The 137,787-nt window shown below is 34.6% G+C and overlaps 14 protein-coding genes, 1 long non-coding RNA gene and 7 pseudogenes across 17 annotated transcripts in view; 10 read left to right on the top strand and 12 right to left on the bottom strand.

Annotated features, from left to right (window-relative positions):
* Nucleotides 1-1,013: 1,013 nt before the first annotated feature.
* Nucleotides 1,014-2,633, bottom strand: LOC120156787. 2 transcript variants are annotated; one of them, XR_005519084.1, is made up of 4 exons: nt 2,472-2,633; nt 2,214-2,389; nt 1,727-1,935; nt 1,014-1,364 (listed from the first exon to the last, which is right to left on the bottom strand). It is a non-coding gene; the product is annotated as an uncharacterized LOC120156787 (long non-coding RNA). The 2 variants fall into 2 exon arrangements; XR_005519083.1 differs by lacking the exon at nt 1,014-1,364 and having other exon boundaries at nt 1,421-1,935; nt 2,472-2,625.
* Nucleotides 2,634-8,567: 5,934 nt separating this feature from the next.
* On the bottom strand, nt 8,568-9,197 carry LOC120156788 (uncharacterized protein At2g23090-like). Its single transcript, XM_039168042.1, has 3 exons — nt 9,038-9,197; nt 8,913-8,953; nt 8,568-8,791 (listed from the first exon to the last, which is right to left on the bottom strand). Exons 1-3 carry the CDS (start codon nt 9,108-9,110, stop codon nt 8,672-8,674), a joined length of 234 nt encoding a protein of 77 aa, XP_039023973.1. The 5' UTR covers nt 9,111-9,197; the 3' UTR covers nt 8,568-8,671.
* Nucleotides 9,198-10,048: 851 nt separating this feature from the next.
* Nucleotides 10,049-11,046, bottom strand: LOC120156781 (acanthoscurrin-1-like). The gene has a single exon (XM_039168037.1). It carries the CDS (start codon nt 10,805-10,807, stop codon nt 10,049-10,051), a length of 759 nt encoding a protein of 252 aa, XP_039023968.1. The 5' UTR covers nt 10,808-11,046.
* A 4,383-nt stretch (nt 11,047-15,429) lies between these two features.
* Nucleotides 15,430-18,120, top strand: LOC120156801 (annotated as a pseudogene).
* Nucleotides 18,121-18,356: 236 nt separating this feature from the next.
* On the bottom strand, nt 18,357-20,154 carry LOC120156763 (annotated as a pseudogene).
* A 1,312-nt stretch (nt 20,155-21,466) lies between these two features.
* Nucleotides 21,467-25,229, top strand: LOC120156797. Of its 2 annotated transcripts, none has more exons than XM_039168059.1 (5): nt 21,467-21,767; nt 22,078-22,192; nt 22,298-22,927; nt 23,044-23,224; nt 24,723-25,229. In XM_039168059.1, exons 1-5 carry the CDS (start codon nt 21,691-21,693, stop codon nt 24,746-24,748), a joined length of 1,029 nt encoding a protein of 342 aa, XP_039023990.1. In that variant the 5' UTR covers nt 21,467-21,690; the 3' UTR covers nt 24,749-25,229. The 2 variants fall into 2 exon arrangements, with proteins under 2 accessions (XP_039023990.1, XP_039023991.1); XM_039168060.1 differs by having other exon boundaries at nt 21,744-21,767; nt 22,078-22,188.
* A 114-nt stretch (nt 25,230-25,343) lies between these two features.
* Nucleotides 25,344-26,111, bottom strand: LOC120156798 (cytochrome b5-like). Its single transcript, XM_039168061.1, has 2 exons — nt 25,942-26,111; nt 25,344-25,843 (listed from the first exon to the last, which is right to left on the bottom strand). Exons 1-2 carry the CDS (start codon nt 26,023-26,025, stop codon nt 25,490-25,492), a joined length of 438 nt encoding a protein of 145 aa, XP_039023992.1. The 5' UTR covers nt 26,026-26,111; the 3' UTR covers nt 25,344-25,489.
* A 2,370-nt stretch (nt 26,112-28,481) lies between these two features.
* On the top strand, nt 28,482-28,878 carry LOC120156780 (snakin-1-like). Its single transcript, XM_039168036.1, has 2 exons — nt 28,482-28,580; nt 28,679-28,878. The coding sequence occupies exons 1-2, from the start codon at nt 28,505-28,507 to the stop codon at nt 28,876-28,878; spliced, it is 276 nt and encodes a 91-aa protein (XP_039023967.1). The 5' UTR covers nt 28,482-28,504.
* Nucleotides 28,879-30,640: 1,762 nt separating this feature from the next.
* Nucleotides 30,641-33,157, bottom strand: LOC120156778 (pumilio homolog 15-like). Its single transcript, XM_039168035.1, has 5 exons — nt 32,289-33,157; nt 32,041-32,203; nt 31,607-31,770; nt 31,234-31,492; nt 30,641-31,009 (listed from the first exon to the last, which is right to left on the bottom strand). Exons 1-5 carry the CDS (start codon nt 33,155-33,157, stop codon nt 30,863-30,865), a joined length of 1,602 nt encoding a protein of 533 aa, XP_039023966.1. The 3' UTR covers nt 30,641-30,862.
* A 9,991-nt stretch (nt 33,158-43,148) lies between these two features.
* LOC120156792 lies at nt 43,149-49,754 on the bottom strand (annotated as a pseudogene).
* A 3,604-nt stretch (nt 49,755-53,358) lies between these two features.
* Nucleotides 53,359-55,509, top strand: LOC120156762 (putative cyclin-A3-1). Its single transcript, XM_039168019.1, has 8 exons — nt 53,359-53,809; nt 54,038-54,270; nt 54,370-54,445; nt 54,552-54,628; nt 54,740-54,773; nt 54,867-55,016; nt 55,110-55,244; nt 55,340-55,509. Exons 1-8 carry the CDS (start codon nt 53,453-53,455, stop codon nt 55,433-55,435), a joined length of 1,158 nt encoding a protein of 385 aa, XP_039023950.1. The 5' UTR covers nt 53,359-53,452; the 3' UTR covers nt 55,436-55,509.
* A 3,649-nt stretch (nt 55,510-59,158) lies between these two features.
* Nucleotides 59,159-78,586, top strand: LOC120156777 (annotated as a pseudogene).
* On the top strand, nt 63,981-68,650 carry LOC120156804 (WPP domain-containing protein 2-like). Its single transcript, XM_039168064.1, has 2 exons — nt 63,981-64,488; nt 68,640-68,650. The coding sequence occupies exon 1, from the start codon at nt 63,988-63,990 to the stop codon at nt 64,453-64,455; it is 468 nt and encodes a 155-aa protein (XP_039023995.1). The 5' UTR covers nt 63,981-63,987; the 3' UTR covers nt 64,456-64,488; nt 68,640-68,650.
* On the top strand, nt 69,064-75,738 carry LOC120156802 (F-box protein GID2-like). Its single transcript, XM_039168063.1, has 2 exons — nt 69,064-69,070; nt 75,015-75,738. Coding segments are annotated over exons 1-2 (513 nt in total). The 5' UTR covers nt 69,064-69,068; the 3' UTR covers nt 75,526-75,738.
* A 2,242-nt stretch (nt 78,587-80,828) lies between the features above and the next one.
* Nucleotides 80,829-83,871, top strand: LOC120156776 (annotated as a pseudogene).
* Nucleotides 83,872-101,588: 17,717 nt separating this feature from the next.
* Nucleotides 101,589-104,090, top strand: LOC120156775 (putative receptor protein kinase ZmPK1). Its single transcript, XM_039168034.1, has one exon. It carries the CDS (start codon nt 101,589-101,591, stop codon nt 103,995-103,997), a length of 2,409 nt encoding a protein of 802 aa, XP_039023965.1. The 3' UTR covers nt 103,998-104,090.
* Nucleotides 104,091-105,662: 1,572 nt separating this feature from the next.
* Nucleotides 105,663-106,783, bottom strand: LOC120156758 (transcription factor MYB44-like). The gene has a single exon (XM_039168017.1). The coding sequence runs from the start codon at nt 106,671-106,673 to the stop codon at nt 105,771-105,773; it is 903 nt and encodes a 300-aa protein (XP_039023948.1). The 5' UTR covers nt 106,674-106,783; the 3' UTR covers nt 105,663-105,770.
* A 105-nt stretch (nt 106,784-106,888) lies between these two features.
* Nucleotides 106,889-114,055, bottom strand: LOC120156756 (annotated as a pseudogene).
* On the top strand, nt 110,526-111,797 carry LOC120156757 (annotated as a pseudogene).
* A 9,842-nt stretch (nt 114,056-123,897) lies between the features above and the next one.
* On the bottom strand, nt 123,898-125,512 carry LOC120156755 (cyclin-D3-1-like). The gene is made up of 4 exons (XM_039168016.1): nt 124,946-125,512; nt 124,663-124,864; nt 124,373-124,503; nt 123,898-124,257 (listed from the first exon to the last, which is right to left on the bottom strand). The coding sequence occupies exons 1-4, from the start codon at nt 125,420-125,422 to the stop codon at nt 123,979-123,981; spliced, it is 1,089 nt and encodes a 362-aa protein (XP_039023947.1). The 5' UTR covers nt 125,423-125,512; the 3' UTR covers nt 123,898-123,978.
* Nucleotides 125,513-130,058: 4,546 nt separating this feature from the next.
* LOC120156760 (protein DCL, chloroplastic-like) lies at nt 130,059-132,799 on the bottom strand. Its single transcript, XM_039168018.1, has 3 exons — nt 132,437-132,799; nt 130,922-131,036; nt 130,059-130,299 (listed from the first exon to the last, which is right to left on the bottom strand). The coding sequence occupies exons 1-3, from the start codon at nt 132,742-132,744 to the stop codon at nt 130,129-130,131; spliced, it is 594 nt and encodes a 197-aa protein (XP_039023949.1). The 5' UTR covers nt 132,745-132,799; the 3' UTR covers nt 130,059-130,128.
* A 2,295-nt stretch (nt 132,800-135,094) lies between these two features.
* Nucleotides 135,095-137,787, bottom strand: part of LOC120156774 (mannose-P-dolichol utilization defect 1 protein homolog 2-like) — a 5,975-nt gene continuing 3,282 nt past the window's right edge. Inside the window, exons 6-8 of the mRNA XM_039168033.1 lie at nt 135,746-135,806; nt 135,547-135,588; nt 135,095-135,256 (exon numbers count right to left, since the gene is read on the bottom strand). Coding sequence (XP_039023964.1) covers nt 135,153-135,256; nt 135,547-135,588; nt 135,746-135,806 — 207 coding nt within the window. The 3' untranslated portion in view covers nt 135,095-135,152. The remainder of the gene's footprint in view (nt 135,257-135,546; nt 135,589-135,745; nt 135,807-137,787) is intronic.

Genomic DNA, 137,787 nt, shown 5'->3' with positions numbered 1-137,787 from the left:
CATAATGAAAATAAGGGAAGAAAACAGATTTGCAAAGGGGTTGTAGCTCATATGATCTAGTGCTCGCTTCGCATTCGAGAGGCACGGAGTCCGATTCCTCGTCACTCCATTAAATGGCACCATTAAAGCTCAGGAGAGGGAAGAATAGTGGCGGCCCATTTTAAAACAACCCTTTACGTCACTCGGTGGATTGTGGAAGATGGTGATGAGCGTGAAAAGATATGATCTTGGTTTGATATAAATAAAACCACGAGTAATTAACTAATTACTGAGAGGTGGTATTGTAAGTTATAATTAAAAGCTCAAACTTATCATGGCGGTCGGCTGTCACCATTTGCTAACTACACTTGTACGCAGGATCATCTTTAGACAAAATATCAACCGACATATGAAGGATAAATATGCTTGAATTACTCCAAAACAATGATCTCAAAACCTAGAACCCTGATTAATATAATTTACACTGTTCCTTTCCTTATTTGAATATAAGGTTGAAGTGAAGTAAAGATTCGCCAAGATAGTAGGATCAATGGTAGTAAAGTGTGTCTTGGTCCCGAGAGATTTGACCCGTCTAGCTACTAGACTATCAAGACCAGTAAAGCTTGAACTCAAAATCTACTGAATGCCTGATTACGTAAACTAATGGTGTTATATGTGCACAGGGGTGAAAGTGGCAAGGCACACGGATAATCTTGGTCCAAGTTAAATACACCAAGGTTTTCTTTCATATCCTGATTGAGGCTCTCCTCCAGAGATAGACCGACTTCATGGGATATAGCGGACTCCGTTATGCAAACCGTAAAAAGAGACATGGCACCATCTCTTTGTCTCCTGCAATTTCTCCAGAAGCCTTCGGCATCAGGTACTGGATCTATGGGGAATAAGAAGATAAATGATAGATCAGTTCTGAATGCATTAATATACTTGGTGGGAGCAAGAAGTTCTCTCTTTCAATGAGCTATAGGTGAAAAACTTGGTTGATCAAATGCTTTCTATTGTGGCTCAGCATCTTCATAATCTTTTTTTTTTTGGATAAATCAATCAGTTTTATATCCAAAAGCAGTAAACTGCTTCAAAATATAAAAAGTTCTTACATAAAAATATCAATACTTACAACACTATACAACAGAACAGAAACATCAATGTTCAATACCCTATTGATTACAAAGAGTATTACTGACATAGTCATTTCTATTTATTTCTCTACCCTTAAGTTGAATAGCAACAGAGTCTTTAATAGCAAGGAGTAAGGCATTAACATTTCTTGAGCGTCCTTGGTAAATTCTCTTGTTTCTCTCCTCCCAAATAATGTAAGTAAAAGTAGTCCAAGCTAGCTTCATAATCTCTTGTTGCATCTTCATAATCTTAGCAAAGTCAAGATAGATGTAGTGAGGTTAATAAGCAAATAAGGCCAGGAAGATTCATCTTCAACCAAATACCAAAACCTTGATTTAGATTATCAACACATATACCGAATATTTATTACAGAGTAGGAGATAGAACACGGAGATTTAGTAGTTGACATTCACCTGGTAAGCTGCTGATATATACAAATGGTTTGATATAAAAAATAAAAAAGGAAGGGGAGCAATCCCATAAAATCAATCCCTCCCAATCCCTCTCAGTTATATTGTGGTTTGGATCCTTACGAGACATAAAACCTTTCTACCAGGGAGATACATATAAATATGTGCATAGGATGGAAAAAAGAGAAGAAAAATGAAACCCGGAATGAAAAAGCCCGTGGTCAGAAGCCGCGGCGAGGAAAAGGAGATCTCCTAGTCCATTGAAAATTAAAACCATTTTTTCAATGGTCGCTTTTTGCATCTTTTGGGGATTCTCCCATTTCAAGCTCGGTTCTTCTCAGCATCTCCCACATTACTTGCACATCCCGGTATTCACACGACCTGACATCCTTTTGCAGCTTCAACAGCCCTGTTTTTTCAACAATAACAAAAAAAAGGGCTAATTAAGTAATAAGTTAAGTAATTTTAGAGGAAGTAGGGATACTCCACCTTCAATGGTATTGGCGGCATAATTCGCTAATTTGTTCTTGAATATGGACGACAATTATAATATCACGTGGTTCACAGGCATTGACAGTTCAATTGTAGAAGAAAAAATATTCCAGGAAAAAAGGAAAGAAAATCTCTCTTGATCTCAAATAGGAATCAAAATAAACATAAGACGGTGGAGGATTGATCGAGACATACCGCTTTTACGACCCCCGAGTTGAAATTTTATTAATGAAATGAATTCTTCTACCAACTGAAAATTGAAATTCCTTCTTCTCGTCTGAGAGGAGAGTGAGGGTGGGAGAAAGACTACTTCGGGGAAATGAAAAGAAGCGAAAAAAAATAGGAAAGGAGAGGAAGTTTCAAATAATTCCCTGCAACCAAATTGACCACCAAAAAATTCAGAAAACTAATTATCAAGTAAAGATGAAAAGAAAAACGAGAAATAATTTAAACCTCTCTCATCTTCTTGTTTTCTTTTCGTTTCTTTTTCTCCCCTGGGAACTCCTCAGTTCGTATTCTGAATTTTAATGGCTTCTCTTAACTCCAAAAATCTAATCTACGCTGATGGTGTCGTCTCCGTGAGTACCACGTGTCGTTTCCTAGCGGTTTGAGAGCAACGATTGAATTCAATGCTTTTGGAGCTTTCGATTGAGATGGGTATTATGGTCTGATAATTGACGCGCTGCTGCTTTCCTTCTCCCACGTGGAGGTTTGCAACTGGCTTTTACATCGTCAAGGCACGTGAGAATATCGTTTTGTTTGTTCAAGCTTCAACCTTTCATGGTTTCAACCTTCCATGATTTGGCCGTGGCGCGTGGTTTAATTAAGTGGAGTTGGGGCCGAATAAATAGGCCCGATTCCCGTGGCCTTTGACTGCATGGTTCGAAGAGGCAGAGAAAGTACCACGTCAGCGCTTCTATGTGTTCAAATTTGAAAGGAAAAAAGAACAGTTTTGGATATTTTTCTTTCCCACGTTTAGATATTAGGAAAATTCTAGTAATTTATTATTAATTTGATTGGATAAAATATACAAATTTGTCATTAAACTATGTCAAAATTATCTTTTTGAACATTAAATTTTTTAAAGTTATATAATGAACATTAAACTTTAGATTTTGTTACAGAATATGCATAATACCATTAAGTGTTATTAGAGAGATGACATGACATGCTAAATTAATAAAAATATATCTCATTTGATCATTTAATTATAATTAAAATTTCATTTTACTCTTAATTTTAATTGAAATAATTTTTATTAAGTTCGTTAAATCAAGAATAAAATAAATATAAATAAAATAAATATTATTTTTTTAATTTCATATTATAAATTTTAAATTTATACCATAAAAAATTGATATGGAATTATAATATTATGAGTGTATGATTTTTAAATCATATTTAAATTTTTTAAACAAAGTTAAAGGCTTAAATCATATCATTAATAAAAAATAATTTTATTGTTTAATAATTGAGATTTTTCAAAAATTATAATTTTTTTTTTTAATTTTACAAATAAAACAACAATTAAATAAATAATTACTTATAAAATAATTTCCTCTTAATAAAAAATAATTTCATTGTTTGATAATTGATTTTTTTTAAAATAATTTATTTTCATATATTTTAAAAATTCTATTTTTTTTAGAAATATTGTTAAAAATGTTGAACAAATATTAAAATGAAATTTTAGTTATAACTAAATGGGCAAATGAGATATTTTTCTTTAATTTAGTATGTTACGCCACCCTTAATAGCATTTAACGAATTTACCTTTTTTTTACAAATTCTAAAGTTTAATGTATATTTTGTAACTTTTAGAAATTCAATGACAAATAAAATCAATTTTTTAAAAAATTGTGAAAAATTATGAATTTTAGCTTAATTTATATTAGCGGTGCATCCCAATGCATATGTTATTAGGGGTATATTTCAATGAATGTCACTTATTGTATATTCATCCTAGATATTAGGATTAGGGATGGGCATGGGACCTGAACCCGATGGGTTCCGACTTGACCCGACCTGATTAGGTTGGTTTTTTTTTATAAAAAAAATGGGTTTGGGTCGGGTCAGTTTTTAAAGGTGATGTTCGGGTCGGATTCGAGCTTAGGTTAAAAAATACCCGACCTGACCCAGAAAAAATATAATTTACCTTATGTATTTAGGAATAATTATAATAATACCCCTTTATATATTATTTTTTTCAATTAAATCGCTATTTTTATTGAACAAAAATAATATTTTTATTATTATTTTGGGTCGGATTGGGTTTGGATTTTATCTCAAAAAATTAGGTCGGTTCGGGTCGATTAGTGGGTATATATTTTTCGGGTCAGGTTGGGTGAAGGATGTAAAATTTTGGGGTCAGATCGGGTTGGCCGAAACCCGACCCAAACCCTACCCATGCTCGTCCCTAATTAGGATGAGTCTACAATGCATTACACACACCGATATGCACTATTAACAACATACATTAATATGCACCACTAATATTTTCATATGATAAAATTCATAAATAATTATTAAAATTTTGTTACAATAACTTTATTTTTCATTGAATTTTTAAAAGTTACAAATTATACATTAAACTTTTGATTTTGTTAAAAGAAAATGGATATTGAACATTAAATGTTGTAAGGGGTGACATAACATGCTAAATTAATAAAAAGATTATCTTCTTTGATCCATCAATTATAACTAAAATATCATTTTTATATATATTTTTAATATTTTTAACAATACTTCTAAAAAATAGAAAGTTTTTTTTTTATAAAATATATGATAACAATTTATTTTTTAATATTTTAAAAATTATTTTAAAAAATACATATAATTTATAAAAAAAATTAATTCATCAAATACATCTAAACTTAAATAAATAATTGAAATAGTTACTAACTTTTAATAACATATTAAATAATTTATATGATGTAAATTCAATAACTATAATATAGCAATAAAAATAACATTTATTTTATTTACATTTTTTGTTTTTAATTTAATGAAATTAATAAAGTTATTTGAATTAAAATTAATAGTAAAATAAATTTATAATTATAATTAAAGTGGCAAATGCGATTTTTTTTAATTAATTTAACATGTTACGTCACATTGTTAATCGAAGGAAAAATGGAGAGAGAACGAGAGAGAGAGAGAGAGGAAATGCTGCTTCGTCGGAAGTTAGAAAATCGTCCCATTAAGGTGGAGAATGGACGACTTTCATTGATAACCTTAGCCGTCGTGTGTCTAGAGGTGCACTTAGAGAATTATTCACTCACTATGGCAAGGTTACAAGAGGTTTTATCCCGGTATGTAACAGGCAACCAAGATATAGAGATTCAACCTTCGCTTTTGTGCGATCTGCTTTAGCAAGAGATTTGGAGAAAGCGATTTACATTCTGAACAACACTAAGATTGATGGAAGAATAATCACTGTTGCTAAAGCAAGATTTCCGCCTGTAATAAGAAGCAATGATAGGGGTTTCCAGCAGTCGCGGAAGAACTTTGGTGAGAATAGAAAAAATATGGATCCATTTGCTGACTAAGTGACTTCGAGGAAAGTATAAAGGATTAAAGATGATAGATCATGCAGAGAAGTTTGTTGGAAAACCAAGTATCTTCGATGTCTGGGGGAGTTGAGGGAGTTGATAAGAGTGTTGGGTCTACCTCTTCTGTTTCTACAGTAAAGTTCAATATTCCGACCAAAAGCATGGAGTGGATTGATTATGCCTTGGCTAGTATGATGAGGAAATTTTTTGAACTTGAATTTGTTCAGAAAGCTTTACAAAGTGAAGGATTCAAGGCCAAAATTGCTAAATGGGGCAATGATCCCAGTTCATGTATCATTATGTTTGACTCAGTTGAGGAGAAAGAGGAGGCGATGTGAGTAAAGAGAGAGGCACTAATATACTGGTTTGATCACATTGCACCGCTGAAAAATGAAGATTGTATTCCAGTATCCTTCTTCTCGATCATGCTCCTAGGTGTGCCATTGCATTGCTGGCATATAATTTTTTTTTCTCACGATTGGGTAATAAATGGGGATCTTTCATAGGCATGGATAGCTTTTTTTTTTGAATTAATCGATGGTATCTGATCTATTGACCAACTAATCCAGATCGAGTCAAGAGGATCTTTCAGTAGCCAAAATAATTATTAGAGCAGCAAGTCCGTTTGATATACCCAAGTCAATTACAATTCGCTCCAATGGTCGTTCCTTTGTCATCAAGGTGGTTTTGGATTTTAATCTTCGAGCGTCTAATTATGAAGTTCGAGACAACACTGAAGAAAAAGTTGGCTGATGTATGGCCGGAAGATGTAGCTTTAGAAGATGAGGATCAAAATGGTCAAAATTCTGTTTTGAATCTTTCTCCGGATTTAGAGATGCAATCGCCGGCCGGTGTTGGCCCCGGTGAATTTGAATCGTTAGGCTAATATTATAGGAGTCGAAGATGGAATTAATCATGTGGGGCATTCCTTGGTTCCAACGCAGCATGGGAATAGAATCGTGCATGGCAATAAAGATATCATTGAATGTCCAGTAGTCACTCATTATGTTGTGGGAGGGGAGATTTTACAGGTGGCTGTAAGTGATTCAGTTCAGCCTGTAAAGAGATCTACTGGATCAGCTCTTAATTTGGGCTTAGACAGTCAAGCTCACGGTTAGTTTGGAAGTTAATTTAACATGAAAACGATAACGGATAATCCAACAAGATATAATAATCGCATTACTGCAAAGCGATTGCAAACATCAAGTAAACACCTAGCATTCAACGGGATAAGGCCAAGAGACATAATTTCAAGTATGTCCATCAAAGCAATCAAAATGCAAAAAATTCAGACATTTGTTCCCAATAATTTTGAAATTCTCAAATTGGGTTAAGGGAAAAGTACCAGAAAAGGGGGTTTACCTGGGAAGTAAACCAGCACCATAAAAGATAATCGAATTGGTGATAGATTTTGTAATAACTAGATTGGATTCGAGGTTCAGTAAATACCATCCCAACAACCACACCAACGACAACGATAACGAGGTGGAAAAGAAGCGTAGATTAAAAGAAGAACCTCCATCTTTGGTTCGTTAGAGACGATTCGTTGAAGCTTTTTCCATGGAAGAGCGAATGGTTATCGGAAGAGAGTTGAAGGCCTAGCAGTGTTTGGTTAAGCTTTTGAGAGTGTTGCTGCCACTGTCCATTTCCTCAACGCGCGCTTCAACTGACGGTACAGTCTGGTCCGGTGCTGTGATCTAGCGATAAGAGGCCCATCAACCCATATTTTTAATGGGCTCTGTGTAGGGACATCTCATTTCTATGAGATAACCTTAACAATAACCTGGTGGTGAACCGAGGTAATGCAATCGTGAGCAAAGGAAAAGCTTGAAGAATGAAGATGGAGGGTCTGTCAAGATAATGGCCTCAATTCAGACATTCCAAAGCGTACTGGTGTCATAGTTGGTAAGTTTCTTTAGTTCTTTAGGGAGAAGTGATCTGGTGTTGAGTCTCCACCACCCCTCACCCTGAGCTAGCATGTGGAGCTATCATGGTGTAAGCGACCTTCTCTTAGGTTTATGAGGAACCTAAGTGTGCGGGCATTGGGACAAAGTGGATGGTACGATGTCTCTCTAGGATGATATTTAGGGACGGTTTAGGGCCTGTGGGCCTTATATCGCGCTCTTGGTTGAGGAGTGGGGTTGCCTTCGAGCATTCGCTATGCCCCGCGGGATCTCCCTTCCAAGAGTACTTATGGCTTTGGAATTATATTGTGGCGCGAGACTAATGTGAGTCTTGTTTGTTCGGACATAATATTATGGGATCGACTAATGAACTGAGAGATGATCCTTAGCCAGTGTGACTTGGCTTCTTGATGGGTTAATTCGAGGTATGAACCTATGTTGGGAAAGGCTGATTTATCTGGGAGTTTTCCCATTCAAGTGTCGCACGACATAACAACAGGGCCGAGACGTTATGTTTGTGGCACTCTGGTCCTCTACTAACGGAGTCGACATTTGAAATGCTAGGAACGGCATTGTAAAACGCATTTCCAATTTTCTATAGGAATTGTAATGCCCGACCCAATTAACGATGAGTTTTTTTAGAAGCAGCCCTTTTTAGAATTGGCTTCATTCCATCACGTCGCAAGTGGATTATAATGTTGAAGGTAATCTCATCTTCGTCCGTGGCTTAACATTCTGATATCTTTAGTTCTGGATGCTTTTGCTGGTGCCAATTAGAAACACCGCTTCGTTTAAAAGTGTACATGAAAATTCATTCATTCTTTTAAATATGAAGATTGGTTGTCTTGTAGTCTTGTTGGGATTTATATTCCTTTATGAGACAAGTGGTAATGCTACGGATAAGAAACTGTCTTGCAGTCTTGTTAGATTGAACTCTTTAGGTGCTCTGCTTGACAATGGAGACAAACTCAATTCCCAGAATCTGCCTTATATAATAGGTTGGTTGAAACTTGAAACAGATAATTTTACTTATGGTCATATATAATAGCAGGAACATTTTGAACTTTTTTTATATGATCCGATACACCTTCGGGATTTTTTTGACATACTTAAGATTTTATGATAAAAGAAAATACAAGAAATGGAAACTCAAGTCCAACCTGCAAGTTCTTTTCTTTTCCTTCATGGATAATTTCATTCATTTCTTAAGGTGAGGGAAACAAGCATAGATGTCAGATTTTGGGTGCTTTGTTTCGGCATGTTCTTTGCACTTCATCTCTGATGTGGTGCATATGAACGTCTGCATGCACACCTTGCACTGCAACCATCAATCCATATTCACAAACCTCTTTTAAACTTGGTTCTCACTTACAGGGCTTCAAGGATAAACAATTAAACATATATGTGTATATTTCTAAGTTTGAATATTTACAGTTTACCTGGATCGTCATGGCTTTCTTGTTTGAGTCCAGCTGACTGCCTAGTAGGATCGCATGAAAAGAAAAGTTATAAACTTCAAAGCTGGTGGATGAAATTTCACGGTGTGAAAGTAGAGTAAGTTTACCTCTAGCAGGTTTGTTCTTCTCCATGTTTTTCTGACGAGCCATCCTTGATTTCTGGCCATTGCCTCCTCCCATGACGGCTGCAATTCTTCTAAGATTTTTCGGCTCACCACGGAAGCGACAAAGAAGTTACAACCCAGAAAAAAAGACCAAGAAAGAAAAGATTCGCTTGCTATTAGAGTCCACAGGAAATTGAGAGTGAAAGACTTATATATAAGCCAACTGCGGTGTGTAAAGTGGGATACAGAAATAAAAAGAAGGATAATCTTATATTTTGGTGGTGATATTAAATTTGAGTGATAAATAGAATGGAAAGTGTAGTCACTGTGTTAGTCAAAAGGACACCTAGTTAATTAATGAATAGGCTCGCAAAGTCAGCAAGGTGCATGCTTCATTTAGATGGGAGCTTATGAGGGTAAAAGCCTACAGCTGGAGCTCATTCGCTATAAATGTTTAGTTGGTGGTTGCAAGGGCCCTTGGTGGAAATCGGCACACCAAGTAGTGGTGGACCCTTAAGAGTCCTAAATTTGCATTGCATTGGATTAAATTTCAAGTTGTTGGATGGGAGTTTGCAATCATTTTTCACATCAACCCATCTAGAGCTAGCAAACATGTCTGAGCCCGAAAATCTGCTCATACTGAACCCAAAAAAGTTTGGATCTGAAAAGGTTTTAAGCTAATCCCGTATCAATTCAGAAATATCAAAGGTTAAATTAGTCACAAAGTTGTTTATTTATTCTGTCAATAATGGACTGTTAATCACTTGAGTGAGATAAAAAGACTACCTATATAACAACTTTTCCAAATTTATTTATGAAATTAAAAATTTCATTGTCCCCTGACTTGTCATTTTGTAACATTTACTAGAAAACAGATAACAACCTTAAATATCATAGGATGCAGCCAACTTACACAACATTTGATGAAAATCTAAAGAAAATGGAGAATTGAGGAAACTATGAATTGGAGAATATCATCCTTATTCTCTCCCCCAACAACATTGATCATTAGTGTTATTTCCGTGGATGGTCCTTTTGAGATGTAGAAGCTGAACCATATTTGCCACCTTTTCCTGCACCTGGAGAACCATATCCCCCGTCGCCATTTCCTGACCACCCTCCTCCACCACCCCCACCTCCTACATTGCCGTAACTGTAGCCACCGCCAGTACCAAACCCTACACCTCCAACCCCACGCCCCGGGTCGTAGCTACCACCAAAGCCACCGCCACCACCAAAGCCACCACCGCCACCTCCATAACCTCCGTCGCCGCCACCACCGAAACCACCACTTCCCCCACTTCTAAAACCTCCCCCACCCCCGAAACCACCACTTCCCCCATTGCCAACTCCCCCACCACCACTTCCTCCACTGCCAACACCTCCCCCACCACCGAAACCACCACTTCCGCCACTGCCAACACCTCCCCCACCACCGAAACCACCACTTCCGCCACTGCCAACACCTCCCCCACCTCCAAAACCACCACTTCCTCCATTGCCCATACCTCCCCCTCTGCCGCCACTACCACCATCACGGCCTACACATCCCTTACTCCCTGAACCAGCACCAGGGCAGTCTCCATAACCACTATCTGCAGTTACATGATGGGCGAATACTTCACCACGCCTGTGTCCTAATCCCATACCTATCATTCTACGACTCACATCACTCGAAAACCTTGCTTTCCTCTTAGCTTCAACGACACAAGTCGAAGAAAACCACAAACACAAACAAACCACTCCCCAAAACATTGCACTACTTCTTTTCATGACTCCACAACAAATTAATCATAAAAATACAGTAAGAAAATGCTCAAAGGAAAAGTAATTAATTAAAACAGAGAGTTAATTTAGAAACCCATGCAAAATACGTATCTTAGTGAACGAGTTGGCACTGTTACGGAGGAGCATTTATATATACGTGCAAAACCTATGCACTGTGGTGGCATTGGACGTGGAGAGGTGCGATATGAACCGGAGCGTACTCGGCTTGTTCTGGTGATGAGGCCAATTTGCATGACCACAGCTCACATAAAGTGCATTTTATGCGTGTATTTGTTCTATTCCTTTGTTAAATTACCGGAGTATCAACCTCAAAAAATTAATCTAATAAGATAGAATAATAAATTCTTTAAATAAAATTTATAATTTAAATCCTAATATTATAAATAGAGTAATTAGATTACGAGGATCGTCCCACGACTAAGATACAGTATCCAATAAAAATCAATTGATGAATTAAAAAATATTATCCACAAAAAAATCAGGTTTGAAAGCAATGCAGGCCTTCAAATAAAAATGGGCTTTGAAGAATTTCATATTATGGACGGCACTGGAACGTTTTAGAGGGACAAGACTCGTAAATTATCTTATTATTCATGCGATTTTAATATAATATAATGAATTTCTTCAAAAAGACGACATGCTAGTAGATGATGAGAAAACTCATAATCTTTTATCATTGCATAAATGCGAGCTTGAGTTTTTTTTATAATCGGTGACCTGAAAACTATAATAGTAACCTCTATTTTGTTGCCTCCCTAAAGAATTAAAATTATTACTAATGGAATATAATACGTTAAAAAATCTCAAAGTATTATAGAATATATACATTTATATATATTGAATCTAATAGATTAATTATATGATTTTATATCAAATAGAATAATTAATTAAATCTTTCACGTGAATTATATGTTAATGACTCCAAAAAATATTGTCAATATAATCAATGTCAACAGAGAGATTTACCTCATTAAATTTTTTATTACAGAAACTTAAATGGATTTAAATTTTCCTTAAGAGTTTAATTGTTTTTGTTTTTACTGATTTTTTTTTACTACTAAGCCTAAATTTTATAGTTTTTTTTTTAAATATTTTCACTCATGGATTGATAATCATAACGATAGTGGTTAAAAATGTTGACGGGATCTAGAACATGTTCAATATTATCTCTGAAGAGATTTTATCTCTCGAAGATGCGTCACAGATACTAAGATTCGTGTTTATAAGAACATAATTCAAGTGGTTTCACATTTACCCATATAATATCTTTTTATGTATAAAAATATGATTCAGATTTTAATGTCCTTTATGCGTAATAATATAGTTCAAATCTCATCATTCATACTACCTGTAAAGGTGTACAAAAAATTTGATCCATCCTATATGGAAATTCGAATATTTGATTTATTTTGTGATTTTTGGATAATTCAGATCAAATATTTAAAATTATTTCGTATAATCAGATCAAATACAGATTAGATAAATTTTAATTTTGGATTATCTGCAAATCAAAAAACAAAATTTGAATTTTTAGATTTTAGATAATTTTTAGCCCAATAAATAACTTACCAACTCATTAAAGCTCAAGTCCATTAAAAATTAGGATATTTAATTATTTATTATGTGTGAGTAATTATATATTTATAGTAGATATATCGAATAAGTTACATTAAGTCACAAATATAAAATATAAAATATAAAATTATTTTTTTAATCAAATCAAATTAGGATATTTTTTTGGGTATATTTTTTCAGATCGGATCCGATATCTAAATTTGCACACCCCTACTTACATGCTCTAATACATATACGTACGTTCTTCTAGAAGACAAAATCCTAAAAATAATATGGAATATATATATAAAAAATCTGAAACAGATAGAATTCTAGTTATTTTTTATTATATTATAAACTACAATTACAAAAAAAAAATCTAAAATACAACTCGTTAACATAAGGTTAAAAGACTGTATAAATTTATTATAATCGAAAATTTTATCAAATGCAAAAAATTATAAGTTGGATAGAGTGATATTTTTGGTTAGACACGTTGCAATCAAAATATTATAAATTTATATAACCTTTTACGTTAAAATTACTTAAAATTAACCTTACGTTAGGATGTCATACCACAAAACTACCGGTCAAGTATAAGGATTGTATCTCTACATGTTTCCAAGCCTCCCCAGCCCTAATATTTGCTTGCAACTCGAGCCATATAACGATATTTGGAAGCAAACCGGAGCCTAAAAGAGTTTAGAAAATGGAAGGAACTGGTAATTGGTCCTGTTGAGAAACACAAATTATCAAATATGTTGATTGATGGAGAGCAATGGAGGTGGTCGGGGACAGGAAATATGCGGCCTTTAAAGATGAAAGAGTCCCACGAAAGCATTGATTCCATGAACAAAAAAGGCGCAAGGAACTGCATAAAGCTTGAAGATTCTGAAACCACAGCCAGCCAACCATTTTTTCAGGCGTTTTTATATCTTTTTGTATTGTCAACATGATTGAATGTGAACTGAAATTGATAAGATACCGACATGAAAATGAACCACCTGCAACGGTAAATGGTCCAATGTGCATATTGTTCCATAACACTATTGATTGAACATGATATACTGCACAAAATACCTTAGATAACCCAATGTTTTTCAGGTCCAACATTAAATGTTTTGAGTCGGCTAAGATCAGTTTAGTTGAAACCCAGCAATCAATCAATGAAGAGCCTCACATGATAAAAATTGAAACTGAGTGACGCTTTCAAGAGATGACACCTGTTGCTATCCACTTTCAAAAGGAGTAAAGTTAATAAATTAGTTCCGTCAAAGACTTATTGTTCGTTTAGACAAAAATTATTGCAGAACTAATTGCTAAACGACACTGATCCAAAGAATACATGGCTGTCATTAGAGGAGTAGGGGTCCATTTCCAGCAAATTGCCACTCAGATAAAGTGGGAGAAACAAACCTTTCGTTTCAGCTGTGATTAAACAATCCAATAATTCCACCATCTAATCAACCTTTTTTTTATTACTTTTATGCCAATTTTATTAGGCAATAAGATTTAATGACTCGATGTTCACATACTGCACAGGATTCTAAATCATCTTTTCTCAGCATGAATTAGTTGTTGTTTTTTTTTTGGATAATTTTAATTTTATTATCTAATGTGAAGAGTTATGCTACATAAAATATCCCTTCAGAAGGATAAAGAACAACTACTTACAACAGAAAGGATTGTCAACACCCCAACGATTACAAAGGTAATAATTTATACTATCTAATCTATTTATATTAATGTCTCTTAATTGAATACATACAATCTCTTGAATGGAAATCAGAATTTCTTTCTCACTCCTTTTGCTTACTCGGAACAATCTTCTATTTCTTTCTTCCCAAATGGAATAGATTAAAGCACACCAAGCAAGTTTCAAGATAGTTGTGAGGAGCGACTTATCTTTCCAAGAACTACTGGCCCATTGTAACATGCTATTCCATGGTAAAGTAGGAGTGCTTAAGCCGGAGAGATTCGAAATAGCCTTCCATAAGGAAACTGCCATTAAGCACTCACTAAACAGGTGGTCCTTAGTCTCCGTAGCTTCATTGTAGATTATACACGAACCGTCGGTAACGATTCTCATTCTCAGTAGCCTCTCCCTAGTTGGGAGTCTATCCAGAATTGCCATCCATGTAATCATGCTTTGTTTGGGGACGTGTAGATAAAACTATAACAATTTATGCCATGAGACTTTGTCTCCTTTGACCCGTAGTTCTTTCTAGAAGTTTTTTGGCTTCTTAACTCCTATAGATAATACAGGGATAATAACTGTCCTTAGTTTTAATAAGCGCCTGATACATCAGCTAGAATTAGTTGTTTTGGCCTTCGGGAAATGGCCGATCCATGAGCTTCCACTATGGCACTGGCAGCCTGATAATGATCACTTATTGGACTAAAGAAAAAGTTAAACAGCCAGTAACTTTAATCCTTGTCAGCAATTTCAACGAACGGGGAATTAGTGGATTCTCCACCATCAATTTACGTAGTACGATGAAGGTGGGATTTTGGGTGTAAAGGGAGTGCTGATCTACAAGAAAAGATAACATGTTGGAATAATCACATAAATTATCATTGTCGTTGAAGTTTTTAATTTACAATGAAATACGATGGTGGGATAACTTGTTGTAATAATCACTTAAATTGTCGTTGCAGATTCTGTTTCAACGGTTCACGTAGATGTTGAATGAGCATATTTGCCGGTAAGATTCACCATTTCAACAGCGATGATGATTGATGGCATGTAATTGTCTAATTAAAATGACTAAAATTGACAGGACCTCTGCTTACCTGTAACAAGTGTGACAGTGTGCCTAACTGTTTTTAAATTTTGGAATCTTATCTTTTACCTTGGATTTCTAAACTAAATCTGTGATAACTTCAGTCTTTTTCAAATTCCTAAATTAGAAGATTATAAACATGAGTAGCCATTAATTTGCCACTTGATTCTATACCCCCAAGTTGTTGATAATAATAGCTTGCAATAGAATTGATTAGATTTGAGGAATATAACCATTATTATTTTAATCATCAATCATTAAAAGAAAAATTTTCTACAAGGGATATTTTGTCGGGAACCGATTATGGGGTCAAACCAATCTCTCCTCATATAGTAGACCCTTGGTGACCAATGCATTCAGCAATCGAGAGAAGTGAAATTGCAAACTCCAGCTGTTCTTCCTTTCCTAGACTGAAAGCCATGAAGTCATTGAAGTTCAAACCAGTCGAGATCTTTCTGTTTCTGAGTTTGTATTATGCATGCATCGTAGCAGAAGAGAAGAAGATCCAGCAAGCCAAAAGGACTTACATAGTCCACATGGACAAGTCCAACATGCCAGAAAGTTTCATTCATCACTCCCTCTGGTATGACTCATCTTTAAAATCTGTCTCGGGCTCAGCATCCGTTCTTTACCAATATGAAAACGTAGTCCATGGCTACTCAACCATGCTAACAGCCGAGGAAGCTGAATCACTCGGTGAACAACCTGGAATTCTCTCTGTTTTACCTGATGTGATATACGAACTGCACACAACTCGAACGCCGGAGTTCCTTGGATTAGGAAAGAGCACGGCTCTCTTCCCCACCTCTGATTCGATGAGTGAGGTGATTGTTGGCATGTATGAAGCCTGCTGTCGGACCTATTGATGAATCGATGGAGTCGAAGTCCCCAAGAGATGATGATGGACACGGAACTCACACAGCAACTACAGCTGCAGGGTCAGCTGTGCCCTTCGCTAACTTGCTAGGATATGCTTCTGGGACAGCACGGGGGATGGCTTCACAAGCTCGAGTGGCCATCTATAAGGTGTGTTGGCTTGGTGGGTGTTTTGGCTCCGATATTGTAGCAGCCATGGACGCAGCTGTTGCAGATGGTGTGGATGTTTTGTCCATGTCTATTGGGGGAGGATTATCAGAGTACTATGTTGATACTGTTGCCATTGGAGCATTCTCAGCAGCCGCAAATGGAATTTTTGTATCTTGTTCAGCTGGAAACAGTGGACCCACGCCAGGCAGCTTGTCAAATGTTGCACCATGGATAGCGACTGTAGGTGCTGGAACGTTGGACCGTGATTTCCCTGCCTCTATTACTCTGGGAAACAATGAAAAATACTCTGGCGTGACACTTTATAATGGAAAGCAGTTATCTGATTCCATGGTACCACTAGTTTATGGTGGTAACGCCAGTAATTCAAGTGGTGGAAATCTTTGCATGACTGGAAGTTTGGTTCCAGAAAAAGTTTCAGGGAAAATTGTGGTGTGATCGAGGGGGTGCGGGTGCAAGGTTGCTGTGAAGGAAGCTGGTGGTGTAGGGATGATTTTGTCAAACACTGATACTTACGGAGAAGAGCTAGTTGCCGACGCACATCTTTTACCTTCCGCAGCAGTTGGGCAGAAGACTGGGGATGCAATCAAGAAATATATAGCTTCTGATCGTAATCCAACAGCCATAATCGGTCCTGGAACCACAAAGTTAGGCGTTCAACCATCTCCCGTGGTAGCAGCATTCAGTTCTAGAGGTCCAAACCCTATCACTCCGGCAATACTTAAACCAGACATTATTGCACCTGGTGTTAATATCCTTGCTGGGTGGACTGGTGCAGTTGGTCCGACAGGGTTAGACAGTGACCAAAGGCATGTAAACTTCAACATCATTTCAGGCACATCAATGTCATGTCCCCATGTTAGTGGATTAGCTGCACTTCTCAAGGCTGCTCACCCAGAATGGAGTCCAGCGGCAATTAAATCTGCCCTCATGACTACAGCTTACACAGCTTATAAAAGTGGTCAAAAGGTCGAAGATGTTGCCACCGGAAGACCAGCAGCACCATTCGATTATGGTGCTGGGCATGTGGATCCAGTTGCAGCCCTTGATCCTGGCCTTGTCTATGATTCCACTATCGATGACTATCTAGGTTTTCTTTGTGCCTTGAACTACACACCAAACCAAATTAAGAGCACTACCCACAGAGACTTCACTTGTCAGAAAAGCAAAAAGTATACGCTGGGGGATTTTAACTACCCATCCTTCTCTGTTCCTCTGGAAACCGCATTAGGCAAGGGTGCGGCCAGCGTCTCAAGCACCATCAAATATACTAGGACCCTTACTAATGTTGGTGCCCCAGCAACATATAAGGTTTCTTTGTATTCACAGACTCAAGCGGTGAAAATGTTGGTCGAGCCATCAACGCTTACTTTTGGTGCACAATACGAGAAGAAAAGCTATACCGTGACATTCACAACGAGTTCTATGCCGTCTGGTACAACCAGCTTCGCCCATCTCGAATGGTCAGATGGAAAACACAGTGTTCGCAGTCCAATAGCTTTCAGTTGGACATAATCATAACATCGACTGGGTTCATGACACAAATACTGAGAGCCTGAGACTCCCGAGTTCCCTTAAAGCACGAGGGATCTCTCTTACAGTATATGAATCCGTCTCAAGCTATATTATATTACAGCAACGTGCAAAGCAGATGCAACTTTGTTCTTCAATGCTCTCCAAGAAAATCAGGGGACAGTAAATTGGGTTTTAAAGAGAATAAAAAATGGTCGGGCCCGGCAGGGGAATAATTGCACAGAGGCCTAGCTATATAAGGAACTGGCATGTAAGTAAAACTGGATTCCTAGTTATTAGTGTTTAATAAATCTTTATACTTTGCATTAGTTACAATAGTAAAAAAAAAACTTTCAGATTGGTTATGTAGTTTGGCCAACGATGGAATATTAACCTACTTATGTCTCCCTCCTTGTACATAATTTTTCTTTTCTTGTTATTCGAAGAATAGTATGATGATTTCTTTTAAGCAAATTGTAACTCGTAAATTTGTTTAAGAATGAATGTTATAACTGAACCTAACAAAAAAAAAAACATAATTCTGACAAAATATTCCTATATTCAAGCTACAAAGCTTATCCAGACAAAGAAAATTGGAAATTTGGAATAGATCCAGCACATACACAATGAGCTAATTCTTTTTAAATAACCAATTCTCTGCAAGATGTTATCTGCGCATAGTGAATCCAGAGAAACAAAAGGATAGACCAACATCGTCTATTACCGGTCAGTAATCTTACACAATCCTAACAATCAAAGTCAGGAAATATATGGAAGCTGATACTGAAGTGCTTTAGATAAATCCAAATTTAAGGGAGGAAGTAGTTCACATATAGGACATAAGAACGCATCATTCAGATTCCTGTATAGACTGACAAACAGGGAGATAATACGTATCAAGTTGCCAATATTTCTGACTCACACCACGCCAAACTTCTTCTCCTAAGCAATCCTTCACAGGCAAGGGGATTAATTGCATCGAGTACCCCAGATTCTCCAGTTCTAGTGAAACTAAATGACAGTAAACAACATGGAAGAATGCGTGACCTCCACAAAGACCATTAAAAAACGAGTAAATTCCTCCAGGCTTCAATAACTTAGGAAGATGCTGATGGAACTCTCTCAGGTCTTCGTAATATTCTCCATAGGTGTCAAAGAAAATACCTATACACATACAATTTAAGGTGTTATTTTAAGTAGGCATCCCTATATACCACAAGGATACGTTTCTATGATAACAAGGTTATTACTCTACACTAGCTGGTAGCACTTCCTTTCTAAAGTTTCTTTTTAGGTAAGAAACTAAGAACTCAAACTATTAGTATTAAATAATCAAACTCACAGACTCTAATCATTCAATGAAACTACACTATCTTGCAACTCCAACCCAATAAGAAGAGAACATACCATAGCATGAGTAGCATACATGATGATACAGAGATGTACACAAAGATTGTGTGGTAAAAGAAAACTCAAATTACCATCATAAAGATTCAAGTTGTGAAAGAACATCTTGCCAACGCCCAAATATTATTTTCACGTTATTCTTCTTGCCCCAACCAGTGCGAATCATTCGTTCATAGACCTCCGGATGCGCCTCAACAATTGTATGCGTAGCTGGACCATACTGTTGAATAGCTGTATCCACAAGACCCATTCCAAACCCAACATTTAGTATGTTACCACCTCCAGAGCAAACAGCTTTAGCATGAGCTTCCATCAATGGTTTCTCCCAAGCCATCATCACAGCCTTGCTATCAGAGTCCATCAACTTATCCTCACTAAAAGTAACTCTATCTTCCAAGTAATCCCCTTCTGAATCACCATTCTTTTTTGCTTTCCTTGCAATGGTTCCCAAAATCAATTCGGCCTGAATTCCTGTTCAATTACAGACACTTATTTGTCAACACATCATATAATTTAGCTGTCTGAATCTCCCTCGTCGTTCCTTTTGAAACAATGGGTAACCTTTTTGCTGTAACTGGTTTCAATTACTAAATTTAATGAATTATTCAGTTTTCTAAATCACTTTGATCTTAAACTTCGTGTAAAGAGCTAAACAAAGTAACGGATTACCAGCGTTGAGAAGGACTTCAAAGGCTTCCTGGTGACCGGCGTCCATGGAAAAGTCACCAGCTGAGTGGTTAGATGGAGAAAGAGCGTTCCAGGGCGCACCAGCCTCAAGGAGAGCTTTGACTACATCGGTATGCCCGAGCTTGGCGGCGTTCATGAGCGGCGTGAGTCCATCCCTGTCGAAGAAGGAGACGTCGGCTCCTGATGCTATCAAAGATTTCGCTTTGGTGACGTCACCGTTTCTTGCAGCGTCGCAGAGTTGCTCTCCTGTTTCCATGTCTGCGCTTACATTAGTTGTTTCCATAGAGATGAAATGTGAAGTAAAACCCTGCTAAGCAGAGTGACAGAGATCAAAATCAAAGTTATGGCATAATTACACAGATCTCTCCCAACTTTCCTGAATTTATGTTCCATACCTGTTTGGACGAAAGGGCAGGCCTAGCCTCGCTCAAAACTACTGGACCAACTTTTAAAGACCCAAAATCTCAGCAAAAGAGAGGTTTTTCTTTTTCAAGATCAATTCATAAATTAAAACTTTTAATTCTATCACTCAACACAAAAAATTATAATCTGAATCATCCTCATCACATTATTTATGGTCTAAACTATTCAATAAATTATTTAATTTTAATAAAATTATAAAAATAATAATTTAGTATAGAAAGTAATTTAATATTTATTGAAATTTTAATAAAATGTAATTTTATACAATAATCAAAATATATGTTTTATATCATTTAGCTATTAACAAACACAAATATTATTTTGTAATCATCTTAACTTAATATAAAAAAATTCTGTGCGGATTATATGACAAAGTTGTCCTCCTCCATTGATGGAGTTAGTGCTATTTTTGTGAACCCTTCTCAAGGAGTCATTAAGTTGTTAAATAAAAACCTCCGTGGTCCTCCTTATTTTAGACAATAATTTTTGTATTGACTTTTAGCCCTTTTTTATTTTTTTAAAAAAAATCTATTTTAATATTATCATGACTCATACAATTAAATTATTTTTTAATATTAATTTTATAATATAATTAATAATAAAAAAAATTTGTTGATTTAAAATTTTCTAAACTCCTGGTTATCTTGTAGATATGATTTTTTGTGCTTTTTTATTTTCTTAATTAAATGTATTAATAATCAGTATCTATGGTTGACCATATTCAAGTTCAGGCGGTAACGAAGATTCGACCACAAGGAAACATGGTCTGAATTCCGGTCAAAATTCAAAAAAAGAACGCTGGTTTTAACCCAGTGTTGACCCACTTCAGTCAAATATGTCGACAAATCGGTATCATAGACATCGTATTTATATTTAACCGCGGCCGCCGACCATAAATTTTAACTTATAAATTATTCAGAATGATTAAACGTTGGATAATTTAAATGTTGAATAATTTAGAGGTTCTGTATGAATTAGTTCTGATAATGACTCTGAATCATTCAGAATGTATTCTGTGCTGAATCATTCAAAACTAGTTTACTAAATCAATCAACACTAAATCATTAAGAGATACGAAACAAACACACTGAATATTAAACACTGAACAGTTCAACATTCAAATTTGAATATTTCCGATAAACAAACAGCCCCTTAATAAATTAAAAAAAAACCACGTGGCTGACTGCTACGATATGTTAAATCAGCATATAAACATTTTCCGTCTCCTTTGATTCTCTCTTTCGTCTGATCTTTTAACTTTCCCCGTCCTTTCGAATTCAAATCTTAAAGATTTCCGTCTCAAAATATAAATCGTCTGCGACTTATATGTTCCGGGATTTTTAAAGGAAATTTAGATTTAACTTTTAATTAGCTTTTTCTTAGAAAAAAATTGTGGGTGCGGATATTGTTGATTTGTTTTCATTGAAATTGTAGTTATTGTTTCAATTCGTTTTTGAGATGGCTTCGAGTTTCGATAGATGGGAAAAGGATCCTTTCTTCGTTGTGGCTGAAGAAGTTCAGGAATCTGCCGACAGGTAAATTGGTTTACTTTTCTTATTAGGGTTCCTCTACCGGCTTCACCATGTTTTCCTCTTATTTTCTTTGGTTATGTAGACGTGTTTGAAATCTAAAGATGGGTTAACTTCGAATAATTTCTTTGAGGTTGAAAGCAGTTTTTTTAAAGAATTTTTAAATATGTTCTTAAATGCTAAACTAAGATTCAGATTTCAATTACTCAGTAATCGCTTGAAAAGATTTTGTTGCGTTTATTTTATTAGCATTAATTGTTTTTGTATTTTTTGAAAATAATTACATCATGTTAATTTAATTTTTCCCGTTCCAAAGGATGGAATCGACATACCGGACATGGCTACACGCGAGAAAACAGGTTTCTAGTCCGTGGAATTTCGAGGAACTTCGTAGGGACCTGCGTACAACCCTTGGCACCACCAAATGGCAGGTCATCTTATGCTTTCTACCTTTCTTATGAGTTGTTCATCTGGTCAAATTTTTTATTGGGGTTGTGATTGGTTTAGCATTTTGATAAATTGAATTGGTTTTGCAGTTAGAGGAGTTTGAGAGGGCTGTCCAATCAAGTTACAATGAGAATTCAAGTGAGGATGCTAGAGATAGGCATCGAGACTTTATTGCGGCAATTGAGGACTCAGTTTCGAAGATTGAAAAATCATTGCAGGAATCAACCTGTTCGGAGGGTAAGACATCAATGCCTTGGGTGCGTTTGGATGACGTTGAACGAGATGATCTTGCTTTATTTTTGTCCGGACCCTCTGCTTCGGGAGAGAAGAAACTTCCTCCTAATTCCAGGGCTAATGAAATCCCACAAAGAATCAATATAGAATCTGTGCCAGATTCATCGAAGAATTCAGGCCACTCTGTTGAGTGCATCTCATCTGAGGCTAAGGGCAAGAAGTCAAGTGGGCATAGGAGGACTGCTAGTGCTGCTGACCTTGGCACTTGGAAGATTGATATTAGTGATGATGTTTTACAACCGAACTCTTCCACATGTCAGCCCTCCATTCCCCCTCGAAAGGTACCAAGCTTCTCCGGTTTCCTAAATTCCATGGAATCTGTAGCCAAGGTGAAGTGTTCGAAGAATGGTTTCAGGAAGTGGAAGGCAGTAGGTCGTGATCAAGAATCTAGTACAGAGTTGTTGAGACCTCCTCAGTTGGCTAGGGTGAATGTCTAACCAACTATTATACTATCTAAGATATAGATGTTGAGATTTTTGTTACCATGGCATAATGCTATCCCATTATTGTTTATACCTTCCTTTTCTGTTTCCTCCTATAGGGCCTCAATGCATGTTATGAAAGAAGTAAGAGTTGCCTAGATTGTGATGATAATTACGATAAGCAACTTTATGGATGGTATGGGGCGATTCAAAGACAGCTCCAAAGGTCTCAGTATCAAATGCGATATGGTCATCCCATTCGTCTCGCAATTTGGATCATCCTCATCTTTGGCTTGATTGGTGAGCTTTCGTAGAAATTGTTTAGCTTTTTTGCTCTACCTTTTTGGTCTTGTTTTTCTTAAAAGAATTAAGCATGCATGTTATTTTAAAAGTTTTGAGTGAAAACTTAGGCAATATTTTCATCATTAGTAAAGGAAATTCCATTCTTTGCTAATCTCTCTGTTAATTAAATCATGTGCTTTATGCTTCTTCGATTGAATGGTTAATTCTCTTTCGGATGGAATGTGGGGACATTAAAATGTGCCAAGAGTAATGACTGAAAGGAAACAAAAAATGAAGAAAATGTGCCCCAAATAGACCAGTAGCAAATTTGGAATGCATATCTAGCCGCTAGGATCATAGATTCCTTATTTCATAGTATTGTAACACATAAGTATGCTAATTTGGGTAAATGATTAGAGTAGATGAACTAATATAAGATGAATTACACACTAGAATCTTAATGCCTTGTTTGGTTACATAAGTATAAATACAAGGAAAATCTTAATTATTATAGGAGTTTTAAAATAGTTTGTCATAACATAGAGAAGAATTAGTACAAATCTGAACTTGAAATTAGAAAGATGAGTAAAAAGTAATACCTCTTCAAAACAAGCAATATATATCCCTTCTCTTTGTTCAAACTAAGTCAAGCGAGTGGTTAAAAATTACCAAGTAAAGTTAGTTTATTGTTAACTCATGTACTATATCATGAGAAAAAAATATCCCTACCAAATGTAGTATAAATGTTTTTGGTCATGAAGAATACATGAAGGGAACTGAGGGGAAAAAACTGAAGGCATAGTGAATGAATTTGCGGCAACATATTTTCTAATTTTATCATTTTTGGGGGTAAATAAGAGATAAACTAGCATATCAAACTATTCTTGACAAGTATTTGCCACTTTGATCATCGTACAATCAGTGTAGAATTTCATCTGGAGGAGCAATCAATACTTGCATGCCTAAGGGTTTGTTGAATGCCATAGTGCTAAACCATCAGCGACCAAATTTCCTTCCCTGTCCCTGTATACACGTGAGAAGGTGAGTATGAGGGTTGTATCAATTTTGGTATATAGGATTGTTTACTCATAAGAGGTAAGAAAACTGTGTTTTAAAGCTACACTAGATCCAGGTTGAACAGAATGGAGTTCTGCAGGATATTAAAAACAATAAGATTGGCTAGTGAATAAAGTTATGCATAAAATATGGTAGTTGCTTTCAATGAAAACAAATTAGTAGTGGATAACTCCTATGGTTTGGACTTTAGATGGCACAACATTGGCCGGGGATTCAGTATGTGAAAGATTCACTCTCTGCTAGTGGAAAACATTCACAGGGTTGTTATCACTTGGGGCGTATGGAAATGTCTTGATAGTGGAGAAAAATCATTGTTTTCTTTATATGCTTTCAGATTGTGGTGCTCATGTTCTATTTTGTATCCATATTCACATAATCACATTTCTCAAATTGAATTCATCATAGTTTGTGAAGCTTAATCTTCTTGTCATCACTGCAGTTTTAATCACATATCATATGATATGAAAAGGATACAGAATCTTCGACTGGCGGTTAATACCCGGTGGCTAAATATTTGAGGGGAAGATGGTTAAGGGGTCTAGCTTGTGCATGCTATGCTGGCACCTGGATGTTACACCCAGTGAAATATTGAATGAAGATAGTTCAGTGAAAAGTAAGAGCATCTTTCCCCTTTTTATTTTCCTTGACAACCTCTTTGTCTCTCTTTCGATTTTGATTTTTTTCGGGTGAAGGGGAAGTCCTGTTGTTACTGGGGAGCAAAGGGATGATTGATTGAGCTGAGGCAGTCGAATCATGTACTATATGTTTTCTTTTTCTTCCTGAAGAGCACTTTGTATTAATACAAAGCATCTAGCATTTTTAACCCCGTTCCCTACCGGTTTCCTTTTTAAGTTGTAACCGATTAGGAACTGTGTAGAGGAAGTGGAAAACTTATCGAATTGGGACCTCAATTATGGAAAATGTGGAAGTTCCTTTGCTTGTCTCATTTCAGTTCAATCTTTAATCTCACCCCTTATAGATCGTCCAGACCATAAGATATTTTCTGTTTTTGGTTCTTTTGAACATTTAGTTGTTCGTAAATTCAGATGGTTGGATCAGAGATAAGAAGAAGAGACTGAGCTCTGAGCAAAATTATAACTTTATTAATATTCTCGAACAAGATTTATTTATAAAGGAAGGGGTGTGGGGAGCATCTTTAATTTGGATTGGTGGTTCATCTTGAAACTCCTGGTGATACCGGATGAATTAGACCATTGATGAGTCTGCAGTGAGGCACCGGTAAGCAAGGTAGGAACCACCAACAAGGAGTGGTAGGAAGAACTCGACAAGGGCTGCATATTTAGGCGTGTGGTCATCCTTGATTACAAAAGCACTCATCTCATTCTTCTTGGGTTCTTCAATTGAAGCAACCTGGACATCTGCATCATTTTTAGTGGTGTAACCCTGGAGGACGCCTACCTGGTACTTGAGGAGCCACTTCTGAGCCGATTTGCTGTGCCCAATATCCTTGAATGCCTGTGTGGCGTCCTTCCCTGCCCACTCTATCAACGCCTCTTCTCCTCCTGGATGTTCTTCCTGGAACTTTGTCACGTTGAGTACCTACAGGAATTAGTCAAGTTCAAGTTCAGTTATTCGCTCCATGGAACAAACAATATATATATTGAGATCGAGAGAGATGGGGGGGTGGGGGTTGTTACTCTGCCATCGATGACAATCCAGCAGTCTTTCTTTGATTTGTGTTGAGCAACCTGTGAGAGGGTGAAAACTTTATATTCAGCCATTTTCTCTGGGTCTTATGAGAAAGAATGAAAACGGTCGCTAATGGTTATGCGTATTTGTCCGGAAGATCCCGATTTATTAGATGGATGTGGTGAAAGGCAGGGAGAGTAGGTCTCGGCTAGCCACCTACCGGGTTTGGTGGAGGAAGGTATGCACGTGCAGAGCTGTAAAGATTTGTGACTTCTAGCTGGTGGTTGGTTATTGGCCAATACTGTTAATTGATTACATCGACTGGAGGTAGAGAATCCGCGGTGTTGAGAGTCGAACTTTATCAACTCTTAACACTCCAGTTCGATTGACTTAATTATTTTACAGTCATCGGATTTCAATTGCATCGCATTAATAAAATGTTTTTACAATGAAGATCAACAACTAAATACAATCAAAACCAACCGTTGTTCAAGCATTCTATTATTTCCCCTGGTGTACCAAACTGGAATCGTATTATTTCCCCTGCCCTGGTGCAACTTCTTTGGCCTTACCATCCGGACCTTGATCCTCTTTGCCAAAATTCTAAGCCTTGGAAAGTGGAAGTAGATGCCTGAACCACAAGTTGTCAGCTTACCATTCCTTGCTAATTAAATTTGCAAGGTCCTTGAAGATTGGTTTCATCTTATGTAGCCAATATGAATATTACCCTTTCATTATTCGTTAGGAAGCAAACATCACCAGAAAGAATGTACCCTGAATGAAATACCAGAAGAACCGAATGCAAAACATCTAGATGAATTGCATGAGAAACTGAATTTGCTCTACCACAAGTAATCACAAAGTTAACCAAGAATTGCTAGGCGTTAGCATGCAGTTATCTAGATGTCGATAGTTGAAACACAGCTTAGCATCTAACAATGTAAGCTTAGAAGAATATACGAATAAAACTGCAAGAGTAGTTTAAAACTTTAAGCTTAATCAAGTAAATAACGAGGGCCGACTATAAAACGTCTGAACAATTATAGAAACTAATCAGTATTACAGCCATACTTCAAGCAATAACTATTTACCATGATATTGAATTACTACTCAACGTTATATGAAATCCATAAATTTTTGTTGTAATTAAAATTGGAATTAATAAATTTACTGAATGACGATTTTTATTGTTAATTGTTTCTGTACTATCGTAGTTGATAATCTTATTAACATGACAATTAATTTATGAATGATGATTTGATAAAATAACTTGATGAATTCATTTAATTTTTTTTTAGGTTTATTTAATTCATTAAAAAAATATTTAAAAAGTAGATATATAGTAGATATATATATATATATATATATATATTTAAATTAATTAAAAAAACAATGAATATTTTTAATACGACCAAACTAAAAAGGGAAAATTATACTTAGGGTCTCTAAAGTTTGGATGAGATTATATTTTAACCATAAAATTTTAAAAATTATTTTTTGATCATTCAAGTTATCGATGAATAATAAAATAGTAACTCAGACATCAACTCTGTTCAGATCAATGGTGTGGACACGTTAACAACATTAATTAATATTTGATTTGATCCTTAAACTATTATTAAAATATTAATTTGGTCTCGAATTCGAATTCTCCTTTAAACTTCTTCTAAATGAGAATCAATATTTTCTAGTTGCACCAACAACACCACAACCGGTATCCATTTCAGAACTTTCTTTCAGCTCCTACAACTATAGTTTAAAATTACATATTTTCGTATTTATTTTTACTCATGGATAGACCCAGGGGACGGGTAGGGGCAGTTGTCCCCTTTAAATGTTCAAATTCTTTTATATTTTTAGATTTTTTATGTATATTTTCAATTGATAATCTATTTGATCTCCTCCTAAAATTTTATAGATTCGTCCCCTAGCATAAAATCATATATACATCCCTACTTTTGTGAGATTTCTATTTTCCAACTTTTTATTATTTCTTTAAATAAATCTAAACTTTAGTGGTCAAAACAAAAACTCATTCAAACTTGAGTGATCATAGATCTACTTTACCCAACTAAAATGATTTTATATAAATCAAAATAAGTAGCAAAAAATATTTTGAAAGAGTAGATCTAAAGCCATTATTGCATGCAATAAGGTTGGCACTTGATGTTGCTCAACAGTATAGTTTTTTCTACGGCAGAAGCAGTATAGCTAAAGCCATAAACCAAAACGAGTCACGCTAATCAAACTTCAAACAATTTCACTACTTTTTACCTATCAGTGTTAGCTCCTGCCCATATAAGCTGTTCCTCTGGAGGCTCCTCTTCCATTACCAACTCTCGTACGAAAACACTACTTTCTTTTGATGTCTGGGCCATAACCAAAACGAGTCACGCTAATCAAACTTCAAACAATTTCACTACTTTTTACCTATCAGTGTTAGCTCCTGCCCATATAAGCTGTTCCTCTGGAGGCTCCTCTTCCATTACCAACTCTCGTACGAAAACACTACTTTCTTTTGATGTCTGGGGCCTATTTGTTACTGTAAACAAAACCCTGTTTGAAACGGAAATGAAGCTCGTCTTGGTGACATTCCTTCTTGTTTCTCTTGTTCTCGGCTCCTTTTTCTTTGAGGAGTCAATGGCAGGTATATGAAAATAAAGCTAATGGGAAAAAAAAGAAACAAAAGATAGACTGCCCATTGACATATTTTATTGGTAATGGATAGTGATAGATGTATGGCAGGTTACTGTGGCTACAAGTGCAAGGCAAGGTGCTCTAAGGCAGATTTTAAAGATAGGTACATGAAATCCTGTTCAATTTGCTGTCAGAAATGCAGTTGTGTTCCATCTGCGGTTACTGAAAACAAGCATGAATGCTACTGCTACAGGGACATGAAGAACTACAAGGGCTTGTCTAAGCGTCTGTGGGACTCAACGTCTTAAACAGTTGTGGACGATGACCCGTTATATATTCTCGATTAAACTAATATAATCAGGCTTTTAAATGCAACCAAGATAAAAAAAAATGGGTATCATTTATCTACTAGGGAAAATGAAAATGCAATCAAAGCAGGAGGTCTTAAATCACACAACCAAGATTAAAACTAAAAACTTTTTTCTAAGCTTCAATTAACATGGTAAATATTAATCATAGAATAGAAAGTGGGAACTTGACTAGTGATCAAACTAAAAAGAACATGAAACTCAGTTGTTATAAGGGCTGTTGACATTCAAAAACTATAGTGAATATGTAAGAAGAATTACATCTAACAAATATGATCATGTTATAGAGGAATACCTGAGGAAAGGGTCTGAATGGGAGAAAACCATATGAGGAGGAGTGATTTATCCGAGAACCAATTGCACCCCCGCCGACATGCAACCCTCCATAACACGAAGAAAACGAATCACCAACAACACCCTTATCTACTAGTTGATCCACGACACTGAGCCGTCCCCATCAGCTCGATGACTGTAAAGGTCACCTGTTTCCACTTTTTCACAACCAAAGACAGCACGCTGAGGCGCAAGTCCACTTTCATTCCCAAAAGAAACAAGAACCTTCCCACTGCTGGAACTCATTTCAGCATACCCTCCACGACGGACCATTGCAGACGGACAAAAGAACCGCTAACGAGCTGAACACTATTCTTTAAAAAAATGAAAAGAAAAAATAACCATGTTTTTTTTATTATTATTTAGCCGGCATAGTGGATTAGTGGCCAGCCAATCATGGGAAGCCATGTTGAAGGAGTTTTTAATCAAAGTAAACGTGAATATAACGAATGACCGTTATCATGGGAGGAGATATATATACTTATCACTATTGTGTTACGAGGTCTCTCTTAAAATGATATTTTCACTCTTCTAATCATGGTTTTTACTTTTTAGGTTCGCATTGATTCAAAGATGATATAACATTCATATAAAATCGTGATTTCTAAATTATAAAATTTCATAAGAATAATTTTCTGTTTTAGGAGAGTGAACTCCCATTCTAAAACGCGAACGTGACAATTGACATGCTAAGGAACAAGCGTGATAATTGATCATGTTAAGAATTTAACATGAAAAAAAAAGTTGTTATATAAATTTAAATTTTTTACCTATTCAAATGTGATTAGGGAGGAATATCAATCTGATCATATTGGATTGAGTTTTAATCCATCCAAATTTCACTTGATTATTATATTTTTTATCTGTCATCCAGCTTAAGTTTAAAGAGATTCTACTCAATCCAATTTTAAGATAAAAATTTATATATATTTTGATTCGACACTCACATATATATATTATTAAATAAAATAAGAATCTAATTTAAAAATATATAGAGATTGATACAATTATCATAAATATTTAAGGGATTATTATATTATTATCTTAAAACATATTAAATATCTTTTTTATCAATTTAATCTGGACCCGACCTCTTACTTGAAAAAAAGTTGATCTTATCCCAACCCTGAATTAAAAAATCCAGTTTCGAGGTTATTAACTTGAAACACAGTTTTATATTAAACACTTACTATTATAAAATTAGAAATTTGATTATGAAGTACAATACTGTCAAAAAATATATATATAAATAAATAAAAATATTTAAATTTATGTAATAAAGATAAAGTTCGAAAATACTCAAAATATGGTGTATTCCTTTTTCATATTCATAGAAGAATGAGATCCAAATAAGTAATGCCCATGGCCATGGCTATAAAGATCACATCTGATTGTAGCATTCCTCAAGAGTTAATTTGACAACTAACAAAGACTACTAAAACTACACAATAATCCTACACAACGACGGATCACATCAGTTATAAGCTCGGTACACTCAATTCTAATTCTACTCTTTTAAATGAGATATTCGTAGTGAAAATCTCTTATTTGGACAATCTCTTAATGTCTATACTTGTGTAATTCTATATGGTTACATGCTTAGCATCTCTCTCTTGCTGAGCCTGCTAAGCCAGACAAGTACCCATTTTCCATAAACATGGCTGCGCATCATTGGATAGTTTTCCCACACCAGATTCAGCAAAGCATTGTAAACCAAGCCCTGCTCCAACAAGTATGACTGCACCAGTTCCACAAAACAGAGTTGCTTTGAATAACAAATGAGATAGAATCATAGAACGTTAAATGAATGCATTTACACTCATAATCACACTGCCCAAACCTTGCGATGGATTAATGAAGTAGCTTAGAAACTTGTTTATAATTGAACTACGTGTAAATAGATTTGCAGGTGCATGAAATGACGATGAAAATGGAAGCACAAGAGTTTAAGAACTATCTGACCTCAGACACTGCCAAGGCTGATTGGATAACATAGTTCCCAAATGGATCGACGAGGAGCCTAGAAACGATTGGACTTCTAAGCAACTCTATTATGATTCTCATAGACTCCTCTTCTCCCCATTCCACCAAGCATTTCTCGACAACATGGCTTCCATACCTATTGCAGGAAAGAGACGCAAAATTCCCTTCAAGCTGACAAAGAAGACTTTCCGTTATGTGTTGCTCTTTAAGTCCCAGCACATGTTGCACCACGTAGTTACTGGAGAAAATGAACAAAACACAAGAACACATAACAAAGTTCAAACAAATTGAACATTAAGTTTCCACATCAAAGCAAGTGAAGCAACAGAATAGGTTTAAGAGAACCACGCACCCATACTGATCTTCGGCTAGATTTAAAGCATTTGCTATGATCTCCTGGACGAGATGCTCTCTTGCCTCTCCCTTAGAGTGGTCAACACAATGCTGCAGTGCACAACATCCACTTTTGTCTATCGCAATTTGATAACAGTTATCTGCCACCTCGTTCAGAAGATACTGCCGATGAAAACCGATGGTCACAAAAATGGTGTTGGACGTCAACAAATGTGCAAAACAGATCTTGGTCAAGAGAGGTAGAAGGAACAGATAAAGCAGCAGTTAATTCATCTATTTCACTGTTATAACGTTTTAGATAAGAAGAACCGTGTAACCTATGCAATTTAATTCAAATGACTAAACATATTTATCAAAATTACCAAGAAGAACAAAATGAAGCTTTAACTCGAATTGTAACAAGTCCAACTACTCTTCAACTTTGGATGTTACCTTATTATATTCATCAGGGAAATTTGTCAAGCAACACTGAAGCACACGACGACCATTCATGTCCTTTGTCAATGCAACAGCTCTAGGGATTAAAGCCGTTATTACTCTCGAGATTTGTTGTTGAGTAGTAAGCTTCTCCAACAATTTCCGAATAGCACAAACCCTGCCACCAAATGGAGAAAATATATTAGAAACAAGACAACATATGAAGAAAAACAAAAAGCTAAAACCTAATTAACCAAACATACCCATGAAGATTTTGACACATATTCACAAATCGAAACCCATCCTTAACAACCATCAAAAGAATGTGATTCTTCTGTTCCTCGCTACAAACATCCAGAACATTTTGAACGACAATGTTGGCAAAGGGGTCCAACATCAACTCACAGACATGACCGATTACCTCCATGAAAATCATATCAATTTCCTCTTTTGAAGCTTCATGAATGGCCTGTTGTAAAAACCTACAACCATACTGATCTTTTGCTAATGCCACAAGCCTACCTCTCAAATCCCCTAGACTCGAACAATTCAAAGGTTCTTGTAACCAACGAGGCATCCTAAAACTATTATTAGTCAGATTATTATGAAAAGTGTTATGACTATTAAATCTAGATCTCGTTATATTCCTGTTGTTTGAAGGAGTCATTGAGCAACCAGCACCAGGAGCAGCAGCAGCAGAAAAGAGGCCATTTTGATTCGACGAGGGTAATATTGAGTATTCATGTGAAGGTTTGTGTCCACTAGAATCAAACAGATGTGACTGATACGAACTATACATGAAAGTCTCCCATCTTTCAGTATTTGGCCCCACCTTCATCAATCCATCAAACCCCACCTCCGTACCCTCACCAATAACACCAGTTCTCTCGTGCCCTGTTCTTGCAAATCCGCCGCCAAACCGGTAACCGGATCCGACAGAGGATTCACCACCAGAATTACCCGGATAGCCTATTGCTTCCTTTTGCTGAATTGACACATTAAGACGAGAAAAAACGGATTCTAGGGTTTGATCCAAAGGGTTCTTCTGTACCGTTCTTCCTCCAAAGTGAGGTCCTGAATAATTTTCCAGTGACGGCGGAATCGGAGACGAAAACGGCGTTTCAGACTCCATTGAGGGGAAAAAGAACAAGGGGAAGACAGAGAGAGTTTTTGATGGGTTTTTTCAAAGCACGAGAATTAGAATAAGAAATGGGAAGATAAAGTAAGGGAAATTCAAATTCAAGAGAGAGTTATCCTAAAAACAAATCTTTCGGTTTAAAAAGAAAAAGAAAAAAATAGGGGGAGGTGGATTGAGAGAGTGAAAACATACGGCTATGGAATAACACTGTACTATGTAAGGCATTTAGGAGGTCTCTCTTTGCATGCAATTTATGGAAACATATTCACGCTGGAAGCAAAGTCTGAAAAGCCAAAAGCGTTACTTTTAGTACCAACAAAGAAACACACCTGTGTTTCCTCGGTTGTATGTCTGGCTGGTCCACCATCGCTGACCAATTTCCACTAATGTCCTTTTGTCCTTACATTTCTTTTCTTTTTAAATTTTGTTTATTTTAAGGATGTTGCTGAATTATGTTAATGTTTAGAGTAAATTACCTGTATTTTATTTTTTATTATATTTTTTATTTTTCTAATTTTCTCACTGAATTTTACAAATTGAATCATTTTGCTCACTCTTTCGTTAATTATTTAACGGTATTATGACATGACACAAGAAATGCCGCCGGTCACCACACCATTTTTATTCCGGCTACCGTCCACCATCGTTGATGGTGGTCATTCGATCCCAAATTTCATGGATCGGTTCATCTCGACCCCTGAGTCCGAATATAATAATTATTTCACAGGAAAATATCCCAAACACCGTGAATCTGGACTGAAACGTTTCAGCTTCATCACTTTTAAACTCGAAATCGTAGACTTCGGAGCAAGTTCCGACAATATGGAGGTCGGATTCGGACTCACGGTGTCGAGGTGAAGCGACCCATGAAATTTGAGACCGGACGGTCGCCATCTACGGTGGTCGACGGTGGCTGGCAATGGCATCCTTAGTCTTTTTGTTAACGACGTTAAAGGGATAACAGGGGAGTGCGCAAAAATGATTCAATTTGTAAAGTTCAGTGAGCAAATTAAAAAAAATTAAAAGTACATTGAGCAAAATAGGAGAGAAAGTAAAGTACAATGAGAAATGGTGTAATTTATCCTAATGTTTATTTTGAACAATTCAATGTTAAACAAATTTTGAGGTTAAATATTTGTTACTTACATAACGTGTAGTCAGAGTCAAATGAATAATCACACTAATTTAGAGATTTATTCATAGCCAGTGCCTTCTATTTAACAGGAAATTGTATCTCAAAACATATGAATCAAAACAACATCAATGGTAATGGTTGCATTATTGTTATTTATTTTTAGAAAACAGACATAGTAAATATTACAGTAATTGTTAAGAATTTATTACCTCTCTTCCCAACCTCTTATTGACTCTAATTAAATGTAAACGCGAATTTTTTGGTCATATATGAATTTTATTTTTTGCTAATAATTGCAACAATGGTTGTTGTTTATGTCATTTCCTTAAGTACATATTTCACTTTAAATGTTACCTTAAAAACTATTAAATTAATTTTTATCCATTAGACTTCATTTGATATATATATTTTTTAAATATCTTAAAAGAATTAATTTTTAGGGTAAAGTGCACAAATGATCCCGACTATAGAACAATGATTTGTTGAGTCTTCAAATATTAAAATTTATAAAATGATCATTTGACTATAAGGCATCGTTTTGTTGAATCATCTAACTATTAAAAAGTTACAAAATTATCGTTCAACTATTGATATGTTCCAAACTCGTTATTTTCCGTTAAAAAATTAGTTACCGTCTGAGCTAGACATTAACATGTTGGTTGAGATATGATAAAAATTTGTTCCCATAACCGTTTGAACTGTATTTTATGGATACTCTTTGTTTATATTATGTAGTCAAACCAATGCTTGAAATATCATATCGTCAAGCTAAGCTTAAAAGCAACGATGGTGCGAGTAAACATAATTAAAGTATGATTTTATCATATCTTAGCCAACAGGTTAACCTCCAGCTAAAACAACCGTTAAATTTTTAACGAAAAATGTCGAGTTTGAAACATATAAATAATTAAGTGTACATAAAATATGAAAATTTATTGATGTTAAAAAAATTCAAAAAGTATTTTTGGAAGTGAAGTGGATAAGTTAATTGCATTCAAAGAAAATAAGAATAAATTTAAATGATTTGATTTTTATTATTGATTATCGATAAAAATATTTAAATTAATTTTTTAATAGTATAAGATGATTATAAGATAATATATGTTCATAATTTTTCTAATTATATTGGTAAAGTGTATACACTCTATAGACATAGCTACTCAAACTTAAAATTTTTAAAGAAGATAATTTTTTTACCATTAAAGTAACTTGATAAGTTTAAATAATTAAATATAAATATTTTTATGAAAATTAGTATATATATTTTAGTATTAACCCAAGCGAAACTTAAGTAAAGAAAAATGTCAAACTTGTAGATAAAAGAAAAGAGTATTAGTATAACAAATAAATAGCAACTCAATAACGCTGTAAATAAAGACAAAATTCCATCCTTAGTTTTCCCTCAATTCTTAAAAACGATTAAAGAAAAATGTGGTGAATTTTTTTTTAAACAGAGATTTTAAAAGCAGTTTTATTTAAATATTATTATTTAAAATATAAAAAAATTAATATAAATGAAAATAAATAAATAATTTTATTCAAGTACTTTTGAAAAAAGTTAAAAGTTAAAATATGTTATATTTTCAAATCAAATTGAAAAGTACTTTTCTCTATTCTCCATTACTTTTACCTTCAAAAACTATTTTGGTCACAAAATCATTTTTAAAAGCAGTGCAGATCAGGCTTACAAAGATAAAAATATTTAAGTAAAACATATAGAAAAATTATTGTTTTATTCATGGCTTAAAATGGAAATTTCTTTATTTTTAAAAATATTATAATTTTAAATTAAATTACATTTCATTCTAATTTTATCTCATTTTATTATTTTAATTTAAGGATAGATGCATGTTGAATATTCACATTTATTGATTTTTTTAAGGATAGAGGCATGTTAAATTTATCTTTAAATTATACAAATATTATTATTTAAATTCAAATTAAATATAATTGCTTATCAAATATTTAAATTATAAAAAACCATAAATTTTAAATCTTAGGGCAACTATGTTAGTCTTTATGTCATCTATCGACGAACTTTTTTCATCTTAACTCTTTATTATATATTTTACTCTATTTTTCTATTATGTTGTTTTAATTATTAAATAGTATCTCTAATTAATTAGCTTCATTGATTAAGTAAAGTGTTATTTTTCTTACCGATTTTGGGTTGCATCTGCGATTTTCATGTGTGTTATCAGTGGTTAAAAAAAAATCTAAACAGATATTATTTTATAATCACTCTGATTATTAAAAAATGACATAAATTTCATATTAGATTTAGATTAAATATATGTAAAAGATATTAATCACGAAACGAAACATCTGTTCTTGACAAATTGGACTAAACCAAACATTCAATTTACTGTTTGGGTCTGATTGATTAATCACGAATAATTTTAAAATTTTAACAAGTTCCATACTAAGGTATTTGCAAAAATAAAATAAAAGTTACTAAGTTGCCATTTATTTCTTCATTTCAATGTTTTACAGAATAACAATAAAATGGAGAGTATTTCTATGTTTATGGCATTTTCTTAAGTCCCTATTCATTTTATATGTTACGTTAAAATAGAGGCGTAAATGAACCGAGTTTGAACTAATAAAATTATTTTTATGTTTGTTTGTGTATTCTTAAAGGTGTTCATTTTTTGGTTCGTATTTGTTTAAATTTTTATTATCGTGTTCGTTTATTTTTTTTAAAGGTGTTTGTTTATTTATTGCTCGCAAACATGTTCGTTTAATGTTCGTAAACGTATTAGTTTATATGTTCACGAATATTTTCGTTTATATGTTCACGAATATTTTCGTTTAGCATTTACAAATGTATTCGTGTAGGGTTCATTTATTGTCCGTTTAGCATTCGTTTAGTGTTAATTTATATGTTCTATTTTTAGCTTTATCATTTCATGTGCAACCTAGAGAAAAATGATAAAATTACATCAGTAGTACTTAAACTCTTTAAAATTCATAGTTTAAATTTCAACTTGTACTATATTTTCAATTTAGCCCATACCTTCATCAATATTTAAAATGTAAAAAATAGCAAAATGAGAGCCGGGTAAAGTAAGCGAGTTTATAAACGAGCTTGCCCGTGAACATAAACGAATCAAACACACCTTTATTCATGTTCGCTTTTTTATTTTGATTTAGTTAAAAGTTATTACAAATTAGTATCTATTCTAAGTACTCTCAACCATTTGACAAAGAACACTCAATCACCCTTGTAGTTATTGGTACTTGAACCCGTAACTTCTAGGAACAACAACGATTCCTTTAACCACAAAGGTAAGTTGGTTTGTTAAATAAAATTAAAAAATTATGCATACTCATTTATTTAGCTTAACAAACGAATATAAACGAACGGTTCACAAACAGCTCATCGAGCATTCTGTTCATTTACACCCCTAATTAAAAATCATCAAATTCATTTTTATCAATTAATCAAATTCAAGTGAAAAGGGATATTTAAATAATAATATAATAATTTAAACTGATTTAATTCACATTATTATCTATCAGTTAAAACAATCGAGTTAAATAAAATTATTGAATATAATTTTTTTATTTAAATAATAGTATGTGCTTTCAGTCTTAACCCAAGTCAAACTTTAGTAAAGAAAGCAAGAAGAAAGATCTGGCGGGTCTAAATACAAGAAAAGAGTATTAGGATCACAAATAGCAATTCAATTACGCGTACTTTTACGACAAAATAAAAGAGTCAGTATAAAAAATAGCATTTCAATAACGTGTCATAAGTCTCGATAAGGGGAAGGAAAATCAGTAAAAGGGAAAATTTAGCTCTTTCTGACAATTACCATGTTTCCATACTCACACTTATTAACCAACTATTTAAGTATCACTCAAATGACATTATTAATGTGCTTCATTACCACATGAATACTTTAAAGTTCAATATAACATTGATTCAAAAAAATTCAATATATACTTTAGTACCTATTAATATATGCCCCAGAAATCTATTATCAAGCATGAATTTATCATACATCACATATCTCATATCGTATTATGTTTTATTTAAATCACTTAACTATAAAGTTGCTAAACTAAAACATATAATTAATATACTATCATAATTGATTACATTTACGTCAATCACAAAACATTATTTTACATAAACATGATATACATAGCGAATAAGATATTAACATAGCAAAACATAAAAACACAAATCTTTATAATTATAAGGCTTAAATATACAAAAGGTGACCAAACTATGCTTGTTTTTCAAGTTTAGTGTTAACGTTTATTTTGTTCCAGTTTGGTACCTAACGTTTCATTCTGTTACTCAAAATGGGTCAAGCCGTGACGAACCGTTAATTTCCTTCGTTAAGTAACACATGTCACAATCTGATAATTTTAATTTTTTTATAAAATTAAAAAATAAAATTATATATTTTTTAAAAAAGGAAACACATAAATTTTGAAATAACCACAAAACTTTGAAAACCTTCATTTCAACCCCTAAACTCACACCGACCGCCGCCCTTTGCCGTTGATGAAGCTCCACCCGACCTCACCTCCCTCCGGTGACCAAAACCCTATAAAATTGTGACTAATCAACAGTTGATCGATGATAAATCGACGTTTTATACCCCGCGAACTCTAGGATGAAAAGCGCAATCCCAATCGATTTCGACAGCCAATCGACGAGAATTATGGCGACTTATAACTAGGATGATGACAAGGACTGCGTCGATGACGGTGGTCGTGGCTGGAAAGGGCAGGGGGTTAGTATTAGGATTTGGAGATTTTAGGGATTTTGAGGCTTTTTTATAATTTAAAAGAAATACGAATTTTTTTATAAACATAATAATATTTATGATATTTTTAAAAAATTAATTTCAAAATCATGAGATTGTGACTCGTGTCACTTAACAGAGGAAAGTAATGGTTTGTCGCAACTTGACTCATTTTGAATAACGGAATGAAAAGTTAGACACCAAACTAGAATAAAATAAACGTTAGACACTAAACTGGAAAAATAGACATATATTGGACACCTTTTGTATATTTAATCCTAATTATATTGATCTAAAATACTCATCATCTTCTTAAGAGTTTAAAAAACAAAAGAAATTATATTGGTAGAAATCCGAATTTGACTTGTGAACCGTAAAGTACAATTTAAAACATTATAACATGATCAAACTCATATGATAATATTTAAACAAAAAATTAAACATAAGAGAGCTTAATGAGGTAGTTAACTCATAGATGAAACATATCATAGGCTTAATCAAAGCAAAAATATATTCATAATGTAAATTAATGTGGTATAACATATCATTTCATACTTTTAATATGTAAGCATCATAATCATAACAAAAAATTAAGAATCATTTTATTAATTTTAACTCGATAATTTATTAGTAGTTTATGAATATTTGGATCTCACCTTCTTGTCACATATTGATATAAAATATCAATAATAATAATAATCATCATACATCCTCCTCGGGAGACATGATCCTAATAATAATCATCATTCATCTTCGCTAAGGCTAAAGTCATAAAATATGTAAGTATCATAATCATAACAAAGAATTAAGAATCATTTTATTAATTTTAACTCGATAATTTATTAGTAGTTTATTAATGTTCGAATCTTACTTTCTCGTCACCTATTGATATAATACAATAATAATAATAATAATAATCATACATCCTCCTCACCGGGAGACATGATCCTAATAATCATTACACTAACAGTATAGATCCTATGATATACCAATTATACCAAAAATTAAACTAATAACTAATGATTCGTTTATTACACTATTAAAGTATCAGGAATTGTCTTTTTTATCAATGGATTAATACACAACTTATCATCAATACCAAAAGAAATTTTTAATTCATTTTCACTTTTAAAAAAAAATTCACAAAGACTGTATATTTCAAATATCAAATATTTATACTAGCATGCGAAATTTCATAACGAAAACATATAATAACTTACCTTATAAAATCACATGCTAGTTGAATGTTCGGTTTGAAATTAAAATACAATTTAGACATTTTATATATTATACCTACACAAACATAATTCACAAAGACATATTTAACATGTCCTGCGTTCACATAATTTAAACTTACGTTGTTCTTTAGTTTGACAAATTACTTGATAATCTTAGTTTTTTTTCCTCTCGTTAGAGTTTTAACTAAATATTGTTCAAACATTAAATCTAATAATGAATGATGTTAACGGGTAACTAAACACTCAAGGTTTAAAGAACTAGACTCAAGCTCATAATTTTTTTAAAAGTTTAGATAATTTTGAAGCTTTTCTAATTAGTTTTTAAAGCATTCATCAATAATAAGGAAGAATTTAAGGGAGTGTTTGGTTCAAGGATTGTGAGATTCCCATATAATAGGAATCTCACATTCCTATGTTTGGTTGGCCGGGAATCTCATTCCCGGTAATATTTTATTACCGATAGTAGATTTTTTTGGGTATATTACCGGGAATGTCATTACCTTCATTCCCTTAGGTATTGTAACATTACCGACGTTTTGGACTAAAATGCCCTTAATTTTTTTTTTTCCAAAAATATATTTCTTCTGTCATTGAATAATTAAAATTCTACGAAGGTTAAAGTACAAATTTATCCTTAAATTATTTTATATTTACAAAAAAAAAGTCTATAATTAAAATTTTATATGAAGTCCAGGGGTTAAAAAAAATGTACCCTTTCATTAAACCTTTTTATAATTTTTATTTTGTAAAAAAAATTTATATAAATATTATGAATTTAATTTTTTAAAGAAAATATATAAATATTTTACAATTTGTAATATTATACAAATATATAATAAGGACAATTTGGTCAAATATACATTCCAATAATCTTTTATTCCTTTAACCAAACACAGTAATCTTACATTCCTGCTAAACCAACCAAACACAAAATACAACATTCCCAGTAATCATATTCCCTGGTAATCTTTTATTTCCACTGATAATCTTACATTCCGTGAACCAAACGCACCCTAAAAGAATAAAATAAAAATAGCTTTCCCACCCTCTTCAATTTGCTTTGAACAATTCCTACTTAAGAAGAGGGGGAAGGGAGTTTCTACTTCTTATGGATATTGAACCTACAACCTAAGGGAAAAAGTTGACGTCAACTCAAAAATTTCAACCATATGCTTTATAGATTTATTTATTTTTGACATAAAATCTTTCGCAAATAGAACTTTCCATAATTATCACTAAATTTCCATATAAATAAGCTCTTTAAATTCTAATATAACAAATACTTGACACATAATCTCTAAATTTCCATTATTATGACTAATAATGTCATTTGAAATAATAACCATGCAAATCTTCATCGTTTATCTTTTATATAATTTAATTCTTAATTTTTTAGTTTTTTTTATTTTTAATTTAATTCTAAATCGAATAATAACTGTTATTGAATTTTGTATACGATCTTAGGGTACGTTTGTTTCACATAAAACGTTTGCGGAAAATGTTTTCCTCATTTTTTAGTGTTTGGTTAGAGGAAATCTGGTTGGTTGGCGTAAATCATTTTCCTGGTCAACAGAATTTCCTTTGTGTTTTATGGAAAATGACTTATGGTATGATTTTTCGTAAGTCATTTTTCGAACTTTTCACTTCAAATAATAAATACTCAAAATAATTTTATTTTATGAATTTAATATTAATAAAGTATTTTAATATCATTTTAATCAAAATATTAATTATTAAAATATTTAAAATATATTTATTAATATTTATAATAATATTATATTATATTTTTAATATTATAATAAAATAATCAATTATATTATAATAATATAAGATATTATATTTTTACTTTAATAATATATAATAAATTATAAATAAAATTTATATTATTTATTAATCTCATAGAAATAATATTATTAAATTATTAATAATGAATAATATTATTTATATATTTAATATTAATATAATAATCTAATAATATTTTAATAAAGATATTTAAAATATACTAATTAATATTTTTAAAATATAATATAACACTATTACTTTAATAAATAATTAATATAATTTATAATATTTTTATTTCAATAAAATATACCAATATTAATATTTATTAATAAATTATAAAAATAATATTTTAATAATAAATAAATTATTTTAATATTTTAAAAATAATAATATTAAGTTTTATGATAAATAATATTATTTATTGTATTTAATATTTGTAATAAATAATTTTAAAAAATTCATCAACTAATGGAAAAAGGGTTTAATCAACATTTTCCAAACATCGTAAAACGTTTTCTGTTTTTCAGAAAATGAAATTCATTTTACGGAAACATTTTCTGAAAAACGTTTTCAGTGAAACAAACGGACCCTTAATGTCTTCATATTTGCATATTATTTTTCTATATTCACGTGATTGTTATTTTTATTGTAACTGTAAGATGAATCAATAGTTGTAATTGCAATTGCGTATGTTAAATTGCACTTACATTATCAGTTGTGTTTTCTCTTTGTAATTGCCACTAACAAGAGGTTTAAATCTGTGTGTATTTATATAAAATATTTTTTAAGACGAAATAATGTGTTCAACGAGATATAACTTTTAAATTATTAAATAGAAAATTTGAATGTTCTGTTCATAACATTCTCATAAAAATAAAATGATTCATAGATTATTTACGTCAAACTTCCAATATTGATTTTCAATGAAATTAATATTTAACATTGAACATAAAGTTGATATTTAAAATATATGATAATTTAAAATCATATAAAATTTTCAGAAAGATGATTGTCTTAGTCATCTCTCCCCGGCCTATCCTCTGAGAGAAAGTTGATACCAAAAAATAGCGAGGAAAAAGAAGTTTATATCTAAAATTGGGAGATGAAGTTCATGAGGACGGGGCGTGGCCTACATTTGGCGACCAAGGGCTGAGCCTTGGGCATGGTCAGCCCATTCCCTTTACTCATATCAAGCATCTCCTCACTAATTCTCTCCCACTCAAAGCACTGAATCAGAGATCCCAAAGTCAAAGGAATCAAACCCATTGCCAAGTTCTCTCCCGGACACCTCATCCTGCCTGTCCCAAATGGCAAAAGTGTGAATCCATTCTTTACCGTCTCTGCTCCTAGGAACCTCTGGGTTTATATTCAGTGGGCTGTTCCCAATACATAGGATCGTTCTGAATGTCCTACATATTAACCAACAGCATTGTGCCTCGTGGGATGGAGAAACCTCCCACGGTGCATTCCTCCGATGACTCCTGCGGTACCAAAAGTGGGGCAACGGGGCACATCCTAAATGTTTCCTTTATGATGCCATGGAGGTACGGGAGTTTGCCGATATCTGATTCCTCCATCAGCCTGTTTTGTCCTATCTCCTTGTCTATTTCTTCCCGAGCGTTAACCAGTGTTTTTGGATTGTTTAGCAAAAGTGACAGCGCCAACTCTATGGTCCCAGCTGACGTATCAGTTCCAGCTGATAACAATACCTATACACAACAAAGATAAGTAGAACATAAATTACAGGCGAGATGAACCTGGATTTTTACAAGCAAGAATAGCTTACTTGCATCATGCCTCTGATAATATCATCTGTGTAATATTCAGGATCAGTTTCTTGCAAAGATAATAGAACATCAACCATCGTTTTGCTGCTCTGTTCAGAACCTGAATCACTTGTTAATTTCCTGCGCTCATCAATCAAGTATTGCATGAATTCGTCCCTCTTCCTCTGTAAAATTGTCAGCAATATTGTCAGCTTCCTGTTAATTTTATTCAATCCAATCCATTTCAAAACCGGCACGAAATTTCCAATATTTGTGGCTCCACTCAACTCAAAGGTCCCTGTCACAATTTCTTTGAACTTTCTTTCTTCCTCCAGTTCTTCCACTCCTTCGCCATAATATCTCTTCCCGGCAATCATTCTCATCATTATATTGAGAGTGAACTCAAAAAGCATAGACTTCATCTCCATAACTTGAAATTCACCACACTTTGAACTCCTACAAAGCTTGAGAATCAAGGATCGGACTTCATCCATTCGTATCGCATGATGCTTTTGAGCACGATTGGATGACAAGAGCTCTTGAGTGGCCACACGCCTCAAGTTTCTCCAGTGGTCGCCATAAGGGGCCCAGGTAAGAGTAGTATAACCGTAACCAAGGTGTTTCCCGGCGAGCAGGCGAGGGCGTGTTGGTCAAATATGAATACTAGCAGCCGGTGGCTGCTTGATATTCAAAGGTGGGGGGGCTGCTTTGAATAAATGGGTGGCTGCCTAATTTTGTTGAATTTAGGCTTGGGTTAATTATTTTTGGTCATTAGACTTTAGAGTATTTTCAAAGATTAGTCCCTAAGTTTTAACTATAAATACCCTAGCTCATTTAGCTTCAAAATCATCCCAAAATCTTCTAGTTATCTCTCAAGTGTGTTGTGTAAACACCTGTAAATTTTCTCTTAGTAAAAGATCTGCAGCAGTCCGGAGACGTAAGCATAAATTGGCTGAACTCCGTTATCAAATTTTGGGTATTATTTTTCCGCTTTTATTTCGCATTTTCACTAATCTGGTTATAGGGAAATTACTTGTACTTGGTTTATTTCCTAACAACTGGTATATTTCACTAATCTGCTTTTGGTTGTGAATTTTGTCAATTTTTTTGCGAGGTTACTATTCATTACTATTCACGTGAATAGTGAATTTTGTGAATAGTGAAATTCGGTGGGCGATACGAATTTGTCGACGGAGGTGTTTTAATACACGGTGGTTCGCAAAATTGTCAAAAACGATCCAAACGAAGCCAGATTCGAGTGGGAGCGATGGCTGCAGACGAAGGGAAGGTGAAAATTGAAAAGTTCGATGGTGCGGACTTTGGCTTTTGGAAGATGCAGATTGAAGATTTTTTGTACCAGAAAAATCTATATCAACCTCTTTCAGGAAAGCAACCAGAGGGCATGAAGAATGAAGACTGGGCTCTTCTCGACAGACAAGCCCTCGGAGTTATCCGACTGACGTTATCCCGCAATGTTGCTTTCAACATAGCAAAGGAAAAGACCACGGCGGGTCTTATGGCGGCTCTCTCCAGTATGTATGAGAAGCCATCGGCCTCAAACAAAGTTTATTTGATGAGGCGATTATTCAATTTGCGGATGACGGAAGGGGCATTAGTGGCTCAACACCTGAATGAACTCAACACAATCACAACCCAGTTGAGTTCTGTGGAAATTGAATTCGATGATGAAGTTCGAGCTTTAATTCTCTTATCATCTCTACCAGACAGTTGGAATGCTACTGTTACAGCAGTTAGCAGCTCGTCGGGAAATAGTAAATTGAAATTCGACGATGTTCGGGATCTGGTACTGAGCGAAGAAATTCGACGGAGAGAATCGGGTGAAGCATCAACCTCCTCAGCCTTGCACACGGAGTCCAGAGGGAGAACTCCAGAAAGAAATTCAAATCGTGGCAGATCCAAATCCAGACGGGAAAAATCCAGAACGGGAAAGAAAGATTTTACCTGTTATAATTGTGGCAAGAAAGGTCACTTTAAAAGAGATTGCCGAGCACTGAAGAAAGATACCGGTGCACAGGAATCTGCCAACGTGACAGAGGAGACAGGTGATGCCATGATTCTAAGCGTCAACAGTCCGATTGAATCATGGATCTTGGATTCAGGGGCATCTTTCCACTCCACCCCATGCCAAGAAATCATGGAGAACTATATCAGTGGTGATTTTGGGAAGGTTCATCATGCTGCTGATGGAAACCTTGAAGATCGTCGGAAAAGGAGATATCCGACTAAAGCTGCCAAACCAGACCACCTAGAAGCTGACAGGAGTGAGACATATTCCTGGCCTCAAAAGAAATCTGATTTCTGTTGGACAGCTTGATGGAGAAGGATATAGTACAACCTTTTCAGGTTGTGAATAGAAGATTACCAAAGGAGCACTCGTCATTGCTCGTGGTAAGAAGACTGGTACTCTCTATGTAACCTCAAATTTAGAGAATATCATTGCAGTAGCAGATGCTGATGGAAAATCAAACCTATGGCACCAAAGGCTTGGCCATATGAGCGAGAAAGGAATGAAGATACTTCTGTCAAAAGGGAAGCTGCCGGATCTAAAGAATGTGGATGTCGGACTATGCGAGGATTGCATCTTTGGAAAACAAAAGAAAGTCAGTTTTGCAAAGATTGGCAAGGCACCCAAGGCAGAAAGGTTAGAATTGATTCATACTGATGTATGGGGACCATCCCCAGTTCCATCTCTTGCAGGCTCACTATATTATGTCACCTTCATCGATGATTCAACAAGGAAGGTGTGGGTTTATTTTCTGAAGAAGAAATCAGAAGTCTTTGATACCTTCAAAAAATGGAAGGCCATGGTGGAAAATGAGACTGGTTTGAAAGTCAAGAGGTTGAGGTCTGACAATGGAGGAGAGTACAGAGACAGTAGATTCAGAGATTTCTGCGCAAACAATGGGATTAAGATGGAGAAAACAGTTCCCATAACACCGCAGCAGAATGGCGTAGCAGAGCGCATGAACAGAACTCTGAATGAACGTGCTAGAAGCATGAGGATACATGCCGGATTGCCCAAATTTCTATGGGCTGAAGCTATCAACACTGCAGCTTACCTGATCAACCGTGGGCCCTCTGTTCCTTTGGATGGCGGAATACCAGAGGAAGCTTGGAGCAAGAAAGAAATAAACCTTTCACACTTAAGAGTGTTTGGTTGTATTTCTTATGTACACATAGACTCTGCTGAAAGAAGTAAACTTGATGCTAAGTCCAACAAATGTGCCTTTGTTGGTTATGGCGGTGATGAGTTCGGTTTCCGGTTTTGGGACTACGAAAATCGAAAGATCATCAGAAGCAGAGACATCATTTTCAATGAAAATGTGATGTACAAAGACAGGTCAACCGCAGAATCAAGTAATACCGAGGCTGAAACAAAGGAATTTGCTGAGTTCGAGGAGATTTCTAGAAATGATGTTCAGATCAGTCCTGAAGCAGTTCAAGAGGAAGAACCAGGCACACCAGAACTGAGACGCTCCTCCAGAATTCCTAAACCAACCCAACGGTATTCACCTTCTTTACACTACTTGTTGCTGACTGACAATGGTGAACCAGAGTGTTATGATGAAGCAATGCAAGTGGAGGATTCAGTCAAGTGGGAGTCTTCCATGAAAGATGAGATGGACTCGCTTATGTCAAATCAGACGTGGGAATTAGCTGAATTACCACCAGGCAAGAGAGCGCTCCATAACAAGTGGATTTACAGGATCAAAGAAGAGCACGATGGGAGCAAACGTTACAAAGCAAGATTGGTTGTCAAAGGCTTTCAGCAAAAAGAAGGTATTGATTACAATGAAATTTTCTCTCCAGTCGTGAAACTGTCTACAATCAGACTGGTGTTGAAAATTGTAGCTGCAGAAAATTTACATCTTGAGCAGTTAGATGTAAAGACAGCTTTCCTTCATGGTGATTTGGAGGAAGAAATCTATATGAGGCAGCCAGAAGGCTTCATAGAGGCAGGCAAGAAAAACCTGGTATGCAGGTTGAAGAAGAGCTTGTATGGTTTAAAACAAGCTCCTAGACAGTGGTACAAGAAGTTCGATAGTTTCATGGGTAGTAGTGGTTTTACCAGATGCCAAGCAGATCATTGTTGTTACATCAAGAGGTTCGACAACAGCTTCATTATTTTATTATTGTACGTTGATGACATGCTCGTTGCAGGCTCAAACATGCAAGAGATTATACACTTAAAGCAAAATTTGTCGAAGCAGTTTGCTATGAAGGATCTGGGCGCTGCAAAGCAGATTCTTGGGATGAGGATCAAGAGAGACACAAAGTCGGGGACTTTGATGTTATCACAGGCTGAGTACATCAACAAAGTACTCTCCAGGTTCAACATGCAAGATGCTAAACCAGTAAATACACCTTTAGGTGTTCATTTCAGACTCTCCAAAGAACAATCACCAAAGACGGAGGAAGAACGTGCACACATGGTGAAGGTGCCGTATGCCTCAGCAATTGGAAGTCTGATGTATGCCATGGTTTGTACCAGACCAGATATTGCTCAAGCAGTGGGAGCTGTTAGCAGGTACATGAATAATCCAGGCAAAATACACTGGGAAGCAGTCAAATGGATCCTCAGATATCTGCGAGGTACCACAAACAAAGCACTTTGTTTCAAAGGTGGAGATACGATACTGACAGGCTATGTAGATGCTGACTTAGCCGGAAATGTTGACATCAGAAGAAGCACTACAGGGTATGTCTATACTCTAGGAGGAACCGCAGTGAGTTGGGTTTCTCAACTACAGAAGATAGTTGCTCTCTCCACAACCGAAGTAGAATATGTCGCTGTTACGGAAGCCAGCAAAGAGATGGTCTGGCTCCAAAGTTTCTTGAATGAGTTAGGCAAGAAACAAGAAAACAATGTCTTATATTGCGACAGTCAAAGTGCTATCCATCTAGCGAAGAATCCGTCTTTTCATTCCAGGACGAAGCACATACAATTGCGATATCATTTTATCCGGTCTCTTCTGGAAGATGGGATTTTGAAACTTGAAAAGATCAGTGGAGCTCAAAATCCAGCAGACATGTTGACAAAGACGGTGACCACGGACAAACTGAAGTTGTGTTCAACTTCAGTTGGCATGCTAGAGTAACAAGACTAGAAAAGCTGCTGCATCGATCGAGGTGTGAAGATAGATTAAAATCAGTCTTCAAGTGGGAGATTGTTGGTCAAATATGAATACTAGCAGCCGGTGGCTGCTTGATATTCAAAGGTGGGGGGGCTGCTTTGAATAAATGGGTGGCTGCCTAATTTTGTTGAATTTAGGCTTGGGTTATTTATTTTTGGTCACTAGACTTTAGAGTATTTTCAAAGATTAGTCCCTAAGTTTTAACTATAAATACCCTAGCTCATTTAGCTTCAAAATCATCCCAAAATCTTCTAGTTCTCTCTCAAGTGTGTTGTGTAAACACCTGTAAATTTTCTCTTAGTAAAAGATCTGCAGCAGTCCGGAGACGTAAGCATAAATTGGCTGAACTCCGTTATCAAATTTTGGGTATTATTTTTCCGCTTTTATTTCGCATTTTCACTAATCTGGTTATAGGGAAATTACTTGTACTTGGTTTATTTCCTAACAGGGCGGTTCGCCAATAAAGCGTCGTTTTTGGTGAAACATTCTTCTGCAGCTGATGGAGAAGACACGACAAGGACAGGACGAAACCCGAACTGAAAGAAGAGAACAGGACCATGTTGCTTGGAAAGCTTAGCAAGGGTGCGATGGAGTGGCTTTTTAATGAGATGGAGATGGCCTATGACAGGAAGGGAAAGAGCTGGGCTTGGTGGGAGTCGTTTTTTATCAAGCAACTTTCTGGTAAGGAAGTAGAGGAGGAAGAAGAAGTAGAAGACAACGTAGTAGAACAGCGAGGCTTCCATGGATTTGATGAGAGGAGGAAAGGAGATTTAATTTGGGGATCCATTTCTGATCCTGGTAGAATTATTTATGGTATTGGAGAATGGTAGTTGGGCAACTAGTGACGTGAATCAATAGGATAATATTATAGGATAGAGTGCATAAATTATTCCCGACTATATAATAATGATTTGTTGAGTTCTTTTATTATTAAAAGTTACAAAATAATATCTTATTACAAAGTACTGTTGTATAGTTAGGGGAGCATTTGTGTTCTTTACCTAAGATTATACTACTCGGTCTTGCGAGTAGTATGCAATGCAAAAGCAAGCAGTTTTAGCCGTTAATAATTTATTAATGATGCAACATTTCTAACAAAGCCGATTGAAGTAAATGTGCCAAATGGCTCGGAATCTTTCGCCTTTCTATTTGATAAATTCATCGAGGACAAACTATTGTTACAACTAAATCCTGCCAAATGAGGCAGATTCTTTGAGATACGTATATTAGGCTGCCTGCTGCCATTTGTTACTCTGGTCCTCAATCTTGATTCCTAAAAGGGGTCCAGGAGATAGCTTAATCTTGCCAAACATTTGGTAAGCTTGATTGAAAAAAAATAAAGAAATAAAATGAACTTTGTGAGGTGCTATTAGCATCAAGGCCGATGATTCTCTCGGCACAAAAGAACAAAACGCAACGGCCCTCAGTTTGCTACGGGCAACAGTCCACCGCACTCCATAATAACAGTGCTAACGTGATTTACAGTCCCATGTCATTCTCGGGTGTTGAGCACAAAATTTAATTATGAAAATTTCAATTTAATTGAATTACAAAAAGGGTGAGTCCTTACAGTTCTCAAGTGTTGAAATTAATGACATGTTAATGTTGGGAAACAGAAGTTTGAGCCGACATGATCCATTCTGTGTTGAACATGCTGAGGCTTTTGTTAGATCATACACCTTTGATGAAACATTTAAACCAAATATTAATATGATGTTCCTAGGGTTGGACTTGGAGTTAACCACACCTGCATAGTAATGACGCGGCAGCCTTATTGTTGTCATGGATATGCAATCCAAGTTAAAAATATTACTGCTATAGATTGTACCGGGAGATCAGGTTAATGCTGGTTCTGGATCCCGGTTTAGCATTTATTTGTTTTTATGCTTTACCAAGAAAATTGTCAACAAAAGTATGATATTTTTAATTACAAACAGTAGAAAGAAAACTAAGCTAGAACCAGAGGTCCAAGTCTCCTATTGCTCCAAAGGACACTCAGCAATGAACAATCCTCGCACTGTCTCTGGTGGAGTTGTCAAGGTCTGAACACCAAAAGGTAACGCCCATGCCATCTTTGCCAACCTATATGCGACCTGATTGCATTCCCTCGGTACATTCACAAAATTTAGGTTCCAAACTCTTCGGTACATTTAAAAAGGAGTTGGATGGAGCACCGCTGAAAACCCCCCGTCCACTAAATGATATTTTCCAAGATCAAGCAAAAAAATGTCTGTGTAGATAAAAAATTATATTTATTTGCATCTCGATGAAGTAATGAATCGACAGATGCTAAAGTTACGTCATTGATATCATTTAATAAAGTTCTATTTATTTGTAGCATGGCTCAAGCGCTTGTAGCTCAGTGGATAGAGCGTCTGTTTCCTAAGCAGAAGGTCGTAGGTTTCTACCTGGCGCGTCAATGTTTTACGCAAACGTTTTCTTCTACGTTTTACATGTTATCATTGAATTCAATCAACAAAATATGCTAAGTTTGTCTAGTGAATATTTTGCATTCAAATTCTATCATGATTTTTAAAAAAAAAAATTAAATGGTCATTGAAATTATTTTTTCTATTGATATGAGTTCATTAATATTTATTTTGATAACCGTTAATATATTATTCCCATAAAAATATAAATTTTTAATTATTGTAAAAAATTATATAAATATTGTGCATATTATGATAAATAGTTTTAACAACGTTGATACTAACAGAACTTCAAAGTAGGAATCATAATGCGCAGGCCCGACCCAATACATATACCAGATTGACCTTAGCATGTTTGAGGAGGGCATCAGTTTTCTAATACTTATAATGTGTATATATATATTTGGCCCAAAAAAATTAGCCCAAAACTTTTTTTAATGTCTTGTAGGTTTTGGTTTGTATTAGTATTGATATTGTTTGACTATAATTTCTATTACATTTTTATTTTAAAAAAAATATTTATGCTTTGTCTATTATACGTTACAAGTATATGGACATGAAATTATTATCTTGTCCAGGGCATTAAAACTCATTGGACCAGCCCTGATAATGCGTTGAAGATCTATAATTTTTTAATTATTCGAATTTATAAATATACTTTTAATATTTGAATTGTTTTTTACTCTCGAATTATCTAAGTAATATTATATGAATTTAAATCTAAATGAAATTCTATTAACCATAAAAGTCTGGATTCAAATTTTGAATCATATGAATAAGAAATTGAAAAAAAATATAAATTGAATTTGTAAAAAACTAAAGTTGTTAAATTTTAAGATGATCAAAGTTCGAAATCCCTTATAAGTAAATATATTTTCGATTTTATAGTATAAAGATCGATTTAAATGTTTGACATGTAATTTATATTCACACAAGTAATATGAATTAAAATAATATATATTGAGATGTTTATATTCACATTCATTGGAAATTTGTAATAAATACAATAATTGATTGATCTTTTATTGATAATAATAATATGTCTGAATAAATTTCAAATATGTATAAATTAAATTACGATAACAACTATTAGTATAATCGTATGAAGTTTGTAACATAATTTAGTGGTATCTAGTAAATATTATTTAAGTTTAGATCTATAATCATATGTACGTGGAGTCTTGTTCAAAGAGAATTAAACTATAATATTTTCCGGTATAACACAAATCCATAATCTAATTACACATTAATTATAAGTTCCTTCCGTGTGCCATTATAGGTTCCTTCACAGGCTGATAACATTAATAATATTAGAATTATTACTTTATATTATTAATTTATTATAAAATAATCACTTTAATGTTAACTCATGTTACACTTATAATGTGGCATGTTTTGAATCTTTTATATATATTTATTATAGTATTAAGACTATTTTATATACTTGAAAATTGAGAAAAATATTGAATTGATATTTTAAATAAAAATTAAGAATTAAATTAGAAATTTATCATTTTTATTAAGATTTTGCATCATTAAATACCACTAAAATTTAACGTTTGAATAATTATTTTGTGATAAATTAATAATAATATAAATTCTAAAAGTTAAATGATTGAAAAAGAATTGAGATATTAAAATATAGGAAAATAAATTCACCAAATCCCCGCCATAGAAACGAAAGAACACTGCGTTTGTTTTCAAATTTCAGAGCCCAAAATAGAAATCGATTTAAAAAATTGGGATCCCGCAAAACTCAAAAAATAGGAAAATAAGAGACTCAAAAACTGAACGCAGAGTTGTACTAAATGCCGCCAATCCTGTAGATTTTGAAAACAAAATCCCAAATGGCGCTTCTCCCTTCACCCCTTTTATTCTCACTCTCTTTCCCTCACAGTCACAGCAGAGCACCCGGTTCTATCTTTTCTCCTCTTCGTTTGCTACTGTTCCCCGTTCCCTTCTTCCCTCTCTCTGCAACTGCAAAGGATTAGCCCGAGTGTTAGAAAGGGAGCAAGAGGCAATGGCCCAACAGGAGAGCTGTATCAGAGTGACAAGGGCGGCCTCCAAGAAGCGGGTTGCCCAGTCGGCGGGGTTAACGGAGGAGAGAGTGGTGACCAAGAAAAGAGTTGTTTTGGGGGAGCTTTCCAACTTGTCCAACGTCGTTGTTTCGGGGATTAATGTTCAGAGGAAGGAAAACCAGAAGAAGCATCATCAAGGGAAGCTCAAGGCAAAGACGAGAGTGGTAAAGCCGGCTTTAAAGGTGAGCAAAAAAGAATCTGAACATGATAAACCGGCGGATATTGATGCTAAATCTGAAGATCCACAAATGTGTGGCCATTACGTGTCTGATATATACGAATATCTTCGCCAAATGGAGGTATTTTCTCTCATTTACTCTTTTCAGATTGAAAACACCTTCTCTGACGGCATTATTTGAAACGTTACGGTATTTAATCTGAAACATTGCTTTAATCTTGTCATAGTAACTAAATTAAGGAAATTTGGGTTAGCGATAAATTTGTAACGTCAGTCTGTTGACAATTGCGACTTATGGTCAGTTCACTGAAGGACTTTCCCCCTTTTTGGTTGATGCAATTAATATCAGGTGGATCCGAAGAAAAGGCCATTACCTGATTACATTGAGAATGTGCAGAAGGATGTTAGTACAAATATGAGAGGGATTTTGGTGGACTGGTTGGTGGAAGTTGCAGAGGAATACAAGCTCCTTTCAGATACTCTATATATAGCGGTCTCCTACATTGATAGATACCTATCTTTAAATGCCCTCAATAGGCAAAAGCTTCAACTTCTGGGTGTATCTTCGATGCTGATTGCATCGTAAGCTTCTGATTTACTTCATAGTTCTATAATTTTTTTTGTATTTGAAATTATCATAAATGTTGTACTCATTTTTTCCCCTGTGGTTGTTTCAAGTAGAAAGTATGAGGAAATCAATCCTCCAAATGTGGAAGACTTTTGCTATATAACAGACAATACTTACAGGAAAGAAGAGGTAATCTTTCCCCTTCTTATACTTCTTTGTCTTTGTCTTTTTCATTTTTCATATTTATAGTTCATTGCTTCATTCATTTCGTGAAATTTGTTGCCTAAATGCGAAGGTGGTCAAAATGGAGGCAGATATACTCAAGGCATTGAAGTTTGAATTGGGGAATCCAACTGTTAAAACATTTTTGAGGTAAGAGTTGTTTTGAAAATAGATTTCTCTCGACAATACTTTTCGGTTAATGCCAGTTGCCAGAAACTTAATGCTTTATTTGTGGTTTGTGTTTTCTCTGATGTTTTTCAGGAGATTTACCAGAGATGCACAAGAGGATTACAAAGTATGAAAAATGCATATTTTCCTTGCATCTGTCAATTCAAGTGTATTATTATTATCTGTTATTGACTGTAGACTTTATTTTTATCTTATATAGGCTTCCAGCTTGCAGCTAGAGTTCCTTGGATGTTACCTTGCGGAGTTGAGTTTGTTGGAATATGGGTGTGTAAAGTTTCTACCTTCAAGGGTTGCTGCTTCTGTTTTGTTTCTTGCAAGTTTCATAATTCAACCTAAGAGACATCCTTGGGTAAGGCTTAAGAGTTCCTTCTTTCAGGCCATTTTATGCTGTTGGTTTTACTCCATATGTGGCAATGATATACTAATCATCCGTGTTATGCAGAGCTCCGCCATGCAAGAGTACTCAGGCTACAAAGCCTCTGATCTAAAAGAATGTGTCCTTATCATGCATGACTGGCATTTGAGTAGAAGAGGAGGTGCACTTCAAGCAGTTAGAGAGAAATACAAGCAACATAAGGTATGTACATTTGGTACTAAGCATTAATAAACGATAATCAGTTATATTGTCACGTTGAAATCTCATTGAAATAATGTTGATTGCTCTGGGAACAGTTCAAATGTGTGGCAACAATGCCGGCATGTCCAGAGATTCCAGATTCTTATTTTGAAGATGTTGAAGCTGTGAAAGTTGATATATGTGATCTCTGATGTGTAATTTCTATAAGTCAACTTCTGGGAGAAGGCCTGAATGTGGGTGAAATGAATATTTGAGCATCAAAAGACTAACTAGAGAAATGTTTTCTAACGAGTAGAGGACTTTAGTATATCTTAGTGATGCTTAGAACATAATCATGTTGATTGGCTGATTGTAAGTAGTTCTTTAGGCTGATGCTGAGATTTTTTTGTTATAAGAATATATTGTATTTAAATTATACATTGAAATTTTTGGATTAAATGGTTCTTCCTCCAGGTATTGGTCAATTATGTGTATACTTGCATGGTAACGGGGAATTGTTTTATAGTATCTTATATTTGCAATTTATAAATAAGTTGATCACCTTGAATTAATTTGACAGAAAAATTTAAGAAAAAATTACTTAGATATAAACAAACTTTAATTGTTGACTTATTTATATTATTAAATTTTATGTCAATTTTAGAATTAATGTTTATTTTTAAATGTAATTACGTCGTTAATGACTTAATGGGATGGTGATATGATAGTTGCATGCCATAATGTTGTTGATGTGGTTGTCCGATTAAAAAGATGTCGTTTTGTTAAAGTCACTTTATAAAAAATACTTTTTATGAGATTCAAAAAACATCCGATCACCGAGTTAACTTAAAAATTTATTATATTTTTAACACCTCATTTGAAATACAATATTAATTAACACCTCTAAGGTCAAACAGATAAAAGTAAACCGTACAACTCATTTTATGGATATGTATACACCCGTTTTTGTCTGGGTCTTTTCTATCTAATTGTAATTGTTATTATTATTATTATTATTATTATGCTTATTTATTGTTATTAATATATTACAAATTTTTGCAGGCTCAAACCCGAAGCCCATCAGATACCAAGCCCGACCCAGAATTACAAGACTTGGAGCCCAGACCCGGTTCAGGCCCAATACCAATCCCAGGCCCGCTCAGTAACCCAAGCAATTAGGGTTTTAAACCCTAAACATATCATCATCCAGCCGCCGCCGCCAACAGCAGATGAACAGCCACGCCACCGTCATTGTTCCGGCCCACTCCGATGGTCCAGCCGCCGTTCCCGCGCCACCATCGTCATCTACAGTGAAAAATCAATCAAACAGCAACCCCATCAGTCCCAAATCAACCCAAATCAGTAAAAAAATATATATATATCCAAACCCTAAATAAAAAATCCCTATAATCCCGAAAATCCGAGATTCAATCACCCTAAATCAACAACCCATAATTTCCCCTATTCCTAGACCTCATCATCTCAACCAAAGGCAAGATTAAAGCACATGCAGTAGAGAAAAGAGGGGCATTCGGGTTTTGAAAAAAAGAAAAGAGAAACCAGAGAGCATTGGGTGAGGAACCCATTCGGGGAAAAACAAAAAAAAAACCGAGAAAAAAAAACATATTCGAGACAAAAAAATAGATAAAAGGAGGAGATTTTACCTTTCTAGGGTCTTCATTGGAGTCCCTAACTGTGGAGTTTAGATTGAGAGGATGTTTCATGGCTCAAGGAGGTGGTTGCGGTGTTCTTCGAGCCTTATGAGGCTCGGTTGAACCATGGGTAACAGAGGGTGAGGAACTGGGGGTCTTTGGGGGTTTATTTAATCCCTGTGGCCACCGATCTACGGTGGCCGGGGAGCCCTTGGTGCTCTGTTCTCCTCGTGGCGAGGAAGCAAGAGGGAAAGGGGAGAGTATAAAGGGAGAGATGAGAGCGGCTGAGAATGAGAAAAACAAGGGTTTCGAAACCCTTATTTTGGGTTATAATGGACCCAAAACGACGCCGTTTAAAGGGGTCAGGGTATGCGTGTTTCAGCATAAAAGGGTAAATAGTCCATCTGGTCCTTACATCTTTGTATCATTCTTCCCGTGTTTCTCATATTAAAAGGGGTAAACTACACTGTAGGTCCTTGATCCTTGTAATCTCACGATTTAGCCATGGAATGAAGTTTATATTATTTCAATTTGAGCCTTTATCTTTTCACTTTTATATTTTAATCACTATCCTAGGTATTATAACATTTTTGTTTATATTTGGTTCTGGTTTCAATATTTATAAATGTTACATCTTAGCCACTGATTTAATATCTCGTGTATGTTTCTTTGACATTCGAATATGGCCATCACATTTATAAATATTTTAATTTAGTCCTAATTTCTTGTGTTATGATATTTTGTGGGTGTTTGAATTTAGCCATCATATTTGCAAATGTTCTATTTTGGTCACTGTCCGACATTTTGTTTAATTACTTTTTGATCCTCCGTATTTCTGTGAAATTGTTTTAGTCCTCATTTGCATGGTTTGTGTAATTATTTGATTTTACGCCTTAGAGTTTAGATTTGTTTCATTTCAGTCCATATTTGGTTATTTATTTCAATTTCATTAGTTTTAATTTAGGCTATGATATTTATAATAATTTTATTTTAGTCACTTATTACATGTGTTGTGTGATTTTGGCTGATGTTCGAATTTGGCCCTCAGATTGGTGCATCTTTTGTTTTAGTCACTGTTTTGGTATTTGGTTTAAATATTTTTGATCCTTCATGTTTCTGTGTAATTTCAGTTTGGTCCTTAACTTGTGTTTCTTCGACTTTAGCCCTTTAAAATTCATGTTTGTACTATTTTGGTTCTTTGAGTTTATGTGTTTGCTATTTTGGTCTTTGAAATTTCAAGTACTTTATTTTTGGTCATTACAGTTTGGTTTGTAATATTAATTTTCTTTTATTTTAATTCTTTATGTATGTACATGTTTTTTATGTTATGTATTTGTATCATATATAAAAAAAAAATATTTGACTATATTTGTTGTAAATATTGTATTTTGCATATTTCTATTTATAGTTATTTATAATGCATTTCTTTATTTAAATATTGTTCGAATGTTTTCAAGAACACAAATTTGTAGAACGTGCGTGGAAAGTATCACTTGGTCGAAGTGATGCGATCCGATACGACATTTTAACAAATGTGAACTTGAAATAAATATAGTTCATTTTACCAATTAAATCTTGTTTATTCAAATAATTCAATACATTTGTTTTGTGGTATTTTTATTTGATGTTAATATCGATTTTCAATTCATATTCGATTCACATTTTATCAAAGAGGGAAATATTCTTTATGGATAAGGAATAGTCGAGTTAGCTTTCCCGATGGAGGATTGTTAATTTCGAGATTTCTTTTCGAGTTAAAGAATTTTTTCTAATTAATTAATTTGAAGTAAATTAATCAATGTTCAATAAACAGATCATCTTGTAGCTTTATATTCGCTTCATCATTTCCACCATTTACGACAACGTGTAAGCGACACAGTACCAATTTTGGGCGTTGTGGGAGTGCTTACCCTTCCCCACGCGTAACCGACTCCCGAATCCATTTAAATGAATCTTTGGTAACGCAGACCGAATTTTGTCTTAAAAAATGATTTTTCTTAAAATTGTTTTGAAAAGATGTTTTTAGGTATTCGACCTACCTAACCTAAAGGTCGATGGCGACTCCTATTCCTTTAATCCAAATCACCCAAATTCGTCAAATTAAAGTCATAATCGTCGTTTTAAATAATATTAAATTATTTTTATAAAAAAAAAATGGTTATGACAATCCACTCTTATATATACACTTGTAATCGATATATTGGTAAGCTGGAGAAATAATTTGATATTTATAAGAGCAGAATTTGCCCCCTACTGTAAAAATTAAAACAAGAGAGTTGTCTGCTTGAATTCGCCAGCGTTAGAAAATATGGAAGTTGTTAGTTTGTTCAACATCACACTCATCATCTTCTTTCTCCTCTCTGCATTAGTTTTCAAATCCATCATACAGAAACGTAAAAGTCGAAGAAATTTGCCTCCTAGTCCTCCTGCTTTGCCAATCGTAGGCCATCACCATCTTCTAAAACAACCTATTCATCGAACTCTTCATCAACTTTCAGAGAAATATGGCCCCATTCTGCTCCTTCAATTCGGAACTTGTAAAGTGCTCGTTGTCTCCTCAGCATCAGCAGCCGAAGAGTGCTTTACAAAAAATGATATCATCTTTGCCAACCGCCCTCAGTTGCTTGCTGGCAAACACATGGATTATAACAATAGCACGATTGGAGCTCTTCTCCACAAGCCGAGTCGCCATGTTTGCTAGAATCCGGCAAGAGGAAGTTCAGTTATTGCTAAAGGAACTATTCCTGGCCTCGACCCGGAAACCAGCTAAGGTGCAACTTACATCAAAGCTTATAGAGGTTGTTTTCAATATTATTCTAAGGATAATTGCTGGAAAGAGGTATTACGGGAAAGATGCAGTGGACAAGGAAGCAGAGGAGTTTCGAGACATCATGAGAGAGGCTGTTGAGATCCATGGAAGCGCACATGTGAATGACTTTTTTTCCTGTTCTGCAGTGGGTTGACTTCCAAGGTGTGGAGAGGAGGATGAAAGGAGCCATGAAGAAACTGGACAAGCTCTTACAGTCTCTTCTTGAAGAGCATAGAAAGATGAGGGAAGATTCAACCGATCAGCCTTTGGGTTCATCTGATGGAAGCAACAAAGGGACAAAAACTTATTTAATCGTTATCATGTTATCCTTGCAACAAACAGAACCGGAATTCTATACCGATCAAACCATAAAAGCAGATATCTTGGTAAGATCCATGAATCATTAATGCGATTTTTTTATTATTATTTTTTTTTACATCTTGTAGGTTAACATGCTCGAAAGTCTCCGAACTTGTGCGTCATTGATAGTTACCATGTGAATGGTGATAGCATTTGTTTGCATTTTTTTAAGTCCACTTTTCTCAAAGAAATATATTTATATTTTTTTTCAAAGATTTTTATAAATTCAATTTTTTTTTAAAAGATCAAATCATATATACACTGTATTCGTTTTTATCTCTATAATTTTTAAATTTCTACATCTTTGAAACTTGTCAATAGTCAGTGATAGGTGCTGGAACTGAAACTTCATCAGCTATCATAGAATGGACTATGTCAATTCTTCTTAATCATCCTGGAGTCCTGCATAAAGCTTGGTCTGAAATAGCTGCTGAAGTTGGACATGACAAGCTTTTAGATGAAACAGACTTGCCAAAGTTGAATTATTTACAATCCATAATTTCTGAAAGTATGAGATTATTTCCATCAACTCCATTGCTCCTACCGCATGAATCATCATAAGATTGTGTTGTTTGTGATTATAACGTGCCACGTGGAACAATGTTATTTGTCAATGCGTGGACTATCCAAAGGGAACCCAAGCTTTGGGAGGACGCCTACAGATTTATGCCGGAGAGATTCATAGCTGGTGAACCTGAAGGGTATATATTACTACCCTTTGGTGTTGGAAGACGAGCATGTCCCGGAGCTAATCTAGGTAGAAAAGTGGTTGGACTTGTACTTGGTGCCCTGATTCAGTCATTTGAGTGGAATAGGATTGGTGAGGTGGAAATCGATATGAAGGAAGGCACGGGACTAACCATGCCTAAAGCTGAGCCCTTGGTAGATTTGTGCAGTCCCCGCCCTTGCATGCTCAACCTGCTTTCCACAATCCGACATGCTACCATTACCAACACCTACGTGTGTATGCAAAAGCATACCGGGAAATACTTTGTTCAACTTACTGCAGATAAGTCCAGCTAATTTACGATCCTTCTGTGTAATAAAAGTGAAGTGTTCTTCTTGAAGTGAAACTTTGAGAACTCGCAATCATAATTGATTACACCTTAAATTTTTTAGATTTTATTTATTTATTTTGATAAATTTGTGATGAATATAAGGTAGTATATATTTAAAGACTCTTAACTATTTGACAATGAACGCTTATACTCCTAATATTCGCGGCGTTTGATTCACAGGATATAAGATTACATTTGAGAATAAGATTAGTAGAATGTAACATTACTATACCTTGTTTGGTCTGTTTAACAGAGATATAAGATTACAATATTTGGTTAGAAAAATATAAGATTACTTGAATGCATATTTTATTAAATTATACTTATGATATATGTTCTTTTTAACAAGTTAAACTTTAGTATTAAATTATAAATGTTTTGAATGAAAATTTATAAAAATATTATAATTGTTATATTTGTCCAGTTGAGACCATAATATTATTTTTTAATATATAAGATTTATTTTTAAATAACTTAAAATTAGATATTACTTTAAATAATTACATTTTTTACAATAATAATATTTTCACCTCAGAAAATTATAAAATAATTAATATACTAATATTAAAAATATAAAATAATTTTAACCACTCAAATTTATTAATATTTTACTAGATTAAACTATTTGTATATTATTACTATTAATTTTATAATTTTGAGTAAAACACGAAGAATAAGAATTGTGAATGATATATATGAAAATAATTTATTATTTCAAGGGTATTTATATTCGAAGTGGTGAGAATTATTCATTACCTAAGAATTGAGAGATAATGATATTATCACCATTTTGATCAAAAAAATTATACTACTAATAATAAATTATTACCTGACAATTATCTTTTTTATGAACTAAACCTAAAATTACAATTTAAAAAAAATATTCCCTTTAGTAATGATATTTTAAAAAAAATCTGCGAATGAATCGCCCCTAAACGTAGGTAAAGCTTCTGATTTTAGCCCTTTTTTATTTGAGAAAATAACTTCAGTGATCAAAAATGCCTTATAATATACGATTTTAATCAACTTTTTTTGGATTGGCCAAAATGACCAACTAAATCGCAATGTGATCAATAATTCGCAACGCGATCTTCGGTATCGCAAATCAGTTTCCAGATTCGCAACGCGAAATTGGACTATCGCAACGCGAACTTTGACTATCACATTGCGATAGTCCAAGTTCGCGTTGCGATTTATTCCAAATTTGTTGCGATAGTTCAAGCTCGCGTTGCGATTTATTACAAATTCGTTGCGATAGTCCAAGTTCGCAACGACTGGTGATATTGCATTTGTTTCTTAAGAATTTTCTCTAAAAAGATAGTATTCGCGCGGACGTGTCAAAAACACGTATTACCACGACCCCACCCGACCCGAGACGAACGGCGGCGGCGGCGCGCGAGAGTTCCCCTTGTTCTCTATCACTCAACAAGGAAGTGAGAAAGCAAAGCCTTAAATACCATTCCCAATAGTGTTTCCAATACTATGTGGGATTGAGTATTACCAACACTTGTTCCCAATACTATGTGATTATTCAGAAACAATTAACAATCATGCACCTTAAAATAACTAAATCAACAGCCAATTGTATTAGTATTATACGATTAAATATGTCATAATTAAAAGTCAATCTACAATCAATCGCGATTATTGCAATTTTAAGCAAAACATTCAAAAAAAATTGCATCACTCGCGAGAATAAAAAAAATTGTTATCGTGCAATTACAATCAATTGAAAATAAATTAGAATTGCATGAAAACTAAGCGGACCACAAATATTTTTCATACAAATACTAAAGTCATTAACTATAATTCACAAATAATATCACTATTTAAGGCTCAATCCCACATAGTATTGGGAACAAGTGTTGGTAATGCTCAATCTCACATAGTATTGGAAACACTATTGGGAATGGTATTTAAGGCTTGACTTTCTCACTTTCTTGTTGAGTGATAGAGAACAAGGGGGACTCTCGCGCGCCGCCGTCCGTCTCGGGTCGTGGTCGTGGTAATACATGTCTTCGACACGTCCGCGCGAATACTATCTTTTTAGATAAAATTCTTAAGAAACAAATGCAATACCACCAGTTGATGCGATTTTGGACTATCGCAACGAATTTGGAATAAATCGCAACGCGAACTTCGACTATCTCAACGAACTTGGACTATCGCAACGAATTTGGAATAAATCGCAACGCGAACTTCGACTATCGCAACGAACTTGGACTATCGCAACGAATTTGGAAAATCGCATTGCGATAGTCGAAGTTCGCGTTGCGATAATCGATGTTCGCGTTGTGAATCTGGAAACTGATTTGCGATACCGGAGATCGCGTTGCGAATTATCGATCGCATTGCGATTTAGTTGGTCATTTTGGTAAATCCAAAAAAAATTGGTTAAAATCGTATATTATAAGATTTTTTTATTTAACAAGAAAATTGTGGGGGCGTGGGAAGCAGCTTAAGTGCCAACTCTGACGGGACAATAAAATGGGTATGTGGGAAACCTGGTTTGTTGCGAAGTAAGTTCAATGGGGCTTAAGTTGTTAGCACTTGGCAACTGAGTTGGGTTTGAGTTTTGAGCAAGATAAGATTGCTTCTTCAGGGATAAAAAATTGTTCATTGCCTGCCTTAATCGAAAACCAGAAGTTGATTTGTTGACAACCAAATCACAAACACCTAAACAATGAAGGAAATGCAGAAATTTGAAGTGTTTTAATCATTGAAAAGTATTCCATTATAGTAGATGCAGATTTAAGTAAAGTTGGCCTATCCCTTTCATTTCAACCCACCTCGGCCCAAGCCAACCCACATTCTATTATATTTCTTTTCCCCTTCCTCAAATTTTCTTTCATTAACAAACCTTTCTGATTTCCCCTACCAAAGAAATGGCTGATCCTGAATCCGAAACTGCTAACGACTCCACCGCAGCAACACAAACCCAAGTAGACGACACCGCCGCCAAGCTCAACAACCTCACATTTAAAATTTGGCCACCCACCCAACGAACTCGTGACGCCGTCCTCAATCGTCTCGTGGAGACGCTGTCGTCCGAATCCGTCCTTTCCAAACGCTATGGAACGATCCCTAAGGAGGAGGCTTCTGCTGTGGCCAAGTTGATCGAGGAGGAGGCTTTTTCGGTTGCCGAGGCATCGTTTTCCACCGACGAGGATGGCATCGAGATTCTCCAGGTGTATTCCAAGGAAATCAGCAAGCGCATGCTCGATTCTGTCAAAGCTCGAGCTGCCGCTGCCACTGACTCTACTCCCTCAGGTTCGGCAGAGGCAGACTCGAATAATGTGGGAACTGCAGTTTCTGAGGAGAATTCGTCCTTCTCGGTCAAGGACGAGGATTGAGTTTGAACATTCTCGTCTCTTTAGGGCCTCTTTGTTGTTTACATTGATATTCGGTATTGCTAGGGTTTTATTAGATCTGTTTGTACGGACTATAAAGTATTGCGGATGCTTACTTGCTTATATACCATGGTCATTGCGGGATACTTAATTGCTTATATAGCATGATAATAATATTTGTCAGTATCTTGTGTTTTTTGTTTTTGCTTTGTGTTTTTCTGTAATCTTGATGGATCCTTGTTTAATTCATTGATACGGTGCAAAATGAAGGGTGCTAGAATTTTGTTATTCATTGATGATTTTATATCCAGTAACTCATCAGCATTTCAGCATTCTGTACCTTAATTACTATGTGTGTTCCATCAACTGTTTCACAAATTCAGTCATTAGTTTCATAGGAATTAGACATTTGTTGTTCTGAACTTGCAGAACATAATGGAATCACGAGTGATCGAGTTGAAATTCATGTTTGAGTTTTGATGTAGGATTTCTAAGCGGAATAGGTATCTGCATTTTATTTAGGCCATTTCTTCTGTTCGTGTTTATTCTTTTTTTTTTTTGGGGGGGGGGGGGGAATAATTATTGATTTGGAAAGTTAATTTGCATTTGAAGGGATTCTTGGGTCTATTATAGGCATCAAGATATGAAAGATATAGGGGATTTTTGCTGTAAATTAGAGTCTAATAAAAGCAAGGGATAGTATTAGTGCTATCGAGAAAGAGTATATTCATTGGAAATGCATTCCTATGAACTTATCTCCTGATAATTATAAACATTCAGTTGATATGAATGAGGTAGATACATGTTTGAACGACCTATTCGTTTTCTGTATTAACATGATATGTCATATTCTTTGTTACATGTAAAATGTTCAAAGAATACAATTCAGATTCTTTTCTCCGAAATCATTTCCGTTTTATGTATACTGAATCTCTTTGCTTGCCACATCCATATGCTGTGTTGCATCATATTCCTTTTCTGCTGGTAGTGCATTAGTTTATTTCTCTAACAGCTTCAACCCTTCTACTCAACTATTGTTGCCTGGCTCTTGGCGTTGCTTAAGAATTGCATTGCAACAGAGTTGAATTTCTGGTGGCATTCTTTATCCCATACCTCCAGCTAGCATCTTGATTAGATGAAATATCATTTATTTTTTGTTGTTAATGCCATTGGATCCTGTATTGTCTTTTGATGTTTGAATTGTAGGTGGATATCATCCGACTTCATTTTCAAAGGTAAATGAAATAATCAATATTTAAACCTTGTTTTTATCTTGCTTCACTCCTATCTGGTGATTGAGCTTCCGTTCTCATAAACTTTGTGTTGCATTCACCTATTGTTGGAATTTTTTTTCTTGTATAAGTTAGGAGAACAAAAGAATTTGAATTATGGATGCCATATTGTAAAATTAACGTTATAAACTAACTAGATTGAACTTTGAAGTTCAGTACAAGACAATTTTCCTTGCCTGTTGTGCACTTCCATCTGCCTTGTACAAATAACTCTTATGTCCAACTAACCGTATTCCCTCTGGCGCCATGGTTAGGTTTTGAGTTGAGACTATTCCTAGTTTCTTGCTTGCTATAGGACATTTGCTCGACTATTCCTAGTTTCATTGCTCAACTATTCCTAGTTGAGCAATGAGAACCGTGCAAGTGCTTTCCCACATTTTCTCATTTATCAAGCAACTTGTTTTGGGAGAACTTGTTAAAACGGCAAAATTGCTGGGATGAAGGTTTGGGAAAAAATGGCTTATATGGGGTATTCTTAACTAGGGTGGTATGAACAGTGCATGGGGAAAGGCGGCTGGAGCACCTAGCATCTTTAGGAATTCGGCCGGAAGAAATAGTGTCTTCGTCTTCGGCCAGAGCACTTTTGGGAGAAGAAGGTAGGAAATACGACGTGTTTCTTATACTGCTTGAAGTGGAAAATTTTAAAGCATTTCCACAAAAAAGGCGCAATTCCATGTTTAAGATGGCCAAAAACCGGTAAATGCAGCAGAGGGTTGAAGATCGTGAAGACGTCAGGTCAGGTGCTCCGGTTGACTTTTTGAAGACGCTAAGGGCTCCGGCCGACTTCCCCCTGCATTATTTATTTCTCATCCTGGTTAAGAAAATAATTCTTTTAAGGGCCTATATGAGCTATTTTTTTTTCTCAAACCATTATCCTAACACTTTTGCTGTGTTAAACGAGTACGGGATTTTTTGTTTGATTTTCCGATAATTGACCATTGTTTTGTTTGGTTGCTGTGCTCCTTTTCTGAATGTTTTTGCGCGGAGAATTTTGTTCGTTCAACAACATTATTTTAACAATGGCACAAATGCTAAAATATTCTTAATATTTTTGTAACAAAATTATTTTTTGTTCTCATGTTTTAGTGTATGGGTTAACAGTAACTTACTTTCATTCGATAATTTTACTCGCATATGTCGTTTAATTTGAACAAAAAGTTATTTGTTTGTTTACTTGAGTTTTTATTCATAATTTTAATTTTAAATTTGTAAGAATTGGGTTATGAAAAACTATTTAAAACTTATATAATAACTGAACTTTTCATATATGTACCACATAAAAGTCTATCTCATAATATGAAAGAAACGAGTCAATGTGCAGTAGAGCTTCTGACCTTTAAGGGACTTGAAATTGTGCTAGTGTCGGCCATACCGAATCAAGTGATCCTATTAGCTTTGTTAAAGAAGCTTGGAAGTGAAGTGGCATATCTATTCCACTTTGTTTTCATTTGCAATGGGTCTATAATGTCAAAAAAGAGTATTATGTAGCTACTTAAATTGCAGAGTTTTGGACTGAATGCCATTGTAATATTTGAAATTCAATTTTCAAAACTTCCACCGGTTTTCCTAACAATTTGATGACTTTTAGAATCTGACTAGGAATGTCGCATTTGCTTCTATTATTAGTGCACAAAAGGACAGAAGAAGGTGGATTTGCCAGAGTTAGGTGACGGTATTTGACAATTTTATGCATTAACAACGCCGAAAGCTTAAAGCGATTTTATTTTGACCAAAATACTTGGAATGTTTTGAAAATATTTCAAATAAATTTCATAATTAAAAGAGTAGATGAATATGAACATGGTACAAACATACAAGCAAATAAATGATTTCATAGATTTGTTGTTTCTTCCACTGGGTGTATAACCTTAGAAATCTGTAGTCCTTGTTGACTGTGCTTATAATTTATCATTCATTCCAAGCTCAGCTACGTACTGAAGATGGGGTTGTTAACACTGTCGATTTCAAATGTGATAGATTCGTTGAGTGTCTTTATTGATAAAAGAGTGTATAATTTTTTCTTTAAGAAATTCGAATTCAAACGATTATTATCAATAATTAAGAAATATTTTTAATCTTGTTTTTTTGGAGTTTGGTAGATTGCGTTATTAGATACCGAAATTTCTTGCTTTCATTTGGGTTTAGATCAGCTCTTGAACGAATTATTGGAGGGAAAAAGAGAGACAAGTGGCAGAAGATTTGCAGACAATCATACAAAGCACATCATCAATTGAATTCTTCGTCATCAAAAAGTATATCCTAATTCTGATCAAAAGTGTATCACTCCCTACACTGTCAAATTACAAGTATAATCAAAACTTGTTTTCTTAAACGAATGGAAAAACAAATCCCCTATTTTCCCTGATGGAGCTTAAAGAGGAAAACATATTCTGTAGTTTACGAATCTGTGCATCAAGTGGAATGCTTCCACCTGGGTCCTCGTATATAGGTTGGGGAAAAACGAGTCCCCAAGAATATGCTTTAAGATCAATGCCCGGGACCTTTCCTGCTTGGTCCCGAGGCTAATCTAAAAGCCATTCGCTTGAACGAATTGCTTGCCGAGTCAGCAACACCCACCGCTTCTCCTTCCCTTCCCGGAACAACCACACTTTCCTCCGTCTTGGTTGATCGAAAGGCTCGCCCATGGACTGCATGTGGCTGTATTGAAACCAGCAACGCCAAGACACCCAGTACAAAGAGAACACACTTCATTGATGAATGAAAGATGTTGAGCTAGCTGTTCTTGATCTTCTATCCCGCAACAAATGCTCCTTAAATTGCTTTGAATTGGGTAATCTGTAGCCGTTGAAATATTGGTGTGGCAATGCTAGCTATCGCTCTGTCCATGTATATAAGGATCTTGCTTGATGTGGACGTCGACGAACTTTTCGGAAGTGGGTCCTTTGACAAAAAATTATTAAATAGATTAAATTCACCACGTGTCATATGTGATCTAAAATAATAAAAAAATTATTTTTTAAGGTGAATCTCAATTTTTTTTACATATAAATAATGAGTTAGTAGTTTTTTAAAAATTATTCCAAAATTTATAAATATAAGTAATCGGAACTATTAATGATGTGATAGTCGGATCTGTATAATAATTTCTGGGTAAATTATATCGTTTTTCATTGTACTTTACTATCTTTCTTATTTTGCTTACTATATTTTTAATTTTTCTAATTTGTTCACTAAACTTTATAGATTGAATCATTTTGATCACTCTGTTGTTAACTATTTAACGGTGTTAATAGAAGATAATTAAAAAAATTAACAAAAAAATTGAAGATGGCCGAATGCCATCGTCGTTTTGTCCCAAATTTCATGTGTCAGTTCATCTCGACCCCCTGAGTCCGAATTTGATGGTTGTTTCACCGGAAAATGTCACAAAACTCGTGAATCTAGACTGAAACTTTTCGGCTTCCTCAATTTCAATATCAAATTCGTGGATTTTGGAACAAGTTCTAAAAAATGGAGGTCAAATTCGGACTCACGGTATCGAGTGGAAGTGACCCATGAAATTTAAGACAAAACAATCACCGTCTAAGGTGGTCGTCGGTCACCGACAGTGGCATCCAACTACTTTCAACTTTTTTTGTTATTTTTTAAAATTATTTTATATTAAAAATTAATGTCATATCGTCAAACGTTAGAGAGATAACAGGGAGTGAGCAAAATAATTCAATATGTAAAATTATGTGAGTAAATTGGAAAAATAAAAAATATAATGAGCAAAATAGGAGATAAAATAAAGTATAGTAAGAAACGGTGTAATTTACCAATAATTTCTTCCTTTTGGCAGGAGTTTGTTTGACTCGGCCTTTCTTTCCGTCCTCTAACTATTACGATTACTATATTTTAAACAAATTTGGGTTTACTTTTTTCTTTTTTTGCGGGCCAATGAAATGTCAAGGTTTTCACAAGTTTTTACCCATATTATAATAAGTTAGTGAATCAAGCAATTGAAATGACCATCCAGCTCAGTTGGTAGAGCACAAGGTTCTTAACCTTGAGGTCGTGGGATCGAGTCTCACGGAGGGCATTTCATAATTTGGAGGTCTCTTACGGAAGCTGCTCTCAACCTAGTGTTGGGGGTAGCCTACATCTTACCTCCCCCTACCCCATATATATATGGGAAAAAGGGACAGCCATTAGTGAATCAAGCAATGTTAAACCTATTTAAAATATAATTAAATATGTGTATTGATATTAATAATTTATAATAATTTATAATTATATTTAAATATGAAATTTATAAATATGTGTACGTATATGACATAAAAATATATAATATTTATAATGATAGTTGATATATATATATATATATACCATTTTACAGAGGACAAAATGAAGATAAATTGGCTAGTTTTGAGTTTGAAAGAGTGTGAAGTGTCCGCAAAGTGTGCCTACATCAAAAGCTTTTACTTAATATAAAAATAAGTATTTAAATTATACCATTTTTCTAAATAGGTATTTAATTTTTTGCCCGGTCAATTTAAGTGTTTAACATTATAAACGTAACCGCTGTTAAAAAATCTTTTTAAGTGACTCGTGTCACGTTCTGCTAATTTAAAAAATATTTAAAAACTTAAAAAATGTATTATATTTATAAAAAAACTACAATTTATCTAATATTACCAAAAAAAATCAAATCCCTAAAATAATCCCCAAATATCTAATCCTAACCCTTATTTCTCCCTTGCCACCAACGGCCACCGAAGCCAACATGACTACGTAGAGTCACTTAAAAAGTCGTGTTTTTTCCTTGCCGACATTGGGTTTAAATTGCAATTTAAGGTTCGTCGTTGGTTGTTCGTCAAGTGGTTGGCCGTAGGGTGGAGGCATGGTCAAGGTTAGGTTCGATCGATGGCAACGTTGACGGCAAAAAGTGACGACTAACGTGGGTATAGGAATTAAAAAGTTTTAGATTTTTTTAAGATTTGAGAAAATTCTAGAATTTTTATAAAAAAATATATTTCTATTTTTTATTTTAAATAAAAATTCTTAAAACTAACATAACGTGACATATTTTAACGACGGTTAGAGTCCCAATACCTAAAATGGTAATATTTATTTGACTTGATGTCTTATCATAAAATCCTCCAATCCAAGTTGACTTGATGCTACAATCTTATACCAATAAATTGTGAGCAAATTATACATTCAACATTCTTAACTAACCTTGTGAACCACGCTGAGTATTGTTTATTGTTTTTTTCCTTCAATAATGGAACAATAATTCCTTCAAAAGTTAATTATAGAAGCCTTAAGTAGCAGAGCCGACTGCGTCGCATTTGAAGGATTGACACATATGGCGGATCTTGTGCAGTTTTAAACATTATACAGTATACCACTACTAAACTTTGCTAACTAAGCAAGAGCTGTTGATATCTTGCCTGCATCACGGGAGCACGAATATGAAACACGTATCGACCAGCTCAGCAGGGTCAGAAAAGAACAAACAAGTTCCATAACCAATCATTAATCGTCTTACTCTAGACTTTATTTGGTACGCCGTATATTTACCATATATACTAAAACATTTTCAAAGAATTTTCAAACATTCTTCACTTTCCAATAGGGTCAGGAAAGGACAAGTCCTTGCGTGTTGCGTCTACCCTTATTTATACCCCAAAGAGCACTATTTATCGACAGCCACCAAACAAAAATTTGGAGTCTTCCAATAAGAGCGCAACACTCTAGCAGGTAGCATTCACTAGGATTTAGTAAACATAATAGCAACGACATGATGAAGAATGCTCAGAGTGTAGTCATTTTTGCCTTGAATCCTATCTTCATTGGCTTCATTGTTCTTATCCAATTTCAATTAGCAGAGGTGGGGGCCTTTAGGCTTCTCAAGCATTCAATTTCTCCTACTTCAATCAAGACATTGAAGGTAGTTCAAGCTTATTCTGGACCCAGTCAAAGAGGGGCTGGTCACAGCACTATTTACTAGCTTTCAGATGAATGAGAACAGGTTAATCCTGAGCTGTAATATGCTTCAAGGAGCAGCCTCGCTAATGACAAGACTATTGTTGTATTCTTTAGATATTGTAATACTGTGAAACAATCATTTAAAAAATTAAATGTGTATTATTTTTACATTTAAATGACCATATCTATATCTAAATTCGAAAGCAACGTAAATACTTTGAAGGAGTATAATTTCACAAGTTCATTGGAAGCAGTATGTCTTTGATGTGCATTATTAGATTCCCAAGCCCGACTGAGTATACTGTCCAACTAGAAAAGCAAAAAGGCTCATAATATATAGACACGAGTTGGCCTGAGATTGAAGCTAGGGTTCCTTAATAATTTAGTTCTCAGATCATGGGCTGAACTTTCAGACAGCTGGACTTCAAATCCCCAGGTTGAAACAAAACAACGTTATGTTCACATCAACTGTAAGAAGGAAACAAAAACTCCTGAAAACATGGGTTGGTCAGAACCACGTAACTTGCTTCCACTTTAGCCTGCTTGGTTATCATTTTCTTAAGAGTCCAAATGTATTTTTCTCCTTGTATTTATTGAAAAATTTAAAGAAACTAAAATCAAAACTTACCATTTTATAGATAGGGCATGATACTTCCAATCCCATAGCTCCGTCTCTGGGTAGGGATGAATTATTCACCTATGGATGGACCTCTCTTCTTTTATCCTAGGTTGCTAAGCTTTGAGCTTGATGGAATGAACATGTGATCTGTTGAGTACGTATCCTCTGTTTGAGACAATTGTGTTAGGCTGGCATTATCGTTGGCATTGGCTGAGTTTTCGTGTATTACATATGGTATATGGTAACAATGTGTGTTATGTAAGTTGTAAGCTATTCACTTCATCGAGTTTAGGTGGAGAGCCGTAATCGATTGTCTTTTGGCGTATTCAATACGATAAATCATGCTTTAGATGAGAAAAAGAATCTTGAAGGAGAAACAAAAGAAAGGAATAAGAATATCCTTTTCTCCTTCTATCTTGAGGTTTATATATTGGCTTTTAGTACGTGTGAGTGTTAAATTCAATAAGGTGTAAGTTGTAGGGTAAATGGTTTTGCCGAAAAAATTAATTTACCAAACTATTATTTGACATAATTTCTCGGTGATGATTTTAACAGTAATCAAATCAAAGGTCAAAGGTCTGTAACTGTTTGTCAAATCAAAAGGCTACAACTGTTCGCCTTTGGATGGATCCTAAAATTTTGGATTCTCAACGCTTTTGAAATTATCGGTGGAGTCCATAGTTTAGTTTCATCGGCTAGATTTGAGTAAAGTAATTTTCACGTCTATATAGGTAGACTGCAAAGAATTCTCAATGCTTTACAAAGGTCAAAGTTTTATTATTATTATTATTATTATTTTTACTTTAGAGAATACATTTTGCCTTTGTTCGATCGGTTAAAAGTTCGTCATGTAATCTTTATATTTTAAGTGCAGTGGGGGTATTTCCGTATCCTCACTAATAGAGGAGGCAACTCGACATTCTCGGAGGAGTCCGATCAACGGGTGGAGACATTTCGTCTTGGTAGGAGCAATGAGGAGCTCTTTGTCTCCCCTTACTAGGACAAAGGCATCTCTATATTCTTAATAGCAATTGAGAGATTCCTAATGCTGAGTAGAGGCATCACAATATTTTTTGGAGGATCATTCAACCTATGATATCTAGAGTGTGAGGCAATTCCTTCCCAATATAATATCACGAGCTATGCAGAGGCATCTTGACGCTTTTGGAAAGAAGCATATCGATGCTCTATAATTCGGCAATAGAGAAATTTCTATTATCTATATGGATTCGTCTCATCTCTTTCTGTTGATATAAAAAAATCTCTTTAATTCTAGAGGAACTAAGGTACCATCGATCGGTTAGATGAGATAATCTAACCTTTTGTGACATATATTTTAAAAGAAATAATTTTTTTTTCATTTTAAACCTAATTTTTATATATATTTACAAATAAATTAAACATAGTTATAATTTTAAAAGAAATAAAAATTTAAAACATAAATTTTGAATGGATTTTTTTTATATCTTTAAGAGTTATTTGCACTTTATGATTTTTAAATTTGTTACATTTTTAAATATTTTAAAAAATTTATCATTGACATTTTCTTATTAGATTACATTAGGTTTTTTTAGTGATAACGGCGAAAGGAGTAAAGTGTAGACAAAATAATAGTATACTAAGGAAAAAACATAATACAGAAGCTAAATTAAAAATTAAGATAAATATAAGGAAAATGAGCTATTAAACCAATCGGTAAAGATATGTTCTTAAAAAATAAAACTATAAATATACTTAATTATGAATCTAATAATAAATATATTGTTTTTATAAAAGTTACAGACATGTCATTTAATTTAAATATTATTATAAATAAGTTATTTCATCATTAAAATTTAAGCATATGATTCGATGTGATATGATATAATAATATTTTTAGTCCCTAAACTTATAAAATTTATTAATTTTATCTTAATTTAAAATAATTCAATGATTTTAATATTTGGTATTTAAAATTTCTATCAATTTTCTTTATGATAATGTCAAACTAAACGAGCCCACCGGATCAAAACAATTGTTAGATAAATGTAATTTATCATTAAGTAACAATAACCTAGTATTAAATTATTTTTATATCAGGAAAATGATATAATAGTTTTGAAAGAAGAATGATTAATTCAAAAGAAGAATAATGAAGGCAAATGATTAAAATTTTAAATAAGAATACTTAAATTTATTGAATCATTTTATATCAAGACCAAATTGATAAATCATACAAATTATAAGGATTAAAATTATTGTTATATTAGATCACATCACTATTATATACCATATTTAATAATATAGTAACATATTTATAACAATATTTTAATTAAATGGTGTATATACAATTTGTTTTAAAAATATATATGATATATTTATTACTAAACTCAGAATAAAGTGACTTTAAGTGTAAACGCAGAATAAAGTGACTTTAAGAGTAATTTATCCTTAAAAAATAAACACACCAAAATGGCAAGCAAAATAATAATAAAAATAAAACAGTAGACATATATCTCTTGATTTGCGAATTCTTTTATGAAAAAAATAATAAAAAGGAAAAGAAAGGAATGGAACCCTCCCAGCCCCTGAAACCAGGGCCAGGCCAGGGCCAGGGTCAGGGTGAGGCGACCACTACATTGAATAACCCACTTGTTCTCTTTGATATCCGACAAAACCAGCTCCCATTACCCACTCCCCATCCCAGTCTCAATTCAATCTCAACCAAAACAGACCAGGCTTCAGCTTTTCCCAATGAAACGTTGTGCCCCGGATTCTCAGGTACACGTACCCGACCTCAAAATGAAGAAAATTAAACAAGACTCCGATGAACAGGAGACTGGGTTCATGGATTTAGATGAAAATCTGCTGTACGAGGTCTTGAAACACGTCGACGCCAGGACTTTAGCAATGGCTTCCTGCGTCAGCAAGCAGTGGCACAAAACTGCCAAAGACGAGCGGCTTTGGGAGCTGATCTGCACCAGGCACTGGGCTAACATCGGCTGTGGAACCCAACAACTTAGATCTGTGGTTTTGCCTCTCGGTGGCTTCCGTCGGCTTCACTCGCTTTACCTTTGGCCTCTTTCAAAGCCGCACTCTGCTTCGGCTTCGTCTTGGTCCCCTCCGTTTCCCAAAATTATCAACTCCAAGCCGCCCGCTCGGTGGGGAAAAGATGAGGTCCATCTTTGTCTCTCTCTTCTCTCCATTCAGTATTACGAGAAGATGAATTTCACTAACAGAGGCAGATAATTCTAATCACTAACCTACTATATATATATATATCACTTGATTTCTAATTCTGGGTTTTGTTTTGTTTTGGGTTCTTCTATCGTTTACTTGTATTTGGCTTATGATTTTATTTTACTTCTTTAATTTCAGAAATTTGTACTTAAGCTGGTGTACTACGAACTACATCTTCAATTATGTACGAATATTAACTTTGAAATGATCCAATTGTTCCTTATATTCATGATTAGATTTAGCTTTACCGTTTTGAAACAACACATTCTTGGTCTGAAAAAAGGACAGGGCCAACCAGTGGCCGGCAGAGAGAGTGTGAAACGGGGTATTGACAGGATTCGATTTGGGAAGATAAGTCTAAGTTTGCAGAACGAAACAGTCTTGGGGGAGGGGGTCCAAATTGGCAGTATTCATTAATGTCTGGTAGTGCAAACTTTATCTGCGAATTTTTTCGATAGCCAGATTGTAAGGGACAAAGAGAGGTTGATTCTAGTGCTTTATTATTTGCCTTCTAGATCTGTTCACTGAATAAGCCAAATACCTGACAACAAGATATTGTCGTATTAGTCATGTTGTGTTCCCATGGAATAATTACTAGTACAATCTTTACTTTAGCATCAAGATATTGTCGTATTAGTCCTGTTGTGTTCCCCATGGAATATTACTAGTACAATCTTTACTTAAGCATCAAGATTGAAGTCCCAAGTCCGTTTATCGGAAAACAAAGAGTATTCCATTAGAGGTTTTGAAGCCTGAGAAAGCTTATTTCCTCTTGTTTCCGGGAACAACGTTCAGTATTTGATCTTGTTTTTGCTTGCATCTCAGGGAAGACTAGTCACTGTTAGTGGGGATTCCATGTGAGGAGTGTCTTATCTTTGATTGCCAAATTGCCGGTATAGGAATGGGACCAGTAGTTTTGTCATTTTCTCATGTGTAGTTGGAACCAAGTAATATCATTTATAGCCTTCAGCCAAAAGCCCCATGCTTTTAGTTCTATCTAAGCATGTGGATTTGTCTTAACCTAATGATTTTTGTTTTACAAGTTCAATTTTAATGCTAGTTTTGTACCATTCTTTGAAAAAGACGGTTAAATTTATTTATGAGGTAGGATAGGGAGGATATTAATACCTATAGAAAAGAAAAGAGATACTTTACATGTGAAGCTACAGTCAAACATGGCATTTAACAAAATTAAGGATAAGTTTAAATATATTAATGTGAACCTAACATAATCAGAAGATATATGATTTGCTTCCACAAGAAAATATGACAACTACCTTGCATGATGATAATGTTACATATATGTTTCAACTGAAAGGATGATATATTAAAGGAAATTAAATGAATAATATTTCTCTAATTTTTTTCATACAAAATCTTCAAAGGAATAATTATATATATGTTCGACAAATCTATTCAAGTTTTGATGTTTTGATTTGAATAATCCTTGGGGCATTTCCTACTTTGAAAACTTACTATACAAGATTGAAATCTAACGACTTAGAAATATTAAGTGATGTTAGAGCAAAAGAACTTCTAACCGAAGTTTTATCCCAGCATGTGTACTCTTTTCCTTCACTAAGTTTTTATTTAAGATTATTGTGGATATTCATAATATCAAAAAGGAGATAAATCACTTATTATAGCAATGAATGTTCTTTCTCGAATATTGCTGCTGAAAAGGACATTGTTAAGTACCATCCAAAGTGCTATAAGATAAAAATCACCTCACCCATCTTGTGTTTGCTGATGATCTCATGATATTCTGCAAGAGAAAGTTTGAATTTGACATCGGTGTATGGAGTATTTTAGAGGAATTTTACTGCTCGATCGTCAGGTGTGCCTAAGATTTTTCTGGAAGGGACAGCTTGTTAAGGCTCAAGGTGCTCGTGTTGCTTGAAAGCAAATTTGTCTTCCAAAATCTTAAGGAGGCCTGGGGAATGAAAAACTTAAAAGAGTGTTGGAATAGAGTTTATTGTAATTTTGTTGTTGTGGATCACGAACATATGAAATGCTATAAAGAATGAAGATCCTAAAGTCTGTTGGCGTGTGGTATTTTCAGTGATAGATGATCTAACTTTGAAGATTTGAGAATTTGGACCTACAAGATGACTTGAATCCTCTGTATCTTGTTAGAAGTTTCAGTTGAGATTGCTACCGTAACCCCAATGAAATTAATTAGTTAGTCTCATTATCATATGCATTGGACAGATTCAGAGAATGGCATGGAATCTGGTAGTCAACACAGCGATGCATGTTGGGCATCTACTCGGGAAAAAGGGATTTTGCTAATTTGTAAAATCAAAGAAATATGCATTTTTGAAATATTTAAATCATCATACTTCCATATACATTTACAACGTAAAGAAAATTTGAGATTGCTACCGTAACCCCAATGAAATTAATTAGTTAGTCTCATTATCATATGCATTGGACAGATTCAGAGAATGGCATGGAATCTGGTAGTCAACACAGCGATGCATGTTGGGCATGGTCCAACCGGTTATTATCGATCTGCTGACTTATCTTTCTGCTTGGCCTCTCGGGTTCATGAGTGTAATAGAGAGAGTTAAATGACGGTCTTCAAAATGTTTAATTAATCGATACCTAGGAAGTAAGCATTCACTTTGGGTGGGAGTATGCCCGTCCAAATTGACTCTGATTCTGTTATTGACAGTATTTCTAAGATTTTGCAACACAAAACGGAGACAAGAACGACCCTGTCAAACCCAAATAACATGGTATTACGTTAGCGTCAGCATAACCAAACACCTTCGTGGCGAGCCTGAGGATATTCATATTTATATTGTACGCTTGAATCCCGCTTTGTCTTTTCAACCTTTTAGTGACTTTTCAATACACCTTTATCCTTGACATAAGTTTATTTCAACAATTATAAAAGGGTGCGATTACGAAGTTTCCGATACATGAATTATGACCTGGATTCCATTGATTGTCTTTAATTCATTTTTTACAGCAGCCTGTCACATCTGCGTTGGGCATTTTCCTCCCATGGAGGCTGGTCCCGTCTCTTGCTTATGGGAAACTAGTTTGTTTACGCACTCCATGAGCTGAATTCGTTGTGCATTTTTTCTTACTATCGTATCATTTTGATTTTGATTCAAACTCCTGTATTTTCCAGGCAAGTCTAGTAATGACATAAGCAGCAACGATTTCGAACCTCGTACTCAAATTTTTTTTTTTATATCTTGATCAACTTATGATCCATTCCTCGCACAATAAAAGTGTAGGTAGGTGGCTGGTTAACCCCTAGAAATCTGTCACGTTTTTGAAATAGGCCACACCCCTTAAACTCTGACGAACAAACCGATATCAGCTTACTGTTTTGACGCTGCATGGACGGATTAGTATATATAGGCATCTGCATACAATTATTTTGTATCAAGCAAATTACACAAAATTTGGTAATCGGCAAACAACTTTTACCTCTCTTACCTGCGTAAAGAAAATTCCCCAACCTAGCAATTTCTTAATGGCCAACTCTTTCTGTTTTGTCCTCGTTCTACTTCTCGCTTCATTTATTTTCACTTCCGAGGCTCGTCCTCTCAACGATGCAGTGCCAAGCTCACGCAGCTCTATAACCAAAGGGATGGAAGTTTTGTTGGATGATTTGAGCCTTGCCATTGAAGGAATCAAGACCGGAGGAAAAGGTCATGCATTCGTCGACACTGTCACCAACTCAGGTCCAAGTTCCGGAGGACAAGGAAATGCATTGGTTGATGCTGTCATCAACTCTGGTCCAAGTTCCGGAGGACAAGGAAATGCACTCGTTGACGCTGTCACCAACTCTGGTCCAAGTTCCGGTGGCGATGGACATTAAGCTTAGAGTCTTATGTAAAGCCTACAACCGGTCTAAAATCTTACAGCTTTTCTATTTTAACAAAATCTTTAATACTAGCTGTTTTTATTTTATTATTCTGCTCAATTAAACGCTTAATTCATTCTGTAATGCGTTCCAATAAGTTTAGCCAGTTGCTGGCAATTATTAGTCTACAGCAAGCGAGTTTGCCATATATAACTGATATTCAATTAATTTTATTCATGAAATAAACTTCTAGCTTTTTTACTCTGTACTCTATTTTGCGTTTTTTTGCAGTCACAGTTTCTTCCGAAGCAAATTTTCATTTGGAAACTTAAATTATACATTAATAATGAGTACACATAATACACTTAAATATTATCAAAGTTATTATTAGAATAAGATTGGATCCACAACTAATCAAGTTAAAAAAATTCCACACATATAAGTCTTATATAAAAATAAAATTTAATCAAAAAATGCGCACATAATAAAATCTTATATCCATAACTTGAAATGGAAGTAATGAAAAATAATCTTACCATCTTAATAATTAAATAGTATTGACAATATTTTATTGAAGATTTGAATTTGATCCATCTCCTAAATGTAAAAATATCTGTAAACTGAATTAATGGATTGTATCATGTGGATCACGTTTAGGGCTGTAAACGATGTAAACGAATTAAACGTTCAATGAACCGTTCATGAATTATTCAGTGAGAAGTTTGTTTATTTGTTAAATGAATGAACATGAACAAGATTTTTTGTTCGTTTAATTAAATGAACGAACACAGACAAATGGCTCGTTCATTCATTTATTTTTTTATCGAACAAATTGATTTTAGGACTTTAACTTTATTATTTCCATGCAGCTTATTTACTATTTATGCATGTTTTTGTCTTACTCGAACAAATGAACTCTGAAGTGGTTTACGATTTTATGTGATTTATGTTTTTTTTCATTTTAACAAGCGAACACAAACAAGTTACATTCCTTAACGAACGAATACAAACAATAAATTATATTCGTTAATTGTTCGTATTCATTCATTTATTCGATTAAAATTAAATAAATGAACATGAACATACTCTCGTTCGTATTCGTTCGGCTAGTTTACAGTACAAATCATGTTATATAGTCCTATAATTAAATAAAAAGTGAAGAAACAATATTTTACCAATTATTAATAAGTGAATTTGTATTACTACGAGTATTAAAAAGTGGACGTGGATTCAATGACCGAAGTCGAAAGTGGGAATTCCTTTGGGCTTTAAAGACCAAATTCGGAATTAGGACAGGCAGTTATTGCTGAACTTTTAAGGCGCCACGCGGATTTCTATAAATGGCCGACAAGTAGAAAAGCCAGTAAAAATGTCAAAATAGAAAAATCCCCCAATGCTTGGGAATTTTACTTTTGTGCCCTACCCCTCACCGGCCTTGTATAGTTCACAGTGAAAAACCGATCCAGAGAAATAGGATTCCGCCAACCGATAAAGTAAAAACTCGAAACTGAAGCCCTCGAACCGAAATCCCTTTACACTCTGAAAAATGGGTAGGTCAAACACTGCCTTAACCGACTCAGATTCCGCCACCGACACCAAGACCCACTCAGATTCCGACTCCACAACCGAAACTGATGAGGAATTCTGTAACCGATACGATACTTGTCTTTTCAGAGAAGACGAGAAAGTCCTCGCTTACCATAGCCACTTCATATACTTGGCTAAAGTAACTAAATAAAAGGAAAATCTTAAGCTCTTTCCTTCCCATTCTCCTTAAAAACCACTTCGCTCATCGCTTTACTTGCCAGGTTTTAAAATGCGAAAAAAGGAGTAACGGTTGGCATTATTTCGTTCATTATCTTGTAAGTGTAAAAAAAATCCATTTAATCTCTATTTTTCTCCCCCCCCCCCCGGCCGCCCCAAATAAAATCGGTTGAAATTTGATTCTTTATTAATTAATCTGTTTGCTTGTTTTACAGGGGTGGAAAAAGAAGTAGCTCCTCTTCTCTTTCAAATTATATGTATATTTTGAAGGAAAATTTTGAATTCTTGATGCTATGTTTGTTTTTCACAGCTGAGATGAATGGGTAGGTGTGGATAGGTTAATGAAATTTACAGAAGAGAATCTGCAAAAACAGGAAGCACTTAACAAGAAACTGAAGGAAGAAAAGAAGGGTGAATTTAGAACTTCAAAGAGAGGAACAATGGAACATCGCTCGTGTCCATGAGGCATCCCAAAGGTTAATTTTAGTGTTCTTTTTATTTGTCAAAGATATGAAAAAGGAGGGTTCAAGAATTAAGATATGTTTATCTTGCAGGTAGTAGGGGCAAAAAGCGAAACAGCAATTCTATTGCAAGTGTTTCCATTGTTTTATAGATTGTTAAGTATTTTGTATACGTTATAGTATATAAGGATTTGTAATTACGTCTAAAATTAAGCTAAACTGTTTGAATTTAGGGTCTAAGATTGTAACCTTCAGATTAGTAAGAACCTTAAGCTTGTGAACATTCGAATTCCCCTCACTCTGAAGAGACAACTAATTAACGATTGTGAATTTATTACTCATTTGGGAAAGGTAGGTATATCCTCAGGTTTGGATTTGTATGCATTATTCCTTTTGTTTCATTTTAAGACTTTCCTGTCAATGTCAATCATCAGAATTGATTTATATCTTATCTTACAGCTTTTTATACTTCCGCGTACCCCAAATGTGGAAGACATATTGAAGACGTATCTTGATTACAGATATAAGAAGGATAACATGTAAGTTTGTTCCCTCCCTTTTTTCTCATTGTTATACTATAACTTGCAATATTCATCTCCTTTCAGCATGGCCAGCTCCTGTATGGTAAGCTAGATGGAGAACCTGGCACCACATATTGTCAAGCAACAATTAATGACCCGATGGTCCAAAAGACCTGCATGATGTTATTAGAATGTACCTTGAATTGCTGATGCCGTGAAAGATGCAAGAAAAGCAACCGAGTAGGATTATTGACACAAAATTCTTTGCATTTATGTATTAATTTTTAGCTTCTAAGGGAAGAACAACAACAGCAGAAGTATCCACTTGGAAGGTAGTTGTGAGGGAAAGTGCCTCAAATCTTCAATCCCAATTAATGCCTTCGAAGTTTGATAAATAATTGTTTTACCAAGCTTCCATTTCCATATACTTGGCCCTATGATTTTAGTTTTCTAATAGTTGACATGAACACGTCAGGCATGTAGGTATATGATTCAGTAAGAGAAATTTTTAAAGAGATACGTGCTTACTTCAACAAAGCTTTACCTGTGATACTTTTGTACAAAAGTGAGCATAAGCAATATCTATATATTATTACAGAGGATCTCCGTCCATGGTATGTGGGGCTCAACATCTGCTGCTTCTCTTTGGTATGTTTATCCCATCGCAGTTGACAAATTTGATTAACTTGAAAAAAATAATCTTGCTCTGTGATAGTACATATAGGGAGGAATTCAACTTGCTAAAATCAGAAATCTTTCCTTACTCTGATAATCCATTTTATAGTTTGAATTCAAACTCGGAAAGCAACCAAGACGGTTCTTTCGGAGTCAACAATTTTCAGATGACATTTGAGAATGTACTAAATAATATCTCAAGATTTTCTGGATTGAATGCATCATTTTTTATAAGCTGAAATACATAAAATGCTTACATAACATCAACAACTATTAGTTCCTTTCAAGCAAATTATCTATTAGTCATAGAATGATATAGTACAACACACGGTTATCTGCTAATAAATCTACCCTTTAATGAACCTTTCTGAGCTTATCTTGTAATCTTTTGCTATGTCTATATGTGGTATGCATGTTTGTGTTGAAATTATTGCAGCTCATTCCTCATAAGCTCATTAAATGTTTGATTAAGGCTAGTCCCTAGACTATAATGAATTTTCCATGCAATGGATTTTATATCTTAAAGTTCATTCTGCTAATTTACTGTTCTTTCATTTGCAGTGAAATTGCCCGTTATTGATGTGTGCAGATATTGAACAGGAGACGTAATTGGAGTTGCAGCAAAATTTAATCGACTTTCTCAAGTGCGAACTCTTATAATTTTGTTTTGATGGTCATTTAACTCTTCAAAGAACTTGGACTCCACCATCCATCACCCCATTAGATATTTTTATATTGCTTTTGGGAAGATGATATTTTATTATCATCAATCTCTGCTGATGCTGATATGATGACGATGTCTTGTCATTGCAGGTTCTTGCAGAAGAATCAGAATGGCTTATTTCTCTCGACTTACCATGTTGTAGAAGATGTTGAAACGAGTACCACTAAACATGATAACTAAATGCAGACACTTCTTCCAAACCGTTTGTACAATACACCAATAAGTGGTTGGAAGTTTCTTCTACGTTCCATCAATGCTTTTCCTTCGTCTTAGAAAAGAGGTTACTGAAACTTGAGGTGGTTGTCTCTGTAATTGTATTGCCTGTTTAAGAACAGTCTGTATCTGTATATTTGTAGGATGATGTCTATTAGGAGCTTTTGTGCTTGTCCTCGTTGTTTGACTTGAAGGCTTGTGTTTGGATTCCATTTTTTGAATCCATTGATCTAAAAATGGATACAATCCCTCTACTCCATGGGGAGGTTCTTACCAACTGCACTGCCCCCACAACTTTGGGTTGGACCCTTAGGAGTCCATCTTATCCATTCCCAGCCCAATCCTTTTGTTTCCCCCCCTATGTTTCTACGGTTATGTTTAGACATATTATTATTTTTCTTATGTTTTAATATATGAATTGATAATATATTTTATAATAAAATTTAAAATTTTAGTATTTATTTTATAATTTTAAAAATTTTAATATCATAAAAGTTATTTTAAAATAATTTTTTTGATAAATTATTAGTGTTATATCCAAAATCTAAGACCATTCTAGTAGTTAGATTATGAAGTACGAATCCACCCAAGAGTAGGACCATTCCGTGACCTCACTTGAACCATCAAATCATGAATCCATGGAAGATGAATCGATTCTTAATTAGCCACTCAAAAATATTAGAAAAAGAGTTATATTAGTATTATGTTTGAGCCTGAATTGTATTTCACGGTGCTTCTCTATTGTTTATTCATCGCTTGATATCTGTCCATATATCTGACTTTCGTTTTGTTGCAATATAAACATTCTATCGTTAAAATTCAAATGATACGATGACATGGATGAATAATTTTTTTATTGTGATGATGCGATCAAAACGACGTCATTTTTATGTGATTATTGATGTATAAAACAATGTCGTTTTTATATAAACCCTTTAATTTATGTATCCATTTAGCTATTAAACATTAAAACACATCCATTTTACGCACTAAACTTTTCGGACGTCGTTGGTAATCGATTGTCACTTGTCATCGATCGTCACTCATGATAAGATCGGTACCGATATGTCATCATTTCATTCAATTTTTTCTTCTTAGACTAATTTTCTATTAAACTCACTCAAAATTGACAAAAAATCATATGTTAAACGTCCTAATACTCTAATCTTCTCCGACGACCATCATATGAGATTAGTTTTGAGATATGTTGTTCATCATTTCAAAAGGATGCTTCTCATAATTTAGATTTTCAAACAAACATCCCCAAATCTCTTAAATCCAAGAAAGCCACAAACCTAAAAAATAATGATTTTATTTTATTTTTTTCATGAGTTGTAAAGAAATTTTGAAAACATTTAAATAAAAAATGGTAGGAGACAGAGACAAATTAATCGATGTCTAGGTGGTCATAAAAGATACGAGAGTGACAAATGTTAGCAACAACAAAAAAATAACGAAAAACACAAACTTTAATGAAAAAGATGATAGGTTAGAATAAAAGAAAAAAAAAATCTTCCATGAATACCATTTTAGCATCCAAATCTAATGTCAATACGTTGTTAATGGATAAATGGTTTATTGTTATAATTGAAGTCAAAATTAAAGTTTACTGCTATAATTAAATCGTTTTAAAGTTCAGTGGTAAAATTAATACAATACTAAATTTTAGTGATGTTTAATATAATTTACCTATTTTTTTTATTAGGTATAATTACAAAAATACCTTATTATTTACACAAATGGTCATTTTACATTTTTTTTGCAATATTTTATCACTTGATGTTTGAATTTTTGGTTAAAACAAATGATGTTAGATAAAAATCATTGATTTACAATTATTTATATTTTATTAAAATTAATCTCACAATTCATTCAAATAGAGATTAAAGAATTGTTTGGAATTTAAAGGAATCCTATCTATTAAATGTAATGGTGAAGTAATTTAATAAAGACACATAGTAATAAATGATTTGAGGCATTAATATATGTGGGCTACGGCGGCCACTTGTATTCAATAATGGCACCCATGATCCATCCCTATCTGTTTTAGTAGAAATAGTCTTTTTTTTCCCTTCCTCTAAAAAGAAAAAAAATATGAAAATTGCTTGAATAAATAAAAATTACGTTGCTAAGCTCAACCAGATACTTTGTTCTCCACTGTGTTTTCTAGCTAAAAAGTTGCTGCATTTATCTGATTAGTGTAAACACCAATTTTTCATTTTACTTAAATTATTATTAAAATTATTATTATATTATATATATTATATTATTATTAAATAATTATTACAAGCCCAAATACATCAGAAGCCCATAACCCTAAACCCATTTATAAAGCCCATTTACAACAGGCCCAAACTAGAGGAAAACCCTAAAACATTTAGGGTTTTCAGCTAGGGTTTCATCATCCCAGCAGCCAACCGCCTCAACTCATAGCCGTTGGATCTGGCTTTGATCCAACGGCCCAGATGGTTCCAGCAAAGGAAGCCCTAGGGTTTCCTAACCCTAGGTTATCATCCAAACCGCCTCAGCCAGCACCGCCACCGCCTTAGATCGATAATAAACAGCTGTCGCCTATGATTCCAGATGATCCATTCCACCAGCAGCCACGAAGCCACCCTCTTCGAAGACTCCAGAAACACCACGCCGGCCGTCCACGTCGCAGCTATGGGGTGAGTCACCACATAGTTTGGTGACTCACCAGATAAAACCCTTTGGACTGGTCCGATGAGAGACTCGTCGAGGCTTATAAAAGCCATGGAGAACCTGCAAAATAAAAGGAGAGGAGACAGAGAAGGCACCAGAAAAAAAAAACAGAAACGAAGAACCCGAGAGCAAGGGGACACCAACAGAGAGGAAAAAGAGGAGACCAACAACCAGCAAACCAAGAAACGGAAAATAAACGAGAGAGAACGGGAAGAGACTTACCAACATCGTCGAAGCCTCCACTCGCCACCATACGCCTCTAAAGCACTCGAAAACCGGAGGTATAAATTGTAGATTTGCTCCGATTAGGAGCTTTTCAAAGAAAACAGAGACTGTATTCGGCCTTAGGAGGTCGAGATTTGTAATCTAGGATAATTTGGGAATTTCTGGCCACCGATGGTGGTGGTCGGCGGTGGAGCTCGTGGCGGCGTATGGCTGCCGGTGGCTCCCAGAATTCCCTCAGACGAGGGAAATATAGAGATAGATGAGAGAATTATCTCATAAGAGAGAGAATTAGAAAGAAAGAAAAAGAGAGAAATGGCCTTTGAAGGCCGGTTTTAGGGTATTTGTACCATCATCGAAACGACACCGTTTTGATGAGGGGCCTAGGCGTAATTTCACTAATGGCTAAACCACACGCGCAATCATCCTAGTTTGTAATCTTTTCAATTTAGTCGCCAGAATTGTTTTTCTGGACATTTTAATTTTGTCTTCTAATTTTATTCTATTATATTTTAGTCATTACCAGCTTATATTTATATTTAAGGTAAAATAACCTTTTTAGCCCATATTAATTTTAATAATTTTATTTTTATCCATTATAATTAAATATGTTAAATTATACTATTAATACATAGTAGTTTATCATACTTCGAATTAGGCCCTTTAATTTTATTAATTAAACATTTTAATCCCAAATAAATAGTTAAGGTTAAATTATGAGGTTAGGACATAGATTTCTTCAATATTTTGAATTAGTATATTTAATTTTAATATTTTATATTCTGTAATTTTAATTTTTTTTATCATTATTTCATTATCATTTATATATCTAATTTATTATTATTCTATTTATCATTATTTTTAATTATATAAATATATTTTATTAATATTTATTTATTTACAATATTAAAGAAAAGGGCAGTCTTAATATAACTGGATGTCCTATTCTGGTATTTTAAATAATTAAATATTATGAAAATTATAATATATTTTTATTTAAATTATTTTTAGGAAAAATTATTACATTTTCAATATTTATTTATTAATATAAAAGAAAATAGCTGTCTTAAAGCAACTAGAAGTTCTTTTCTAATATTCTTAAATAAATAAATGTTATATTTACAAAACTCTCTCTCTATATATTTTTTTAATATTCTTCCTTAGAATTATCCGATTTAAATACGAAATAATAAGATCACAAATTAAATATATTTGAATATTTTAAATTTCCAATAATAGAGACAATTTATAATTAAAAAGTACCAATTTTGGGCGTTGTAGGGGTGCTAATCCTTCCCTAAACGTAACCGACCACGAATCCCTTTTTATTATGAAAAAAATGAATTTTTGGTTAAAACGTAGATCAGTTTATCTTTTAACTGATGTTTTCTTAAAAACTCTTTTAAAAGATAATTTTTTAGGTATTCGACCTACCTGACCCAAAAGGCCGATGGCGACTCCCAAATTATTTTAAAAACCATTTATTCACATCACTTTTCCTGCCAAGTAAAAAATTCGTGCCCGGACGAAAACCGGTTACGACAGCTTGGCGACTCCGCTGGGGATTTGTCAAACTTTAAAATCAATTGTAAATTGTCTCTATCAGTTGGAAATTAAAAATTCATATATTTAATTTTTAATTCTTTTCTTTCAAATTTTTATTACTTTTATTAATTTTTTTATTTTATTCAGATATTAATTATTTTATTTGTCTGTTAGAGGTTTGAACATTTCTCCTCACACACAACACTTGCATTGCATAACATAAATCTCTATAATTGAGTTTGTCCCTTTTAAGTGGGAGTGAAAGCGACGTCTTCGTGAGAATTTATTCTCCGTGTTAGACCTAGCAAGTAACTTTTGGGGTTCATATGCTCTATGTCTTCGTGAAAATTTATTCTCCGTGTCAGGCATAGAGAAATGTGTCCCCTCGAATTGAACTCGGTCTGCTTAAGTCTGTAGTGGACTATGATTGAGGGTTGGTAGCCCAAGGGGGCATCAACAAGGACAATTCGAGTACCTTTACTCCTAGAACTGAAACTCTGCATATAATGAACCCTAGAAATTCACCTGATCTAAGACAATACTAAACCTCTGTTCATAGGTATACACAAAGGAGAGATAAGCTCTAGCTTTTAATTTATTTTATTTCCTTTTCTTTTTCCTGAATAAATGCATGCGAACTAGAAATCATGCGGTTAGGTTAATAATTTTTTCCAAACAAAGCATGGAACTATAAAGCATGAGGTTAAGATTTATACCTTGATAGATATTTTTTTTCCATTAGTTGGTACTAACTATTCTATTTTTTCTTATTTTTTCATGCATGTTACATTGCTCTAATCTGTTCATATTGATTTCTTTTTTTTACATTGCATGATCATGGCATAACCAGAAGGTGTTTACTTGAAAGAGTGTTCATCACATTGAAAAAGAAATCGTAAATGGACAAAAAGTTCTATGATCAAACAAAATATGATGCGGCCAAGAAAAGACATCCTGAGAGAACTCTGAAGATAGAGAAGAGCTATGCACCCAAAGATCGTATGCCCATTAAAGAGCAAAAGGAGATACGAGAAATAAGAGAGCAGATGTCCAAGATGATGGATAGAATATCTGTTTTGGCCAAAAGAGAAGAGATTCCTGCACAGAAAGAGAGAAAGCTTAATGAAGATAATCCTGCAATTTCAGATATGCAAGGGACTTCTGATCCTAACCAATTTGAGAAATTACAGACAGTCATCATTCGTATTCACAAATCGTCTGGAGATACCAAAGAAATGGTGACCACTATAAAAATTCCCAGAGATGAGAAGAGATCATGTAATCAGAAATCATCGAAGTTTGGTCTGCTCCATACGTCTAAAACTCAGGTTCAATCTAAGACAAAAGGTGGTTCTCATCTTGATACTATCCCCATATCATATAAAGAGTTGTATGAGAAGTTACTTGAAGCACGAGAAGTGGATCCATATTATATAAAACCATTCCAACCTCCGTATCCGAATTGGTATAACATCAACGTTTATTGTAAATATCATGCTGGAGCTCAAGGACATACCATTGAAAATTGTCTTGCCTTCAAACGTCGAGTCCAAAGTCTTTTGGATCAGGGAATCTTGTAGTTTATGATAAATGATCAACCTAGTTTAGTAATTGAAGATCCTGCCAGATCAACACCAAATGTATTCAAATGTAATAGCATCAGTAGGGACGTCCAGAAGGAAGAAGATTTGCTGAGATTCGAAGCCCAAATATGTCATTTGAATGATCAAAACGATAAATTGAGCACCGAAATAAAAATCATACAGGAAGATTTCCATAAGGTCAGTCAAGCCTTTCAAAATGCTGGTATAAGGAACACCCCAGAAGAGTGGATAACAGGGGTCACCAAACTGAAGAAGAACTGTAACATAAATGAAGGACGAGCCAATAAGTTTTCTCATGATTTACGAGTTGCAGAAGAAAGACTCAATACAACTTTCATGGAATCGAGAAAATATCAAGTCAACAATGTTGAATAGTGCTATGACCAACATGGAAGCATCATATCAGATTCATCAGTTTGAGATCGATACTGAATTAAAAGCCACTATCGACAAGAACAAAACATTGAAGAAATGTTTAGATGATTATGGAGATCTTGTACCAGAACTTCTTGAACATAAAGATTCTCTCACAAGAAAAAATGAACAATATTGTTTACAACTTCGAGAGTTAATGCAAAAGATGAAGGAAAAAGACAATATCATGAAGGAAGATGCTGCTCAAGCAAACAATGTGGCTCATAAGCTGATGGACTTAGCTGGTTTCACGAGCGAATTAAAGCAGATTGAGAACTCCACACCTGAGCATAAGTGGAAGTTAGTTTGGCTTTTAAGGGAAATAGAGAAGTTAGGAGTAAAAGTTGTCCCTTACATGTAAAAGTTTTCCTTGATGTACCGAAACTTTTTTGTTCAATGAAATCTGTTCTAAGATGATCACTCTTGAGTAACACCTTTTCATACATGCATTTACATTTTGTATCTGTGCATTTCCATTTTGTATTCTTACTTTTTACATCTTTGCATTACACAGTTTGCATTCTTATTTTTGCATTTATGCATTTTCGCATTTACATTACATTTTTTTAGTATTGTTATATACATTAATTATAAAAACATGTTAATAATCTATAAAAGGTTTTGTAACAGTAAAACCAAGATCATTCATTCATATTATTGTACCATCATCATGAAAACAATGGAGCAATCTTATGAGGGACTACAAGATCAGTGGCCAGAATAATTGACAGGGTTACCTAAGGATATAAGGAAATAAACATCAGATTCAGTACCAGATGGATCAAATCAAATTATTCAATGTATGGCATCTGATAAAGAAGAGATAATTGATAAAGAGAAACCGTGCTATCGGATTGAAGAGTCGAGAAAGATAATATACCCTGGGGCATCCCACTTGAGCCCAAAGAATAACCTCATTAATTATTCACAATATGAGGAGAAAGTTAAGAGGACAGAGAAAGCAATCAGAAACATGAAAGATGTTAGTGCCCACCATAAAGAATTAGAAGCAAGAGAGCTCAGCTTGGTTCCAGATTTGATTATTCCCCATAAATTCAAAATGCCTGATTTTGAGAAATATGATGACACCAGTTGTCCCTTAATCCATTTGAGAATGTTTTACAGAAAAATGGAAGGATATTTGAGTTCTGATGATCTATTAATTCACTCTTTCCATGATAGTCTTGTTGGCCCAACAGTAGTCTGGTACAATCAGTTGACCCAAGAACAGATCAAGAGATGGGTAGATCTAGCTGATGCATTTTTGGAACAATATAGGTATGTTAAAGGCTTAGCTCCAACACGTATGGATCTTCGAAGAGTAAAGAATAAAACCAATGAAAGATTTCAAGAATATGCCTTAAGATGGAGATGAGTGGCAGCACAAGTTCAACCTCCCATATTAGAAGAAGAAATATCACGTATGTTTCGTGATTCCCTTCCAGCGCCTTTCTTCGAGTTAATGCAGGCAAATCCGACAAAGGAATTCGAGAATCTTGTGACAAGTGGAGATTTAATTGAGAATGTAATCAATGAAGAAAACTCAAAAGTCACATCCAGGAGCCCAACGGATCAAAAAGCAAAAGCTGATCATGTGAATGAGTGTCGCATCCAGAGTTCCCACATTTGCAAAAGAAAAAGAGCAAGTAACTGTTCGAATCGACCAAAGAAAGTCATACGATCAAGAAAAACTTTGGAAGTGTTCCAAACTTCCATTTCAGATTTGTATCCTCATTTGGTTAAAGATCAATACATCACACCAAGACCAACTAAAGTGACATCAAACCCTTCTGCTCATGGCTATGATCAAGATAATGTTTGTAATTTCCACTTGGGGGTAAAGGGGCATTCTACAGGCAATTGTAGGCCATTGTTAAAAGAAATTGAGATGCTTGTTGATAAAGGGGTTTTGACACAAGAAATGATCAAGAAATGGGGGGCAAATGAGGAAAAGAATCCTGGTCCAAATACACACTTAATCTTATAGGAATAATGAGGCATGATAAATAAACAAGTGGAAGTGTTATCTACCACTGTAATACCTTTCTATTTTCAGCATCCTGTTTGAACTTGTTTTTGTTCTTTTCCCCGCCTTTTGTACAATAAATAAATTTGTGTTGCTTATTAAGGTTATGAGCATTGAGTCAATTTTGCAATCTTGCAGTTCTTTGAATATCAACTGGATTAAAAAGTTCTTCATGATTAGAGTTATAATCTTTGACAGAATATCAGGATTGAAAACCAGAAAAACAAGGACCATTGACCTTACCTCAGAAGAAATACACCCAAACACTATCCTATTACAAATATGAGATAGCCTACTCCTATTGAAAGGAATTACAAAAAGGCTTGGTATTTATATATAGGAGCGTACAACATGGGGCATCATTGGTGTATTACATTACAAAACCGACTAGAGTATTTTTCTATTGATGACGTTCAATGATGAATGTAATCTTCACAAATAGGTAAATCTAGTTTAAATCAGTTGCTTGAGAATTGAATTCTAACAAAGAGATTTTCTGAATTCCACCAAAACACCTAGACTATAACAGGTTCTTCTTAACAAGCTTAAGAAATTGGATTTGAACACCCATGTTATATTATTATACCATAAAGCTTGAGTTGTCCCTCTAAAGCAATTGGTTAATCGCCCTGGCTTTATGGATAATATTCAGCTAGTCTACTATTATATGCAATAAAACTGTCCCTCTAGAGCAATTGGTTAATCGCCCCGGCTTTATGGATAAGTTTTAATTAACCTGATAAAGGTGATTATTATATACAATAAAGCCGAATTCAGCTAGCCAAAATGGAAAATGTGTTAACAAATGGACTAAGAGAGTTGTGAAACACCTGTTATAGTCAACTTCACACAAGCACTCAGAAATTTCATTTTTAGACCGATATTTTCGCACTACTTTGATTAGATGAGTCTAAATGAAAGATTCCAGAGAATTGAAAAGGAAGGACTCTAGAAGGTCTAGTGATTGGCAATCCTAGTTGCGTCATTTTGTACGCATCCGGTTAAAATACCAAATCCTCAAAGTGAGACATGTGACAAAGTTCACAAAGAGCGAGAGATGAGTGACATCTTAAATAGATGTAACCATAGAAAATTGGAAGGCCATCCTGAAACTAAACCAAATCTTGATACTTGTCAAAGAATTATAATTCTCAAACATTACAGAGTTATTGATTCTTTTGATATTCTTTGAATTCATGCTTATGATTTGATTTTATTGTGAACCTATGATAGGCAACATTCTACAAAATTCTTTCATTATTTGATAAAGAAAGGAGGAAAAACATTTTCAAACAGGACAGTCTCAAATGGGGAAGGTCTTTGAAGCAATTGTTGCTTATTCTACCTCTGTTATAGAAAAAGAATGAACGAGGCCAAAATAATGAAGCACTTCACATTTTTGAAGGCAAGTGGTCCAAGAAGCCAGAAAGTCTAGAGAATTGAATTTGTGACATTCTCCTATGACATTATTAGCAGCTCATCAAGAAAGATTATCGTTTATCTCATGCTGAGGGCGATAAACATCACCATATATATTATTTTCCCCAACCATCAATTCATGTTCTCTGGTTATACCGTGATGCTGGCTCAAGTCTTGATACATCACTGCTACTTCTTCTATGCCAATCACTTTCTTTGTCAAGATGATATTCATTATGTCCTTCAGAAGATTGCTGAATTTGAATTTGAGGACTTATGGCACAGAATAAGACATTGGAACAGAATCTACCCTTATAGGCCTTTTATATAGGGTAACATTGGTTACAGGATTCCAAAAGTTGAAGATGACCAGTTTTAATGTTAACTAAATGATTCGAAAAGAGTGGGATATATTGAAACAGCAGAAGAGACAGTCACTGTAGCAATCATTGTAAGGAAATGCACCAACAAAAATCGTCTAGCTCATCTTGATGATGTTTATTTCTTCCAGTAAGGTTGTTACGCTAGATGCCATCGACGACAAGGTTGAATTCGACAAAACTACTCATCAATTGCTTCAACCAATCATCATTCAGTTCTTGCACATCTGTTTTCAAAGATATGCCAAGACAGTAGAAGGTGATCTCTACATCACTGATTCCAAAAAAAAGAGACAGGACATTGATACCACTGGGGAACATGTCTCTAGCAGATCCTCCTCCTCGTGTATGGTTTTTAGGGAAACCTAGAAGCATTTCACCTCATCAGGTTCAAGTCGAACAATTTTATTCCTTCCAACCCATGCCAGATTCCATTTTCAACACTCATCAAGAATATATTTCTGGACACTCGAAGGTCATTATCATAAGCTTCAAGAGCCTTACAGATCCTTTTTGTCAATTTGGCACTTCCTGTACATGTTTATAAACAGTTCAACTTTGAAGGCCATCATTTCTTTGTCAATGGAAAAATATCATGTATAGTGCGTGGAGAAAACAAAATAAGAGGAAATCTGTTCTCAATTGGCAAATTATGAATATAGCCCATTTTCAGTATAACAGCATGAAAATGCTTCGAATCTACAAATTCGGGCTCTACATCGAATAAGTATTGTGATATTCCAGTCCAAACATTAACTGGAGCAAGTGCCACGTTCTCGTAGTAGAAATAAGGAGACCCAATAGCATCTTCTGGAAGTGTTCTTTGAGTTATCTGATTTGGTTTGGTATAAACCCCAAAACCAATCATTGGATTTAAAAGATGAATTTGCTCATAGTAGAAATAAGGAGATCCAATAGCATCTTCTGGAAGTGTTTTTTGAGTTATCTGATCTGATTTGGTATGAACCCTAAAACCAATAATTGGAATTGAAAGATGAACTGCATGATCATCTTCATTAAGAAGCTTCTTTTCAAGCTTTCTCTGTTTCTTCCTTTTCAAAAATCATAGCCCAAGTCTCGCCTTTGCTTGTAATTGGAATCATTACATAATGGCTTCCTATCTTCTACCATAAGAAGTGCGTCAGTAGTCTTAGCCATTTGAGTAGCACATATAAAATCTGTCAACTCTGTAATTGATGAATTCGGACCACATCTCTCCATGGCTATTGAAGTCTCAACCTATGAATATTCTGTTTTTGTCAAGTATAACAGTTTATTCTCCTCATCAAAATCAAAATTCAGGATTTCCTCGGTATCAGAAAGAACTATTAATATCTGTGAAATCATCCTGAAAGATCGTTTCATAATCAGATGAGTTGTTATCAGAATCAACATATTGCATGGGTGTGGATTTTTCAAGAGCCTGTACCACTGTATATTTAGTCTTGCTATTGCCTCAGATTACTGTTTGCATAAATTGGTTTCTCTCCCACAGAAAAGTATATTTCAGAGATGGCCTTCACTGAAAGATGATAAGCCACTGTGTTGGCCTGGAACGGATTACCAAGCTATTTTTACTGCTTTGTCTGACTAAATCCCTCCAAATACAGAAAATGGTCACCTCATTCAGAAGACACATATCTCAGACGTTTCTGTCAGAATGATTGAGTACTTCTTAACAACATGAAGAGATTTCCTCCAGTTACTTGACAATACTATTGTTTAGTGACACCAGAATGAGATTATTCAAGATAAACAGATTTGGGGCACGAATAAAGCCACAAGTACCTACAATAGTTCAATGTCAAAATTGGACCTCGTGGGGATCATGACATTTCAGTTAAACAGACATTGAGAGTGAATCAGAAGCAAATACTGGGGCATGCTGAAAGCCCCTTTCAAATAGAATTAGGAATATTGATGTATTTTGAACATTTGTATTAGCAAATGTTGGGGCATATCGAAAGCCCATTTGAGACAGAAATGATTCACGTGGGGCATTCTGAGGGCCCACGTCAGTATGAATATTTGGGCATTTTGAAAGCTCATATCAAGAAGAAGCAAATGTTAGGGTATGGTGAAAACCCATTTCAATCATAATCAGGAATATTGACGTGTTTTGAATATTCACGTCAACAAATGTTGGGGCATGCTGAAAGCCCATTTTAATCAGAAATTGGAATAACATTTTGAATATTCATATCAGAAAATGTTGGGGCATGCTGAAGGCCCACATAATTATGTGTTAAAGATCATTGCTTTGAGCAAAAAAAATTCCAATGAGATAGAAAGATATGAAGAATGAAAATGGTGAAACAGTGACAGTCGAGCTGACTATACATAATTGCTTCGTTCATCAGGCAGTTACATTATGATCATGTTGTTGAACAAATATCTACTCAGCAAGTATGGTTTCAAGTACCTAATCTTCTTAACCATGTATCACATGACAGCGTGTTCTTTGTTAAGCTACATCATGGTTGCATGAATAAAGATAGTCTCCCAGGCAGACTACTCGATCCAGGGTTCAATTCCTGAAGATCTCAACTTTGAATTTTGCATTATCCGTGTCGGTGATAATTGAAAATATTTCTTTGAGATTCCTGTCAGTTAGTTTCAACCATACTGTTGAGGTTACGAAGCTGTTTTTCACATCAGTTTTGTTTACTTGATGACATTGGAAAGGGAGACTCGACTCACTTACATTACTGTTATTCCCGTTGTTATTGGGATCATTATTGATAGCCAAGATGAACTGAGTTTTCATCTATTTTGGTTTTATCATGTGTGTTTCATCCCCAGCTGCAAGAATTCCACGGATATCTTTCTGTACATTGATCCTATAGCTGAAGTGTTTCTACTTTCTACAATGCTCATTATGAAAGAAAGCATGATCAGTATCACATTTGCCTTTTCCAGAGATGATATCAAGATTTGTTGGTATCTCCTATTCAATTCGACACCAGCACATTTTGTGAATTTGACCAACTTTTTGGTCATACCAATATTACACTTGAATTCCTATTAAGTTTTGTTCTCAAGTGATCTTGTGACGTCATTCAAAAAACTTTGAACAATAGGTAAAGAGCTTCAATAATTGAGAAATCTGAGCAGAAGCCACAGAAAAGGATGAATGTGTTGTCAAGTGTTTTACATCTAAGCTGAAACCACATGAGATGAAGAATATGTTGTCAAATGTTTTACGAACCAGTTATTCTGATGTTGAACCAATGTTGTGATCATATGGTTTCCATTTTTGATCCAAGATGAAGTTTGTATTTTTCAAATTCAAGATTATAAGATGAGATATGATGAAGATTTCTTTCCGCAGATGGAGAGCTGAAATTTTAACCTCAAGAAACTAGTTAAACGACAGGTTGTGGTTAATTGTCTCAACATGATATGGTCCAAGTTGCTTTGTTCGAGAACCAATTAAATGTGGATACATGAAAGGAATTGAGATAAATTCTCCTTATGATGTGTTTTAAGAGTCAAATCAGAACAGACTCTACTCCCCTAATTAATCCCTGCTGAGTCAGGCATATATACATCTACACTATTCAAAGATGATAGATTCCCTTTTTAAAGATGACAGATTCTCTTTTCAAAGATGAAAGCTTTATTGGATTTCTGCACAACTCCAAGCAAAGAAAGTTGGTTTTATCCAAGGCAAAATGGGGCATCAGGGTCATAATTTTGACTACGACAAGAGTTCCACAAGTAAAACATTTCTTCTGAGACTTAAATAAAGCAAAGAAGATGTAAAGATACAAGTTGATCAGATGATTCTGTAGAAATGCAAGCTTGATAGCATAAGTTTCTACACTGGCAATAAATGATGAAGTGAAGGAAGACCAAGTTCACCACTTTGAAGTCAAATGAAGATTGCATCAACATTCATGCATTCATAAGAATATCATTTACACAATAGACAATGCATTACATTGATACATCTGAGTGCATTCAAACATGAAGTTTTACAGATCTTCAGAAGAACAAGAAGATTCATTGAAAAAATACCTTACACGAAGAAGGTATTCAAAACCATAAATACAAGAATCACGCAAACATCTGAAGAAGAGATGGATGCAATCCATAAAAATCAGCCTTATCTTGAGATTGGGGCATGTTACACTATCAACATGTTATTTTGAAAAATAATGAGAAAACGATTTCCATAGTTTCTCATTCAATCTTTTCTAAAAATGAAATTGTTGAAAAGTAAGAAAACGATTTCCTTAGTTTTTTTTACTTATTAAACTATTTCCTACATCTGTAAGTCCTGCAGTGCATGATGTTTCCAAAAAGCCTTCGGGAGCTTTTTGATGTTTTCAAAGCCTTAGGGTCATCTGTAAGTCCTGCAGTGCATGATGTTTCCAAAAAGCCTTCGGGAGCTTTTTGATGTTTTCAAAGCCTTAGGGTCATCTGTAAGTCCTGCAGTGCATGATGTTTCCAAAAAACCTTCGGGAGCTTTTTGATGTTTTCAAAGCCTTAGGGTCATCTATAAGTCCTGCAATGCATGATGTTTCCAAAAAGCCTTCGGGAGCTTTTTGATGTTTTCAAAGCCTTAGGGTCATCTGTAAGTCATGCAGTGCATGATGTTTCCAAAAAAGCCTTCGGGAGCTTTTTGATGTTTTCAAAGCCTTAGGGTCATCTGTAAGTCCTACAGTGCATGATGTTTCCAAAAAGCCTTCGGGAGCTTTTTGATGTTTTCAAAGCCTTAGGGTCATCTGTAAGTCCTGCAGTGCATGATGTTTCCAAAAAGCCTTCGGGAGCTTTTTGATATTTTCAAAGCCTTAGGGTCATCTGTAAGTCTTGCAGTGCATGATGTTTCCAAAAAGCCTTCGGGAGTTTTTTGATGTTTTCAAAGCCCTTTAGTGCATGATGTTTTTAAGACCTCTGGAATGATGCTTTCAATATTTTAGTCTTACTCAAAAGAAGTCAAATGAAAAATTATTGTTTTTTTCGTCTTTGCTATATTCTTGTTAACACAAGAATAAGCAAAGAGGGGCAGCTGTAAACACTAATTTTTCATTTTACTTAAATTATTATTAAAATTATTATTATTATTATTAAATATTATTATATTATTATATTATATTATTATTAAATAATTATTACAAGCCCAAATATATCAGAAGCCCATAACCCTAAACTCATTTACAAAGCCCATTTACAGTAGGCCCAAACCAGAGGAAAATCCTAAAATATTTAGGGTTTTCAACTAGGGTTTCATCATCCCAGCAGCCAGCCGCCTCAACTCACAACCGTTGGATCTGGCTTTGATCCAACGGCCCAGATGGTTCCAACAAAGGAAGCCCTAAGATTTCCTAACCCTAGGTTATCATCCAAACCGCCTCAGCCAGCACCGCCGCCACCTTAGATCGATAATAAACAGCTGTCGCCTATGATTCCAGATGATCCATTCCAGCAGCAGCCACGAAGCCACCCTCTTCGAAGACTCCAGAAACACCACGCCGGCCGTCCACGTCGCAGCTATGGGGTGAGTCACCACATAGTTTGGTGACTCACCAGATAAAACCCTTTGGACTGGTCCGATGAGAGACTCGTCGAGGCTTATAAAAGCCATGGAGAACCTGCAAAATAAAAGGGGAGGAGACAGAGAGGGCACCAGAAAAAAAAACAGAAACGAAGAACCCGAGAGCAAGGGGACACCAACAGAGAGGAAAAAGAGAAGACCAACAACCAGCAAACCAAGAAACGAAAAATAAACGAGAGAACGGGAAGAGACTTACCAACATCGTCGAAGCCTCCACTCGCCACCATACGCCTCTAAAGCACTCGAAAACCGGAGGTGTAAACTGTAGATTTGCTCCGATTTTAAAGAAAACAGAGATTGTATTCGACCTTAGGAGGTCGAGATTTGTAATCTAAGATAATTTGGGAATTTTCGGCCACCGGTGGTGGTGGTCGGCGGTGGAGCTCGTGGCGGCGTATGGCTGCCAGCGGCTCCCAGAATTCCCTCAGACGAGGGAAATATAGAGAGAGATGAGAGAATTCTCTCATAAGAGAGAGAATTAGAAAGAAAGAAAAAGAGAGAAATGGCCTTTGAAGGCCGGTTTTAGGGTATTTGTACCCCCATCGAAACGACACCGTTTTGATGAGGGGCCTAGGCATAATTTCACTAATAGCTAAACCACACGTGCAGTCATCTTAGTTTGTAATCTTTTCAATTTAGTCACCAGAATCGTTTTTCTGGACATTTTAATTTTGTCTTCTAATTTTATTCTATTATATTTTAGTCATTACCAGCTTATATTTATATTTAAGGTAAAATAACCTTTTTAGCCCATATTAGTTTTAATAATTTTATTTTTATCCATTATAATTAAATATGTTAAATTATACTATTAATACATAGTAGTTTATCATACTTCGAATTAGGCCCTTTAATTTTATTAATTAAACATTTTAATCCCAAATAAATAGTTAAGGTTAAATTATGAGGTTAGGACATAGATTTCTTCAATATTTTGAATTAGTATATTTAATTTTAATATTTTATATTCTGTAATTTTAATTTTTTTTATCATTATTTCATTATCATTTATATATATAATTTATTATTATTCTATTTATCATTATTTTTAATTATATAAATATATTTTATTAATATTTATTTATTTACAATATTAAAGAAAATGACAGTCTTAATATATCTGGATGTCCTATTCTGGTATTTTAAATAATTAAATATTATAAAAATTATAATATATTTTTATTTAAATTATTTTTAGGAAAATTTATTACATTTTCAATATTTATTTATTAATATAAAAGAAAAGAGCTGTCTTAAAGCAACTAGAAGTTCTTTTCTAATATTCTTAAATAAATAAATGTTATATTTACAAAACTCTATATATATATATATTTTTTTAATATTCTTTCTTAGAATTATCCGATTTAAATACGAAATAATAAGATCACAAATTAAATACATTTGAATATTTTAAATTTCCAATAATAGAGACAATTTATAATTAAAAAGTATCAATTTTGGGCGTTATAGGGGTGCTAATCATTCTCTAAACGTAACCGACCACGAATCCCTTTTTATTATGAAAAAAGAACGAATTTTTGGTTAAAACACATATCAGTTTATCTTTTAACTGATGTTTTCTTAAAAACTCTTTTAAAAGATAATTTTTTAGGTATTCGACCTATCTGACCCAAAAGGCCGATGGCGACTCCCAAATTATTTTAAAAACCATTTATTCACATCACTTTTCCTGCCAAGTAAAAAATTCGTGTCCGGACGAAAATCGGTTACGACAATTAGAATTAAACTATTGCTGACAGTGAGCAATCTATATGTTAACATGGTTTTTTGACTAATTTTTTTATGTTAAGTATTCGAAATTTGGAAACCACCAGGGCAGGTGGAATAGTTCCCCCTATGAGTGAAAGCAGCCTTTTATTTTATTTTTTGTCTTGTCGAGTCGCCATCCAGTTCAAGTTGTCTGGTCATTCACATCTTATGAATTCTACTCAAATGCATCTCCGATTAAGTTTTCATCGGATCTTCCCATTCGGTGTTTTGGTTTTTTCCTCAGTATGGCCAGGTCGATTATCATACTGTTGGTATCCTTGATTCAACTCTGTTCATTTTCTTCTTCATCCGATGATCATCTACATGAGGGAAAATCATTGTCAGTGGATACCAAAGGAGATGTTTTAATTTCATCAGATGGGACCTTCAGCGCCGGGTTTCACCCCGTTGGCCAAAACGCTTACTCCTTTTCCATTTGGTTCAACAAACCCTCTTGTAGCCACAATTGCACCGTCGTGTGGATGGCAAACCGTGACTATCCCGTCAACGGAAGACACTCGAAGCTCACCTTAACGAAACACGGTAATCTTGTTTTGACCGATGCTGGACGTATCACAGTTTGGGCCACCGACACGGTGTCTCATCTCTCCGCTGCACATTTAAAACTCTACGACGGCGGCAACCTGGTCCTGCATGATTCCACGGGTGCAACACTTTGGCAAAGCTTTGATTCACCCACAGATACTTTGCTTCCGCTTCAACAACTCAAAAAGCACGCCAAGCTTGTCTCATCAAGAAGCCGAAACAACTGTTCTTCGGGTTTCTTTAATCTCTACTTCGATTCTGATAACGTTCTTAGTCTTTTATATAAAGGTCCCGAGGTTTCCAGTATTTATTGGCCAAGCCCCTGGCTTTTGAGATGGGAAGTTGGAAGATCCACCAACAACAATAGCAGAATTGCAGTACTGGATCCTTTGGGCAAATTTAGTTCAACTGATAATTACACCATTAAGTCTGCTGATTATGGTAAGAGGATTCATAGAAGATTGACCATTGATTTTGATGGCAATGTTCGATTGTACAGCCTAAATGAAAGGGAAGACAAATGGGTTGTTTCATGGCAGGCCTACCCTCGACTATGCAAGATTCACGGAACTTGCGGCCCGAACAGTGTATGCAGTTCCAGTCCCAAATATGGTAGGAAATGTTCTTGCATTCCTGGATATAGGATGAAGAATCACACAGATTGGTCCTTTGGTTGTGTACCTGAATTTGATCTTTCTTGTAATGGAGTTGAGGCTGGTTTTATAAGTCTTAGACATACTGAATTTTACGGCTACGAATATGCTATTTATACAAATTACACTGTAGAGATGTGCAAGAACTTATGCTTGGAGCAATGCAATTGCAAAGGTTTCCAATTTAGGTTTCATAAATCCCATCAACCGTATAGTACATACTGTTATCTCAAGTCTGAACTGAGGAATGGCTATCACGAGCCATTTTTTGACGCAGACATCTACTTGAAGTTGCCAAAGACCAAGCTTTCATTGTCCTATGAGCTTGTTCAAGATTACAGCCTTGAATGCTCCGTTCAAGTTGAGCAGCTCACACGAACGTATCACGAAAGCAAGGAAAACGATCCATTCAAGTTGTTCCTTCGGTTTCTATCGAAAAACACTGTTCTCTGGTCTACCTGTGCCATTGGAGGAATAGAGTTTCTAATCATTTTCTTGGTTTGGTTTTTCTTGATTAGAACGTGGCACGAGTCAGATCTAATGGGAAGCTACCACCTAATTGCTGCAACAGGTTTCAGAAAATTCACATATTCTGAGCTTGATAAGGCAACAAATGGTTTCAGGAAAGAAATTGGAAGAGGCGCCGGAGGAATTGTGTACAAAGGCAAACTGCCGGATGATAGAATCGCTGCTATCAAGCGACTCATTGATGCGAATCATGGGGAAGCTGAATTCCTAGCAGAAGTGAACACCATTGGGAAGCTTAATCACATGAACTTGATAGACTTGTGGGGATATTGCGTGGAGGGAAAGCACAGGCTTTTGGTCTACGAGTACATGGAGCACGGATCCTTGGCGGAAAACCTCTCTTCTAAAACACTTGATTGGGAGAAAAGATTTCAAATTGCATCAGGAACTGCAAAAGGCTTAGCTTACTTACATGAAGAATGTTTGGAGTGGATTCTTCACTGCGATATAAAGCCTCAAAACATTCTCATAGGCTCTAATTTCCAGCCTAAAGTGTCAGATTTTGGGCTCTCATGGTTGCTAAACCGAGGTGATGTAAAGCATTCAAAAGTCTCAAGGTTAAGAGGAACCAGAGGTTATATGGCGCCGGAGTGGGTACTCAACATGCCAATCACCTCCAAAGTTGATGTCTACAGCTATGGGATCGTTTTACTTGAGTTGGTCACCGGAAGAAGTCATTCAAAAGGAGTAGAAGGTGAAAGGGAAGAGGTGCAAAGAACGTTAATCAAATGGGTGAAGGACACGATTGATGCGACTGAAACATGGATGGAGATGATAATAGACCCAACGTTGGAAGGGCAATACGACAAGACCGAGATGTCGATCTTGGTGACCGTAGCTCTCCGATGTGTCGAAGAGGATAAAGATGCGAGACCGACAATGGGTGAAGTGGTTCGGATGCTTCTTCAACTTGGAGAAAAGCATTGAGCAAACATATTCATGTTCAATCCCAGAAACATCGAATCTTGGGTTATAAGTTGTAACCAAGCTTAAAAGAATATTTACAATAAAACAATGGGTGTGCATGTAACATAATTTGTCCTCCTACAAAAAGCCCCTTAAAGATTACGAGATTGAATGCAAATAAACAATTTTAAGTTAAATGAATATTAAAATGAATTATATTTATTTTATAAAATATGTAAATTATAATTAATATATTAATATTAAAAATATATTTATAACATTAATTATTATTTTAATTAATATTATAAATAATTAAATTATGAGTTATTTAATTAATGTTCTTAACCCGTTAAGCTCAAGTGACAGGTAAGAGAAAAATACAATAAAGTACACTCAAAATTACTTAATTATGGGTTTGATAATAAATAAGTCATTTTTAAAAAAAATTATAAATATGTCATTCAATTAGAATATTATAATAAATAAATTATTTTATGGTTACAATTGAAACGAATATCTAATATGGGTCCAAACAATTTTAATCCTCAAAACTTATATAGTCTTTCAATTTGGTCATAATTCAAAACAATTCTATATATTTAAGTATTTAAACATCTATATTATTTTTTTGGGTAAACTACATGTTTAGTACTTAAACTATTATTTTTATTCCATTTTAGTATTTAACTTTTTTTTTTACAAAATCATATTTAACATTTAGTTTATGTTTTATTCCATTGTTGTGTGACATTTTTATGGGTAAAGTACATCATTAATCACTTAACTATCTTCTCACTCCTGTTTTGGTCACTAAGGTTTAAAAACTTTCAATTTAATTACTCGAATTGAAAAACTCAACTCGAATTGACTTAGAGTTGTAATTTTATAAAATCGACTCGACTCGAACTAATTTCAAGTTCAAATCGAGTTTAAAAAACAACTCGAATAACTCAAAAAAATTTAGTAATTAGTATATTGATTTTCAAGTTTGAGTCGGAGTTTAAATCAAGTCCCTCAACTTTGTATAATATATTTAAATCACATATAAAAAAATATGAAATATATATATGTATTGTATATGGTTATACAATATCATTTAAATAGGAATCAAATGATGTTATAGTATTTTAAATATTTATTATTAAATTTAAATAAAACTTGAAAAATTGACTCGACTCAAATTTTATAAACTCAAATCAACTCGAAAAAATTTCAAGTCAATTTCAAGTTATAAAATAAGAATCGTCAACTTAAACAACTCAAATTTTTTTGACTTAACTCGAGTCGTTTGAATGCTCAACCCTAAACTATTGTATATATTTTGGGAGTCGGTGAAAAAAATGGAAAATTTTAGCTGTAAATTTATTTTCTTTTCTAAATATGCTGCAAAATGATTTTGTCACGTGCCTAAAATCGCAAAAGCACCTCCTTAAACTTACGTTTACTACCAAACAAAACATCCACTATGCTGATTTTCAGTTTTGCTTTGTGACAGAACACCAGATGATGATCATATAAAAATGGTTTGTGTTGTGTCCCAACTGTCCACCCATTCTTAATTTTTTGCATACTTTTTAATAGCTTCTTTCCACCCATAGATTGAAGAAAATCAAATACCAGCAAGAGAAGTATTGATTTGGAAATTTCTTCTTTTTTTCAAAGTTAAACTTTTATAGGGGTTTTTCTTCCTCTTTACACTGCCACAAAAACAACTAAAGCAACAAAGAAAGGGACTAAACAACTCAAGGAAAGAGAGACATTTTTCTTTTCTTCTCGGATGATTCTTGTTGCTGTCTACTCGAGCTTACTAACACCAATACGCTTAACAGCAGCATTTCGTATAGCTTCAGTTTGCAAGAAAGGAACATTTTGTTCAATCCCGGACATGTAGTTTCTCACTTCTATTCTTATCATCTCTTGCATAACTGCCAAAAACTGCGACTCCATCCTAAACGCCCCGTTTTTCATCTCCATTTGTTTCACCCTTGGAACCGGAGCTGGTACTGTTGCTGGAGCCTCTGCTGGGCTAGGAACAAGGTTGGATCTGGAAACGGATACGGGATTCGGATCTGAGATTTCACAAGGATTGGATCCGGGCAGCGCGAGGGTAAGTAGAGTATTTGGATTAGTTGTGGATGACGCCGTTTCCACATGCTGACTAGAAACGGCCCAAGAACCAGTTCTTGCTAACGGTGTGTAAACCGATGACGCAGCTGGAAAACTTGAGCCACTCACATCGGATCCTGAAGAACTATCGCGGTTCACGTAAAGACCCGACATGTTATTGTCAGCACCAAGACTGGCCGATCTTTTAAGCGGCTGTGCTGAACCATCATTCAAATATCCGGTCACGAAATAGCATTTTCGCTTCAGCATCGAGTTCCAGTGATTCTTAATCGCGTTATCAGTACGGCCATTGAAGAGTCGAGCCATGGTGGCCCATTTGTTACCCAATCGGGCATGGGCTCGGATTATGGTATCATCTTCTTCGGGAGTGAAGGGTCGATGCTCAACCTCGGGGGAAAGCTGGTTGCACCATCGGAGTCTGCACGACTTTCCAGTTCGACCCGGTATCGATCTGCTTATCAAAGACCAGTTTCTGGGGCCGTGCGTCTGAACCAATCGCTGCAAAGCCTCGTCTTCTTCTGGACTCCAGGGACCTTTGATCCGATCAACATCTTTCCTCGTAGATGCCATTGGAAATATTAGAAAAAATCGAAAGCTGAAACAAAATATAAAAATGACAATCTTGTTTGTGGAGTGACGAGAGGGCTGATAAAAGATGGTGGAGATGAAGCCTCGCCTTTGATTAAAGGAAGCAGAACGAGGGGGATGTATCATGTATATACGGGAAGTAGATAAGGATGACTAGCTGAAACGGTAGTTGTGACTAGTCACCGAGACAACGAGTTTTAAAATGAAAACTCATTTCACAATAAATATTTACACTTTAATTTAGCAAAATAAAAATGATTAGTATTTTAAATTTTCTAAAAGAGGAATTTTAGATAAGTATTTTTTATAGAAATTTGAAAATTTTCATATTGTTTTAAATTTTATTAGAAATGAGTTTGGATATTAAAAATTAACTATATAAAATTATAATTATTAGATATTTTAATTTCACAAAATATTTAAGCGGCACAGGCGATTTAATGAAATTTACTAATTAAAAGATTCGAAAAGTTATTATAGATAATTGTCCATGTAATTTCATCGGTTATCAACCTTATAAGAATCAATTTATTGAAACGGATTTAAAACCTTGAAGAAGTTCGAAATTAATTATATATAATTATTCCCAAAATTCCCTTCATTTTTAACTTTAAAAGAATTGAAATAGTATATATGTATAATTATATATAAATCTGATTATTTTGATGGTTTTTCAAATACAATGCAGGATATTAGCACTTGTTATATTTTCAATTTTATTTGAAAAACTTATTTCAAAATATAAATTTATTTTTATATTCTAGATATCTATTATTTATAAAAATTAAACAGTAGTTTTATTATATTTTTAAACACTATCATTCCTTTATTGTGGTTAATTTATCAAATTTTCACATTGAAATTTCCTTTATAATAATACAATTACAAGTATTTTAAACCATGAAATGTTGACATTTTAGAAGTCTACTGAAAAAACAGAAGTTTTGAAAAGTTAAAATCAATACATACGTTAGAGTTAAGGGAATCTTCCATGCGTGGCACTTATTTGCATACAGCTGTAAATATGACGCGCGTCATTACCATGTTTCTTTAACATACACGTATTATCCTTTCAAAATGTGAATTACGTGCTTTTCCAAACCTTGCGACCCGCAAATGGTAATTAAGCCGGGATAGTTAAATTACACCGATTACTATTTAATTATAATTATATATTATTCTGATCACCGATTTGTTGTTTTTATCAATTATATCACATAATTATTTAAGTATTGCCAATTAAGTCACATGTCGTTAACATTTAGTGGAAGAGCTAATGTAGTTGTTAAAAATGTAGTATAATTATATATTTAATCCTATTATTTTATATATTCTATCAATTTGGATATAATTTTAATTTAATTTAATAAATTTAATCTTTAATTATAAAGCGACATGATCATTAATCACCACATAATTGGATTGAAAATAAATTAAAAATAGTTTAGAAGTATAAAAATCTTAATATTATATTTATTTTAAATTTTACATTAACTAAAATTTAATATATAATCTATTAAATTTATTTTAATGGATTAAGTGCTTTCATATTCTTAATTTACCTACGTTTGATACCGCATTTGACCACTTTTACCTTTTTTTCTGCCATTAATTACAGTTGAAGATATATATGAAATGTTGTAAATCGTAGTTAAATATGTGATTTGGGCTACTGAGTAAGGGACATCAACTCCTCATTCCAGTCATCTTATGATATTTTTTCCTGCTATTAATTACAATAGTATATATATATATATATATATGTATGTATGTATAGTGTTGTAATTTATTATTAAATAGTGAGTGTGGTTTAATGATTTAAAGTTTAAGGTTTAGGGGTTGAGAGTTTAATTGGTTATTTTATTGTACTGATTCTCGAATCCTGTCCAGGTTGAAGTGACAAGCACCTAACCGTTGAGGACAAAGAGGAAATGAGTTGAGATGTTTTCCAGGAAAACAGAACCTTCTTCCCTGCCCTGCATTAAGAATTAGCTTTCCCCTAACTCCTAGTAATTAGAAAACACAAAGTTCACATTTCTGAGTTCCAATAAACTGCAAGTTGGGATGGGTCTACCATTATTTTAAATTGCATTCAAAATAAGAGATTAAGGATGCGTTTGGTTCACGGAATGTAAGATTACCAGTGAGAATGTAAGATTACAAGGGAATAAGATTACTGGGAATATTGTATTTTGTGTTTGGTTGGTTTAGCAGGAATATAAGATTACCGTGTTTGGTTAAGAGAATAAAATATTATTAGAATGTATATTTGACCAAATTATCCTTATTATATATAACCAAATTGTCCTTATTATTATATATTTATTTTTTAACAAATTGAAAAATATTTATATATTCTCTTTAAAAAAATTTAAATTCATAAAATTTATATATTTTTTTACAAAATTAAAAATATAAAGAGGTTTAATGAAATGGTAAAATTTTATTTTAACCCCTGAACTTCATATAAAATTTTAATTATAGATTTTTTTTTTTGTAAATCTAAAATAGTTTAAGGATAAATTTGTAATTTAACCTTCGTAGAATTTTTATTATTCAATGACAGAAGAAATATATTTTTGAAAAAAAATTAAGAGTATTTTAGTCCAAAACGCTAGTAATCCAACAATACCTAAGGAAAGGAAGTTGATGGCATTCTCGGAAATATACCCAAAAAATTCACTATTGATAATCTTATATTACCGGGAATGAGATTATCGGCTAACCAAACGGGAGAACGTGGATTCCATTCTCAAGGGAATCGGACATTGCCCGTCCAAACCCCTAAACGCTTCCAGTGATTCTCAAGTACAATGGCCAACCCCAAAAAGAAAGAAGCAAAAAAGTTGTAATTGTTCGTATTATTAATTGCTGAAGATAAGATGCCATGATACAATGATTGTGCTCTGCTCTGCTTTGCTTTGAATCCATGGATGTATTGCCACCATTCAACGAAACGTAAAGAAAATAATATGCAGCCCATCATAACCCGACCACAGCAAATAAAGCAACTCCTATTTAATGCATTGCGATTTAAAGAATTTATATGGATGTTTTATATTCTAAATTATTAAATTAATTTTTTTATTTTTATTATAAAATTAATAAGATAAGAATATGAGGAGGTGACTGAAAAGATATAGCAGGCAGTAATGCCAAAGTTGAATTATATGGTGTGTGCAATTGAAGAATCCAACAAAGTGAGCATGCTCTAAAGGCTTTCACCTCTATTCATTCCTCCAATATTACAGAAAGGGATAGAGGTCGTGGTAGAGGAAGAGCAGATGGTAGCAGACATTTCAACACCAATAATGGATCGCATTCTTCGCCTTGGACCGTGGTGGGGGATGTTAATTTTTATTTGTTTTACCTCATATTTTCTTAACCATATAAATTGAGTTGCTTCAACTTGATGAAGTAAATATTTTAACTTTGGTAACTAAAGGAAAAGGAAAAGTGAGAGTGGCATGGCCTCTTAGGTCAACTAGGCAATTTTAAAACAATTTGACAGTAGTTTCAACCTATCTTCTATATATAAATAGCTATTGGTACTCTGTCAGTGTCATTAAACTCGAGACCTGATTCTTATTTGCATGAAGACAAGCATAAATCAGATTTGTAGCTGGTGAAATATCATTGGTATATGAAAATGAAATGCTTACATTGAAGATGTTGCAAGAAAATGAAAATCCCACACACACATATATATATATATATATATATATATATATATATATATAGAATATGAGAGCAAAAGATAAGAAAACCAGCAACCAAACATCTTTGCTTTCAACATGGTAGTACTGGTTCCTGTGAGATAAATAGACTGAGAGGTAGAGAGCTCAACCTCCTTTTTGCCTCACAGTCTGATGCTTTCCTTCTTGATCTTGGCTCTTCTGGCTCACGCCTCACATATCCAATGTCAAAATCTACTTCATCATAACTTCATCATATATTAAACATAATTATCCTGGCCGGACAAAGCAAAATGGCCGGCCGTGGAGGTGTGACCTATGACATTTCCACCGGCATTCAGACATGGGACGGTGTTGTTCCAACACAGTGCCAACCTGACCCTTCAATCTTGAGGCTGAGTGCGGACCTGGCGTGGGTTCCAGCCCGTGAGCCGATCCATGCTGACATTGATGCCAGGATGACTGATGGGATTGGACCTGGAATGTCTTTTGCCAATGCAGTACTGACCAAGGATCCCAACTCTGGGCCGATAGGGTTGGTGCCATGTGCCGTTGGAGGGACTGCGATAAACCAATGGCAGAAAGGGGAGTTCCTTTATGAGCAGTTGGTGAAGAGAGCTCAGATGGCACAGCAGAGTGGAGGAGTTTACAGAGCAATGCTTTGGTATCAAGGCGAGGCTGATACGCTCAGTCAAGAAGATGCTCAATTGTATGAAGGTAGATTGAAGACATTTTTCAATGATTTACGCTCTGATCTACAAACACCTACGCTCCCAATTTTCCAGGTACCCTTTTGTTTGATTGATTTTTTTCTTCACAAGTGTGTTCAGAAATAGTATCTGCACAAATTGAATGAAGTTATGAGTTTGTTCCTTGTAGTGCATTTAGAAGGGAAACTAATTACCAAGATTGAAATGGATTTATTGTGGATAGTCCTTTTGAATGTTCTTCTGATACAGCAAACGTAAAACCAGGAATCAAGTCTATGGTATTGTAAAAACCTAGATGGTGGACTAAACATTGGTAATCTTGGTTAATAGCTGGCACTAGCATCAGGAGAGGGACCATATATTGAGGAAGTGAGAGAAGGGCAGTTAAATATAAACCTCCAAAATGTGAAATGCGTGGACGCAAAGGGACTACCATTGGAACCAGATAGACTACATCTTACCACTCAGGCCCAGGTGAGACTCGGGGAGATGTTGGCAGATGTATACCTTGGTTTCATGCCAACCTCTTCAACAACTAACAATGCTCCTCCCACCAGTTTTTCTACTTCTGTTCCTCGTGTTTTAATTATTGCTCAAATTTTCAGATGTCTCTGGATGTTCCTCACTTTCTGATAGGGACGCATATAAATAGTCCCAGATGTTGCATTGTTTCTATGTATTCATACTAACACAGGATAAGAAAAAAGAAAATAATATTTATATGAACTGAGAAGGAGAGATCCATCTGCAATTGCTGCTGGATTGGTCTTGAGCTTATTATTTGATGATTAAAATGGTCAGTTATCTAAAAATCAGTACCAACAGCGGTTTTCAAATGTGAATAACCTGGCAATCGACCAACTAACAACCAACTTCATGCAGTACCATCTTATTGTATATCCCCTTAGGCATTAAATTCTCTTCGGCTTTGATGTTTGATAAAATTAGATTCAATGTTTCCTAGGGGGATTTTTTTTACTGGATGTTTTGATCGGTTAATTTTCAAAGTAATTGTAGACAGAAGTCCAAAGTATCAACATATAGCCTGGATTTTAATTAATTCGATTCAGGTTTCATATTTCTATATGCAGTATTTTGGAATTTAACTGTAAAACAAATCAAATTAAACAAAACTTCATCAAGATATAAAGCAAACAAAAAAAACTTTATGCAGATAGATTGTTACTAGCAAATTACAGTATCCAGAAAGAAGATCCTAAATTATTATGTCGGTATTACAATGGTTCTTCGCCTAGTAGGGCCTAAACACTAGATATACCGACATTATATAAAGCTTAATCGAGTAAATGACCGAAAGCAAAACCTTCAAGGGTGCCCCAAACCACCACAAATTTCAATCTGGAAAATTTTACCAGATTCCGACCTCCATAAACCCATCCTCAGTGGCGCAGCCCCTAAACATCCCCATGGTGTTAAACCCACAAGCAACCTCACCATTCTTTGACACAGCTATTAGCCCAGCTTTGCCCTCATCCAACCTCTTCTTTATCACATAATCCACTGCCTCTTGCAGATTCAACCCTTTGTACTCCATTACTGCCGCTGCATCCCTTGCCAGGGTGCTTCGGATAATTGCTTCTCCTTCCCCGGTGCACGACACCCCGCACAACTCACATGCATAGGTCCCAGCACCGATAATGGGCGAGTCACCAATCCTTCCTGTCATCTTGTTCATAAGCCCACCAGTGGATGTGGCTGCAGCGCACCGACCCTCCTTGTCAACTACCACGCACCCTACTGTCTCCGGAGCGTACACGCTGATTGGGAGGCCGTTCATCTGCAGCAGACTGTCCATAGCAGCGCCGCAGGTGCCACCCGTTGGGATACGGTAATCAAACTGGTCAATTTAAAAAAGCAAAACTTAAAAGGGTAGGCATGCCTAGTCCCACAAGCATATCAAATCAATGTTACAGGCGAAACAGGATATTATGTTATGATCTTGTGTTAGAGGATAGACTTCTAAAATATTAAGGGATGAATTTATAAAATTATAAAAATAAATTATCAATTAAAAGTAAAATAAATCTAAAATAAATACAAATTTTCTTCAAAATAAAACTTACCAGGATTGAGTTTGTTTCTTTTGCCAGCTTAAGCATCCCCAAATTATCTTCTGTAATGAAGTATCCATTATCCTCCAACTCCACGCCCTGAACAAAACCCAACCCATTGAATTGAATTCACTTTAGAAAAGAAAACGAGAAACCTTACGTACTGAAGATTATAAAGTCTCATTTCACGTGTTTGACCATGAAAGCATTATCAGAATCATAGATTGTAAGACAAATATTGAAAGTGTAGTTTGGAACTTGATTTTAAACTGGAAATAAAAGACAAACCTGTTTCCTAGCAACTCTTCGGCACCTGAGAAGGCCAAATAAGAATGTGGTGACTTGTCCATGACAAGACGAGCAAGCGAAATTGGGTTTTTAACCTTGGTTAAGCCCGAAACGGCGCCGCATCTCCTCTTTGGGCCGTCCATAATGCTAGCTTCCATTTCCACTGTTCCCTTCTCCGTAAGAGAAGATCCACGTCCTGAGTTGAACAGCGGGTCTGTTTCCAGTTCTCTCACCTTTCAAATCAAATTTCAAAATTTTATCATACCGACGAAAAAAACAATGGGGGAAGCGAAATAATTTGAATACGTATATTCAATTTAGTATTTGTTTAACATTAGCATTTCCATAAACTTAAAATGGCGATGAAAGGAAAATGGGCATACGACAAGTTCAACGACGTCAATAGCAGGAACGTAAGAGCGGAGAGCAGAGATGCCAATGTCAAGGCATCGAGTGAGGAGTCGCTTGGCCTCTTCTTGTCTTTCCTCAGGGAGATTAGGGTCGACACCAGCGCCACCATGCACAGCGATAGCCCACCCTCCCATTCCAACTCTCACTCTTGCTCTCCCCTTAAGAACTCTTCGTTTGTTGAAGCTGTTACGTGACAAAATCTTGTACCCTTTGGATCCCTTATATAGACTCGGTCAGATACTGATTTCAGTTGGGCTCTGCCACTTGTTTTAAGGCGGGAATGTAATTTCACATTTGCACGGTTAATGACGATTTCTTCCTCCGATATTTACTGTGACCACTTTTCGGAGATTACGATCTTGCCCTTGTACTACTAAAACTGCTATATCATGCATGCCCCTTCCAAGATACGGGTAAAATGGCCATTTTGGCTACCCTAAAAACTTCTATTCAATCTTAACCTCTAAACGACATTTTTTTACTTTTCCACCTACGTATATTTTTATTATTTTACGCTTTTTTCATATCTTTAAAATTTCTTATTATTTTCCACACGCAAAGATGTAACGATTTTGGTATTATTACTTTTCTCGAAAACGGACTCCTAATGATACCGGTAAAGTTTAATAAATATTAATTATATACTTACCGATTTATTCGAATAATGCTCTACGGAACTAATGATATTTTTATCTTTTTTTAAATTTTAAAAAATTATTTTAATTTTTATTCGATTTATAATGCACTCCACCCGTTCAATTATGCATGAATTATTTTAAGTATGTTATATATAATGTACTGTATATTGATGTGGCGTTTATAAATACGTAATCATTGGAAAACAAGAATTGGAGTGTGGCCTGAAATTTGTTTCGAGGGGGCAGTGGGACTCAAAACTGTTTTTGCAGTAAGAAGGAGGGTGACTCGAAGCACAGTCAAGTTTCTTGGATGTTTCTACTTCACGTGCTGCAATACAACCTCCACTTGACACCACTCTCTTCTTTTCTTTTTAACCTATTTTTCTGCAAAATTTTGTACTTCTATAGCAACTTTAGGCAAGACCATCTGTAATTACTAATCACTACACATTTAAATTTAAGGATAAAATATACAAATGGTTGCTCAATTATAATATACTACTTTGTTAAGTCCTTCAACTATTAAAAATTATAAAATGATAATCCGACTATTCATATGTTTCAAACTCGTCATTTTTTGTTAAAAAAATTGACGGTCATTTGAGTTAGACGTTAATATGTTGACCTGAACATGATAAAATCATATTTAAGGATGCCTATTAGTATCAACATTGCTTTCAAACACTGACTCGATAATATAATATAAACAAGAGTTGATCTAAAATCTTCAACTTAAAATACTATTATACCAAACTTTTGGGAGGGGCCCCTCCCAAGCACCATGTAAATTCCTCTCTCGATTTTATTACATCTAAGTCAATAAGTCAACGTTAAACTCATATGATCATCATTTTTTAATGAAAAAAGACGAGTTTGAAACATATGAATAGTCAGTGATTATTTTATAACTTTTAATACTCGTGAGACTCGACAAAGTAATACTCTATATTCAGGGGATCATTTCATAATTTTTAATAATTTGGAGACTCACAAAACAGAACCATATAGTCAATGGTTTATCCCAAATTTAAATATGTTAAAAAATTATAAATTATAAATTTTAATTTTAATTCAGATAGTTTAAAACCATGTGAAGTATATTATGAATTTATTTCTTTATCATTAAACCGAAGTTTCATTAGTATTTATGAAGTATTTTCTAACGCGATAATGATTCAGCATATTATTAAATATAAATTTTACGGATAGTTGTTGAACTTTTAGGATACTTTTATTTTGGTCACCAAATCTTTTGAAACTTATATTATAATTATTAAACTTTTAATTAGTTTTTAATTGAGTTATTGTTGTTTAGAAAAAGCTGAAGTAGAGTCTTCTTCTCCAAAAATATCTTAATTTTCCAAAGGGTAAAATACATCGAAGTTAATTTTTTTTAATTTAATCACCCACCTTTCGAATTACTATTGTTTAATCATTCTGACTTATTTTATTAGTATTTTACTACGACGAGGTATATATTATTATTATTACTATAATCATTATTGTCATGTAGGATTAGAAATAAATAAATATGAAGTCCCTCAAATTAAACCTCAAATCCTAAACTAACAACCAACAAACCCTAAATTATAATTGGGTTAATTATTTCATTCATACATGAAGCATACTAAATTCTCAGTTTCATACATAATGTTTAAAAATTTTCGGTTTCATATATGATGTTTTCTACCGTTAACATGTTCACTCATTTCCGTCAAGAAAGATGACGTGGAACCCTGACAAAATGGCACGTGGCACTTTAATTTTTTAATTAAAAAATATTTTTAAGTGCCACGTCACCTTACGTGACATAAATGGATGAACCCGTTAACGGTAGAAAACATCATGTATGAAATCGAGAATTTTTAAACATTGTGTATGAAACTGAAAATTGAGTATACTTCATGTATGAATGAGGTAATTAACCCATTATAATTCTTAAACTTTAACCCCAAACCTTAAACCTCACATAACAACACACAAATCCTAAATTGTAACATCTAAACCTCAAATAACAACACACTAACCCTAGATTTTAACACCCAAACCTCAAACACAAACCATAAATCCAAAATCACAACCTCCATACCCACTCCACCGTTGGAGATTCATGATGAATCGTGGTGGATTAAGTAGGCTGCCTCTACCGTCGGAGTTGTAGACTTGCAATGGGTAAAGCCAGCAATCAGTTGATTTTTCTTGAACACAAATGCTTCAGTTTCAAATGCTTCTTCCATGGGCATGATTGGTGGTTTTTTCTAGAATTAGTGGTTCTTAGCTGCGAGGCTTTTCGAAGTTGGTGGGATAATCATCTATTCTTTATGCCGAACTTTGGGATATTTACCAAGGATTTATCCTTGTTTGGGACCATGGATTTGACAATGTTCAAGTGCAAGCCGATAACCTTGAAACTGTTAAGCTCATAGACACTCTTGCTGCTGGTACTTGCTCTATTGTATTAATGCGCTCAATTGCAGCTTTATGTGACTGTGGGGTAGGGTGGCTTACTTAATCCACCACGAGTCATCCTGAAGCTCCGACGGTGGGATGGGTATGCGTGTTGTGATTTAGGATCTAGAGTTTCTGTTCGGGGTTTGTGTGCTGTAATTTATGGTTTTCGGGTTGTTATCTGGGTGGTTTAGAGTTTAGGTTTCGAGTAACTCAGAGTTTGTTGGTTGTTATTTGGAGTTTGAGGTTTGGACCTAGGGTTTATGGTATAATTTAGGGATTTTAATTTTAATTTTTTATTCTAATCGTACATGACAAAAAATAATAAAATTTATCGTATTATAAAATATTAATAAAATAAATTAAAGTAACTAAAATGAGTATAATTTGAAAGTTGAGTGATTAAATTGAAATTTTTTAAAATTAGTATAGTTGAGTGATGACCAGAGTAGGTCATCCTTTTACAATTTGGCACGCCTTGCAAAGTCGAAATTTCAATGAATGTAGCGCTCGTCGGCCAATCCCAAAAGTGGGAAGGTTTTGTTTGACCAGAAGATTAACATAATTTAATTTCAATTTAATATGGTTAACAATGGAAAATCCAAAAATAAAAATAGTTTCTAACGGACTGTTGCATCCTTGCGTTGTCTTTTATATCGTCGTTCGATGATTTCTCCAGTTGAAAATATCATCAAACTACTCTTATTCTACTTCTTTCTTTTTATTCAAACTCATCGAAAATTCTTTCAATATCCTGAAATCCCAAGTAAATCACAATCAAAACAAGTTATAACTTTTTTTTATCTATCACTGCCCATCGTCAAATCATAATGAAACTAAACTATGTTATTTTTTTTAACCAAATGAATCCTTCTCATTTTTATGATTGATCAATAATCCTTCCGTTCATTGAAAATTTGATCTTAACGACTAGATATTGGGAACCTTACAGTTCTTTTGAGAAAGAAGACTTTAACGTGACACATTAACCTTTCTTAACGGTAGCTAATGACAATGACCATAATGAAATTAAATTAAAAGTTTAATGAATGTAATGGAAGTTTTAAAAATCGGTGATCAAAGTAAAAGCACTTTAAAAGTTCAGTGGTTGAGGATATAGTTTACCCTATTATTAATTTATACTTTTTTCTGAAGTTTTTAAACGCAGTTTGTTCCGTTCAGAGTTGAAACTTTTGTAAACATACGTGTTTATTCTGAGTAATTTGTCAAGATTAGTAAAAAGAGATGTTATTTGGGCAAAACATAAAGCCAACGTCATTAATTTAGTGTGTGATGAGGCGAGGCATGGCAGCAAACGTGGCGACTGTCGGGGAAGTTGATACATATTCAACGAATTGAATGAATTCAAATGGGAAAAGAAGCATAGTGCTGAACTGCTGGGCAACACAAGTTTAAATTCTTGATGTCCAATGCACTTCTTTTAACACCTCATATTTGCCTTCCGGTTTCCATAACCACAAAACATTTTCAAAGTGAGATTCATTATTACATGAAATACTTCATTTTCCGTTGGGAGACAATTATCTTATCAAAGCCCCGCAACATGACCAACAAATTTCGTCTGTCCTTTTGTGCGCCTGCTCCACCAATACTATATTGCCATGTAGGATGGCAAAAAAACTCGAACCCGACGGGGAAAATCGAAAACCGAATTAAACGGGTCGGGTTCGGGGATGATAAACGGGGACGGGGACGGGGAAAACCCATTTATTTTAAACGGGGACGGGGACGGGGACGGATTTGGTAATCCCCGCCCCGATTACCCGATTACCCGCCCCGATTACCCGCCCCGATAAATATTAAAAATAATTATCTATATATATATAATATTAATAAATTTAATTTAAATAAAAAATATATATTTATATATTTAATTTAAATATATATATATATATACCCGACCCGATTCTCGGCCCAATACCCGACCCAATACCCGGCCCAATACCCGTTTAAATAACCGTTTATGCTAAACGGGGATACCCGTTTCCCCGCGGTTTTCCCCGATTACCCGACGGGGATCCCCGTTTAAATCCCCGCTGTTTTTTAAACAGGGATGGGTACCGGTTTTTTAAACGGGGACGGGGACGGGGGACCAATACCCGGCCCGTTGCCATCCCTATTGCCATGCCTATTAATGATTTTTATTCAACGTGACGTTAATTTTATCTCTGAAGTTAACACAAAATCACGTCTTACAATAGTATTTCTGATTTTCTACTGGATCTATTGCTTAACGGCAGCAGAGTATAAATCTGTATCAAGTTAAATAAAAATGACTAATACATCATTAGTAAAGCAAGAGGTAGAGGGATTTTGTTCCGAACATCACAAGGGCAACCAAAAACAATGATGATGATCCAGAAATTAACATGAGGAAGCCATGAATTTGAGTAATATATGGCTGTGCTTGCTTTGACAAAAGCCTCCAATTTGATGGGATTTTATATTGCATTTTGTTGTGGGCATTGCAATGCCACAATTCATCTCTGCTTTTTCTTTTTTTTTCTCCCCCGATAGAAAGAAAGGACAGAAAGTTGCCAACTCCAACGGATTCACGTCACGGGTTGCATCCATTTCTTTCACTCGGGATCTCCACTTTTGCTTCTCCCTCTGGACCAGGGTCCGTGCGTTGCTCTATATTTTGTAAACAAAGTTTAAACTATACATAAAGTTGATTTGAGTGTTCAAAGATTTTTTCGTTCAAAATAAATGTTTAACGTTTTCAGTATTACTTTTTTAAGTGTCTACATGGTAGTTGTCTTTAAAAAATTTGTTATATGACACGTGTTATGTATACGACGATTTCTAAATTTATGTACCAACTAGATACTTTTTTTTTATTAATCTAAGATGATTACAAAATAGTATATGTTCTAAAGATTTTCAACCATGAAAGCTCAAACACCCTTGTAGTCTGTAATGTTCGAATCAAAGACCTATAATGATAACAATCATTTATTTAACCACTGAGGTAGCTTAATTCGTGCATGTATCAACTAGATACCTAAAATCAAGTCAAAGATAAAATATATATTAACTCTAGATAAACTCTTTAAAATAATAATTTTCTCGATCCCGACTTGAGCTCATGGTCTAAATTAATAATTTTTAAAAATTAATAATATAATAATTTTTCGAAATGACCTTATATAAATTTATAGTGTCTTCAATATTATAAATTAATAATTCTATAAAGTTACAAATATAACTAGGACAACTTAGTAAAACATGATTCTATTATTGCTTGTTTTTCTTAAAATTTAAATCTAGATGTATTTCATCTCTAACTTTCTTTATTGCATCCAAAAGTTATTTTGTTGCATTCTCGTACTGCAACAAAAAATTGTGAAGAGTTGTTGCTGCTATGAGTGCTTCTTTTTGCGTAATTGGTTGTAAAGACATTACATCATCTTCAATTTCTTCCTTAATAGGATTTCCAATAACACTAGATACAATTTCTTTTAAACGTTGGACCTCTGAACATCTATCATTTTCACCCGAGTAATTCAGTAGGTGATTGACATCCATTTGGATTGACTAATTAGGAATGTTTGATGTTGTTTATATAGTGGTTGATTTCCTTACCATACATGAAGTTGCATTAAGCTTTAACTAGTACTACGTACTATAATGAATTTTATTTTTTAGGGGCATGTATTATATTTAATTAGTCACAATGTATATGAACATAATTCAATTAGTCAACACAATGTATATGTTTTATTCATAAGGAATAATGTAGGTTTGTTGAATCGAAAAAATTCTCTGTAAATTAATAAATTATCGATTAATTAATATTTCTTTAAATTAATAAAATTATATGATCTCGACATTATTAATTTATAGAGGTTTTGTATATTTATTGTAAAAGTATCATGTGAAAAAACAATTCAGTGACGATAGAGTTTAAAATGTCAAATGAAGCTTATCATGGTGGATTACTGAAGTCTGCAGAATGCTAAACTTTCAAAGTTTGGGTTGGGCTACTGAGAAAATTACATGGACTATAAAGGAATGGAATAGGCCCATCTCTCATCTAGTTTGAGCTTTAACCTCTGTCTGGCTGAGTGAATGTTGCAGGTAAGTCCCACTGGCATTCTGTTTTCGCTCACTATTAAATCCCTCTTTAATACATAAGGGTAATTAAAGGTATCAATTTCTTTATTCGGCTCCTGACCCCAACCAATTTTTTTATATTAAAACAGTAAGATCCGAAGGATAAAAGGTTCATGAGTGAGGGAGCATGACGAATGTATCTCTTGTCCTCCACTCTCCACCGTCATCTCGCACCAGAAATAGCTACCTAATTAACACACACAAACACTCAAATGTAGTGCTCAGAGTCTGATGAATAACAAGTTTGGCATTACCAACTTTCTTTCACCATTTTGCCTATCCTTGTACCTCCAACATAAAGAAAAATATAACCCATCACTGGATTCAGAATTCATGAAGCAATTAAACCAGTCACGCATGCAATGTGTATCCCCCGAGCCGAGGCTGAGATTGTTCCATTCCCCACATTCTCGTCCAAAATCAAGCTCCTATCAGCCTATGCACTAGAATGGACCTCCTCCATCAATATACTCCATATACTTTTTGTTTACAATACTTTTCTGCAAAGACTGAATGATCAGTCTACTTCAACAGTTTGTTCAATAATATAATCCACCTATATGCTGAACTATTGGGTTAGCAATGAAACAGCAGAGAAAAAAAGAGAGACAAACACTAATTGCGAAGAAGAGAGAGCCAAACCTAGAATTGACAAGCCCTATTTACTGGACTGATAAGAACAGTAGATGTTGGTTGCATGTGCTTGCAGGTTTCCCCCAGTGTTGTGAAGGCTATCAATGTCAGAATCCAATTTTTCTAAGCCTTATGGAAAGTCCTTTTGTTTTTTATTTCGGGGGAGGCTCTGTTTTTCTCAGAACCAAATCACAGGACAATAAATATTATTGGAATCAACCAAGTCGAACAACAATTTTTATGTATTTATTGCCAGACTTGCTTCTTCTTCTTCTTATTTTTTCTTATTTATTAGCAGCAAGGAAAATAGAATAAATAAATGCCTGTGGTCTGTCCCCACTATCACTGCTATGCATGGCCTGGAAATAACTACAACGTTTTAGGCAGGCAAAAATGGCAGAGTCGAGTGATGATGAGTCGATGTCAATGGCTTTGATGAAAGGAGAGATGATCAGTTCACCTAAACATGGAAACTTCCCTCAGTGAATAAAGCCCCCGGCCCTGTTTACTGCTGGATAGGTCAAAACTCAAAAGGATGAGATTGAGGTTTGGGGCGTTTAAATTATCGGTAAACCATGTCCTTAATTCTATGTTATTGATACGAATTTATTCATTTATATTAGAAATTTAAATAGTGCGGAATTATAAATTGCGAAAATTAATCATCAAAAAGAAAATATACAAACTAAATGAAATTTTAAAATTTATTAGAAGGTACGACCGCCCAACACTCCTCTATCCATTCCATTCATGTGTACACCGTCATTGCACCACCGATTTTCTCCCCCTTTTTCATGTCCACTAAACCATATCTTTTGTCCTTTTGATTTATTCTTACCCTTTAACCCTTTAGTGGGTTGAAAACAGTACTACTCTACGCTTTATACAGATTACAACCGAAAGCAAAGAAGAAAAGATTATCAGAATTAACTACACTACACTACACTAAGTTTTATTCTATTAAACTAAAATAATTTCTTAGTTTCATCTAACATGGCAATGGCTAATTTGTCACAAATAATACTTTTCTTTAGTTTGAAGGGTAAAGTTGATCAGAATTATATAAAAAAAGATAAAATTGTATTCCCTTAATAATTTTATATTATTCAAAGAAAATGTGATACTAAGAGTCTAAGACCACAGATTCGGTCAAAATGTGCGGAAAATGAAAATGAAGCAACTTTAACTTATATATTAAACCCGCATAAAAACAATTATTAGATCTAATAATACATGTCACGCTTAACAGATTACGTAATTTAGTAAAAAAAATCTTAAGAGTGCAGTGAATATTGTAATATAATAAGTAATACAGTATAAAACCGATGATTCCCCCTTTAGTTTAAAAGGAAAGCACATGCTAGCCTTCTCGTTAGTCGTTACTGTCCTTTTAGTGTCTTGGTTTTTTTCTCTCTTAATGACAAATATAATGTGGGTTAAATCTTAATCTAAAGGGTACCATAGGACTTAACACTTTGTACCTACAACTCCGTTGTACTCCATGTGTACACTAGTAGAAGCTTATTCGGTACCTTTTTTAATGAAATGGCTTGGGGTTTAGATGATAAATATGGCAGGAAAATTGATTAAAAAAGGATGGCTCTTCACTGCTGTTCGGCTTACTCAGGTTCAGGACTGAATTCAAAGGAAGATGAGCTCTTCCAACGAGGTCAAACCCCTAAACTTACAGTCTGCAGAATATAATCCAAAATTTGTGAGTGGCCGACAACATGTTCATCCCTTCACATGAAAACAAAAAATACAAGTTATGTGTACACTTTCGCCCTTTGATCCCCCACTCCGTTTGTATTTCGATACATATACGTACAGATGTATATTGCGCCTGTATTCTGATATAAATACACAACTCCCCAAGTATTTCAATCATTTGTAAGACATAAGAACAATGTGGACGTAGTATATATTGTAGAAGTGGCATTTTATTTAAACAAGTTTCTTAATATTATTCTCTTGAAACAACAAAAAGGTCCAAAGCATTAATGCCAAGGACTCTGCATTGCTATGTTCATTTTTTTTTCTAGAACACAAAAGAATGCAAATCATCTCTGTTTGTAAATTTCAACACACCGATCATCTTAAGGAGATAGTCTTGAAAATGAGTTTTTGGTACAGGAAAATGCAGAGATGGTATGCAATTTAACTTGCACCTTAAAAAAAAGAAGAGCAATGTTATCGCAAAGACTACTTATAGTCTAGGAAATGGGGAAAAAAGGAAGATGAAGATGGAATGGAACTTAACGAGGAATACTGAGAAAGTTTGAAGGAGCATGGCTTAACCTTTCCAGAAGTTGTTCTTGTTGAATTCTGCTCTTCTTAGATTGATGCTCGGGCGAAGAAGACACAGATGATGTCACTGCCCAGGAATCGTTTGAGCTATCCGGACTAAATGACACATCCATTACACCATTTGGGCTTCCTGGAATGGAGCGAGACCTTCGCTTGTTTGATTGCTTCTCTTGAGCTCTTGTTGTTTCCGATTCTATAATCAAGTTACAGCATTCATCTACCTTATCCTGTTTGGGGGGGGGGGGGGGGAATGAAACCGGATTTAAGAACCAGGCCGAAATTTTCACCTTTAACACTGGCTTAGAATGGGGGTAAAAGAGAAATATGAAGATAAAACAATACCTTATCAATTTCCAGGTTGCCTAATAGCTGGTTTTGGTATTCAACTCTAAGATTAGGTTCTACGCTATCCACAACATGCAGCATAGCAGCAGTGGCCATTACAGAAGGAAGGTAGCACATAAACCTAGAGTCTGCCGATGAATTTATTAGGAATTAAAGAAAATAAGAGTATGTGAGAAAACAGATGTACAATATAATTCATCTGTTTCTTCTATGCAGATTATAAGTTGCATTCAATTCTAAATAACAATATGATCAATAAAGGAAAGGTTTTTGGATTCGGAACTAACCTGAAATGACAGAGAGCAGAATGCGGTCACATCTCCTAAGAAACTCCCAACAAAGATGGTCCTTTAATCCAAGCCTCCTTACAATGTAATCAAGAAATGAAAGTGGGGTAACAGGGTTCATCTTCCATTGAAGGGTGGCAAGCACTAAAATCTCCATTCTTTGGATGGTTTTGGGCTCAAACACATACCGGCTCTCCTCCACCTAAATAGATGGATAAGAAAACAAGATTAATAACCCGAATCAAATGACAAATAAACCGAGTTAATAAAGTAACATATATACTTGTAAGTCCAGTAGGAGAGGCACTTGGGTTTCCTCCACTTTGGCCGCTAGAGAAATACAAGCTACAGCAGCCAGTTGAGTCATCCATGGCTTGTCACTTTGGAACCGGAAGCTAAACAAGAATCTGTCGAGATAGTTGACGGCAAGAAGAGCAGTGAGAGCAAAGAAGGAATAGTGAGCATTGACTTTTAACATCCACTCCACAGCTTCACGGCGAACCTCAGCTAGATTCTCATTGATTTGAAGTCTATAACAGGGTTGATCTTTCGCTTCTTTTGAAAGTAAAGAAGAAACTTCATCATCTTCCCAGGATAAATCTTGTTCTAACAAGGCTGGAAAAGGGTTTGATTTAATAATCCCATTGTTGTTGTAATAACTTCCTTCTACTTTCACAAGGTAGTCTTCCCCGGGTTCTTCCTCCCAATTCTCTTCTAAACAATACAGAGGATCAAAAACAAAAGAAGAGTTCAAATCCATTTTTCTCTTTTTTTTTAAGCTTGGATTCACTATAGAACAGAGAAGGAGACGAAGAAAGAGAGGCCAAAAGACAGAGCTTGAGGCATCTCTCAATCTGTTCCCGGACAGATTAGGATTGGGGGGAGTGAGCAGTAACCAAGGGACGTGTTTTTGTGTTGTGGGTTGGCTGCAAACAGAGGGTAGTACTTGCAAAAAGTATTAGTAGTTGGAATTTTCTTCTATGGATTTGCTTTTGGATTTTAACAATTGGGGAAAACAATTGGATCCAGACCCGAATCATGGCATGAGCCATGCAGTACAATTACTCGACAACTGACATTCGGGACCTTGTATTTCTGGATCCTATCTAAACAATCCCACCCCTGCTCCTCCCTACGTGGGTGGATATAAAATTTTATATTAAAAAACAAATTTATAAAAATTTAAATGATAAAAATAAAAATAAAAATAAAAATATAATATTTATATTATATGATAATTTTTTTAAATAATATCAATCCCTTACTCCATCTCTCCCTATGCCATATTTAGACGAGTTTTAAATTTTCTTGCTTTTTCTTCTTTCAGTCTGAATTCTGATATATTCTATTCTGAATTCTGATATATTCTATGTTATGCATCAGAATTTGTATTGTGCAGCTCCTTTGTTAAAGGTATGAATGGCACTTGGGAGATTTTTCTTTTCTATATCTATATATGAGATATACGTGTATGTTTAACTTTTTTAAAAATAACAAAAGAATTTAAGCTTTTGCCTTTTTGGCATTTATATTGAAGAGAAATTAGAATATGGTGGGGGTGAGAATTTTTACACATGTATAGAAAATTTTAGTACTAAGAGTAACTTTTGCTCTTGTAGTAGATTAATTTTTCATTTTTAAACAAGGCAAAATGTAATATGTATAATAGCAGTGGGTTTATTTTCTTAAAATAATTATTTATTGTTTTTAATGTATTAATATAATTTTGTAACATGATTATATATAGCAAATAGCTATGGGTTTCTTGAAAATATATATGATACTGCAAGTAGTTGATGCATGCATGATGATGCGCTGGCTTTTTGGTGTGGGGAGAGAACTTGATACAACATCCACAAAGGATATTAATATTAGCAATGACCAGGATCCAGAGTTAACCTTCTTTTTAAATTTCTCTGGGAAAGATGAATGAAGGAATATCATTTATGGTTGCCCTGTAAAGATGGCTGTAAATGTTAGGGTGGTTCATATTTTAAAAAATTTAAACTTTTATATAATTTAATTCTTTTTTAATAATTCTATAATATAAAATTTTACGCGATAATGTTAGTTTGTGCTGTAGTACAAAAGTGATAAAAAAATCGAATACTATAGCTTCTTAAAAGCATCTGTTTACACATTACAAGGTTTGTGAGTTGTGGCATATGAAATGAGGTGCAGTATTAATAGAATCTTCCCTGCATGTAGGGTGTTCCTTTTTGGGCTTATAAATGCGGCCTCCATTATACTATACAGAGTATGCATGGCTGGGTGGAGAAAGCCATGAAAAAGACTGAAATTAAAAGGGAAAGAAAAAGAACAGTTCCCCATGTAATTTACTGCTCTCCAGCAGGATAGCCCATTTCCTTTATTATTAGCTTATTTGGTACGGACCGTGGATTAATTGTAGGGTGATGAGATTGGAGAAAGAGAGCTTTGTTTTCATCTTCAAAAATAAATAAAAAAGAGTAATGCAAAACGGAAGGAAGGTACGGTACATGAAAATGGGAATTCGGAATTTTATGGCACTGAGGGAATCTATTAACGTAGGTGGTGACGACGACGACTTGGGTTTGTACACAAATAAGTTCCTTTTACTCCTACACTCACTTTCCTTCTGCACGGGGCTCCGCCCCCTATCAATCAAGCTTTTGACACGACACCAACCATAAAACATAAGGGAAAAAAGCCCAAAAGAAAGGCGCGTGTGGTTTAGTCCAAACAGGTGAGAGCAAGTCGTAAATGCTTCATCATAGCATACATAAAATTTTATGTTAAAGAAGTGAATTTATGAAATTTTAAAGATATACAAATTTATAAAATTAGAAAGAATGAAAATAAATAATCAATAAAAAATTTAAAAAAAATCTAGGATATAAAAATATTGAGAATATATGTATAATATTCGATTTGAATTAATTGATTATTAGATCATACATAAGTGATTAATTCAAAAAAAATATCTCTACAATCTGATTACCATCAAGAATCAAATAGAAACCATCATACTTGAAAAAATGCAATTTTGAAATTATATCCTCGTCTGTCCCAATTAAAAGCAATTGTTTGTTTACGTTGTTCGAGTTCGCGGATCACATTTATGAATATTCGCTCATCGAAAGTTGGTTTTATTTTTATGAAAAATAATAAATTTAAATATTTTATGGTCTATATTATCGACAAAATTAACCGTGGAGATTTGTCCACCAGTAAATTGAACAATCATTAAAATTAGATGTACGTTAAAAATGATAAAAGATTGTAATTATTTGTATAGCTTGCAATCAATCCATAAACTTTAGCTCGCAACAGGTTGGCGGGATACGCTCGCGATATAGGTTGTAGTTCTGTTCTTGACGCCGAACGTTTAATGGCCTGATTCAAGCCTGCGCAGGGCAACTTATCTTAGAACTAGAAAGCAAGGAGAAGGTTCTAGTAATCTCAGTTAAGTCCAACTTAACTGCTCATAATGCAGTGCTTAGAAGCATCAAACAACTTTTATTAGGTAATTAGGTTTAGAGTTTAGCGTGTGTACCTTGAACGAAACTTTACGACGTACTCTATGGTTAGCTTTCGCTCTGCTCTTTCGATTTGCTGAAATTGACGGAATTTTTCAGAAATAAGTAAAAAGTGATGATGCTGAATGATGGCGTTGAAAATTTTCGTTATTTTCAGCAAATCGATTCACATTTATTAGGTGATTCAAGTTGAGCGTGTGTACCGCAAAGGGAACTTTACGACATACTTTATGGCTAGCTAGCTTGCCATTACAACGACCTTGAGGACTCCACCGTTTTCGGCAGCCTCCAGTGAGGCTTTACAACCATTGCATGAACATCTCCAGGCAAGTAGTAGGACTGTAGGAGACGCTCTATTGTAATATAACCTACATTAGTCCCGTCTCTGTCTTTATCAAAAAATATATTTTAATTTAATTTAAAATAAAAAATTTGCTATAACAATAAAAACTTTAAAGCATGAATTAATATTTGATATATAAAGTTTTTATAATAATAAATGTGATACATTAATTTATTTATAATTTTTTAAAATATCAATTAGAGGTAATAATCTTTTAATATTATTTTGTAAAATTAAAAAAAATCACCATCAACATATCAAATAATTATATTTTTAAGATTAATACATTTTTTGTATATATATAATATTAATATCCTCTAAAAATTCCTAAAAAACAAAAACAGATGATTCAACGTTGAATGATAAAGGTAGGGAGGCGTGGCCAAAGTCAGACAATGGCGCACCAATTTCAGAATCAGAAAGTATGGCTCGTGATTGTCCGCCATCTCAATAAAGTCATACACAACAGAAAGCAAAGCCTTGGCTTTATTGGGACTCATGAACCCAACAGCTTGCAGCCTTAAGACCACACCAACCATCTGTATAAGGCCAAGCCAGCGCTGATAGGATCATAAGCTGTTCAGGGATCCTGAATGAAAACAAGATGTTTTATCCTCTTTCTTCCTTGGCTTTTGAGTGTTCACCTAATATGATTGTGCGCCCATCTGCACCAATGTACGGATTTTCTCCATCCACATGTCTAATAGAGCACGCACAGGCCAGGCAGTAATTTCGCACGTCTTAACCTAATCGTATTGTGGCTCCGTTAATCATTGTTATGGTAACTACTGTCAAATTCCCAATTTCACATCCAAATCCGAATCCTTAGAGGTGGAAGCGGTGACCTCCGTTGCCAAGATGCATAGGGCCACTTGCACTCGGTGCTCCATCTCAAGTTGATCGTTTATCACTACCAGAGAGCAGTGAGTTGGTTTAAGGTTTGTTTTAACCATCTCTTATTTCATGGCAAATGTACTAAGCAACGAATACTCGGATACCCTTGTTATCATCTGATGCGATCCATCTAATAAAGGAATCACTAGATCATATAATGAAAACCAAAACAAATCCATCCTTCTTCAACCTACGAAGTCCAAAGATGGGATTTGTTTCTCATCGGAGTAAAAAACGAGAAGGAACGTTGAAGATTTTTCTTCTATCATGCTCCACATCTAGGTAATTCAATATTCAAGAATCAAGATACCATGCAGTCCTTGAAGAGAAATTAAACCATTTTGTTCTCTTGATAAAAAAAAATTCAAGACGTACAATAAAGCGCTTTGAAAATCCTAGTATTATATAAGAGCCAATACCAAAATATTTGAAGAAACAACTTCGTGCAACATGAACAAACATGCACAAAGCCGACCACAAAGGAGATACATACAGAGTGAAGTTCAATTCAATAACTTTTTGTCCTCAGTTACAATAAACACGAAACGTTAGTCAAGACTCATCTACTACATTGCAAACCATAAATCAAATCTATATATATAGGTCTATAATACAAATTGACAATCTCTCTACCCAAAGGAAATATTAAAATATCTCCAGTGATACCAAAATCTTACTTAAAAAGTGCAATTAACATTATGTTTTCACATTTTAGCCACTACCGCGTTTAAAATGTTCTCTAATAAATCTTTCTGCATGAGATGGGTATTTATCTCGAATGTATACTCGGAGACATTTTTGGTATGAGAAATCTATCCAACCACCGTCAGTTCTAACAACAAAGAGACACCTTGAGTTTCTAAATTGAGGATGTCGATCAACCTTCAAAGGGGATTAAGCACATTATTAGTCCGTTCTAGAAAACCAATACCAATTTATGCCAGACATCCATAGAATATATAATGGCTACATATGGAAGGCAGCATTAATGGGTCAGTTTCATCCAACCACAATAGCTACAGAATAATTAAACAGTAATCACTTTCATCACTAAGAAAAGCAACATTAGCAAGCAGATTAAAAGAACGAAGAAGATTCTATATCACAGTAATAGAGGAAAGAAGGGGATCGGTATTAAGGAAAGAGGAAATTGAAATTCCAAATAAAGGAAAGAATGGAAGACTTAACAACACAAGAAATAAAGGCAAGAGGAAATTGAAATTTCTTAGAAAAATCAAGATAAGCAAATTTCAAATCTTGAGATGAAGAATCAGCCTAGCTAATATAGTATTGAGAAATATTTCTGGCAGGACACACAAAACAATCAACTGCACTCTTCTAAGTTAAAGCAGAACTTCACTTAATATGCACACTGTATACAGACCTACAAAGCAGTCTGACAATGGAAATACTGCAAAATTTACCCAGAACACGTGTTTGACTATATAGCAACCTAACCAAACATTGAACAACCATCTAAAAGACAATGTCATCAGAAACTCACCATAATAGAATCAAGTCCACATCCAATTTTATCTCCAGAATGTGGGTGATGACAAAGAAGCTTCTCTAGCACAGTTTCCGCGTCTGAAACAGTTAAACGTTCCCCATCCATATATCTAACATGACAAAATAAATAGAAGAATCATAATCAATTATTTGACTAAGATTGAAAATAGTGTTGCACTACAAAGACAGAATTACTCAACTTATTAGCTGCTACTTCTGAAAAATACCTCAAAATTATACGTTAGTTTGTTTTTCTATCAGCAGTGCACAAGTTCTAAGATCAAGACATGATTACATAACGTAATTCATAAAAAGGGGAAAATGTAGTTACCTTACCATTCCGGAGAATATTCTTCCATAATAACCACGGAAGATGGTTTGAAGATTACAACATTTTCCTTTTTTAAGATTCAGTGACACATAAATTTTAAAATTCGAGTACATATAGAAAGTTCTATTGTTGCTTTTTTGTTCGGTTTCCAAAATAACTACTTACTCCTAGCAAATTGGTAAGAAAAAGAACTACAGGGAGAACTCCATGTACCTCGTATTTTTATTCTTGTGTTTAATATATACATGAGCAATTAACAATCATAAATATAAAATTAGACATGATATTTATATCGAGCCAATACCATGCCCCCTCCTGTTCCCATCTTTTCTGTCCTCGATGATAGATGATTATGTGGGACATTGATGGGAACTTAGTGGCAGGGTTTGAAGGGACATACAAGATGATGAGGCAACATCAACGCGCATTGTTGTTGACACCAGTAGCTCCATATTCCTACTAAAACAACTTCTTTTATTTATGCCCAGGAGCAGGAAGTATAAATTTCATTGAAGCAAATGACAATAAAAAAGCAATATTTTGTAAGTGTTAAAAGATTCATTCACACAAGATTAAACAAGTTCTTACAGTTAACAGAAAGGCAACCACACCAAGCTCGATCATGCAAAACTACAAATGTGGAATTCATCCCTCATACAGTTGCAGAGAACTCAGAATATCAATATTCCATCCTAACAGAAAACTTGAAACTTAATACGTTATCTACTCTAGACTAATACATGAACTAATCAAGCAACGGTGACCTGGTAGCCTTGGAGCAATGTCAGGACTCAAATCTTGAAACTACCAGTCACTGTCAAATAATTAGATTAACAATTTGTCGCATTATATAAACAACAAAGCTAAGTAGCTAACCACTAGAATTATCACGAACAAGGATCCAAGAATCTAAGAATCTCATGATTTGTTAGAAATTCAACTTAACACTATTTATTACACGAATGGAACTCAGCTGTACTTTAGGATTTTAGAAGTTCAATTTACTTCTGTTGCTTTTTTGTTCGAACTAAACTGCAAAGGTAATTCAAGCATAATTGTTACATGCTAAAATGAAATAAAAATTGTGAATATCTAAATGTATAATCTATTTTTTTTGTACGTAAATGGAGCGTTCAAACTAACCCTTGAGATAATAGGGCTAAGGCCTAAGAGACTGACCTATTAGAGTGAAGAATATCTTTAACTAGAGAAATGATAGGCTCGATGTCTCGAAGAATCTCTTCCTCCTTATCCTTCCATTTCCTGTAATCAGGATCATCCCACCTATGGTACTTCGGTGGATCCCTCACGGTCAGCACCGAACTACTCTTCTCCGCAGATGATGCCTCCTCTTGGTGCTTAGTCGACTCTGCAGCGGCACGCCAAAGGCGTCGAGGAGACGAAACGATCTCGGCGGAGAGACGGTTGTACCGTTCCACCCGAATCCGGAGCAGCGGGATGCCTTTGAGAATCACAGGAGCCGCCATAAGTGAGAGTGAAGTGTGGTGAAGGAACTGATCCAGTTAACCGATCACGTTTTTCACTTTTTGGAGGGGATCGAATCGTAGCGCGCCGTTTTGAGGATGGGGTCGCCCACCTAGATAAATTAAATTTGGTTAAATTACACAAATGGTCTCTTGACTATAGGTAATTACTTTTTTTAGTCTCATGACTATTAAAAGTTATAAAATAATCCTCAAACTATAGGATGTTGTTTTGTTGAATCCCTTGATTATTGAAAGCTATAAAATGGTCAATCGACTATTCATATATTCCAAATTTATCATTTTTTGTTAAAAAATTAACGATCATCTGAGCAAAACGTTAACGTGTTGATTGAGATATGATAGTCATTTGAAATTTTAGGATCAAATTTTATGACATCTCAATCAACAGGTTAACGTCCAGTTCATATTGTCATCAATTTTTTAACTGAAAAATATGAATTTGAAATATATAAATAGTGGAGTAATCATTTTATAAATTTTAATAGTTGAATGATTAAACAAAATAATATCTTATAATTAAGAGACTATTTTGTAATCTTCAATAATATGAAGACTAAACAAAATAATTCCGAAACTATTTATTAAATTTGATCCGCAACTCAAAAAAGGGCTTTACCGTTACTTAGCTTTAAATCCGAAGACCCATCAATCGGTTAAATCATATTAAATGGAGGCACACCTAGTAGCTATTACCCTTGCAAGCGAATCATATGAGGTCTCGAAAAGTACAAGCTCTACATGAATCGGACATCTGACAAAGCCCATCTCACACTGATCTGTTTTACTGGGCCGATCAACATGTCTCGTGACTTAAACAATACCAATGCAGTCCCCAAAATGTTTCGGGATCTTTCTTAATCGCGTTTCAAACTTGGGCTGGACCACGAATCCGCTTAAGTATCACCACGACTCGGATACATCCCTTTCCTCAAGGGATGGACATAGATAGTCTGACTTTTTATCAATCTAAAACAGATCAAAATAGTATCCCATTTACTCTTAATTTTACTATAATATATGTTTAAAGATAAATTTCAACCGTTTGACATTGATTGTTCATATCATGGCATTATCGGTGTTTGAACCCAGAACCTCAAGGAATAACAATAATTCTTTTACCAGTATAGTCACTAGTTTGTGCTTGTGGTTGTCCGAATTTGATTAAAGTGAAGGTGAAGAAATGCAGGGGAGTGGCATCGGAGGGGGTGGAATGGTTAAGAGCAAATAGAGGATCACTCGCAATTAATTTGTATACAGGGGAACAGTTAGATGCGAATGGCAGTGATGGTGGGGCACAAGATAATGGAGTTGAATTTCCTCCAATTGTAGCAAGTCAAATTGGTGCTTCAAGCAGCACAGGTCGATCGAAGTTGCTACTGCTTTTGAGTGGGAGGAGTATGGTGGCTTGCACTTTGAGAAGGTTTGCAAACAGTAATGGCGGCAGTTCTTAGAGTTAATCCCTAGAAAAAGCATTTTGGTTCTTCAACTGCTTACATTATTTTGCGTTGTGTTATCGGATTCAGTGCTGCTGATTGCCTTTTGAGTTGAATCTTCATCTTCAAAAGTGATGATTTCTCGTTTATTTTCCTATAGGAAATGGCAGCACCCTGATACATTTAGTTAGCTTCCGATTCTTTATATGATCATGATGATTCATATTCCAGTTAGATATTGGAACTACTTGATTCATCATATGTTTGTGAAAGTTATTTTTACAATTTCTTGTTTTGGCTGTGTATGAATACATTGCAGTGATTTATCAACTAATGGTAACATCTGCAAAGATCCTACCAAAACAAATGCCGCAGAGCTCTTGCTTCCAATAGCAAAATGGCCCAGTTTTGTAAAAAAAAAACTTTTAACCTTTTTAATTTACATTGGGTATTAGTGCTAATCATTTTGTGATAAAGACTAACTGTGCAGTCAACTTTGTTCGAAGCCCATCGACCATTCCTAACATTTCCATAGCCCTTTATCTAATCACAGATATCACGCTTCAAATATTTCGTCTCCACTCCATTTTGATCTAACCTATTGCTTTACTATGAAATGTATTTATATATTTATATTGGCTATAAAAGATCTATATATTGTTCGCAAGAGTAACAAAAAACAAATACGTCAAATACTCTATATAAATGAAAATAACTGCTAACCAACACATGAAAGCAGAGCATGATTCACTTCCATTCATAAAGAAAAGCAGAAGAAAGTTGAATAATCCATTTACTAGAAGTATCTAAATTTATCATCCTCAAGACGTCCAAATTCAGTGCGTTGTCAACTATAAACTGATGGCTATTGAATGCTTGATAATACATCCAATGATAGCTCACCGATCTAAACCTTTCCACTGAATCATAGTCTACTTGGGACATGGTATAAATTTACTCTGCCTTCTTCTCCTTCTCGACTTGCGGCTTTAGATATATAATAATTTGAGTCAGGATTGTACCATTTGTCAAGATACCAAGAACCGAGCCCGCAACAACTTCAAGGGAGTCAAGGACTTCAAATGGATAAACCAATCGTGTACATGCGGTTTTTCCATGGCATGTGTACTAAATGAGTTTCAATTTCCAAAAAAGTTTAAGTAAAATTGGAAGTTCCGTAATCTATCTTCTCGTTTCCCAGGAAAAAAAGGAAGACAAATTGCTTTAGACAAGCAGATTGCTCTGAAGGAAAACAGAGAACAGAAGAAACAAGGAGCTTTTGGAAAAAAAAATTAATCAAGTGTATAAAAAATATTTAGAAGATGAAAGTTTAATAGAAAAAGGATACCGCTTGGTGGTGCTTTTTCCTGGATGCTGGTAAATACTCTCACTGCAAGAGAAACAAATCAAATGAGTTTAGTTTCAGTCTCGTCATTGGCACACGAAAACACTACCTCTACTGCACTATCAACACTCGGACTCCAACTTAATCGAACAAAAAAGAAAACACTGAAACTCCAACAGCTCTATAAACAATAGGTACATACCAAGCGAGCCAGCAGTATTCATAAAGCATGTTAAGAAGCTGAGCTCTCCAGTGCTTTTGTTCTGCTCAAAGAATAGTCATTCATTAATAACTACTAAAGAATTAGCTAAAAAGTTAGATTGTATAAAAGTAGAAAGTCACAGAAGATGGACATGCAATAAGAAAGTAAGCCAAAGGAACAAAGGAGCTCATTATCACTTACTGGAAACTGACCTGGATTTAGTAATATAGTCAGACAAATAGCAGTTAACTAGATAGAATCTATCGCGTCAGAAGTTCATTGAATTTACTAAGGAAGAAATCTTTTATTTTAATAGTTATGATCATAAATAGGGTGTGATACAACTGTGCAACTAAAACCGAGTGTTGATGGTTTCCCACTTTTCCAACACAGTACACGCTATGTTTTTTTTTTGTTGATAGAAATTGGATAGGCCTCGTTAAAAAACCCCTTCTTAACCTCCATGTTACAACAATAACATGAAGGGCATAGGAAGGAGGAAAAGAGTGCCTAAAAATTCATTAATATCAGAATAATACATATCCATCCTAAGAAGTTTTGTTACAACATAAAACTTAAAAACCAAACACAGAACATAAATAACCAGCTCAATAATTGTGCAACCTAGTCAATAATCTAATATTCATCCTATTCCTTCTTTAGCTAGTTTATCCGCTTCACAATTAGCAGCTCTCAAAATATGCCTAACAATTACCCCTCTACTCTCCACTAATGCAGCAATGTCTTTCACCAATGGCTGGAACATAGTAGTACATACACCCGGATTTTTAATCCATTTCAGTACATTAAGGGAATCTGATTCCAAGATGACCCTTGGAAATGAAACCAAAGATTTCTCCTCAATATACATCAGCCCTCTTTTTATAGCCAATAGCTCTGAAAGAATAGGAGGACCCCCCAATCCTTTCGGAAAACGAACCCTGCTGCAACCCTTGAGCATCCCTTAACAATCCACCAATGCCTCCTTTATCCCACTCCTTAGACATCGCACCATCAACATTTAATTTAACGTAACCTAAGGGAGGAGCAGTCCAACACGAGGAAGAAATAGAATCCTTCTTCATTCTTACCCCCAAATCAGCTATTTTAATATCACCCACTAGAGAATCAAAATTAATCTGCACATCATTGAATCTCGCGACAAACCATGATGCAATTCTAAAACGAACAAGGAAGAACAATAACGGGCCATCCACCTTTCCTTTCCCAAAAATAATATCATTTCTACACTTCCAAACCGTCCAAAGCACCGCCCTAGGGATGAACTTCCAAATGGTGGATTTCGGGATTAAATCATTCCAAACGATTATGAAATCCAACAAAGTCTGAGGTGGCACAAAAGATACATTCCAAGATGACAAGAATCTATACCACAGGCCTCTAACAACCTCACAATGAACAAATAGGTGAGAAACCGACTCCACACACTTACCACACAAAGGACATAACGAGTCTTCAATCCCTGAAACTCCTCGCTTTATCAATTCCTCTCTAACTGTCACTCTCTGATGAGCTGCCTGCCAAACAAAAGTTTCGACCCGAGGAGGAGCAACCCCTGTCCATACAATGTGTTGTCCCAAGTACCATCATCTTCCTCATTACCAACCCAATCAAAATAGCACTTCACACAAGATTTTGCTGAAAAACAACCCTCCCCATTCCCCTGTCCAGACCCAACAGTCATCTTGCAAAGATGATAAAGAGGTAGAATTCAACAAGGACATAAGCTGCATCCACTGTTCAACCTCCCAGTCCACCAAATTCCTCCTTAATTTAATGTCCCAGCAGCACCCTGAAGAAGAATTTTCCATGAACTCTGCAACTTTGCCCCCTTTATTCAGTGATAGAACAAAGATCCTTGGGAACCTAACTTTTAAAGGAAACGAACCCAACCAAGAATCATGCCAAAATTGTACTGTCTCTCCATTCCCCATCTTCAAACACAAATTCTTCCTTATACAGTCCCCAAAATCATCATTAGAAAAGAAATTATTAATTATTCCTTTCCAAATCCAAGATGA

This window comes from Hibiscus syriacus, unplaced genomic scaffold (assembly GCF_006381635.1).
Source record: "Hibiscus syriacus cultivar Baekdansim isolate YM2019G1 unplaced genomic scaffold, ASM638163v2 tig00111237_pilon, whole genome shotgun sequence".
NCBI classification, from domain to species: domain Eukaryota; kingdom Viridiplantae; phylum Streptophyta; class Magnoliopsida; order Malvales; family Malvaceae; genus Hibiscus; species Hibiscus syriacus.
This window is presented reverse-complemented; position numbering and strand designations above follow the sequence as displayed.

Bases quoted from the DNA above. Each gene is read 5' to 3' on its own strand.
- LOC120156788 (XM_039168042.1), bottom strand. From the start codon at position 9,110: ATGGGAGGAGGCAATGGCCAGAAATCAAGGATGGCTCGTCAGAAAAAC. The intron at 8,954-9,037 runs GTAAACTTACTC...CGATCCTACTAG, and splicing joins GAAGAACAAACCTGCTAGAG to GCAGTCAGCTGGACTCAAAC. The intron at 8,792-8,912 runs GTAAACTGTAAA...TGATGGTTGCAG, and splicing joins AGAAAGCCATGACGATCCAG to TGCAAGGTGTGCATGCAGAC.
- LOC120156762 (XM_039168019.1), top strand. From the start codon at position 53,453: ATGGCCCAACAGGAGAGCTGTATCAGAGTGACAAGGGCGGCCTCCAAG. The intron at 54,271-54,369 runs GTAAGCTTCTGA...TGTTTCAAGTAG, and splicing joins TCTTCGATGCTGATTGCATC to AAAGTATGAGGAAATCAATC. The intron at 55,017-55,109 runs GTAAGGCTTAAG...CGTGTTATGCAG, and splicing joins AACCTAAGAGACATCCTTGG to AGCTCCGCCATGCAAGAGTA.
- LOC120156755 (XM_039168016.1), bottom strand. From the start codon at position 125,422: ATGGATTTGAACTCTTCTTTTGTTTTTGATCCTCTGTATTGTTTAGAA. The intron at 124,865-124,945 runs GTATATATGTTA...CCATCTATTTAG, and splicing joins CTCTCCTACTGGACTTACAA to GTGGAGGAGAGCCGGTATGT. The intron at 124,504-124,662 runs GTTAGTTCCGAA...ATTCATCGGCAG, and splicing joins TCTGCTCTCTGTCATTTCAG to ACTCTAGGTTTATGTGCTAC.
- LOC120156758 (XM_039168017.1), bottom strand. From the start codon at position 106,673: ATGGCATCTACGAGGAAAGATGTTGATCGGATCAAAGGTCCCTGGAGT.
- LOC120156781 (XM_039168037.1), bottom strand. From the start codon at position 10,807: ATGAAAAGAAGTAGTGCAATGTTTTGGGGAGTGGTTTGTTTGTGTTTG.
- LOC120156804 (XM_039168064.1), top strand. From the start codon at position 63,988: ATGGCTGATCCTGAATCCGAAACTGCTAACGACTCCACCGCAGCAACA.
- LOC120156778 (XM_039168035.1), bottom strand. From the start codon at position 33,157: ATGGAGTCTGAAACGCCGTTTTCGTCTCCGATTCCGCCGTCACTGGAA. The intron at 32,204-32,288 runs GTATGTTTGGTT...ATTTGGTGGCAG, and splicing joins ATGTGTCAAAATCTTCATGG to GGTTTGTGCTATTCGGAAAT. The intron at 31,010-31,233 runs GTCAGATAGTTC...GAACTGGTGCAG, and splicing joins CAGCCTTGGCAGTGTCTGAG to TCATACTTGTTGGAGCAGGG.
- LOC120156798 (XM_039168061.1), bottom strand. From the start codon at position 26,025: ATGGCTGAATATAAAGTTTTCACCCTCTCACAGGTTGCTCAACACAAA. The intron at 25,844-25,941 runs GTAACAACCCCC...TAATTCCTGTAG, and splicing joins GGATTGTCATCGATGGCAGA to GTACTCAACGTGACAAAGTT.
- LOC120156760 (XM_039168018.1), bottom strand. From the start codon at position 132,744: ATGGCGGCTCCTGTGATTCTCAAAGGCATCCCGCTGCTCCGGATTCGG. The intron at 131,037-132,436 runs GTCAGTCTCTTA...TTGTCATGTTAG, and splicing joins GATATTCTTCACTCTAATAG to ATATATGGATGGGGAACGTT. The intron at 130,300-130,921 runs GTGAGTTTCTGA...TCCCCTTTGAAG, and splicing joins GTGGACTTGATTCTATTATG to GTTGATCGACATCCTCAATT.
- LOC120156797 (XM_039168059.1), top strand. From the start codon at position 21,691: ATGGCTTCGAGTTTCGATAGATGGGAAAAGGATCCTTTCTTCGTTGTG. The intron at 22,193-22,297 runs GTCATCTTATGC...TTGGTTTTGCAG, and splicing joins TTGGCACCACCAAATGGCAG to TTAGAGGAGTTTGAGAGGGC. The intron at 22,928-23,043 runs GTGAATGTCTAA...TTCCTCCTATAG, and splicing joins GACCTCCTCAGTTGGCTAGG to GGCCTCAATGCATGTTATGA.
- LOC120156780 (XM_039168036.1), top strand. From the start codon at position 28,505: ATGAAGCTCGTCTTGGTGACATTCCTTCTTGTTTCTCTTGTTCTCGGC. The intron at 28,581-28,678 runs GTATATGAAAAT...GATGTATGGCAG, and splicing joins CTTTGAGGAGTCAATGGCAG to GTTACTGTGGCTACAAGTGC.
- LOC120156775 (XM_039168034.1), top strand. From the start codon at position 101,589: ATGGCCAGGTCGATTATCATACTGTTGGTATCCTTGATTCAACTCTGT.